The sequence below is a fragment of the Panicum virgatum genome, chromosome 3N (assembly GCF_016808335.1).
Source record: "Panicum virgatum strain AP13 chromosome 3N, P.virgatum_v5, whole genome shotgun sequence".
Taxonomy (NCBI): domain Eukaryota; kingdom Viridiplantae; phylum Streptophyta; class Magnoliopsida; order Poales; family Poaceae; genus Panicum; species Panicum virgatum.
The window spans coordinates 198370-320265 of NC_053147.1; the positions used below are offsets into that span (position 1 = coordinate 198370).

A 121896-nucleotide genomic window follows, 5' to 3' on the forward strand; every position below is an offset into this window, starting at 1 on the left:
ACTACAGTTTCATATTTTCCTATTATTATTTATTTTTTAGGGTAATCAATTTTTTTTTATTTTTTTTAGAAAAATACAAAATCACTTTGGAAACTATCCGAAGTTTCGAAATTATCCGGTTTTGGTAGTTTTATGATTTATAGTTAAAAGTTGGAAATCGAATTTTCACGATAGCTAGAGGGTGTAAACTCAATTTCTCCCTAAAAGAGATCCACCACATATTATTGTGAGCAGCGGTTTGGTCATTGCAGGCCTTGAACCAATCGGCAATGCAGTTAGTGTGGAATCGTGGCGGCAGATAGGCATGACGGTGCACAGCTCGCCGTCGTCCAAGCGAACAAACGCAGCCCAGCAGGTCTCGTCCATTAGTAACCATGCCTTAATTAGGTAGCTTGATGTGTGAACAAGAAGATCAATGGGAATCAGGGGCGGAGACGGGGGCGTAGGGGCCTGGCACTCCTATGGTTCCCAAATTTACATTGAACATTTAAATTTTGATTAAATTTTTATATAAATTTGTATGGTTGACTCTCCCTAATAATTGAAAAAAATAAATTTCTGGCTCCACCTCTGATGGGAATTGGTTAAGCTACCTTTTCGTGCTCTAATTCAAGCAGCCGATAGAGTTCGAAGAGAGGCCTAAAGGGATCAAGGATACAGTTGAGAGTCCCGATTGATCCCCCTAGCCAGCATATATATAATTAGCCTAACAAAACGCCTCCGTCGTAAAGCAGAGCACGACGAGCATCTAGCGCCATGGCCGCCGCCGCCGCGACCAACTCGAGTGTCAAGCTCGCCGCGATCGGTTCATCCATCTTGTCGTCCACGGGCGGCGCGGGCGTCGTGTTCAAGTGGCTCGGGTGGGGAGCTCTTTGTCTCGCCGCCGCGGCGTTGGGGCTCATAGCCTTGGCGCTCGTTGCCGAGGAGGCCGACCGCCGCCGCCGCCAGGCCGCGCTCGCGAGGCGGAAGCGGGAGCAGCGCCTCCGCCGGCGGCAGCGGCGCCGGATGATGAGTAGCCTACGTGACGCCCCGTACGAGCAGGTGGTGGCCGCCGGGCTAGTGCGGAACCTGTGCGTGATCTGCCGGGCGGAGTACGAGGGCGGCGAGACGTGCAGCTTTCTGCCGCGGTGCACCCACACGTTCCACAAGCACTGCATCGCCGCTTGGCTGCGACACCACACCACCTGCCCCATCTGCAGTGCCGCAGTGGCACGACCAGATATATATGACGACACACACGGTTCTGTAGGTGTAGCCCGGCCCGGCCGAGTTTAACTTTTTTTTTTGTCTTCTTCTTCTTCTTCCGATCGAGACGTACTAATTGGTTTCTCTGTACATACAGCAGTAATTGGTTTCTATGAATCAATTTATTATCTTATTTATTCATCATGAATGCAACTAATCAATTATATTTCCCGCGGCAAGCGTATGTCTATGTTAACTGTTTGGTCGAAAGGCTGCATCTTTCCCAGCCCTCGCTTCCCTACTCACCGTCCTCGCGGCGCTGCCCACGACCGTCCACGTCTCCCTCCTGCTCTCTCTCGATGGACAGAAATATCGGAGCAAGCAAACAGCAGCAGCATTAATTCCCGTACTCACTCTCTCTGTTCTTTACTACATCGGAGCAAGCACAAAGCACATCATTAACTCTCCTCCCTCATCCTCTCTCTCTGTAGGTGGACGAAAATATCAGAGCATCCCTTCCCTGCTCTTTCCCTTGGCCCCCTTCTCCAAATGGAGCAGAGCAAGCAAACCTGAGCAGCACCACCAGACTCTCTGCTCTCCACCGCAGCAAGCAGCATGCACAGATGCACGCACACCCTACATGCATGCACCCACGCTCACTCCACGCCAAGCACACATGGGTCTTGTTTGGTTGTGTTCTAGAGATTTTAGAACGAAGTTGGACTATTAATCACAGTGTCAAATAAAACCAGTTTATAAAACCAACTCTATAACTCCTGTGCTAGGAACTCTGAAGAATCTAATGAGACCTTTGACCGTGTGACTAGAGGATAGTTACTGTAGTATCACTGTAGCTAATCATCGATTAATTACTGTCATTAGATTCGTCGCGAAAAGTTATACTCATCCTTAGAAAAAGTTTTGCAAAATAGACTTCATTTAGCACTTCATACATGCGAGATTTTTTTTTTTGGAAGCTTGCGTTCTAGGAATTCTAGAATAGGGGGGTAAACCAAACAAGGACATGCATGCACGTATGCACTCTCACTCACTTCCTGCGCACTCACGCATCAGCAATCAGCAGGCACAGCGGCATCACTCGGCTCTCCTCTCTTCCATCCATCTCCCTCTGTTTTTCCTACTGCAAGAATAAACAACACACGACATCGACAAGCTGCAGACTACGTGAACAACACTGACCCGGAGCTGCTATACCTTGGAAGCCTACGACCTGCCCGACGAGACACCGCAGCCATGTCGACACCGCCGCAGCCGAGCGTCGTCGTACCGCAAGTCTCCGTCGCGCCGGCCTTGCTCACTGCCGCGACGTCAAGACGACGCCGCCGAGCTGAAGCCGCTGCCGGGAGCAACGACGACGTTGAGGACCGCGAGCACGAGGAAGCCGAGCCGGAGATCGACGCCGACGCCGCGAGCCGAAGAACAACGCCGAAGCCGAACAGCAAACACGCCGTCGCTGTGTCACCACACCACGGCCTCACCTTGCTCGTTTGCCTCGCCTTCACCTCCGACAAGCCCTATGGTGAACAATGAGTACCATGGTGACTCTCAGCCTGCTAATCAAGTAAAGTGGCCATTTTTCTTTACAAAAATAAAAGCTGAAATACACTCTAACCAAGAGCTCTTATTATATATGCAAAGCGGCTGTTTTTCTTTAGAAAAATAAAAGAGAGAATACGGTGAGACCTTACAGCAACACGTGTCTTGCATTTCTTACCGTTTTCCTTCACAAAAATAAAAAAGAAAATGCACGCACCTTTTAATCTGTTTTAAGTGTCAAACATGCGTACCTTGCTCAAATAAACTTCAAATTAAATATTTTTTTAGAAACTTCCCTAAAAATCATGCTCAATCATCTCATGACATTTATTTGGTTGTTCATTGCTGTTTATTTGGTTCTTTGCATGTTGACGGGGGAATAAACCAGGGGTTCCTAACGGGCCCAACTTATGTAACGCAAGGCCCAGCAGACTTATTGGGCCAAGGACGAGACGGCCCGATAAGCCGTGCGGGGAACTGCCTTCGCTGCTAAGCGAACGGGTCTGGGAGCCCGACCTCCCAGACACGTGGCGGCACCCCGACCTAGCGCCCCGGGTTAAGGCCAGGCTGGTGGCATGAGACGTGCGCTCCAAGGGCGCCGCGCCCCCTGACAGGCGTGCCGGCCAAGACAGCCTCCGTGCAAGACCCAAGGCGTCGGTTCTCTTTATCTTGCGCCAAGGGCCAAGCCAGCAGGCCTCCTTGATAAGGGGACAGCGCCGCTCGCGCGGGCCCTTGACACAACGGGAGGGGGCGTTCACAGACGCTGCCTCCCCTCGCCGTAATGATGGTCGCATCTGCGCACCACTCCATTACGCCAGCGATCGTGACCGGACGCCCCCGGCCAGGCCTCGGTAAGACACCCCTCACCAGGCGCGCCGTCTGGTGACAGAGCTACGTAAGATAACCCCCCAGGTAAGAAACCCAGCTACGTAAGATAACCCCCCAGGTAAGAAACCCAGGCTCCAGCGGACAAGACCGAAGAGGACCCCCGAGTGACCGACCGAGTGGTCGCGCCGCCCCGACTGAGCCAAGATGGGACAGCGCTAGGGAGACACACCGCTCAAGGAGATCGCCAGGACAATTCCTTGCACCAGAATATCGTCAGGATCAAGCTCGCCCACTCCCGACCGACTGAGTGGGCCCCGACGACTGACAAGGACGATTTGCGTCCCGACGGTGCAAAGACATAACGCTAGATAACTGTAAACGGGGCCCCCACCTTGGACTATAAAAGGGAAGGCCCCCCACGTAGGAAAGGGTGGTTGGACTCCCACGGGTTCGACACTATAGACCAGTTTGTAAGCTCCCCTCTGAACTTTGAGCACCCGGGCTCGAGAGCAACAGAGCAAGAACACCACCCCCCATACTGGACGTAGGGCATTTTCAGGCCCGAATCAGTCTAAATCCTCAAGTCTTTGCGTGCTAGACCATATCCGATCAAGCACACAACAATCAAGCAATCGAGTAGTTTTGTAGTCGCCCATTTCCCGCAGCGACAGTTTTGGCGCTGACTATGGGTGTGACATCCCGACCCAAGACTTAATAGGATTAATAGAATACTCATATTAATAGGACACACGTCAGTGGGAGCCCAGCCCCCAGCGCCCTCCCGTGCCCCGCACGCATGCCATGGCCGTGGCCATGGCCACGGGCGCACGGCGGTGGCGGCGTTCCGCCGGCGGCGGCCGGGCGACGGCGGCGCGGGATTTGAGCGGGGAAGAGGATTGGGAGCACCAGAGCGGCATGGGGATGCTCACCGAGGGCTTGGTTTGCGCGAAGGAGGGCCGGAAGTGGTTTGTCGACGGGAGGGCGGAGCTTTGGTGAAGAACGTCAATGGCGGCCGGCGGTTGCGGGCTCGATTCGGCCGGGGAAACGGCTCAATCGAGCTCGTGGATGGGTGGAGGAGGTGCGGGACAAATTTTTAAATTTCCCGATTCTGCCGGTCAAGATACCTGGCCGCCGTGCCGCCGGAGACGGAGGCGGCCGTGTTCCGGAACCTGGACCAGCGGGCGTTCGTGGCGCGCGGCGGGCACCCGAGGATGTGGTTCTACCGGGCGTTCGCGACGATGGCGAGGTCGGCGTGGGCGCTGCGCGTGGCCATGGCGCGGTGCTCAGAGCACGGACACGGTCTCAGAATGTTGTACGCGAGGAGAGGGAGCGAGTACGTGGAGGAGTTGATGGAGAGCGTGGCGGTGGCTACACCTGCATCCGGCGTCAGGGAAGGAGAAGGTGACATGGAGGAGAAGCTTAGCGTCGCCTTCACCGTGACGCCCGGAGTCAAGGTCGGCGACACGGTGGTGGCGTGCAGGGTGCTTCTCTGTCACTGTCGTCAACTCGTCATCAGGAGGGCTTCATCCAAGTCCAATGACGACTGCGGTCAGCGAGCTTATTCAAGTCATTCTACCCAACTAGCCAGGCACTTGACTTTTCTTTTTCTTTTTAAAAAAATACTGTAACTATGCAGAGCTCTGAGTCTCTGACTTGCATTGCATATTTGCATATAGATAGTAGTGCGAATTGAAATTTGAGACCTTGGCTGAACATGTCGGTCGGTTTTGGAAGGGAGACTTGCTTGGCTTGAACGTGTTTGGGTGTGGCCAGTACAGTTGGAGTGGAGGATAGAAAGCAGAGCAGAGTGCAGCCTGGGGGGGGTTCAGGTTCAGTTAGGCATGCAGGTCAAAACGCGGTGTTGGTTGGCGTGGCATTGCCAGCTGGGTCTTTTGCACACGGTGACGCGGCAACGACGACTTTTGAGTTCGGGGAGTTGGCTGGTACGCACGTCGTCGTCTTGAATTCCTTGCTTCCTTCCCTCTCACGACGAAATTCTTATTCTTCCTTCCTTCCCACGGAGTGCTACAAAGCCTCACGACATTCACTAGCTCGGTGGCTCCTTGGTTAGCTTCTTCCTCACAGCGACCGACCTCCCCACATAGTCCAAGACTCAGGGCGCTCGATGGGAAGCCGTCTCTACTTCCAGTTGCTTGGCCTCCTTGTGCTGCTCCTCACCGTCTTCACGCCGCGGCCTTCCACCTGCACTAGGCCTCTCAACAACAACAACAACAACAACAACAACAACAACATCATACTGCTGCCTGCTGCGTCAGCCGTATCCATGATGCCCAAAGAGAGAAGCAGCAGTGAGGATCAGCGTCAGCTGCCAGGCGCCGGCAGCGGCTACGAGTGGCTGCTCAACAGGAAGCCCCGGGGGAAGCCACCGCCATCCGCACCCAGCAAACGCACCAACTGATGAAGAAGCTGTGGCTTGCAGAGACAACCAAAATTCTCTCTTTTTTTTCCCAATAGAAGAATTATATTGATGTAAATATATATGAGTACAGCTACACACATAGTATGTTCCTAGTTCATGTACACGCTGGAACGTTTGTTGAGTCCAAGTTTTTCAGTCAAATCTCTTCTCCTAACATAATTAGTAGTACGTATCTTTCTTTTTCATATCGACCGCTCTCGATACCAAAGAAGTTATCACCCCCGCAAACTATAGAAGAAAAAAAGGATCGAGGAAAAAATGATGTCATTAGGACCCTGCTTGCTGGAGATCTCAAGACGGATGCATGTTCATGTTCTTGGATGAAGCGAGCCAGAGCCGGGCCGGGGGAGCAAAGGGGTCGGTCGATCTGCCATGCCGCCGGAAAGTTGTCCACGCCACCGGCGACACCGAGTCCACCGACCGGTGCAAGTCCTACGCGCTTTCGCTCCTTTTTTGTTTTTCTTGCTACACCCACGCGGTTCGGATTCAGGGCACAAGCAAGAGGCGTGTGAATGCCATGAATTCCAGAGTGTCTAGTCTAGCTAGTCCAGTTCATCATCCATTGCTCCACGCTCGCTGTAAATTTTGTTAATTGTAACAGTCTCGTCAAGATTGCAACACCCGCACATTTAAATAAATCTGCACCCGAGTACAAGGGACGCGGAAAATGAGTTTGTAAATCAAGGCATGTCAGACACCGGATACTTTTCTTTCTTGCAAGCTAAACAATTCTCACTCGATTATCACGAGTAAAGATGACAACCAGAAAAAATTATTTTTTACAACATGATTAAAAAAATTCACTTTACACCCTCAAACTATCACAGAATTCAATTTTCAACCTTCACCTACAAAACCGGATAACCAAGATCATCCAACTATCAAAACTGCACAAGTTTAGCCCTTATGGTAGTTTCAAAAGTAGTTTTGTATTTTTTAAAAAAATTTAAAAAATCTAATCAGTTATAAAAAATCAAATATAATTTATTTGAAATCATAAAAATATGAAATGGGTACAAAACTTTTCTAAAAATATAACCTATCTATTAGCACTCTACTCCTCTGTTATATGAATCCATTTTTTTCATATTTTTATTATTTATTTGCTTATAGTTATACTTATGCAAATTATTTTTGAATAAATAAGGTTCAAATAGATAAACAATAGATATGTTCTATTTTTAAAAAAATCGGTACTAGTTTCATATTTTCCTGATTTATAATGAGCTACTTATGATTGTTTTAGTTTAAATTTATAATTTTTATTTTCACAAAATAAAACACCACCTTTGAAACCATCTAAGGGCGAAGGTTGAAAATTAGATTTTTATAATAATTCAAGAGCGGGAATTGGATTTTTTTTCCAAAAAAAATACCGCAAAGAGAGAAATGCTCTATGAAAAGAAAGAGAATATCCTGAATGGTTATAACAAAAACACATTTTATTTTATAGCAGCATATAACATCAACGGAGCAACACTACAGGAGACAGGGGGTTTGCCGTGTGCCTTTTGCACACGGCGAAACCCGATAAACACACGGCAAACCCTTTGCCGTGTGTAACTCACGGCATACAAACGTCGGCAAAGAGCTCCTTTGCCGTGTGGCTTCTATCGGGCACACAGCAAAGGGTTTGCCATGTGTTTAAGTGGCACTCGGCAAACAATTTTGGAATAAATAAAAAAAACACCACATCCGCCGCCGCCACCACCAAGCGTCGCCGCCGCTCCGCACCGCCGGCCGAGCCCGCACACCACCACCGCACCGCCGCTGCGACCACCACCGGCCATCGCCGCTGCCCCGCACCGCCAGCCTAGCTCGCCCACCACCACCGCCGGCCGAGTCACCCCTCTAGACCTCTACCCTCGCCGGATCTGGAGGGGAGGACCCGGGAGGCTGCCGCGCCGCCGATGGCCTAGCAAGAGAGGAATAGAGGGGGGAGCTCAGGGACTCACCAGATCTGGTGCTCCGAGGACGCTCCATGGCCGCCGCGCCGCCGGATCTACTCACGCTCATGTCACCGCCGTGCCATGGTCGCCCTCCACCGCACCTAGCCCCCCGCTCGAGTCGCCGCCGCACCTCGCCCCGCGCGCCGCCGCTCCTCACAAGCAGAGGAGAGGCAGGCGAAGGGGGGAGGGCAGGGGCAACAGCAGGAGGGGTGGAGAGAGGGCGGGCGCCGCCTGTGCCGTGCCGGAGGGAGGGAGGAGCGCCGCATCAGCCGCGCCGGAGGGAGGGAGCAGCGCCGCTTTGGCTACGCTGGTGAAGCGTCCCCTCAAAAGAGAAGACTTAAATGTGATACAAAACATCAGTCCCAGGAGGCTGATGCCACATTTATTACATCAGATGGTTCAAAACCTTACAACCTTGGCGGACACTCGATACAGATGATAACAAGGATTAACCAAGCTACGACAATACACCAGAGTGCTACTAATACGGGATCTAAATCAGGCTCAGAGTACTGCGACAGCGGAGGCATCTCAACAGGGCCGGTACCACAGGCAAGGTTGGGTGTAGAACGATAACCCTACTCGGCGTCGTCTGGCACGAAGTCTGGGTCTTCTTCTGTAAAAAGTAAGAGTGGGGTGAGTACAAACGTACTCAGCAAGTCCAACCACACCCACGGAGGGGGTTATAACAGAATAATATGCATAGGTAAATCAAGGATAAGGTTACGGTTTAATTTGCAGAAAAACGACATTTTATGCAGGGGTTTATTTTACGAAAAACCTTTTAGAAATCAGTTTTTGCAGTAACACAGAGTTCAGGTTTTAAACTGCTACCGGACTCCCCGTCCGTCGTAGCACACGGCACAACTGCCGGAACCAATTCCAAAACAACTCACACCAGCCCATCCCAAAGAAACACTAGTTATGTGACCACACCATAACTCGCCCAATACCGTGGGCACGGACTATTCGAATAGATTCTTAACTCTGCAGAGATGTGCAACTTTACCCACAAGCAGGATACCACAACTCGAACACCGTCGTGTCGGTGTAGATCCCAACATAGCCATTACCCACCATAGCTAAGCCTGACTAGCCATCACGGGTTGTACCAAGGGGTCATTGACCGTTCACTCAGGTATAACCGGGCATAAGTCGCTCTGGGCTTATCCCTTATCCTTAGTCACCCGTTGCTCTCAGCTCTCCTGATGGCTATCACACCAACTAGTGGGATTTATGCTACGCCGTTGCCCATACAACGGTCGAGTGGTTTGCACGATAGTGGAGTTAGGTGAGATGACACACCAACTCGGTCCTTACATGCGACAAGATGGATATCTCCCTTCATTGCCCTGCCACACAGGCATAAGCACACCAATCGGCAATCCACACGGAAATGCCGTCCATCTCGCCCATACTCATCTTTCGAAACCACATTTTATCCCTTCCCACACGCACACATTTTCTTTATCAAATAAATCATATTATGAGTAAAGTCCTGAGCGTTCTAATATCGATTAACGTCCAAGCAAAATCAGACATTAATCTAGGTGGTCAAGGAATGGTCATCACAAGTCAAGGGGTGGCTATCCAACCGTGTTTTCATGCAAGTAAAACATATGCAATTTTATAAAACAGGCCATTGGGTTGTGTTTATAAAAACTAGGACAGAAACATGCATCAAAGGATGGGATTGAACTTGCCGTCTTCAAAGCCTTCGGGGAAGTCCTGTCCTTCGGGCTCGGGGTCGCGGATCGGGTCCTCGTTCACCTGCTCACAGTACTGCTCGTCAACGGGTTCTCCTTCGTTCACTCCGTGGTCTACAGCGCACACAGACAAACACACAATCAGAACAAGGATTTGTCGTCGAGCTCGAAACGGGAACACATGAAATATAGAGCATAGAGTATTATTTTTGAATGGTTTCTGAATGGTATGGCCAGAACTGAGTTAGGAGAGGCGGGGTAAAATTTTAGGTTAAGCCGAGGTCATTAGGCACATAAAATGATAGGTCAGGGAAGCGTTTAGGCCCTAAACAGGGGTCCAGGGACTTATTTGTAATTAAGATTAAGTAGGCAGGGGCTTGGTTTATATTTTAGAAGTTTCTTGGGTTAATTAAAAAGGGTCAGGGTTTTATTTGTAATTAAGTTTATAAGGTGTGGGGTTTGTTTTGGAAATATAACAAAGGGTGAGGGTTTAACTGAAAAAGGGCTAAAAGGGCGGGGTCCTCTTTACTGATTAAAGAAAAATGGAGGGGGTTATGGGCAAAATGCCCTTTCTTCCTCCTCCCCCCCGACGCAGAACAGGGGAGGGGTAGGGGCGCGCCGGCGGCGGCCGATTCGGCCGCCCTGGACCTCGACGGCGGCCCGGGGTAGAGGGAAAAGGAGGTGGGGTCCCTGCGGGGTTGATTCCCGGCCTCACCTTGGGCCGGGGCGGCGCTCAGGGGCGGGGCGACGCGGGCCGGCGGCGGCGGCGCTACTGAAGCGGGGCGGCGGCGCTAGCGCTGGGGAGGGGAGGTGGTAGTGGCCAGGGCGGTTCGAGTGCGAGGGTGCGGCGCCGGTGGGGAGGCTTTTATAGCCGTGGAGAGGCGGTGGCGTCTTGGCGGGATGCGGCGGAGGCCGGTGGCCGAAATAATGGCGGTGGGGGCCGGCGTCAACGGCGGTCGGAGCTCGGCGAGGCGACGTGACGCCTCAGGCAGGCGGCGACCGCTGCAGGCGTCACTGTGCCGAGGTCGCCGCCGCCTGTACGGCGTCAACGGCGGTCGGCGGCGTGGCGTGAGCGCGCAAGGCTGGCTCGGGCGGGCGCGTGAGTGTGCACGCAGCGGCAGTGCGAGCGGAGGGGGCAGCAGCGGTGCGCGCGAGAGCAGGGTCCCGGGGGCGCGCGTGCGCACGGGCGCTCGTGTGGGCACTGCCCGGGGGCGGTGTGCGCGGCGAGCTGGGTGCCGGGCTGAGCGGCGCGCGGTTGGGCCGAGCGGGGCGCGAGCGCGAGGGGGAACGGGGCAGGGCAGGCCGGGGTGCGCGCCTGGTGTGCGCGGCGAGCGGTGCGCGGGGCGTGCTCGGGAGCGGCCAGCGCAGAGGGGGGGGTGGTGGCGCGTCCGTGCCGTGCGGAGCAGGGGAAGGGGGCCGGGCCGGTGCTCTGCCGCGTTCGGGAAGAAGGGAGGAGAAGGGAGGAAGGAGAGAGAGGGAGAGGGAAAAGAAAAAGAAAAAGAAAAAGAAAAAAAAATGGGAAAAAGGAGAAAAAGAAAAGAAGGAAATGGGAAAAAGAAAAGAAAAAGAAAAAGGAGGGGAGAGAAAAGGGAAAAAAAAGGAGAGAGGGAGAGATTTGCGGTGATCCCGCCGGTGGCGACAGCGACGCCGGTCGGGCACGCGCGGCTGTCGCGGCCGCGGCCTGCTGTCAGGCGTGATGCACGGGTTGAGGGGAAAACAGTGTTCTGGATACGGGTGTCGAGACAAGTTTTTCGGGAATCGGGAGATCGGAACAGGGAGGTTCCCGGAAAGCTGGGGTTAGGGTTTTAAGGAAGGATCGAGCTCAACGACGAGAAACAAACTTAGCGAACGATTTAACTTGATGAGTTTTCGGGGCGTTACAAACCTACCCCACTTAAAATGAATCTCGTCCTCGAGATTCGACTGATCCTTAAATAGGTGGGGAAATTCCTTCTTCAGAGCATCTTCGCGTTCCCACGTAGCTTCTTTTACTCCGTGTCTGCTCCACTGAACTCTGCAAATTCGTACTTCGGAGTTTCTGGTCCTCCTGGTGACGGTGTCTAGGATCTTCACCGGTATTTCCTGATATCGCAGGTCTGGCTGCAGATCTATCGTTTCAACTGGCACATGCTCTACTTCGGGTATCCTTAAACACCTTCTCAACTGCGAGACATGGAATACTGGGTGGATATCCGACATTTCTTCTGGTAGCTCCAAACGGCATGCTACTGCTCCAACTTTCTTCAAAACTCGGTATGGTCCAATATACCGAGGGGCCAATTTTCCTTGTACTTGGAATCTTCGGGTTCCTCGAATAGGCGATACCTTGAGATACACGAAATCTCCTGGATTGAAACTTATTTCCCGTCTTTTCTTGTCCGCATAGCTCTTTTGTCGGGACTGAGCTGCTTTTAGCTTTGCTCGAATCTCGGCGACTCTTTCTTCGGCTTCTTTTATGAGTGCGGGGCCGACTAGGGCTCGTTCTCCAACCTCTGACCACATCAAAGGGGTTCTGCATTTTCTTCCGTAGAGAGCTTCAAACGGTGACATGCCCAAACTTGCTTGGTACCCGTTGTTGTATGAGAACTCGGCATAGGGTAAGCTTTGTTCCCAATCTTTGCCATAAGTGAGGACACATGCCCTCAACATATCTTCCAAAATCTGATTTACCCTTTCTGTCTGACCATCAGTCTGCGGGTGATAAGCGGAACTAAAGTCCAGCTTGGTGCCCATGGCTTTATGCAAACTTTTCCAAAATCTAGAGGTGAACTGGGTCCCTCTATCTGAGACGATTCGGCTGGGCACACCATGCAATTTCACTATGTTCTCTATATAGAGCTTAGCTAGCTTCTCCCCGCCATAGTTGGTCCGTACGGGTATGAAGTGAGCTGATTTAGTAAGGCGATCCACTATTACCCATATGGAGTCATGTCCTTTCTGGGTTCTGGGCAAGCCCACCACAAAGTCCATTCCTACTTCATCCCATTTCCACACCGGGATGGGTAGGGGTTGCAGTAATCCTGCCGGCTTCTGGTGTTCAGCTTTGATTCTCTGGCAAGTATCACAACGGGCGACAAATCGTGCAATATCTGCCTTCATCCCATTCCACCAATACTTCTGTTTTATGTCCATGTACATTTTGGTGGATCCTGGGTGAATTGAGTAGGCCGAGTTATGGGCTTCATCCATGATCATCTGCCTGAAATCTCCTTTCTGGGGTACACAAATCCTGTCTTTATACCACAACGTTCCCTTATTATCAACTCGAAAGTCTGGGGCCTTATTTTCTCCGGTTTGCCTCCGGATTTCCATCAGTCCTTTGTCCAATCTTTGGGCTTTCCTGATTCTTTCTTCCAGAGTGGACTGAACATTCAGCACTTGGCTGGAGCCTCGAGGGACAATGTGCACATTTAGTCGTGCCATTTCTTCTTGTAAATGGTCATTCTTAGGCCCGTAGGACTTCCGACTTAGAGCATCAGCTACTACATTTGCTTTCCCTGGGTGATAATGAATTTCCAAATTATAATCTTTGACTAATTCTAGCCATCTTCTTTGCCTCAAGTTCAAGTCCGGCTGGGTGAAGATATACTTCAGGCTTTTATGGTCGGTGAAGATTTCACACTTATTCCCGATCAAATAATGCCTCCAGATCTTAAGTGCGTGCACTACGGCTGCAAGTTCCAAGTCATGGGTCGGGTAGTTTTGCTCATGAGTCCTGAGCTGACGGGAGGCATATGCAACGACTTTCCCATCTTGCATCAGTACACAACCCAATCCTTGTCGGGACGCATCACAATAGATGACAAAATCTCGATGAATATCCGGCAGGGTTAGCACTGGGGCTGTCGTCAATCTTCGCTTCAACTCCTGGAAGCTCCTTTCGCACGACTCCGTCCAGGTGAACTTCTTTTCTTTCTTGAGCAGCTCTGTCATGGGCCGGGCTATTTTAGAAAACCCTTCAATGAATCTCCGATAATACCCAGCTAATCCAAGAAAGCTTCTGATCTCACTGACATTGGTCGGCGGCTGCCAGTTGGATACTGCTTCGACCTTCTCGGGGTCTACTGCCACTCCTTCTGCGGTCAAAATGTGACCAAGGAAGGCTACTTTCTCCAGCCAAAATTCACACTTGCTGAATTTGGCGTATAGCCTATGCACTCTCAGTTTTTCCAAAACTACCCTCAGGTGCTGCTCGTGCTCCTGAATGCTCTTCGAGTAAATAAGTATGTCGTCAATGAAGACTACGACAAACTTATCTAGCTCGTCCATAAAAACTTTATTCATGAGGTTCATGAAATACGCAGGTGCATTTGTTAGTCCAAAAGACATTACTGTGAACTCAAATTGTCCGTATCGGGTGACAAAAGCTGTCTTCGGGATGTCGCTCTCCCTGATTTTGAGCTGAAAATACCCGGACCTGAGATCAATCTTTGAGAAGTACTTGGCTCCTTTTAATTGATCGAAAAGGTCATCGATCCTAGGAAGGGGGTACTTGTTCTTGATGGTGACTTCGTTTAGTGCCCGGTAATCTACACACAACCTCATACTTCCGTCCTTCTTTTTGACAAATAGAACCGGGGCTCCCCAAGGAGACGAACTTGGCCTGATGAAGCCAATTCGTTGTAGTTCCTCTAATTGTTTCTTTAATTCTGCCAACTCAGAGGCTGCCATCCTATAGGGTCTTTTGGCTATGGGGGCGGTTCCAGGAACAAGATCAATGACAAATTCTATGTCCCTATCTGGTGGCATACCGGGAAGTTCTTCGGGAAAGACATCGGGGTACTCATTCACTACTGGGACTTCTTCCAAGGACTTGGCTTCCATGCTGAATACCATCGGGTTTGCTCCACTTTCCCGGGTATGACAGGTCACTCGGACTCCCTCTGGGTTTGTTAGATGGACTACTTTGTCCGTACAACCTATGAGGCCATTATGTTTGCTTAGCCAGTCCATTCCAAGGATCACATCTATCCCTTCTGACTTAAGTACTACTAGGTCTGCTAGAAACTCTACCCCACTTAAATTGATCCTTACCCGTAGACAACCCAGTTGACACCTGATGTCTCCTCCGGGCGTCCGGGTTATTAGGGGTGTTTTTAGTAGTACCGTAGGTATTTTATGTTTCTCCACAAAGCTCGAGGATATGAATGAGTGTGATGCTCCAGAATCAAACAGTACTGTTGCAAGAGTTGAGCTGACTAGGTACTCACCGAGTACTACGCCCTGGGCTCCTTGAGCTTCCTGTGCGTCGATGTGGTTGACACGGGCTCGTCCAAAAGACTGCTGGGATTGCCTCTGCTGGTTGTTGTTGTTGTTGCTGTTGCCTCGGAGGGGCACTCGGTTGGCACCGGTCAGAACTGGCTTGGGTCCGTTCACTGTGTTGGAGAAAGCCGAAGTAGCAGGCTTGTTCTTGGCATAGGGGCAGTCGGCGATGAAATGCCCTGTCTCTCGGCAGTTGAAACAGGCCCTCATATTGCTGTTGTTGTTGGTGACCTGGCTCGCATTATTCTGTGAGGCCCTCATGGTGTTCTGGCTTCTGGGCTGTGTGTTAGGGGCCCGTGGTCCTGTCACTTGAGACTGAGTTTTGTATTGCATTGGGGCTTGGGACCTTGGTGCGTTGTAGCTGAGACTTCTGGTCTTCTGAAAACGATCCTGCTGGCGAGACTTACTCTCCAGAAACTTGCGCTTGTTCTCTTTCCTTTCATCAATCTTAGCCTTCTCGGTGAGGATTGCCTTGTTCATCAAGGTGTTGAAATCAGGATAGATCTGAGGAGTGAGCAGGGTCCTGAGTTCTGGGTTTAGTCCCTTCTTGAACATGTCCTGCTTCTTCTCGTCGTCGTTCACTTCATCTGGCGCATATCGAGACAGCTCCATAAACTGGTGAGTATATTCTTCCACTGACATACTCCCCTGCTGAAGTGCGCGGAATTCATCCGCCTTGCGCTTCATAGTGGCCGAGGGGATGTGATATCGGCGGAACTCCCTCACGAATTCATTCCAGGTGATGGTGGAGGCATCTCTGGCAGCAGCGCAGTAATTCTCCCACCAGGCTAAGGCAGTCCCGGTGAGTTGATGTGCAGCCAGAAGAACTTTATCTCGATCCTGGCACCCAAATGGCTCGAGCTTCCTTTGGATCACGCGGAGCCAGTCATCTGCATCCAAGGGGTTGCTGGATCCGGCAAAAGTGGGTGGCTTGGCTCTCAGAAAAGCTGTCAGCTTGTCATTAAAGGTCTGCTCTCGTGGCTGCCTGTTCACTAGAGCATTGGCCAGTGTCTCCAGTATGAGAGTCTGGTTATGGATTACTTGTGCCAGGTCCACGAAAGGTGGTGGTGGTGGTGGCAGCTGTGCACCATGATTTTCTCCTCTGCCCTGACTCACTTCTTGTTCTTCCTGAGGATGGTTTTGCCCGTCAGGGTGTACTCCTGCATCAGCAGCCGCAGGGTCCCTGACTCGGGAGGCCCTTGTGATGCTTCGGGAAACCATCTGCAGAACGAGTGGATTGGGACCAAGATTAGGTGATGTTTAAGTTGGTTAAGTCGTAAGGCAGTATCTAATTACTGCCGCCAAGCACACAATCAACAAGCAATCATCACAAACAACAAGCACAAGCAACTTTATTACAGCAAGGGCGGTACAACAAGGGGGACACGACTAGAACACGTACTACACGTCCGGGTACACACTTCAAAAGAAAAGGGCACAGAACTTCTTCGGACCACACGGCTTCATCCCTTGATGGTCGCCAGCGCTTTAGGCTGACTCATCGGCTTGAGCGGGTTCCTCCCTCGGAAAGGAACTCACGATCTCCGGGGAAATGAGTGGTCCTGGCTCGCCGTCCTCTAGATCTCCATTTTCCCGGGGTTGTGTCGCGGCTTCTCTTGCGGCGGCGGCCGTAGACCTTCCAGGATTCTCGGGTGGGGCTAGTGGGTTTCCAACGAGTGGTCCCCATTCTATGACGGGTGTTCCGAGCAGTACATGGTCTTCTCCTATTGCCGGGACTGGGGTTCCACTACTAGCCCATTCTTGCATACGCCGGTCTCGGGCTTGCCTGAGGCTCTCCTGAGCAACTGCTTCACTGCTGACCGCTGCTGCGGCTCTCGCCTCAGCTTGGACTGCTCGGATCTGTTGCAGTCTTAGTGCGAGCTCTGCTTGCTCGGCTCGATGGGTCTGTTCCCTCAGCAAGTTGGCTTGCTCGTCAAAGAGCTGATCCAAGGAGGCTAGGTAGGTAGCTACTTGGTACAGGAGGACTTCTTCATGGCGGCGTCGTTCCAGGCTCCTCATTCGAGCTTCCCAAACTGGAGTCCTGATGGCTGGTGGGAAGAACCTCATTGGTGTGGGGGTGAGGTGTCCTTCGAAAATCCGGCACAGATAACGAAGTGCTTTCCTGACGGCTAGGGAATAGGTGTCCTGGTGCCTAAACCCTGTAGCAGTCACTCGCCATGACAGGATGTCGGGGTAGCGGTTACTTCTGGCGACGACTAGGATTACCCTGCAGCGGAGAGTACCATGATGCTCATACTCTCGGCTGTAGTACCTTGGGCGTTCCGTGACGCCAAGGCTCTCCAGGGCGTTGATCAAGAGGCTGGGGAAGCCAGGTGCATCTTGGCAGTCGCCCTGGGTCCATCCTTCCTCAGCCATCTGAAAACAAAGATATGGTGAAAAATTTGCACAATTATTTGAGGTACACAAAGGGGTAGGTGATTTTTATTCATGGCATCATGGTGGGGTACAACTTCATGGGTACATGATTATTATTAGAGCAAAGGTTCTAGTTTGGAGACAACTCCTATCATGGAGACTCTTCCTCGAACCTACGAGAGCGCTTCTTCAGTGGGAGATACTGATCCGTGGTGTCATCGGTCTGAGTACCCTTATCCCAATGGGTTTCCTCGGGCTCTTCTTCCTCTGTCTGAGTACCTACGTCCCAATGGGTTTCCATGGGTTCTTCTTCTTCAGGTTCTTCTCCTGCGTCTTCTTCTATCCATCCGCCTATTCCCCAGCGAGCCTCATACCTCCGCATGCGAGCTTGGAGAGCGGCTAGCGAGTCCTCGGCGCGTGTGGCTCTTGCCCGTTGTTCTTCCAGTTCTTCTTCCTTTTCATCCATTTGAACTTGGAGGGCGGCTAGGGAATACTCGGCATGGAAAGTCCTCGACCGTTGTTCCTCCATCTCCTGGGTTGCTTTTTCTGCTCTGTGGACCTGCTGTTTCAGTTGTGCTGCTTGCTCGCGATAGAGCTCATCCAGGCCGGTGAGATAGATGGATAGGTGAGAGACCGTGTCTTCCAGGTCTTCTTCTTCTCTTCCAAGTCCTCTCATCCTGGCAATCCATGTGCGTCCTCTTCCTTCAGTCGGCGGGAAAAATCCCATAGGAGTCCGCTGGAGGTGATGCCTGTAGATTACACGCAGACGTCGTAGGGCTTTGCGGGCGGCTTTCCGATAGGTATCCGGGAAACGGAATCCAGTGGTGGAGATGAACCAGGGGTCCACATCAGGGTAGCGGGTGCTCCTTGCTATGAAGATCATCAAGTCACACCGAAGAGTGCCCTTGGAGTCGTACTCCCGGTAAAGAAATTCTGGCGGATCCACAACTCCAATGCGTTCCAGGCTGAGTATCAACAACTTAGGAAGGCCGGGCTCTGCGAAACAGATTCCGCCGATCCATCCATTGTCAGCCATCTGGAACAGGGCAAGAACCAAGGGTAAGTATTTGTGTGAGGAAGGATTAAGGATCGAAAAGTCTCAAGGTGAAAGGTCCTGAAAACGGGTTTCGCTCCTAGGGTCACGTCCTACGGCCAACCTACGGCTCTGATACCACCTGAAGCGTCCCCTCAAAAGAGAAGACTTAAATGTGATACAAAACATCAGTCCCAGGAGGCTGATGCCACATTTATTACATCAGATGGTTCAAAACCTTACAACCTTGGCGGACACTCGATACAGATGATAACAAGGATTAACCAAGCTACGACAATACACCAGAGTGCTACTAATACGGGATCTAAATCAGGCTCAGAGTACTGCGACAGCGGAGGCATCTCAACAGGGCCGGTACCACAGGCAAGGTTGGGTGTAGAACGATAACCCTACTCGGCGTCGTCTGGCACGAAGTCTGGGTCTTCTTCTGTAAAAAGTAAGAGTGGGGTGAGTACAAACGTACTCAGCAAGTCCAACCACACCCACGGAGGGGGTTATAACAGAATAATATGCATAGGTAAATCAAGGATAAGGTTACGGTTTAATTTGCAGAAAAACGACATTTTATGCAGGGGTTTATTTTACGAAAAACCTTTTAGAAATCAGTTTTTGCAGTAACACAGAGTTCAGGTTTTAAACTGCTACCGGACTCCCCGTCCGTCGTAGCACACGGCACAACTGCCGGAACCAATTCCAAAACAACTCACACCAGCCCATCCCAAAGAAACACTAGTTATGTGACCACACCATAACTCGCCCAATACCGTGGGCACGGACTATTCGAATAGATTCTTAACTCTGCAGAGATGTGCAACTTTACCCACAAGCAGGATACCACAACTCGAACACCGTCGTGTCGGTGTAGATCCCAACATAGCCATTACCCACCATAGCTAAGCCTGACTAGCCATCACGGGTTGTACCAAGGGGTCATTGACCGTTCACTCAGGTATAACCGGGCATAAGTCGCTCTGGGCTTATCCCTTATCCTTAGTCACCCGTTGCTCTCAGCTCTCCTGATGGCTATCACACCAACTAGTGGGATTTATGCTACGCCGTTGCCCATACAACGGTCGAGTGGTTTGCACGATAGTGGAGTTAGGTGAGATGACACACCAACTCGGTCCTTACATGCGACAAGATGGATATCTCCCTTCATTGCCCTGCCACACAGGCATAAGCACACCAATCGGCAATCCACACGGAAATGCCGTCCATCTCGCCCATACTCATCTTTCGAAACCACATTTTATCCCTTCCCACACGCACACATTTTCTTTATCAAATAAATCATATTATGAGTAAAGTCCTGAGCGTTCTAATATCGATTAACGTCCAAGCAAAATCAGACATTAATCTAGGTGGTCAAGGAATGGTCATCACAAGTCAAGGGGTGGCTATCCAACCGTGTTTTCATGCAAGTAAAACATATGCAATTTTATAAAACAGGCCATTGGGTTGTGTTTATAAAAACTAGGACAGAAACATGCATCAAAGGATGGGATTGAACTTGCCGTCTTCAAAGCCTTCGGGGAAGTCCTGTCCTTCGGGCTCGGGGTCGCGGATCGGGTCCTCGTTCACCTGCTCACAGTACTGCTCGTCAACGGGTTCTCCTTCGTTCACTCCGTGGTCTACAGCGCACACAGACAAACACACAATCAGAACAAGGATTTGTCGTCGAGCTCGAAACGGGAACACATGAAATATAGAGCATAGAGTATTATTTTTGAATGGTTTCTGAATGGTATGGCCAGAACTGAGTTAGGAGAGGCGGGGTAAAATTTTAGGTTAAGCCGAGGTCATTAGGCACATAAAATGATAGGTCAGGGAAGCGTTTAGGCCCTAAATAGGGGTCCAGGGACTTATTTGTAATTAAGATTAAGTAGGCAGGGGCTTGGTTTATATTTTAGAAGTTTCTTGGGTTAATTAAAAAGGGTCAGGGTTTTATTTGTAATTAAGTTTATAAGGTGTGGGGTTTGTTTTGGAAATATAACAAAGGGTGAGGGTTTAACTGAAAAAGGGCTAAAAGGGCGGGGTCCTCTTTACTGATTAAAGAAAAATGGAGGGGGTTATGGGCAAAATGCCCTTTCTTCCTCCTCCCCCCCGACGCAGAACAGGGGAGGGGTAGGGGCGCGCCGGCGGCGGCCGATTCGGCCGCCCTGGACCTCGACGGCGGCTCGGGGTAGAGGGAAAAGGAGGTGGGGTCCCTGCGGGGTTGATTCCCGGCCTCACCTTGGGCCGGGGCGGCGCTCAGGGGCGGGGCGACGCGGGCCGGCGGCGGCGGCGCTACTGAAGCGGGGCGGCGGCGCTAGCGCTGGGGAGGGGAGGTGGTAGTGGCCAGGGCGGTTCGAGTGCGAGGGTGCGGCGCCGGTGGGGAGGCTTTTATAGCCGTGGAGAGGCGGTGGCGTCTTGGCGGGATGCGGCGGAGGCCGGTGGCCGAAATAATGGCGGTGGGGGCCGGCGTCAACGGCGGTCGGAGCTCGGCGAGGCGACGTGACGCCTCAGGCAGGCGGCGACCGCTGCAGGCGTCACTGTGCCGAGGTCGCCGCCGCCTGTACGGCGTCAACGGCGGTCGGCGGCGTGGCGTGAGCGCGCAAGGCTGGCTCGGGCGGGCGCGTGAGTGTGCACGCAGCGGCAGTGCGAGCGGAGGGGGCAGCAGCGGTGCGCGCGAGAGCAGGGTCCCGGGGGCGCGCGTGCGCACGGGCGCTCGTGTGGGCACTGCCCGGGGGCGGTGTGCGCGGCGAGCTGGGTGCCGGGCTGAGCGGCGCGCGGTTGGGCCGAGCGGGGCGCGAGCGCGAGGGGGAACGGGGCAGGGCAGGCCGGGGTGCGCGCCTGGTGTGCGCGGCGAGCGGTGCGCGGGGCGTGCTCGGGAGCGGCCAGCGCAGAGGGGGGGGGGGTGGTGGCGCGTCCGTGCCGTGCGGAGCAGGGGAAGGGGGCCGGGCCGGTGCTCTGCCGCGTTCGGGAAGAAGGGAGGAGAAGGGAGGAAGGAGAGAGAGGGAGAGGGAAAAGAAAAAGAAAAAGAAAAAGAAAAAGAAAAAAAAATGGGAAAAAGGAGAAAAAGAAAAGAAGGAAATGGGAAAAAGAAAAGAAAAAGAAAAAGGAGGGGAGAGAAAAGGGAAAAAAAAGGAGAGAGGGAGAGATTTGCGGTGATCCCGCCGGTGGCGACAGCGACGCCGGTCGGGCACGCGCGGCTGTCGCGGCCGCGGCCTGCTGTCAGGCGTGATGCACGGGTTGAGGGGAAAACAGTGTTCTGGATACGGGTGTCGAGACAAGTTTTTCGGGAATCGGGAGATCGGAACAGGGAGGTTCCCGGAAAGCTGGGGTTAGGGTTTTAAGGAAGGATCGAGCTCAACGACGAGAAACAAACTTAGCGAACGATTTAACTTGATGAGTTTTCGGGGCGTTACAGCTGGAGGGAGGGAGAGACGCGCGGCCGGCGGGGATGGAGGGGCTCGTGCCGGAGGGGAGGGAGGGGTGGTGGCCAGCGCGTGAGGTGGCGGGGATGGAGGGGCGCGTGTGTGCGGCACGTGAGGGACGGGTGGCGGCCAGCGTGTGAGGAGTGGGAGAGAGGGTAGGGTTTGGGGGTGAGCGAGGGGGGTGTGTGTTGGGTCGGGCCGGGATGTTTGTTGGGCCGGATAAATTTGCCGTGTACCCCACATTAAACACACGGCAAAGGTTTTATTTATTTTTTTGCTTTTTCTCCCTATTTGAAAATACACTATTTGCATATATATTTTTTCAATATACTTTAAATGTTTTTTGAAATTACTAAAATTTCACATGAACCAATCTAAAATTAATAAAAAGTTTTGATGTCAAACAATAGTTTGATCGTCATTTTGACTCGAAATCTGAAACAATCCTTTTTTAACTCTATGAAACTTCTTCGGAGATTCTTCGTTCTGTAAGCAGCGTATGTGATAACTTGTGTGAAACATTCTCATTTTTTTCCACAACATCTACATATGATATCTTGATGTCATGACAAATTTCATGATTTTCAGACTTCGTTTGGTTTTTACATAATTTAACTACAATTCGGCGACACGTTGGTGCTCATGTTTCGTGCTAGAGATGTTGGAAATTCCCTTTCATTTTATGTACACGGCCTCAAAATGGACTCAACAACAAGAGTACCATTTTTCCTTTTATGAAATTCTAGTATCCGAAGCACTTGCAATGCAAATTAGACTTATTCTAAAAAATTAATGTAAGGGAAATAAATTAACAAAATATAGCAAAAAGACCTACAAATGTACGATATTGTAACACAGAGTACCAATTATAGTATGAGGAGAGAAGAAAAAATTTAGGAGGCAAAGGAGGAAAAAAAGAAATCAGATTTGCCGTGTGCCATATAAAGACACTCGGCAAAGCTCCGATTTTGCCGTGTGTCACAGAGAGCTCACGGCAGCAAAATTGATCTTTGACGTGTGCCAACAGTTAGGCACTCGGCAAAAAATTATTTTGCCGTGTGTTTTTTCGTCGCACTCGGCAAAAGCTCAAATTGCCGTGTGCTTAATTTTTGCTGTGACTTTTTTTGTCTGGCACTCGGTATATATTGTGCTTGCCATGTGCCCGTGATGTTGCTCACGGCAAAGAGCCAGACACACGGCAAACTGAGAGTTTCCCGTAGTGCAAGAGTATTGTTTCTCCACATTACTTGGTACAATAATGTACATAATGATAAGCATTGCGAGCTTTAACCAAACATACCGGCTAATACACAGCTACGCTACTTTTTTTTTGCTAGCCTACACTCTCGGCAATATGCATGTACCTTTTTTTTTTTCCAGAACGACTATACATGTACATTTGTGCATTTGTGCGGAGTCATGCATAGGGCTTCCGCTCGCACCAAGTACACAAAAAAAAAATCATTTACTCAAAGTCAAAGCAAGACGTACTGGTGACGCTTGTCATCTTTGCTCCTCCTGCCGCGTGTCGACGACGACGTGGGGGTGGCGGTGGGCGCTCGGAATCCGATGTCCTCGACGGCGCCGACGGTGTTGAAGAAGAGGCGGCGATTTAGCTCCTCCACCAGCGTCCAGTGCAGCAGCTGGCTCCGCATGTCCACCATCGATCGGTTCCGCGTCATCCTCCTCCCCCTCCCGTGGCGGTCGTCGTCCTCCCGCCGTCGCGGCCGGCCGGCGTGCGGTGACATGCTGCATTGTCGCTGCAGCTGCCGAGCTAGCTGGGAGCTACTGATTCTGGCATTCTCCACGGCAGCAGTATCTGTCCTTCTTGGGCTCTCTCCTGGGCCGAATCTCGTGTTCTTGAGCTGGGCCTTTGAGTATCCACTGGGCCCTCCTCCATCTTCAGGTGGTGGTTGGGCCTCATCTTCATTCCCTGAGGCGTAATGCAGAGCAGAGTACTTACCGGAGTGCACGGACATGTCATCGTCGTCGCTTAAAGAAGCATAGTAGTACCCATGATCTACACCAACAAAATTTTTGAATAAAAAAATACACACGTGTCAATGACGGCTGCCTGCAGTGTCTAGAATATACTCTGTCTCGCTAGAATTGCAGAGAAATTAAACCACCGATGCAGGAGAAGCGAAAAAAGTCACAAGGCAGCAGGTAGCATCATGAATCATTGCAAAAGCCAAAACAAAAGGCATTGGCGACGCCTACCAAGATAGACTAGTGCCAAATAACCAGTGTTTGGTTGATACCCTAGATGATGTCATGATGCATGGCTACTGCAGAGCTTGGAAAACAAAACAGCCACTACAAGAAATCGTGTAATCCATGACAGATTCCCCGTGACATATTTAGAAACAGTCACTAATATAGTATTATCCGTGACATTTATAGTTTTTCCATCATGGTTTGGTAGGACTGGATATCCAGCCCATTTGGTCATGACAGTCGTGCATAAACAGTCACTAATAAATGTCACGGATTAATCCAGGCTACATGGTATTATGGTGACAGGGGAAAAAAAATTTCATGGTGTAGGCAATGAAAAAAACTTATTTATTTTTTGGTTGATACCTACCTACATAGACTAGTGCCAAATAACCAGTGTTTGGTTGATACCCTAGATGATGTCATGATGCATGGCTACTGCAGAGCTTGGAAAACAAAACAGCCATCTTAGCTTGTGGATAACGAGCAGGAGCCGCCGTTGTCAACATTTCCCAGTCCAAATTGTCAAAGTGTCATATCTAATACACGTATGCATCCACGCAGCAGTTAGTTGGGCCCTGGCTGGCTAGTTTCCATAAATATTCATGACATGCGCATTATATTTTATATGTATGTTGGAAAGAAAACAAATCAAATTAATCCTTGCTTCGAAAACAATCAAAAGCATGCATACAAACCACCAATCTCTGTCACAAGTTAACACTAAGAAGAAGTAAAATGCCCAGGCACAATTAACAGATAACGTTGTTACCTTTAGACCAGGCGCTGCCTTGTGGGCCAGAGAAGCATCCGGGTCCCGCTCCGCAGACAGAGCCTTGGGAGGAGGTGGGGGAAGAGGAGAGGTAGTAGAAAGGAGGAGGGTGCTCCACGTTTTCGTCGTCATCATCCTGTGCCGCTGCGTACAGAGTGTACTCGTGCTGCTGCTTTCGCCCCGGAAGCAGCCTCTGGATCTCGTGCTCGATCATGGCCGCGATCTCCGATGGGTCCCGGTCCCTGATCTCCAGCTCCTTCACCATCTCCTCCGCCACCTCCGTCGCCGTGTCGCTCACCAGGTCAAACGGGAAGTAGATGTTCCGAACATTGTTACTCCCTGCGATTTAGTTTGTTTGCATGTGTTCAGGCGTCAGCACTTGAGTCGTCAAATGATGCAATGCAACAACATCTGAATAATGCAATGTACCTGCTGTCTCCTCGGCGATCTGTACTTTGAGGAAGATGGTGTCCTCCTCGGCGTTCAGCTTGCCGGTGATGGTCATGTCAGTCCTTGGTGGTTCTGCTTCTGCATCTGCATCATCGCCTATGATTGACGACGAAACATCATCATCGGAACTGCCGCAGGTCGAAGAAGGAGGAGCAGCAGAAGCAGCAGGCGGCGACAATGTTGGCTGATGGTCGTCGAGGAGGAAAGGGTCGAGCAGCAGATCCGCCGCGGACGGCCTCTTGGAGGCGGCGACCAGGCACCTGCCGATGAACCGTCGGGCCTCGTCGTCGTCCACCCGGTAGAAGGCGTCGGGCAGCTTTCCGGCGGTGACCTTCTTGTAGATCTGCGCGGGGTTGGAGCACTCGCTGTAGGGGTACTCGAGGGTGAGCATCTCTAGCATGCACATGCCGAACGAGTAGACGTCCACCAGCTCGTTGTACTCCTCGTCGTACATCTCGGGCGCCATGAACTCGGGCGTCCCGATCACGCTGCGCGCCGCCTGGCCGGCCTCCCGGAGCACGGCGGCGAGGCCCAGGTCGCCGATCTTCACCTGGCCCTGGTGCCCGTTCACCAGGAGGTTGTCGCACTTGAGGTCGCGGTGGATGACCGGCGGGTCGTGGCCGTGGAGGTAGGCGAGGCCGCGCAGGATCTGGCGCGCCCACGACCGGACGGCGCGGAGGCTCACGCGCGGGTACCGGAGGCGGTAGGAGCGGAGCGTGCCGGAGGAGAAGAGCTCGGTGATGAAGTTGAAGGTGCGGCGGGGCACGTCCACCCAGGACGCGTGGAAGCCGATGATGGCGTCGTGGCGGAGCGTGCTCAGCAGCTGCACCTCCGAGTACATGCGCTGCACGGCGTCGGGGGTCCGGAGCACGTCGCTCAGGCTCGCCTGGTTCCACGCCACCTCCACGCCGCGCTCCTCGTCGAACCCACGGTACACCGACTTCATGGCGCCCTTGCCCAGAAGCTCCTCGAACTGCGGCATATAATATATGTCATCATGCATGTTCAGATCAACACAAAACTAATTACTCCAATATTATGCCTTCAAACTAGCAAGCTCATAATTTTCAAATTATATATATACTCCTTATTTATTATGTGCATCCTAAAGGCAAATGAATGGCGTTATATGTTATGTTAAAAAAGGGAATATATCATGTCCAAATCAATCTTTTTGTGCAAACCGTGCAAACTTCAATCTGAGCCACCGGACCAATATCCAAGGGAGTGGGAGGGGGATTTGCAAAAGTATGATTAGAGGTGAGCAGTTAATTGTAAAATTATGCAATCCTCATGCCCCTTGGATGTTGATCTAGTGACCCAGATTGAGGTTCGCAGGGTTTGCATAAAGAGGTTGGCTTGCACCTGATATTCCTGTTAAAAAATATTACATTCAAATACCCTTTTGAAATCATATATACTGACAGGATGAGAAAAAGTGGCTACCAGAAAAGATGAGCCACCATATCTATTGGATATGACTTGTAACAACAGCGTATCCCTTCTGAAGCTTTCAAAGCATCTTATTATTGGCATATTGACAGATGGGCAGACCTCTCAGCAAATACAACTTGGGAAAGTTCAAATACCAATCAAACACCATCTCTGACTATTGGAAAAAGCTAGCACTCTTTTCTGATTACTATTGGACCAGAAATCACAATCAAACTCTATCACCGTCTCAACTTAATCATCCACTAGTTGACCATTTATACAATTATTATGGTATTATCTTTCTGTACAGCAACTGTTAGTTTAGTATTGTTCACATGACGATGCCATCTGCGAATCCACCTGAGAAACTGATTAATTAATTAACCAGATCTAAATATGTTTAACAGTATATTATTGGCCATCAATATCCAGATGATTATTCCATTTTTTCATATATATGGCAAATTAAACCTATTGACAGAAACATGTTGCTGAACCACTCGATGTTGTGTCAATTTTATCAGCAATAAATTAAATGTATATAATTAACAGGATGCTACTGCAATTGAGAGAACAGCGTTTTTTTGTTTCTTTAGTAAACGAAAAATATGGGTTGGTCTAACTGCTATGTGTTGTCAACCAACGTATGGAAAGAATTTAAACCGTATTCATCAATAATAAAAAAAAAGACGATGTGCAGTGCAGTTGCTACATATGCATACACAGCAAAAGCCAAATGGGCATGGAAAGGAAAGAAAAAAGGCACAATAATTGTGTCCTATTTTAAAGGTATCTCCTATGTGCACATCACAATGGAATCCATATATATATATCCTTAATATGATGAAGGAGAACCCTATAAGCTTAATGAACTACTGAATTAAGGTCTGTTGTCAGCAACTCAGCATGTGATGGAAGCAGTCTATCTCTAGCACAAATAATTAAGAACAAAATATTAGAGGTAGCTAGGACAAGGTTGGAAAGGAAATTGAAGAAATTTGTTGGGGTGAAAACTCTTGTTGTAATCATCAGTTTATGGAATTCCTAATAATGTCAGGTTGTTCATTCTGAACCAAAGCAGAGAAAGAAATTTAAAAAATAAAAGAACTTTTCCTCTTTGTCATCAGCAATTAAACGAAGTGGAATATATGAAGGATGAGATAGATGTATGCAGTGCAGTAATACATACCCGGCCATAGCGACCAGTGGGATCGGTCTCCACGTATCCGTTGGTGTTGTCGCCCACTACCGCCGGCCGCCGGCTGCCGCACCGCCGTGGCCCGGACATGCTCGAGCTCGATCGCTCGGTTGCAGGAAACACAAGGGACAAGTTGCTGCTGTGCCAAACAAGCTAATTATTAAGTAGAAGATGATGACTTGCTGCTGTGTGCTAGATGGTGGGCTTGGCGAAGTTGTGGATGTCGTAGGTGAAGAAGACGCGGAAGAGTAGCCAGCTGAGGCTGGAGCAGTCGACGACGATCCCCGGCGCCATGGACGGCCAGGAGGAGGAGGAGGAAGAAGAAGAAGAGACCCCCACGTGCGCGTGGTGCGCGGCGCCGAGGCAGCAGGGCCGTGCACTCATCTGACGCTGACAAGGAGAGAATTATATGTGGTAGCGACTAGCGACACCACAATAAGGGTCGTGGCAGGCAGATGATAACCAAGAAAGACTGGTTGAGTGATGGAACAGGATGCCTCCCTCCAAACTTCCAAAGTGAAGTGCTTTGCGAATTAATTGCAACTCTATTTTGTCTTTCGATCCGTCACCTCAGTTTTTCGCGCATGCAACTGCGCAGCGCCAGCATATGATTGCGATCTCTGACAAGAGGGCAACCAGAGATGCAGAGAGGAAGCTAGAATTGGAAGAATAAACGATGGATGGAAAATTACTGGTGCAGAGAATATGTAACCAAAAAATCGGCCTCGGCAGGCTTCCCTTGTTGTCACCTGGCCTGGAAGAAGGCAAGCTACTAGATTGATGAGAAAGATGTGGTGAGAGGACTATGTGTAGAAAGAAACCAGACCTGCCTCGCTAGCAGAGATATCAGAGGGATTTTTATTTCTCTGGTCGCAGCTGAGTGAGCCGATGAGATTTTTGCTCATTCATTTGCAGCTACAAGGAGAATCTGAACTTGAAGAATCCATGCCTCTGAAGCATCTTCACTCTGGTGGATTCTTCTGCACTCTGCAGGAACTTGTGTGGAAAATAGCACGAGCTGGAGTCGAAGCAGAGTGGCGAGAGCTGCAGCGATTTGGATGTTCTTGTGCAGACTGTCTGCTTTGCTTTGCTTTCAGAGAAGATGATGTTGGTGCTTCGGACTTGAAATATGTAGGGGAAGGTAGGAGAGCTTAATTGGTTATTTATTTGGGAAGACAGACAAACCCATCTAGCAAGCAAAATGCCCATGTCGCATTCCGAAAATATAAAATGCAAGCGCCTCTTTCAATACCGTGTGCACATGATCCATAGTTGACTTTGCTTCTTTCTGTAAGAAGCTGTGGTGTATATTCTCTCTACATTTTATTTGATGTTTGACAAAAAGAAAAGCAAAATATTTTTTAAAACTCATAAAATTAGCAAAAAAAAAACTATCGTGACAACAATAAAAGCTCAATGAGTCATCCCTGTCCTTTGGATGCAAACACTGATAATGAATGTTATTCCAATGATGAATAAAGTTTAAGATCCTGATTCAATCCAATCTACATGTAAACTTTTTTCTTTCATTTTGTTCATGTACCATTTAGCCATAATGTAGCTCCAATTTATTGAGGCACTGTTTACTGTATGCTGAAAATCATGGCATATATTCAGGAAAATGACTAATTTCCCTCCGTTCTCTTTCAGGGTTCAAGATTCCTTACAGTCATTTTCAGGCCTCTTATGGGGTAGTACTATAGGACAGTACCGCCGCCACCACTAGGTCCACCACCGGCTCGAACCCAAAGATGGTTCTCCTTTGATCATGTCCCAATCAACTAGTTGTTACTAATGAACAATCATCTTCAGATGGAGTACGTGTAAGGTTATATGGCAGGCCACATGTTTCTTCAATAAAATCAATCCCCCGCATACACATTGCAACAAAGGACATGACCATTGTTTTTCACTATGTCAAGATCATGTATACATACTAGCTGCTCCTAATAATATATATGATGGTACTAGCATCTGTACTATTCCCTCTATCAAAGTACACTTATTTTGCTAAATTATGCGTGCTATGATCGTTATGTGCTTATGTGGCAGACACGATAGACAAAACTTTTGAGCGGCCATATCTCTTTGACAAAAGTTCAATTGGTTAGCTGCAAACCACAACTCTGAGATTTTCTTAGTACCCAGGCAAAATGAATTTGGGCCCCAGTATGTGTACGACTAATAGCTGCTGCCACTAGCAGTGCCCAACAAAAAAACATGTCCCTCAATAATTCAAAAAGATCCAACCTGAAGATCAAAAGTATATTATCCACTAGAGAATGCTGTGTAAGAAATAGCGCAAAGTCAACACTGCAATAGAAATGATTTACTATCCTATGAGAAAAAATGACCCCTGAAGAAAGATGCACCACAAATTTGGCTAGATTCTTCTAAAAAAGAGAGTCCTGCTTAACATAAGTGTCCATTGTTCATTTGGACTTGTGAGCCAAGTGCTCATTTAAAACCCTTGCTAAAAAGTTGCTCATTCACAACCATCAACTTTAAAAAACTTGAAGTGATAAAACTGGTCATTTGACCCTTTTCCCTAAATGGAACAGGGATTTGACTATTCGTACTATCGAGAAGGTAATATAGGACAGAACTTGAACAAATGTACATGCCTTGATCGATTGTGTTTCTTTCTTTTTTAATTAGGAGTGTAAAATGAATGAGCAAAGCGCGCACAAGTTAGTCAACATCTTCTTAGTCTACCCCTACAGCTCCTATGGGACCAACCTAAGACCAAATTAACCTAATCTTAAGTTTTCTAAATATTGAATGCAATAATTGAGGTATAGAATCTATTGTAGATGTAACATATGTATGTCCCGCCCACCAAAAGAAGAGTGTACAAGTGAGCGTAATTGAACTGAATTACATAGAGTTAGTGTGACCTCAATGTATAGGTACAATATTTTATACAAATAATTGTTACTTGTTTGTTATAGTGTAACATCTCATATGGAATTAAATAAACTGAATTATTGGCTGTCAAGGGGTGACATTGGATACATAATATATTCCCTCCATCCCACATGACATATGCGTGGAAAAAATCACATAGATGTGTTTCTTATGATCTAACCCACACTAGATATATTATTTTTTAGTTTCTCAAGAAAAAGGTATAATATCCTTCTTGTATTGCAAAAATCAAATATACGGTCAGCAAGACACATGATAAGCAATATCTGTAGTAGCATCCAGCATGATATCTGAAAGTTTTCCAACAAATTAGCAAAGCGAGTAATGCCTTTCTGTTTCTGCTAGAACCTCTATGGGTGGTACGTAGCACATTTTTCATTAACAAAACTAAGAAATGTAACCTTTTGACATGCAACATGATTTCTCAGCCACTCACCCTTTGGTGCCAATTGTTACCTGCCCATGATCTCACCTTCCATAAAGCAAAACTCACTATGATACATGTAATTTGTAGTTGAAACAATTCAGAACAATTCATCAGCCATTTTATACCGCCGCAACTATATGTCGCTCATGCTACAAATCTGCGATCCATCACCCACACACGGCTCTGCTTCAGTCTCCCTCTCGCGGCCTACGACAGCCCAAGCATGCCACATCTTCTTCCTCGAATGCGGAGATTTGATGTTCGGGTTGCTGGGGTCTCCGGCGATGTCCTAACCTCTTGGATGTAGAGGGAAGGCCCTAGGTGGAAGGCAGACAGCGGTGGTGGCAGTTCGATCATTTATTCTTGACAGACTAAAGAGTCTAATATAGCTTGGAATTAAACTCCTGAATCTATAAGTCAGACATATACATGATCCAATGAGCATGAAATTTTTACTATAGATCGATCATTTAATTGTTAGACCACCATAATTGGACCACAGAAATGTAGATATGAATTTATTATAAATATATATATATAACTAAAAATATAGTTTTTACTAAATTATATCAAATCATATGTTACTGCAGTGACCTACTCATGTGGAGTCCAACACAATTTGATTTTCTATTTTATGATTTTTTGTGATTTACTATAGTTTTTCAAATATTTATCCAAAATAAACATAAAATAAAAAGAGGAATACTACTAAGAAATACCACCCAGGGAGGTCATATGTCCGGTTTCGCGAGTTCGAGGAGGCAAAATGCCTAGTTTTCGAGTTTAAGGTGAAAATGTAAACTCGACATATAGTTCAGGGAGGTAAATACAACCTTTTTTCCTTTAGTAAACTAAAATAGCCCAATCAACGAAAAATCGTTCTAACTATTACTAGACCAAAGCCCATTCTGATACAACTATAATATAATGGACCTACGGCCCATCAGCCCACCGGCAGTGTAAAAAAATCCTATTTACCTCTCTGAACTATGGGCCGAGTTTATGTTTCCACCTTGAACTCGAAAACCGAGTATTTTGCCTCCTTGAACTCGCAAAACCGGATATATGACCTCTCTGAATGATTTTTCTTAGTGGTTTTCCTCCTTTTCTTTTATGTTTATTTTGAATGAATCTTTAAAAAATTATAGTAAATCAACAAGAAATCATGAAATGGAAAATTAAATTTTGTTGGACTCTACAAGAGTAGATCTATGTATTGAACATATTGTATGATATAATTTAGTAAAAATTGTATTTATAATTTAGATATATAATTTTCTGCAATTAATTCATATCTACATCTTCCTTGGTCCAATTATGGTAAAAATTTTATGGCGAACTAATAATTGTTTTCTTAAGTTGTAGTAAAAAATTCATGGTTATTGGATCATTTATTCTTGACAAACTGAGGAGTCTGGTATAGCTTGGAATTAAACACCTGAATCTATAACTCAGGCATACATGATCCAATGAGCATAAAATTTTGACTATAGTTCGATCATTTAATTTTTATAACACCATAAAAATCTCACCATAATTGGATCACAAAAAATGTAGATATGAATTAATTATAGAAAAATATATATCTAAAATTAAAAATATAATTGTTACTAAATTATATCATATCATATCATATGTTTAATCCATAGAACTACTCATCTGGAGTCCAATAAAATTTGATTTTTTATTTATAATTTTGTTTTGAATTACTATAATTTTTCAAAGATTTATCTAAAATAAATATAAAAGAAAAATGGAAAACCACTAAGAAAAACCACCCAGGAAAGTCATATATCCGGTTTTGCGAGTTCGAGGAGAAAAATACCATGTTTTTAAATTTAAGGTGGAAGTATAAACTCGACCTATAATTCAGAGAGGTAAATAGAACTTTTTCTTTTTTTTCTGAGGAGATGGCTGTTGGTCTGGCACATGGCCCATTTAGTGGACCTACGACCCATCAGCCCACCGGCAGTGCAAACGGGCAAGCCCATGCAGTCGTCGGCGCCTGCCCACTCGTATAATCCGGCCACCGTCCTCCGTCTCCTTCGCCACCTCCCCCGCCGGAGTTCCGCCGCTGCCGCTGCCGGCCACCAACTTCACGCTCTCCTCGCCAAGCTCGGCCTCCTCGTCCACCCCACCTTCCTCCCCGCTCTCCTTTCTCACCTTCCGGCTACCTCCCGTTCGTCTCTGTCCCTCCTCCTCGCTGCGCCTGCCAACGTCCTCACGCCATCCCTCTTCTGTCCTGCAATCGCCGCGTTCTCCTCCTCTCCCGTCCCGTCCTGCTCGCTCCTTCTCTTCAACCACGTCTCCTTCCTCTCCCTGCCCACCCCGCTCCCCGCCTTCCCCGCTCTCCTCAAGTCATGTGCGCGCGCTTTCAAGCTCAGCTCCGGAACCAGAGCTGCTGCGGTCTTTGCTGCAAAGGGCGCTGAGCTGCATTGCCGCCTGCTGAAGCTGGGCAGCGAGCAAGACCGCTACGTGCAAAACAGGCTGGTGTCCATGTATGGAAAGTTCGGGCGGCTCGGGGACACGCGGAGGGTGTTCGATGAAATACCAATCAAGAATGTCGTGTCTTGGAACGCTCTGGTGGGGGCTCATGGTGCGTCTGGGGATTTGCAGGGCGCGGAGCGCGTCTCTCTGGCGACGCCGGCAAGGAACATATCGTGGTGGAACAATGAGATCACGCGAAATGTGAGGCTTGGGGATATGGCCGAGGCTGCAAGGATTTTCGGGGAGATGCCTGAGAGGGATGCTGTGTCCTGAAACTCCATGATCGGGGGCTATGCAAAGATCGGGATGTATGACCGGGCACTAGATGTTTTTCGAGAAATGCAGGAGAATGGTGTGGAACCAACAGAGCTGACGGTTGTGTCAGTGCTTGGGGCTTGTGCAGAGATGGGAGAGCTAGAGCTGGGGAGGAGAATCCACAATTACCTTGAGAGGAAGGGCATTGCAGCCGATGGATATGTTGGCAATGCACTGGTTGATATGTATGCGAAATGTGGAAACTTGAAGCTTGCCAGACAAGTCTTCGGCAGCATGTCAATCAGGGATCTTACATGCTGGAACGCGATGCTTGTTGGGTTGTCAGTCCATGGCCAATCGCTCGATGCCCTGAGGCTGTTTGATTCTATGAAGATTGAGCCTGACCATGTCACTTTTGTTGGCGTTCTGACTGCTTGCAGCCATGGTGGCCTGGTGAACGAGGGGAGAGCATATTTTAACAGCATGGCTGAAGACTATAAAATTGTGCCCAGTGTGAAACATTATGGCTGTCTCATAGATATGCTCTGCCGCCACGGTAAAGTGCACGAAGCATATCAAATGATCAAGGATATGCTGATCAAGGCGAATTCCGTGCTTTGGAAGATGGTTATGGCTGCATGCAGAGTGCACGGGCGGTCTGACCTTGCTAGCAAAGCTTTTCGGGAATTGCAGCAGTTGATGCCAATCGATGATGGGGATGCTATCACAGTATCAAATGTTTATACAGAAACAAAGCGATGGGATGATGTTGAACATCTGAGAAGGAAGGTTATCGGATGCAATGTTTCAAAGCATGCTGCATGGAGTCAAGTTCATGTAAGATAGGGAGCCAAATTAAGCAACTGTTGCAAACTGGACGGTTAGTGATCAGATTCAACTAATTCATTGCCCGAAGATTGTAGCTCATCAATTTGGACAACTACTAGCAGTCGCAGCACCCCACAGCATCCACCAAAACCACTCGATTGATCAATATATCGATCGAGTTGCAGGCAGGCAGGCAGTTGCAAATATATATATGGCTCGCCCTGCAGTAGTAGGCCAGCAGCAGCAGGTCTCCGTCGTCCTCGTGGCGGTGGCGCTGCTGGTGCTGATGGCGGCGCCGTCGGTGATCAACGCCGGCGTGACGTGCGGGCAGGTGCTGAGTTACTTGACCCCGTGCATCAGCTACGCCATGGGTCGGGGCAGCGAGCCCCCGGCGGCCTGCTGCTCCGGCGTGAGCAACCTGAACGCGGCGGCCAACAACACCGCCGACCGGCAGGCCACCTGCAAGGCTGCAAGTGCCTGAAGCAGATCACCCATCAAGTGCGGCGTCGACATCCCATACCCAATCGCACGCTCTACCGACTGCGCCAAGTGATTACTATATATGCGCTTTCAGTTATTAAATCTCAGTGATGATGAGTTACTAAATTTCAGCATGACGATCTCGATTGGTTGGACATTTGCAGGGTGCAGTGATTAAGAACCAGATAGTAAGAAGCATATATATATATGGAGCTGCTAGCAAAATATACATGGTCGGTCGATGGCTTTATTTGTCTCGTCTTACCCTGCAGAGCTATACTTGTACTGCAGCAGGTGCAGCTACTTGCTAGCTACAATGTGTGGTTGCTGACTTGCTGTTACTGTTTGTATGAATCGTGAGGGTTACTAATAATAGAACCGTTATATAATATAGCAAACATATCAATCAACCACACGGGTCTTCTGAGCAGCTACACAGACACGATTGTTTCCAAAGCAAAAATATATGAGACATGATTGACATGAACGTAAGCCAAGCTAATTCGTTCCTGAATCAGTTTTGACAGCCCAATTTAATATCTTGTCAGTGAAGGCCCAATGGCAGAAAACGGCCTATTGGAAGCCCGTAACTGAAAAGTAGCTTAGGATTCTACCAGAAGCGGCCCAGCTTTGGATTTCTGCAGGCGGGAAGGAGCAAAGCACCTGGCCATCCTGTGTATGTCTGTGTGTAAATACTCCAGTGGGTAGCAGTAGCAGATCGATCGTGTTGTAGTACTGATCTACCTACCAGCAAAAGATGGATGCATTTGTTTGATTGCTTGCAGTTGCCACAGTTGGTCATGCATCTATCTACAAATGCGCAGCCTGGCAACTATTATTACCTCACCAAATTTTGCTGGCTAGGTAGCTAGCTATCATCAAGATAAGATGTGAACATGCATGTTACACTGCACATTCAATATAATGATGCAAAATAAAGCTACGTGCTCAACAATGATGCATGCATATAATGAAATAAAGTTTGCAGCAGGTTTTATTTGTACCAACCAAAAAGTCTGAATGACTAGTGCAAATTACTCCCTCCGTCCATAAATAGTTGTCGTCGTTGGTGTCTGTGCCACAATTTTGATTTGATTTGTACAAAATATGTGCAACATTTGTATCTCTAAATAAATTTGTTAAAAAAACTAGATTTAAAGATCTTTCCGATGATACTAATTATGCATCATGAATATTAATATTTTTTAATATATATTTAGTCAAAGTTTTTTCTTAGAAAGCGCAAATTATAGTTATTTAGGGACGGAGTGAGTAGGGTCGAGGCACTGTCACGTGCATGCATTCATCTCGATGGCCACCACTGCAGACTGGCTGCAGTACTAGCTAGTACTACTGTGATCTGCCACTGCACTGCTAGTACTCTGCGGCTAACGCATGCACATGTTGTATTGTACTACTATCCAGCAGCAGCCAGACATTTGTAGATGACCAAATAAATTAAATTAACTAACCTCCTGCTATTTATACCCCTCCTATCTATCTCACCTTGGAATCCATCACAACCGACCTCCGATCCACTTCTGCTCACCAGACACTGCTAAGCTAGCTAGCTGCTTTACACTTCACTCACTAGTCACTAGCAGCTTGATCATTCGACGATCAGTGAGTGTTATCATATACAGTCGTAGCTGCAATATTAATATATATATGGCTCGCCTCTCCGCCGTTGTCGCCGTCGTCCTGGTGGCTGCGCTGGTGGCGGCTGAGACCGCTTCGGCTGCGGTGAGCTGCAGCCAGGTGACGTCGGCCGTGGCGCCGTGCCTGGGGTACGCCATGGGCAGCTCGGCGTCGCCCTCGCCGGCGTGCTGCAACGGGGTGAGGTCGCTCAACAGCCGGGCGTCGTCGACGGCGGACAGGCAGGCGGCGTGCGCCTGCCTCAAGAGCATGGCGGGGAGGCTGGGTGGCAACATGGGCAACGCCGCCGCCAGCATCCCCAGCAAGTGCGGCGTCAACGTCGGCGTGCCAATCAGCCCAAACGTCGACTGCGCCAAGTAACAAACTCTAATCATCACTGGACCTGGACTAGGACTTATTATAGCTTCTTGTACGTACTTGTCGTTAACCATATGCACTCTGTATGCACTAATTACCTGCTGTTCATATATATTGTGCAGGATTAACTGAGACGAAGGATGATGGATGCTCAGCTCTCTATCGTCTTTGGGTATGATGTCCGCCAACAAGAGCAGAGAGCAGTCGTTTAATTTACAACCTCTTCCTTTTACATTTGTACAACACCACGCACCACCTGTGTACGTCGTCGTGTATGTACAACAATAATCTTCTCTCTGCTTATGTGTTTGCTGGGTCTCTGTTTTCATGTACTACTACCATGATGCTGCTGCTACTGCTTGTTATAGGCAGGTCAGGCAGCTCTCCGCTCAATCAATAAACTTTTTTCTGTATACCTACATGCATATATGTGCGTCATGCATCTTTTTATTTCCATCCACGCACGCTTTCAGTTTCATTAATAATTAATACAATAATACGCTCGACTCTATCATATCGGCCGGATCTGCAAGCGAAGTGCTCATCTCTGCACGACAATACTCATATTAACAGATGTCTGCCTCTTTTACTGCTGCAGTTGCCCCCTGCATCTGCATACTAGCCATCCTGCTTCAGCTTCAGGGGAGCCAAAAGAAAATAATCCAGACTTGGTTGTAAATTATGCAAACTGCAGGATATATTATGGGTCTGTTTGGCAGGGCTCCGGCTCCTCCAAAAATAGCTCCAGCTCTGGCTCTTTTAGTGGAACGACTTCTTTACTAGAGCCGTTTTAAAAAACATTTGACAAAACAGCTTCTACTATTGATGTCTACTCACGAAGCCGCTTGGAGCCACGTTTCGTAGCCCAACCTCTCCAGTGGAAGCTGGAAGAGGCTCCAGGTGCAGCTCCTTGCTTGGAGCTGCTCCAAAATGAACCGTTTGGCAGGGCTCCAGCTAAAGCCAATTTTGGAGTCCTGCCAAACAGGCCCTATATATTTGTGTGCACAGAAGAGCACAGTCCAGTCTTCTAATTGGACTGTACAGGTGTGGGCTTTTCTGCGTAGATCTGTGTTCGGCTGGTTTGCTGTTCATGACTGAAACTTTTATTTTTATGTTGCCAAACTAAAGCCTTTAATTTGATGGACTTTGTTTTAAGTTTGGGCCCAAGCAAGGGAGCTTGGGATGTTCTTCTGTTTCGTTATAAGGCTGATTTCTTTTGCTCCTAGGCCTTTAATTTGCTGTTTCTTGCGGGAATGTGTTCTGTTTTATTTTCTAATTTGACCCATTGATTAATTTATTTCTTCTATTTATCCTAATTTATTAACACAATTCTTTAGAGATTTTTTTTATGTTGTCGATACACTTGCTCTTTGGAGTATTATATTTGAGTTAAATTATCATGATGTTGATTGATTGATGTATTATATAGAGCTTATCATTTTAACATGGTTCATTACTAGATTCTACTTTCAATTTCAGCTAACCGATTAATGATTCAGCAGGGTGGAGCTAAACAGACCCGTACGTGGTAAGCCAGGAGAAGGGTGTCTTATCTTGGGATTTTTTTTTTGTGTGGTTCTGAAACAAAGGCAATCTCTCTTATGACCCTCAAAAGTTCAAACTTCCTTTTTTTGGCTTACATCCCTTCCATGGCCCTGGCGTGAGATCTCCCGTTAACCCCTAGTTAAGAGGCTGTGAAAAAGACAAAAATGCCCCTGGCGAAAACAATAGGTATTGAGATCTCACATAGAACAGATATTTGATATGTATTTTGTTTGTAATAGAAGGATATTATGAAGCAAATTCTTCATATTTTGAACACATTAGAGAAATCATCATGCACAATAATATAGTAAATTCACATACAGTAGTGGATTTTTAGTGGATTTTACAAATTTGGAGATTTAGAACAAGATTTGAACTCGAGAGTTTTCAAATTGGTCCCTATTATTATGCGCCAGGGACCCTAAAAAGATCTCATGTTTTGCAATATAGTCCTTCGCTGGACTTGCGATGGTTCTCGGCCGAAACACGGCGAGGGGGCTTGCGATGGTATTTTGGTTCAAGATTTCTATTTCTCACATACCACCTGGAACTTTAATGGAATGTGTTTAACAGACCTCAAGGTAGGGTTATAAAAGGGATACTAGATAAAAACAGAACTAAAGAAGCGATATTGAACTTTTTAGAATCATAGAAGAGGCTGCCATTTATTTCAGGGTCACACAAGAAATTTTCTCTTTTGTGTTGATGTAGAATAGGGCCAAGAGGTTGGTGCTAGAGATGGAACACGTACAGATGTCAGGAACATTAATTAATAATGTTGGAGCAGCAGGCCTGAATAGTGAATACACACTCCTAGGAGGGTGATGGTAGAAAGGTAGGTACGCGTCACAATGAGGCTGATCAGTATTAATACCACTACCTACTTGTAGTTGCAGTACACTGAAGAGAAGCTAGAACACATTGACGTATGGATGGTAAGGGGGATTTAGATAATTTAAGAATCGGACTCTTGAAAGAATCTAATTTTAATTTTATATAATTTTAAATTAAAAATATATAAAAGTCAAGTTGAATTGTGAAGATACATCATAATCCGTTACCACCTCTACATCGAGGTTTGCTCCAAGCAGAAAGACTTATTATCGGTCGGGGCCAGGGCCAGGCCCAGGCAGACGGACGGTGCCAAGCTTGTAAAGCTAGACAGACATCCACCACCGATGACCGATCGAGAGTTATTAGCAATAATAATACGTATGCCTTTTTGTATATTAATTTGACGGATATGTGCACGTACAAGCTAAGTTCCCTAGGAGCAAGCCTGTTGGTATCCGTATATATATCATATATGCATATTCATAAGAACATATACATGGGTATGATAGATGGTGTGAGCTACTCCGTTCATCTTGAACTCGGGTCATTGCCCTTTTACAATGTTTGGAAATACTTTCTAATACTTTCCAATACCTTCCAATGCCTACCTATAACATTATTTTTAGTTATTTTTAATTATGGAAGGGTAGAATAGTAATAGGATACCCCAAATCCCCCACCGCCTCCTCCCGACGCGCACTCGTTCGCATCCGCATCGGCGGCGAGGCGAGCGACGGGCGGCCTGGCGAGTGCCGCGGCCGACGGGCGGCATGCTCGCCGTGAGGACGCCATCCAAGAGCTTGAAGAGGAAGGGGAGGGAGAGCGGGGAGGATGAGGCGGCGGCGTGGGCGGAGAGCTGGAGAGCACCTGGAGGGCGTCTCGATGTCGGCCGGGGAGGACGAAAGCGACGGAAACCCTAACAAGATGAACACGATCATCTTTTTTTCTTTAAAAGAGATATTCATCTCACTATAGTAGTTAAATCATACTGAGTACACCCTAACTATACTATTTACAATATTATTTCTATAATTGTGAATTTACTATGACACCCTTAAACGAAGAAAAACTACGGAAATAGAATTGCCATGAATTTCTAATCCTCTTAATTTTGGAGGCATTGGGAGGCGTTACGGCACATATGGGCCCACCGACCATAGACACATCTAATGCCTCCCGACGCCTCCTCATTGACGCCTCCCAACGCCTACTCTCAATTGGACCCACAAATCATAGACACATGAAATGCCTCCCAACGCCTCCCCAAGCATGGTAAAAAAGTTCCTTTTTCTATGTATCTAGATATAGACATATATGGAAAATAAGGTGAACTGTATCGGATCTGTTGGGTCAGCCTGATCGAATATATTAAGCAAACAAAGGTTACACGGTTACTGCTTCAAAGGAGCAGAGCAAGAGAAAGGAAGAAACTGAGGAAGTTTAATTTTAAAAATTACATGACAGAAAGGTGCACCATTCTTCTAAAATAACTAGTGGTTATGCACATGCCACAAGCACATATTTAAAAAATAATTATATTTATAAATAGTATATGTGTTTATAGAATAATTATATCTAAAAATAATTGGATTGCATCTAGACTACTAAACATTTAATTATTTTCTCTAGAGGAGAGGGCACTCGCTGCATACAATCTAGCTAGATGCGTAGCAAATAATATGTATCTATAAATACTTAAATAAATTATATTTTGAAATAGGTATTGAGCAACATTGCAGGTTAATTAATTTCACAGCGATAGGTGGATCGATCTTTATAAATGTGCATGATGCATTCATGCACATGATGGACACGGAGTGGAGTAGTAGGATAAATGTAGCGGAAGGCATGGACCTGGCATGTACCCATGTACTTAGCTAGTACTATGTACGACGAGTGCATGGCAGAGCTGATGATGAGGCACTCTTTGTTTTTTTTTTTGGCAGATACAAGCATTGCATATTTGCATTATTGACAGATGATGCATTGGCAACGGCACGATGCGCCACGACACCCGTGCTCATTGGCACGCAGGCGTATATTCATTGCATGCGTGTAGCTAGCGGCCTAGTAGCTAGGTAGTTGTCCATCGTTCGATGTGATAATGCAGCAGCTAGCAGCTGTGATCACGTACATCTGTCTGGACAGGACACACGATCGAGTTTCGGTACGTACTACGTCGTCGGTGCTTGCTTAGTTGCTATCTTAATTAAGTTTTGCTGGAAAATTCATTGCTGCTACTACTTTAATTACCAATAATGTCGTCTAACCACATAGTACCTCACCGTGTCGGGGGAGGAAGATTACTGGAAGCATCCATCGAGATGGACGGATGGGTTCATGTTTTAGTGTTTAATTGTGTGATAATCACTCACCCGAACTCTCACCGACACTGATGAATCAATGCGCGCGGCCTCCAACTACTTCACCAAATGAATGGAACCATATGTATCCCTGCGACCCTGCCTATATATTTAGCGCCAGTTTATTTGAGTGGCAGCTTTTAAAGTTTTATATAAAAAAAATTGATGTTGCCTTTTTTACTTCTAAAAAGTTAGACGATACCTTTAACTTTTCTAGGTTAAAAAGTTTAGAAAACTGATCATTTCAGCTTTCCATATAAACTGAACTTTTTTGAACTTTTGGCTTTCTGGAAGCTGTATGAAAAGTTTATTGTTTGAATGAGCTTCTAGCTTTCCACGCTGAATGTACATCTCTATGTCCCTACATATATACTTAGGCTCTATTTGTTGAGGTCAGTGGCGGAGCTTGATCTGTGATTTCAGAAAAATGAGGGGGGGCCATTCTTTAGCCACAGTAATGAACAGTGTCAAAATCACTGTTCATCCAATGCAAAAATTGCAAAGCCAAGGGGCATGACCCCTTTGGCCCTTGAGAAGCTCCGCCAGTGGTTGAGGTTCTGGGCAGTTTTTCAGTGAGAAAAGCAGAAGCTCAAACAAACAACAAACTTCTCGTGCAGTTTCCGGAAAATCAAAGATTCAGAAAAACTGAGTTTATAGGAAAATCTAAAAAACTCAGTTTTCTTAGCTTTTTATAACTTTTTGAATCCTAGAAAGTTAAAAGGTATCATCTAAAGGTTATTATTGGCCTTTCAGAAGAAAAAACAACAGCAGCTTGTTTGAGCTGCAGCATTTGAAACTTTTCTGAAAAGCTGATGCTGGTTTTTTGCTTCTGAAAAGCTAATAATAGGCTTTAGACAATACTTTTAACTTTCTACATTAAAAAAATTGATTTTTTTTAAAAAACTGAGCTTTTCGGTCTTTCATGTAAATTCATTTTTTGTAAACATTTCAGCTGCACCGTAAGTTCACTGTTTATTGATCTAAGCTTCTGCCTAGAAATGAAACAAAACGTACCCTTGGTCGTGTTTGGCGGCTGCCTCTCTCCATCTGACCATCTCCATCGATCGATCTGCCCCCCAACTGCTAGCTACTTCCGGCCGCTCTCTTAACTCCCATCGTCCCATCGAGGATAGAGACCCACAGCACTGCCTCATGCATGCCACCATGGACAAGGAAGGATCCACAGACTGAAACTGCACGCACCGGCCGGGGCATATGGCCACCCATCCTCGTCTCCTCGTCTCGTCCCTCATCAGGGCTAGGCTATTTAAAGACCGACATTCCCTTGCACACCCTCCTCACCAGCGCTTGCAACAACTCATCCATCCAGCACCGTATCGTGCCCTCATCACATTCGCGCACAATGGCTCGCGCTCAGCAGGTCGTGGCGATCGCCGTCGTTGCCGCCGTCGTGCTGCTCGCCGCCGCGGCCACCTCCGAGGCCGCCGTGACCTGCGGGCAGGTCAACTCCGCCATCGGCCCCTGCATCGCCTACGCCCGCGGGTCCGGCTCCGGCCCCTCCTCAGCCTGCTGCAGCGGAGTCAGGAGCCTCAACTCCGCCGCCAGGAGCACCGCCGACAGGCGCGCCGCATGCAACTGCCTCAAGTCCGCCGCAGGCAGGGTGAGCGGCCTCAACGCCGGCAACGCCGCCAGCATCCCGTCCAAGTGCGGAGTCAGCATCCCCTACACCATCAGCCCATCCGTCGACTGCTCCAAGTAATTATTACTAATAAAAATTCTTGCCTGACAAAAAGAAAAGATTAAAAAAAGCTAATCAAAATTCTGCTGCTTGCTTCATGAATTGCAGGGTGGCTTAATATATATCGTGATGAGTTGGTTGGAGCCTGCTGCCAAGCACATCCACCGATATATCTAGCTATCGTCTATATATGATCGATCGAGTTCTTGCTAGCTCGCTGATGAATAAAATCTCTCCGCCGTCGCTCATCATGTGAGAGACACGGCCGGATCGGATGTGTCAGTCCCTGCTACGTTTTGTACGTGTCTGCTCCATGTACACCTCCATTTCCGTTCCAGAGTCTGTACCTTGTCCACTACCTTTTAATATATACACCACTTTTTGGTGTATATATATGCTCCGATCCATGAGTTTATTTCGATGCTTCTGAGTTCTGATGCTTCATTCGTCTCTGCTGCTGCAAATGTTTTTTTATTTACGGCTTTCAAATTTCTAAGTGATGGGTACGTAAATTATCATCATATTATTAATTGTTAGTTCTCTATCACCATCCTGCTATATATCAGATAGTTGGATTAATAACACACAGCTAGCTAGCTATATGTTTATGAGTTCGTTGAGTGAGTTATGTTAATTGAATTTGACCGAACAAGATATTATTATAGGATGATGGTGATTGGGAAATAAGATGCATGCTGGTTTCAACAATCACTTCATTGAAAAGTAGTCAATCATTTCTATCAGATATGCGCGTGGAACGCTGTATTCACAACCAACATAATGCAAAACTCATTTCTTCAAGGGAAAAGTCCTATTTTCAACCTTGAACTTTTATGGTCGTCCGGTTTTTAACCCGAAACTCCTAAACCAGATACCCTACACCCTCAAACTAACGAAACCGTACAAATTACCCCCTAAACCGAATCCACCCCGGTTTTCAACCACGTCACCAGTCCATGTGGCGCCAGTGGCCACATCAGCCTTCTCCTTTTACCCTCTCCTCTCTCTTTCTCTCACAGACAGGTGGGCCATCCACCTCTCCTCTCTTTTGTCGTTGCGGTCGTCTTCCAACTCCGCTATCACCGGCGCTGCCGCGTCCTCCCCGGCATGCCCGCTCCTCCCGGCCCCACCCTCCCCTGCAGTCGCGCACAACAAGCTCCTTCACTCGTTCCACTGCCTCCGTGGCCTCTTCGGTCTCCGGCGCCGCTTCCTGTCCTCCAGCTCCGCATCGCCCCAACCCTGCGCCCAGAGCTCCACCGTGCACCGCCATGGCCGCCGCCAAGGCCTCACCGCGGAAACCTCCTCTCCGCCCCACCCCGACCCAAACCGACCCTACAGTGAGCATCCCAGCCTCACCCTGAAGCCCCACGACGAGGTCCCGGCCGCCCAAACCCGTCGGACGCCACCGCCGGCCACCCTTAGCGCCGCCGCCGCCTGCTCGCCATGGAGCCCCTGCCTCCGATCCTCCTCGGCCCCAATCAATCCCGCAGCTAGCTCCCCCACGGTGCACTGAAGCTTTCCAGCCCACTCGCCGCCGCCCAGGGCCACCGGACGGCCGTCGCAGCCGTAAGCTGCCGCCGCCATGCCCCACTGCTCCACGGCGCCGCCCCTCTCAGCCACCCCGAGCTCGAGCCAAACCACCCAGAGCCCAGAGGTTGCCCTAGGCCCCCTCCTGCCTATCCCTTACCTAACCTTCGCCGCCGGCGAGTCAATCCTCCGGAATTTGGCCGGCCAGCGCCGCCCCTCCCCTGTTTCTCCAGCTCGCGCCAGATGCGGAGGACGGAGCAGAGGGGCAGGGCGCGAGACACCAACATCGCGAGCAGGCGATGGAGCTTCCGTGATGAGGGCACGACACCTTCGGATACGATCATTGATTATAATAAGGTGAGCCCGTTCCAAATAAATTTGTCATCTACATTTGAGAATAAATTACTACCTTATGATTTAATTATTGTTAGAAACCATGGAGATGATGACAAGGACGTTGGGGGGGAGTTTGGAGGCATGGTGGACCAGCAAGGGCAGCCAAGCCGAGTTGGAGGCCCAATCCAAGTCGAGTTTGAGTCTGCTTCGGAGTCAAGGAACAGCCCGCACCAAAATCAACGCCCATGCTGCATACGGAGTCCGTTTTAGATGATCTTTATATGGATGGAAAGATAATTTCAAGGAGCTTCCAATGGCACTGGTTTGAGGCCCAAATTCATTCGGAGTAGACGGGAATCGCCGAAACAATATGACGTCCAGAATCTGTCAGGGCGCTGCGCCGCCGTCATTTGGGCTGTTGGCCCGTGTACCATGTTGGCCCAAGTGGTGGACGCCCCCTTGGCCTCCACCAGCAACCCTAGGACCTCCCTTAGGATATAAACTCAGTAGCCGCCGCCTTTTAGAGTTGGGTTTTGTTTAGTCTTGAGTTTTCCTTTGAGGAACAGACATTGCATCGTTGTATCTGTGGCGACAAGTCCTTATACATTGATTCAGGGCCCCCGTTCTTGATCTCCTCCACTGTGTCAATTAGTCCTTTGGAATCGAGTTCTTGAACCCCACTTTGATTTTCGCTTCATTCACATCTGCAATTTCAGATTGCGTGTTTATCCTTTCTTGCTAGTGTTCTTCGATTTGCTTGCAGGAAAAGCCTTCTCGGCGAGGTCAATCAAGTTGTGCTTGGTTGATCACCAGCGGAGCGGTGGTGTAACGGTTGTAGGCTTCGAATTCGTGTCTGATTAGAAGTCGGATCGTCAACGTCACGTACTCTATCAATCGAATCTACCCTACCTCTCGGAAGATCGGGCCGCGTCTACATCTAGTGGTATCAGTATTCAGGTTTACCGTGAGGTATATTTTCATGTTTCCCTTTAGATTCATCTTGTTCCTTTACCTACAGTCCACAAAAAGCCCTAAAAATTTTTGTTTCCGCTGTCCTATAACCCTTTTGGGCCCCACAATTTTTTAGTTCAGTTTGCTTTGCTGAATTTTAGTCCCTTGTTGTGTCGTTGTGTTTGTCGTGTCTAGATCTTGTTCGTGGTCTTTAGTGTCAACTCTGGTTTTTAGTTCGCTGGTGCATGTGATTGTTGCACACCATATTTGATTGCTTCAGTTCTGAAAAAAAGAGAAAAAGGCAAAGAGGTGCTAATAAAAAGGAAAGAAAAAGCCGCACCAACAAGAAAAAAAAACAAAGAAAGAAAAGGCAGCAAAGAAAAAAAAATTCAGAAGTGCTTGCATCCTTTTGTGGTCTCGTGGTGAGTTGTTTTGTTGTTTGCTTGAACTAGGTCCAAGACGGGTTTAGGCCGGCGACATAGACAATCTTGGGACTACTTTTCAGTTTTGCAATTCTGAATTGAAATATTGATATTCCTTGCTACTATATTGTGCCTACCCAAAGCTACACATATACTTATATCAGCACAGGTTCATCTTGCAACTGTTACACCTAAGCTTGACAACTGATTGTGCCACCTATTGGCTTTGGTAAGAACACTTGCAAGACGGGGGTAAGCCGCTTGAGATATTGCATTCCACTTTCACCACCACCCAGTAGTTGCTAGTTGATAGGGATAATACTTTTGTGTTGTCTTTCGCTGTCTTCTAACAATGACAGGTTCTTCATATCCACCAACATATGATGGTGTGGGTGCTGATGCGTACTTGGAGTGGGAAATTTCTATAGATAATATATTTGCAACTCGTTGCATGTGTCCAAGCAGAAAGGTAAAAAATGCAGCTAGTGTTTTGCGACACTCAGCTTTAGTTTGGTGGGATTCTTTAAGTTCTTCAGATAAAACCCAAACTTGGATAGATATGAAACTTCTTATGTGTGAAACCTTTGTTAATCCACCTCCTGCTTTGAATTCATATAATGAGGTGCAAAACATAGAGGACCAGTCCATTGTTATTTCTCTTGCTACGCCTAACCCTTTGCAGGATGCTGAACAAAAGCAAGAGGACAAGGATGACATGGACAAAAATGAGGAGCTCACATCCTCATGTGAAAATTCAGAGCCATCACTTCACAATGCACCTATTACTCCCGCTGAAATTGAGAAAAAAGGTAATGCTCATGGTGCTGCACTCACGGATGGTGAGGCTTCTTTTGATGTGCTGAATTTTTCCACCATGTAAGCATCTAGGCCCTCAAGGTATGTTTCGGTGATTAATGACAACCATTATTGTGACTAATGAGTTTGTGCAGCTTAATAGATCATTATCGCTCATTTGGTCATATGTCAAAAGAGGCCCCTAAATTTCGGTTATTCAAAAAGGCGATCTCGGTTTTCAACTTATATATGTCAAGGCTAAGGATCTTTCTAGTCCTAAGTGTCACAAGGTTGAGAAGGACACTTAGGTTAGTATAGGTTTTATAGTTTTGTAGTGATCACACTATTAAGAGGGGTTAAGGCTAAGTAACTTGAGCATGGACATGGTCATTTGAAAATGGATGCACACTATGGCCACTCAGGTTTCTAGAAGTTCAAATAAGTGGTTCTCAAACTATATCTCAAGAATATTTGGATTTCATTCAAGACTCAAATCAGAAAAGACAAAATCAGAAAAAGTCTATACACCGGTTTAACCGACGCTCTCAATTTTCTATACGTCGGTTAAACAAAGTCAGCAGAGTCTGGACAAATTCAATACACCGGTTAAACCGACGTGTTTGAATTTAACGTCGGTGCATTAGTCCAGAGTTGGTTTTTCCAGGGTATTTCAAGTTCTATACACCGGTTAAACCGACGATGTTTGAATCAAGACATCGGTGCAATTGACCAGTGAGATGGTTTTTCAAAAAGGTTTTCAGAACTTATACTCACCGGTTAAACCGGCGATAGGATTGAGTTAACGTCGGTGCAGTTGTCCAGAGACTTGGTTTTTCAGTTGATCAGTGGACAACTACATTCACCGGTTAAACCGATGATACGTCGGTTAATCTGCCCAAGTTGTAACGACTAGTTTTCAGAAGGGGCAGTTTACATTCACCGGTTAAACCGACGATGACTATTGGAGAGACGTCGGATTAACCGGCGCTACGCAGTTTTCTGGCAGCTTTTCTCCAACGGCTCTATTCGTGTGAGCTGCCTATATATACCCCTCCAATGGGTCATTTTGCTACTCTTGACACCAGGAAACATCCAAACACTCATACTATAGTCAAGAGCCACCTTGAGCTTCATCATTCACATACTTGTGCATTCAATCAATCAAGAAGCAAGATTAAGGACTTGAGTAGAGAGAAGCTTGTGTGCATCCGTTCTTGGTGATCGGTTCTTGCTCAAGTGAAGGCCTTAGCTTATTACTCTTGGTGATTGGCATCACCTAGGCGATCTTGGTGATCGAGGTGTTTCTCGCGGAGCTTGCCAAGGATTGTGGGAGCCCGGAGAAGAAGATTGTACGTGGCTTGATCTCCGCCACGCCGGGATGGTGAACGGAGACTCTTAGTGAGCGCCCTCGTCTCGGTGACTTGGGAGGTGACAAGACTCTTTGTGAGTGTCACAACGTGGATTAGGGGTGTGTGCCAACACATCGATACCACGGGAAAAAATCCGGTCGTCTCTTGTCCACTCTCTTTATTCAAGCATTTTCTTTCATGCAATTTATTCATGTGCTTGACTTAGAGATCATAACTTAGCTCTACCTTGCTAGGCTTTACTTCTCGTTTTATCTCTCTTAGCTTGTGTAAGTAGCTTAGTTATCCGGTTGGTGAATTGGTGCCTTACTAGCTTTGTATAGGTTAAGGTTGCTTTACTTCGTTTTAAAAATTGAAAAAGGCCCAATTCACCCCCCCTCTTGGTCCATCGATCCTTACACACCAATCATGCTTTTATAGAGCAACTATTAGTGGAACCTTCTCTTGATTTATCTTTATCACATGATGATTTGCTTCATATTCCCTGTGATAAAGATGACTTACCTGATCATGAACATGAGAGCACTGAACCACACATTTATGCTGAATTTACAAATGTGATTCATGTTGCTAGTGATACAGATGAGATGAAATTGTTGTCTTCTTTATATATCTTGGGTTACATTGAATTTGATGTTTTGTGTAATCTAAGTAATTTAAAGGAGAAACTCTTTATGTGTGCTGATTTGCCATGGTTATCTAGACATACATATCATGTTATTAGCAAATATAACAACAAAGGACAATATTTGATACATCGGGTTTACATTTGTGCAAATCTGAATTATTCTTTTGTTGTTCAAGATTGTAATCAACTAAGTGGATCCGACACTATTGATATTCATATGCCATGTATTCCTATGCTGCCTTTTGTTAGTACTAATCTTTTGCAGGATAGTTGTCGGTGTCCCGACCCGGGGGCCTGGATCCCAACTAGTAAATGCTGCGTGTTTCCTCGTCCCAGATGATGATGCAAGAGGCAATCACAGTAACGCACGGTTTATCCTGGTTCCGGCCGTGGGGCCGTACGTCCAGCAAAGGGGGTGTGCGAGGGCACTGTATTATCTTGCACCCGGGGTGCTTGTAGTAGGGGATACAAGCGAGGCGAGAGAGGGAGGAAAGCCCCCAAGTCTCTGCTAGAAGTGGAGTCGGTTGAGATGAGTGCTCAGTAGTGCTGAGAGTTCTCTGAGGGAAAATCAGAGAGCCTGCTTCCAACCTTGGATTGGAGAGATCGGATCAGCCCCCGTAAAAGGAAGCCCACCCTCTCCTTTTATAGTTGTAAGGAGGGGTGGTGTACATGAGTGTAGGGGCGCGGAAGTCGTCGTTTTCCCCCGAATCGCGGGTACAGTGGTCTAATACTACAGGAAGTGTACTGTGGGAAGGCGGCGCACGTCGCTGTCATCCTGGATCTCGTCCTTGGTCCCGTGGAGATGGCGGCGGCCGTCCTGCAGTGTCCCGGTGGTAGTAATGGCGAGGGACGGTCCTGGACCCCCTGGTCGGAGTGCGGGCGTGCACGCTAGAAGGTCCGGGAGCGCGTGGAGGTCCCGGACCCCACAAGAGGGAGGTCCGGGGTCCCGCCCGCGCATGCAGAGTGCTCCACATCGCCAGACCCCCCAGCGGGAGATGGTCTGGATGGTGGAAGTCGGCAGAACAGTAACGGGGGCGGCGCCAACTCGTCTGGTGCCGCATTTGAATGCCCACAGTGCTGCTACAGCGACTGGGGTGGTAGAGCGGTGACCGGGGTCTGTGGACGGGACGCCGGTCACATCCACTGCGGGAGTGGCAATCTGACGCCGCCCGTCCTTTGAGCCGTGGCGGAGTGGCTGGCCTTAAATGCCTTCGTACGGCGGTCGGTTGGGCGGCGGGGCCGTTTGTCCCTTGTGCCGAGAGACGGCCTCGAGCGAGGCGGAGATTGGCCACCCGCTCGAGGGCAGGTCCACTGTCCTCGAGCGAGGCGGAGATTGGCCACCCGCTCGAGGGCAGGTCCGCTGTCCTCGAGCGGGGCGGAGATGCGTTTTGCGCGGTCGAGGGTCCCAGGGGGAGCCCTCGAGCGAGGCGGAGATGAGTGACCCGCTCGAGGGTAGATCCGCTACCCTCGAGCGAGGCGGAGATTGTTTGGTGGGCCTGAGAGGGGTGCGAATGGACCACATGCTGGGCTTCTTTGAGTCCTTTCCTTTCTTCCGGATTTGGAAGGAGGCCGGGGACCTTCGTGGGCCCAGTTGCCTTAACATGTGTTTGTGTTTTCGAAAGTGGTCTTAGTAACCCAATTAGGGTGTCCCTAATTGTGGCACCCGACAGTAGCCCCCGAGGCTTTGGTCGAGTCGATGGATTCGGCCAAAGGGTAATTCGGCGATCTCTCTCTTGACGTGTTTAGTCAAAGTCACGTACCTGCCGGGCGCGCCTGAGCGCGGGCCCGGCGGGCGTGACAACACGCCGGTTGGGATAGTACGCCCGTGCGGGGTGTACTTCGAGGCGCGTGCCTCTTTGTTTGTTTGTTTGAAGGACAAGATGTGTCCGCGCACTGAAGGGGGCCAGGGCGACGGTGACACCTGCTGCGTGGCAGCTGGTGCTTTTATCGAGCTGTCCCGTGCGCAGGGCCTTGGCCCCGGCGTTCCTGACTGCTTTGCGGCGCGCCGTTCGAGGGCAGCCGGCCAGAGCCAATGCTGCACCGCTTAGCGTCCAGGGGCTCAGCTCCGCTTTATTTCGTTCAGTCGTGTCTCGGCGCGGTGACCGAGGACAACTTTTGCCCGTGGAGTGTCGTGTCGTCACGGGCGACACAAGCCTCTGCTTTCCGACCAGCTTGGAGCTTGGTGTCCGGCTCAGCTATAAATAGAGGTCGTGGGGTTTCCCCTTCTTCTCCAGCCTCCCAACTCTTTCTTCCAGCATTTGCCTAAATTCTATAATGTTTCCTTTGCCCTTTCGTGGCCGACCCCCAGATGGGGTGGCCTGGCTTTTTTATACTTTTGGTGCTAGAAGAATGCTTGCGAGCGGCAGGGGAAGACCGGAGTGGGCGTGCGCTCCATCCCCCAGGCTCAGTGGGATCAGCAGAAGAGCATTGGGCCCGTGGGGTCATGCTTCCGCGATGTCCCCTAGCCTGAAGGGGGATGGAGACGCCTGACCATGGCGTTCGTGCCAGGTTAGGCGGCTGTTCTTTGCATCGTCCCCCCAGGCGACAAGGTTGCTCTCGGGGAGACGGTGCGGAGGGCGCTGTCCGCCAGCTCGACCCCCCGCGTGGCCTTCGGTGGAGGAGACGCTAGAAGAAGGCTTGCGAGGAAAGCATCCCGCTGGACCTGTGTGGTCTGGGGGCTGGTCCTCGCATCCTTAGCAGTCTCGCTGTGGCGTCGGCTAAGGGCTCGGTGCCTTTCTTCGTCGCTCGCTCCTCCCCAAGACAGGGAAAATTGCCACGTAGGTGGCAACGTGTTTGTATCTTTCGACGGCTCCGCGCTGGTGACCCTTTGTAACCTTTATTGGCATTGAGCAATAAAGTTCCCTTTCTCCTTTGCGGGGAGGATCCCCGAGGGTAGAGGGGCGTACATAGAGTCTCGACCCTCGAATATGTGTGAAGTCATCTTCGCGGGGGCGCGTCAGCGCACCCGCGGGTGTAGCCCCCGAGGCCTTGGAGGAGAGATTGTGCTCGTCCAAGGGCTATAAACGTTTGTCCCGCTGGGTGGCTTTACTGGGATGGCCGTCCATCGTCTTTTTCAGCCGGCATCGGCACTTTTTCAGCCGGCCTCGGCACTCTTAGTGCTGGTACAGCGATCCGGTGTTTAGCTTAGCCGTTAAGGGAACGTACGCTAATAGCGGTGGGTTTGGCTTACACGTGGATCTTCATAAGTGACGGTTGTCGATTTATTCGAGGGTGTGGTTTTGAACCATGGTGTGCGAGGAGCCCCCGAGCCCAGGCCCGTGTGAAGGCGTTCAGGGGAACCCTCGACTTTGATTACGACCCTCGTCGCCCTTTCGCAGGGAGGAGGGGTGAAGCACACCATGCTACCCATGCCCGGGCCGCGAGCTATGGCTGCTTCAGTGAGCTATTAGCGGGTTGTTCAAGCGGACGTCCGTGCCCCGTTCGATAGGGGTCGGCTTGTGGTCCATAGACACGTCTCATAAAGCGCTTGCGAGGGTTCGCTAGGCGGGGCTCGAACCCATTCGGTAGGGTTCGAGGGCTCGATGCTCTCCCTCGATGGGATCCCCCTTCTAGGCACCCTCGACTGGCCTTGAACACTGTGTAGGATGTCTCAAACTCCGCGTTCGAGGGTAGCTTGTACGGCACATCCTTGCAGTTCCTGACTCTGGCGATCTGAGGCGCCTGTCGAATCCCCCGAAGGGCCAGGCTTCGAACCCCTGATTAGTAAGGCCTCGGAATGCGATTCCCTCGGGGGTAAAGGGACCCCTGAAGGAATATTCTGTCTTGGTTTGAAACGACGTAGAGTCGCGAGTCGTGCATGCGGGTCTTCCGCTGGTGGTGGGCGAACGTGGCCCGATTCGTGCGGTGCGGCGTGGGCGCGCCTTTTCAGGCATCGGCCTCGGGCAGACGGAGCGGCGTGGGCGGCGGCTGACGGATGGGATAACACAACAGTCGCGTCGCACCCGCCGGTTACCGTGCCGCATTTATCGCCGCGTGCGCGCGTGGGAAACTCCGCGGTCGTGGGGCCCACCCGTCAGTGATAGCAAAATCTACCGCATTGAATGCGGTAGATTTGGGCCGTGGCTGTGGGTGCGCCCCCGTGGTAAATAAATACGGAGAAGCGGAACTTTTGGGTTCACCTGGCCATTTGCCTCCGTCCTGCTTTGCCTTCGCCTTCTCCGCCTTCGTTGCTTCCTGAACTCGTAGCCAAGAGCGAGAAGGAGAAAAGAGAAAGAGAGAGAGAGACTTAGCCATCTCGGAGTCTTCCTTTTCCCATCCCCCCACGACTTTCGGAGATGTCTGACATCCAGGAGCCCTTGCCATGGGGGAAATCCTCCGCCACCGTCGCGGTTCTGGAGCAGCTGGTCGCCGATCGGCTGCTGCCGTGGAACCCCGACGCGGGGGCGCCGGCGTGGATTTCCCCGCACCCGGATGAGTCTGAGCCGAAGCCCTCGCAGGGCTACGTCGTAAGCTTCGTGCGCCTCCACGAACGGGGCTTCGGCGTCCCCATCAGCAAGTTTATGAGGGCCCTGTGCGAGTACTATGGAGTGGAGCTGCACAATTTCAGCCCCAACTCCATCTCGCAGGCGGCAGTCTTCGTCGCCGTCTGCGAGGGGTACCTCGGCATCGACGTCCACTGGGATATCTGGATCCACCTGTTCCGCGGCGAGCTCTTCGTCGAGAACGCGCGGAACCAGCCGAGGCGGTTTGCGCGCGCTGGTGGCCTGACGCTCCATGTCCGCCCGAACCGGAGGAACCTCTACATCAGCAGCAAGATGACGACAAACAACTCTGGGTGGAGCCGAGGGTGGTTCTACCTCCGAAACTTCAGCGGCGCGCTCCCGGCGTTTACCAACAAGGTTCTTCGGGAGCGTCCGGCGAAGTGGGACTGGGGGGTGTCGCCCCCGGCTCAACAAGCCAGGCTCGAGGACCTCACCGACGCGCTGGCGCGTTTGGCGAGGAATTGGTTGACGGCGGCGGCCGTCATCGCGAACTTTCACCGGCAGAGGGTGATCCCCCTGGTGGAGAGGGCCCTGCCGATTTACCAACTCACCCCCGGGAGCAAGGTCGAGGGTTCGAGGACGTCGAGCAAGCTTCTTTCCCACACCAATGCTGCCCGAAGGGCGAAGTACGCGGTGGCGGATTTTCCCCAAGATCCCGCGGATCTGTGGAGGATCAAGATGCGCCCCGAGCCGGGGTATATTTCCCTGGTGAGTTTCGGCTTCGAACTCATCGTGCGTCGTGTAGTTCCTTTCCCTGACCCCATGTCGTATGTGTTGCACAGGGGTTAAGATGTGGCATTTCGAGGCCCCCGGCCCCAGAATAGCGTCTGATCAATCGCCTCCACGCGGAGAAGATGAAGAGGCGGAATGACGCGGCGGAGGCAAAGGCCGAGCGGAAGAGAAAAAGGAAGGCGGCGCACGACAAAGCGCGCCAGCTCGCCCGGGCGGAGGGGAAGCCGCAGCCCGCCACACCTGAGTCCTCGGAGGACGACGAGGAGGAGGCCTCGGATGCCGAGGACCACGCTCGGAGGAACGATGGGGAAGGCGCGCGCGCGAGCCCCCCACCGTTCTACCTGTGCGACGAGGAAGAGGGAGCAACCGTGGCGTCAGAGGAGCCGGGGGCCGTAGCGGGGTCATCGGCGAATCCCTCCCTCGAGGGTGTGGTGCAGAGGTCATCCACGCCGGGGACCGGCGAGGGGTCGCCTGCGCCCCAGGTGCTGACCCGCGGCTTCGAGGCCGCGGGGGGAGAGGAGTCGTCCGGGTTGGCGGCCTCGAGCCGTCGGGCCGACACGAGGGGAGCGCCATCGGGACATTTTTCGAGGGACAGCTCGATGCCCCAGGCTCGAAAGAGCACCACGAGGAAGCGGAGCATGAGTGCTCGATCTGGGTAGGCTTTTTAGATTTCGTTTTTTGTTACGTATTCGGTAGATTTCTCGATCCTGCTTAACTTGCGTCTCTTGATTCCCAGCCCCGGGGCCGTTCCCAAGGATGCAGTGCAGCTTGCCCTGGTCAAGGCTCTCAAGACCGGGTCTCGCAGCACTCCGCAGACGGCGCCGCAACCCCAGCCCGCCGTGGATCTCGAGGCGGCGGCCGCTAGGCTACGGGAGGCCATGGCCCGAGGGACCTAGGCGGCGCAGCAAGCCCGGGCACAAGAAGAGGGCGACGCCGGCCAGAGTGGCGCAGAAGCGGCTGCTCAGGCGGCCGACGCCGACGAGACCGGCCAGGGCGGTGCCGGTGGCGTCGCCCAAGCGGCCATTGGAGTTGCGGCCGGTCAGGGCGATGCGGACAGCGCCGCCCGACCGGTCACAGAAGGAGAAACTGGCGGGGACGCGCAGGAGCGCCCTGCTGGTCAAGCAGCCGAGGAGGCCCTCGTGTTCGAGCCCTCGAGGGCCCAGGACGAGGGCCTCACAGAGGACATGGCGCAAGAGGCGCCAGGGGTAGAAGGGGCCCCCATCTCGGAGCCCACTGAGGCCCGGGACGAGGGTACCGTCGCAATAGTGCCCGTGCCAACGGTGCAGGAGGGCGCGACGGCGGTGGTGGAGCTGCCGGACAGCAGCGGGGAGTACGGGGACTCGATGGATATCGACCCCGCTGCTGCGGCGAGCGCCGCCGCACACATCGTCGAGTTTGCGTCGGGCAGTGCGGGCGTGCTCGAAGCGGGGGTGTCCGAGGGGAGCCACCTCGGGGTGATCGTCCCGTCCGGTGTCCCCTCAGAGTTCCTTCGCAAGGAGCAGGAGGAGGAGGAGGCCTGGAACAAGCAGATGGGCGTTGGGCACGAGATCTTGCAGGCCCTCGACCGCGCCTATCAGCTTCATCAGAATGCAGATTACCAGGTCAGCCAGGTAAGTATCTCCCCCCGGAAATTGCTTCGGATTGGTTTTAACTTTTCGCGTGTCTTCACCCACGCCGTCCCCCTTTGCAGCAGCTGAGGGAAATCTCGCGCGAGAAGAGCGCCGAGATGAACAGGCTGTACTCCCAGATGAGCCAGCTCGGGCAACACAACGCCGAGCTGGTGCTCAAAAACATCGATGCCAACACAAAAATGGCCGATCTGGGAGCGCATCAGCGGGCGCTGGAGGAGCTGGCGCGGGTTGCTGGTGAGCGGGATGTCCAGAGGGCGGCAGCGGAGGAGAAGGCCCAAGAGGCCGAGGCACAAGCTGCCGAGCTGCAGCGCCTTCGGACGGCGCTCGAGGAGAGGGCTCGCGAGGCGGAGGGGCAGAGCGCCGAGCTGCAGCGCCTCAGCGCGGCGCTCGAGCAGCAGCAGGGCGAGCTCCTCCATAAAGAGGTGGCTGTGGTCGCGCTCACCGGGGCGCTCCGGGAAAAGGGCGAGGCCCTCGAGGGGAAGGAGGTGGCCCTTCAGAACATGGGGGCCGTCCTTAGAGAAAAGGAAGCCTCCTTGTCCTCGCTCGAAGAGGCCGCCCGTACCCAGAGGGAGGAAGCGCAGAAGAACATGATGGGTGAGTACCTTCGATTTTTCGTTGATTTGTTACTTTTCGTAACTGACGTTGATTTCCTTTGCTCAGAGCTGAGGCAGAAGGTGGCGGACGAGACCACGGCGAAGGAAGCGGTCCATACCGCGCTCACGGTGGCACAGATGGAGTTTGCGGAGTTGGAGCAGACCGCCGTGAGTGTGTGTCAAGAGCTCGAGGGGGAGGGTGCCGTCTCGGGCAGTTCGGTGATCAGCCGCCTGCGCGCGCTGGGTGGCCGGATTGCCGAACACGCCAAGAGCACCTTCCGCCTTGGTGTCCTGCGGGCTCTCGCCGTGGCCTCGACACACTACCTCATGGATCTCCAGAGGGTGTCGTCGGGGTACGTTGTTCCCGATGATGCGGATGCGGACGCCGCGTCGGTTATTATGGACGAAGCCGATGCAGCCGCGGAGGAGTTCGCCACCGTTCTTGCCGAGAAACTTGAAGCGGACATCCTTCCTATCGCCGAGTTCGACGCCCCTGAGGGCCCGCGAGGGGGGATGGTAGCCTGTAGGAAGGTTGGGCCTTGAAGCCCATTGTAGATAGATTAGTGTTTGTCATAGTCGTGCCTTGTAATTGAACCTTATGAATATAAGAGATTTGTTTTCGTAATTTGAATGTGTGGCCCGTCGAGGCCTTGTGTGATCGAGCCTGTGTTCCTTTACTTTATTTCCGTGTTCTTCGTATGCGACTTAGATAAATATCTGCGAGGAAGTCCGCGTTCATAAGCAACGTAGGCGTAGGGTGGTGAGGGGAGTGCCGTATCCCGGAGGCGTAGGCGGCCCCACGACTCGGCCAGTCCCGTACCGTAGTTGCTTACGCCTCGCGTCCGTTTTTTTTTTCAAGGATACGAGAAGCTTAGGGTCGAGACGGAAATATTTCGAAAAAACGTTGGCGACTTTTTGGGGAGGTTCGGGGGTTCCCCCCGTAGTAGCCCCCGAGGGGGGGGGCTCGGCTTTGCCTAGGGTAAAGCCGAGCGTACCTCAATGTTCGTGCGCGCCCGAGCCCTCGAGGGTCGGGAAGGTTCCCAAAAAGCGATAAGCGAAGGGTGCTTCCTTATTATTTCGGGAAATTGAAAATGCGATTACGAACAATATAGAAATAGCTTGAAATGCTTAAGGATAGAAACGACGTAGCTGTTGTATGTTCCAAGCGTTGGTGAGGACTTCGCCGTTCTCGTTTGCCAGCTTGTACGTGCCGGGCTTGAGCACCTCGGCGATTATGTACGGTCCTTCCCATGTGGGCGAGAGCTTGTGGCGGCCCCTGTTGTCCTGTCGAAGCCTCAGCACCAAGTCCCCTTCGTTGAGATCTCGGCGCCGGACTCTCTGCGCTTGGTACCTTCGTAGGGACTGCTGGTAGCGCGCAGAATGCAGGAGTGCCACGTCTCGAGCCTCGTCCACTTGGTCCAGCGAGTCTTCGCGAGCTCGCTGGTTTCGTTGCTCTTGATATGCCTTGAGCCTCGGTGATCCGTATTCCAAGTCGGTGGGGAGGATGGCCTCGGCGCCATAGACGAGGAAGAACGAAGAGAAACCCGTAGCTCTGCTCGGGGTCGTCCTCAGGCTCCAGATGACCGAGGGTAGCTCTGTGAGCCACCTTCGGCCGAACTTGTTCAGTTTGTTGAAGATCCTCGGTTTTAGTCCTTGGAGGATCATGCCATTGGCACGCTCCACTTGCCCGTTCGTCTATGGGTGTGCCACAGCTGACCAGTCCGCACATATGTGGAAGCTATCGCAGAACGCCAAGAACTTCTTGCCCGTGAACTGGGTGCCGTTGTCGGTGATAATCGAGTTCGGGACCCCGAACCTGAAGACGATGTCGGTGAAGAATTGGACTGCTTGCTCGGATTTGATCTTGCCGATGGGTCGAGCCTCGATCCATTTGGAGAACTTGTCGACCACCACCAGCAAGTGGGTGAAGCCCCCGGGCGCCCTCCTCAACGGACCGACGAGGTCCAGCCCCCACACGGCGAACGGCCACGTGATGGGGATGGTCTGCAGAGCATGGGCCGGGAGGTGTGTTTTTCGGGCGTAGAACTGGCATCCCTCACAAGTCCGCACGACGTCAGTGGCGTCGGCGACCGCGGTGGGCCAGTAAAAGCCTTGCCGAAACGCGTTACCCACGAGGGTGCGTGGCGCGGCATGGTGGCCGCAGATGCCAGCATGGATGTCGTGGATCAGCTCCTTGCCCTCGGGGATGGGAATGCATCGTTGCAGGACACCCGAGGGGCTGCGCTTGTGTAGCCCGTTGTCGATTAGAATGAAGGACTTGGCCCGCCTGGCAAGGCATCGCGCCTGAGCGCGGTCCGAGGGTAGGACCCCTCGAACCATCCAGTCGAGGTACTGAACGCGCCAGTCTCGCGAAGCGGGGGCCTCGTCAACTTCCATCGCTTCGGCCTCGTCCGCGGAGGTTGTCCCGAAGTCAGTATCCATGGGCCCGACCCCGTCCGCCGGGGGGTTCCCGCCGGAGGGCCCGGCCTGACTACATCGGTTGCTTGAACTCGACGGAGGGCCTGGGGATGTCGTGAGCGAAGATGTTCGGGGGGACGGTGGTCCGCCCCGAGGCTATCTTGGCCAGTTCGTCCGCGTCCTCGTTGTACTTGCGCGGGACGTGATTGAGCTCGAGGCCGTCGAATTTGTCCTCGAGGCGGCGTACCGCGTTGCAATACGCCTCCATCTTCGGGTCGTGACAGCTGGACTCCTTCATTACTTGGTCGACGACGAGCTGAGAGTCACCGCGCGCGTCGAGGCGTTTGACGCCGAGCTCGATGGCGATGCGGAGGCCACCGAGGAGGGCCTCATACTCCGCCATATTGTTCGAAGCAGGGAAATGCAAGCGGATCACATACCGCATGTGTTCTCCGAGAGGTGAGATGAAGAGGAGGCCGGCTCCGGCTCCAGTTTTCATCACCGACCCGTCGAAGTACATAGTCCAGCATTCGCCCCGGATTTGTGATGGGGGTAGCTGAATGTCCGTCCATTCAGCCACGAAATCAGCCAAGATTTGGGACTTAATTGCCTTGCGGGGGGCGTAGGTGAGTGTCTCTCCCATCAGCTCCACAGACCATTTGGCGATTCTGCCCTCGGCTTCCCGGTTGCGGGCTATCTCTCCCAAGGGGAAAGACGAGACCACGGTGACGGGGTGGGCCTCGAAGTAGTGACGCAGCTTGCGTCGAGCCAATACTACTGCGTAAAGCAGCTTCTGAATCTGTGGGTAGCGTGTCTTGGTTTCAGACAATACCTCGCTGATATAGTACACCGGCCGCTGGACGGGCAGAGCTTGACCCTCCTCTTGTCTTTCCACAACGATCACTGCGCTGACCACTTGGGTCGTCGCGGCCACGTATAGATAGAGGGGCTCGCCGTCCGTAGGTGGTGTAAGAATGGGAGCACGGGTGAGCGACGCCTTCAGCCTTTCGAGGGCTTCTTGAGCTTCGGGGGTCCACGTGAAGCGCTCGGTTTTCCTCAAGAGTCGATATAGGGGTAAGCCTTTCTCGCCGAGACGCGAGATAAAACGGCTAAGGGACGCTAGGCATCCCATGACCCTCTGTACCCCCTTTAGGTCTCGGATCGGTCCCATCCGAGTGATGGCCGAGACTTTGCCAGGGTTGGGTTCGATGCCCCGCTGGGAGACAATGAAGCCCAAGAGCATGCCTCGAGGCACCCCGAACACGCACTTCTCGGGGTTAAGTTTTACCCCTTTGGCTCGTAGGCAATTGAATGCGATCCTGAGATCAGCAACCAGGTCGTCCGCCTTCCTGGTTTTGACAACGATGTCATCGACATATGCCTCCACGCTCCGCCCGAGTTGGTCTCCGAAAACGTGGAGCATACACCATTGATAGGTGGCTCCGGCGTTTCTGAGGCCAAAGGGCATCGTAACGTAGCAGTACATGCCGAAAGGTGTGATAAAAGAAGTCGCGAGCTGGTCGGACTCTTTCATCTTGATTTGGTGGTAACCGGAGTAAGCATCAAGAAAGGATAAGAGCTCACATCCCGCAGTAGTATCTACAATCTGATCGATTCGTGGCAAAGGAAAGGGGACCTTCGGACATGTCTTATTTAGACTAGTGTAATCCACACACATCCTCCAGCTTCCACTCTTTTTCTTTACTAATACTGGATTAGCGAGCCACTCGGGATGGAATACCTCTTTGATGAATCCGGCCGCCAGAAGTTTTTGCAATTCCTCGCCGATCGCCCGGCGCTTGAGCTCGTCGAAGCGTCGTAGGCGTTGCTTCACCGGCTTGGAGTTGGGTCGGACATCAAGAGAGTGCTCGGCGACCTCCCTTGGTATGCCAGGCATGTCCGAGGGGCTCCACGCAAAGATATCTGCGTTGGCGCGGAGGAAATCGACGAGCACCACTTCCTATTTGTCGTCGAGGGTGGAGCTGATCTGCAACGCCTTGTCGTCGGAGTGGCTCGGGTCGAGGGGCACCTTCTTGATACCCTCGGCGGGTTCGAAGCTCCCGGCATGTCGGTGCGTGGAATCCAAGGCCTCGCTTGCCATTTTGTCGAGGGTGGCTGCGAGGGCCTCGTCTTCCGCTTGAGCTTCCGCGCGCTCAACGCACTCGACGTCGCACTCGTAGGCGTGCTCGAACGAAGAGCCGATGGTGATGACGCCCTTTGGTCCCGGCATTTTGAGCTTGAGGTAGGTGTAGTTGGGGACGGCCATGAACTTGGCGTAGCAAGGACGACCGAGGATGGCATGGTAGGATCCTCGAAACCCTACCACCTCAAAGGTGAGTACCTCCTTGCGGTAGTTGGCTGCCATGCCGAAGCAGACCGGCAGATCGATCTGGCCGAGTGGTTGGACCCGCTTCCCCGGCGCAACGCCGTGGAATGGCGACTTGCTGGGGCGTAGCTTGTCCAGACCGATCCCCATGAGCTCCAAGGTGGGGGCGTACATGATGTTGAGGCTGCTGCCTCCTTCCATGAGCACCTTGGAGAAGCGAGTGTTGCCGATGATGGGGTCGACAACGAGCGGATAACGTCCCGGATGCGGGACGTAGTCGGGGTGGTCCTCGCGGCCAAAGGCGATGATTTCCTTCGACCAGTCGAGGTAGGATGGCGTGGCCTTGGTGACGGAAAAGACTTCGCGGCGCTCACGCTTGCGCTGCCGAGAAGTCATATTCGTCGTCGTTCCTCCAAAGATGAAGAAGGCGTTCTCCACTGGGGGGAACTTGTCATCTCCACCTTTGTCGCCAGCATCCTTCTTCTTGTCCTCGTCGCGATGCGCGACGCGGTTGTAGTATTTCTTGAGCATCTCGCACTGCTCGAGGGTATGGTTGACCGGGCCCTTGTGGTAAGGGCACGGCTTCTTAAGCATGTCATCGAACTGGCCTCCACCGCCTCGAGGGGGGCCTCGAGGTCCTTTGCGGTCTGGGGCGGCTGCGAAGGCCTCCTCGGAGTCCTCTGCCTGCCCTGACCCGCGCTGGTTCGGTGGGGCCGGCTTCTTTCCCTTCTTCCCCCGCTTCTGTTTCTTGGCGGGGGTGTTGGGCTTGACGTTGCCGCCCTCCGCGGGCGCATCGTCCTTGCGCTTGCTCGATTTGTCGTCGAAGATGGCACCAACTGCCTCCTCGCCGGCGGCGTAGTTGGTGGCAGCTTCGAACAACTCATTGGTGTTGACGGGTCGGCTTCTCGCAAGCTCATGCACCAGGTTCCTGCATGTCGTACCCTCGAGGAAAGCGTTGATGACCTCGACATGGGTGACGCTGGGGAGCTCGGTGCACTGCTTGGAGAAGCGTCGCACGTAATCACGCAGGGACTCGCGGGGCTTCTGGCGACACCCCTTGAGGTCCCAGGAGTTCCCAGGGCGCACGTACGTGCCCTGGAAATTGCCCACGAATATGTGGACCAAGTCGGCCCAGTTGTAGATCTGATCCGCAGGCAAGTGCTCGAGCCACGTTCGTGTGGCGTCAGCAAGATGAAGAGGAAGGTTGCGGATGATGACCGCGTCTTCCGTCGCGCCGCCTAGCTGGCACGCTAGGCGGTAGTCGTTGAGCCAGACTGCAGGATCAGTCTCGCCCGAGTATTTGACGAGGGTGTTGGGTTGTCGGAAGCGCGGGGGAAAAGGCGCGGTCCGGATCTCCCGGCTGAACACCCGGGTGCCCGGAGGCTCCGGTGACTCACCCCTGTCGTGCTCAGGGTCGAAGCGTCCACCCCGTCGAGGGGTGTACCTCCTGCCGTTGATGACGTTGCGGGCGTCGCCGTCGCCAGCGTGCCCGCGAGTGTCGTGGATTCGCTCCCTTACGGGAACTCTTCCGATGCGCTCGTGTACCGGGGGTGCCCTCGCGCCGGGTGCTACGGCTGCCTTGCCCTTCCCTGCTGGGGGTGTGTGCACAGAAACCTCACGGTCCTGGTGCGCAGTCCCATCACACTGCTCCGGGGCCTTCGAGCGCATACGAGACGCAGAACTCTCGGCCTGCTGCACGGCAGCTTGCTCGATGAGTTCCTGTGCCTCGCGGTGCAGGTTACGACCCGAAGGTGTCGATGGCTCAGGCATAGCTTGAAGTAGATAGGCCGCAGCGACGAGTTTCTCGCCGGCTGTTTGCAGTTCCAGAGATTTGTCGATGTTGTCGTCGGCCAGGATGCGCTCCCGGGCAACACGTCCCGCCGCCCGGGCGTGTGCACCAGGCACGGTACGCTGCTGCTCGAGTGCGGCGCGTAGCTCCTGGGTTTGCCGACGCTGCTCGTCGAGCTTGGCTTGAAGCTCGTTGAGCTGTGCCAGTTGAGCTTGTCGCGCCGCTGAACTTGACAAGGAAGGGGCTGCAGGCGGGACCACCGGTTGCTTTGCCCGTACGTCCGCCCCGCCGTCCTCGTCGTTGGCTGGAGCATTGTCGTCTTGCTCGTCCGCGAGGTCCGCCACGAAGCATTCCCTGGAAGGATCGAAATCCCCCTCGCTGGAGTCTTCGGAGCAGGTGAGGCAGTAGGCCGTCGCCAGCTGGAACGCACGGAAAGCGTTGGGGTCGCGGACCCTGGAGAGGTCCCCGGCCTCCTCGGCCGTGAAGTTGTTCATGAAGAAGTCGACGTCGTCGGCGATCGAGCTCGCCGTCCCGGGGTAGGGTTCGTCAGGGGACGACGCGCTGAGGCTGCGGATCGGCCGAAGATGATGACCCGGCGTATCCTCATGCTCGATGAAGTCAGCGACGGTTGACGAGGCGTGGGTGGCAGCGTTGCGCATCCCGAAGGGGAAAGGAGACGCCGAAGTCGAGTCCCCCCTGGGAGGCACTAGTGCTGCCGCAGGCGATGGTGCCGGCGCAGATGACGCCGAGGCACGCGATGATGAAACGGTCGCTCCACTGGCCGCGATGCTGAGTTGCGACACGCCAGCCTCGACCCACGTGGGGGAGCTGCGGCGGGCCGCAAGACGCCGCTCCGTGCGTGCTTGTCGTGAACGCTGACCCGAGCGCCTGTTGCGCCGGGCTGGCGGAGTCGGAGCGATGAGGTTGCGTTCGGAGGAGAGGAGCTGCATGTGGTAACCGTTGCCGGTTGTCCTGAACTCGAGGCTCCCGAACGAGATCGCGCGTCCCGCTGGAAACGGATCCGAAACACCCATAAGGTATGGGTTGGATCTGCTCGCCATTCCTGGAGATCAAATGGGAGAAAGAGAGAAAATGTCACGCAGACTGCCCCTACCTGGCGCGCCAACTGTCGGTGTCCCGACCCGGGGGCCTGGATCCCAACTAGTAAATGCTGCGTGTTTCCTCGTCCCAGATGATGATGCAAGAGGCAATCACAGTAACGCACGGTTTATCCTGGTTCCGGCCGCGGGGCCGTACGTCCAGCAAAGGGGGTGTGCGAGGGCACTGTATTATCTTGCACCCGGGGTGCTTGTAGTAGGGGATACAAGGGAGGCGAGAGAGGGAGGAAAGCCCCCAAGTCTCTGCTAGAAGTGGAGTCGGTTGAGATGAGTGCTCAGTAGTGCTGAGAGTTCTCTGAGGGAAAATCAGAGAGCCTGCTTCCAACCTTGGATTGGAGAGATCGGATCAGCCCCCGTAAAAGGAAGCCCACCCTCTCCTTTTATAGTTGTAAGGAGGGGTGGTGTACATGAGTGTAGGGGCGCGGAAGTCGTCGTTTTCCCCCGAATCGCGGGTACAGTGGTCTAATACTGCAGGAAGTGTACTGTGGGAAGGCGGCGCACGTCGCTGTCATCCTGGATCTCGTCCTTGGTCCCGTGGAGATGGCGGCGGCCGTCCTGCAGTGTCCCGGCGGTAGTAATGGCGAGGGACGGTCCCGGACCCCTGGTCGGAGTGCGGGCGTGCACGCTAGAAGGTCCGGGAGCGCGTGGAGGTCCCGGACCCCACAAGAGGGAGGTCCGGGGTCCCGCCCGCGCATGCAGAGTGCTCCACATCGCCAGACCCCCCAGCGGGAGATGGTCTGGATGGTGGAAGTCGGCAGAACAGTAACGGGGGCAGCGCCAACTCGTCTGGTGCCGCATTTGAATGCCCACAGTGCTGCTACAGCGACTGGGGTGGCAGAGCGGTGACCGGGGTCAGTGGACGGGACGCCGGTCACATCCACTGCGGGAGTGGCAGTCTGACGCCGCCCGTCCTTTGAGCCGTGGCGGAGTGGCTGGCCTTAAATGCCTTCGTACGGCGGTCGGTTGGGCGGCGGGGCCGTTTGTCCCTTGTGCCGAGAGACGGCCTCGAGCGAGGCGGAGATTGGCCACCCGCTCGAGGGCAGGTCCACTGTCCTCGAGCGAGGCGGAGATTGGCCACCCGCTCGAGGGCAGGTCCGCTGTCCTCGAGCGGGGCGGAGATGCGTTTTGCGCGGTCGAGGGTCCCGGGGGGAGCCCTCGAGCGAGGCGGAGATGAGTGACCCGCTCGAGGGTAGATCCGCTACCCTCGAGCGAGGCGGAGATTGTTCGGTGGGCCTGAGAGGGGTGCGAATGGGCCACATGCTGGGCTTCTTTGAGTCCTTTCCTTTCTTCCGGATTTGGAAGGAGGCCGGGGACCTTCGTGGGCCCAGTTGCCTTAACATGTGTTTGTGTTTTCGAAAGTGGTCTTAGTAACCCAATTAGGGTGTCCCTAATTGTGGCACCCGACAATAGTATTGACAAAGCTCATGTAGATTCGGATAAAGGAGCCTACAGGATCAGTTTCGAGTACAATCGGCGCCGAGGACGGCTTTTCTTTCAAGAAGGGGAGGATGATGAGGGCACGACACCTTCGGATACGATCATTGATTATAATAAGGTGAGCTCGTTCCAAATAAATTTGTCATCTAGATTTGAGAATAAATTACTACCTTATGATTTAATTATTGTTAGAAACCATGGAGATGATGACAAGGACGTTGGGGGGGGGGAGTTTGGAGGCGTGGTGGACCAGCAAGGGCAGCCAAGCCGAGTTGGAGGCCCAATCCAAGTCGAGTTTGAGTCTGCTTCGGAGTCCAGGAACAGCCCGCACCAAAATCAACCCCATGCTGCATACGGAGTCCGTTTTGGATGCTCTTTATATGGATGGAAAGATAATTTCAAGGAGCTTCCAATGGCACTGGTTTGAGGCCCAAATTCATTCGGTGTAGACGGGAATCGCCGAAACAATATGACATCCAGAATCTGTCAGGGCGCTGCGCCGCCGTCATTTGGGCTGTTGGCCCGTGTACCATGTTGGCCCAAGTGGTGGACGCCCCCTTGGCCTCCACCAGCAACCCTAGGACCTCCCTTAGGATATAAACTCAGTAACCGCCGCCTTTTAGAGTTGGGTTTTGTTTAGTCTTGAGTTTTCCTTTGAGGAACAGACATTGCATCGTTGTATCTGTGGCGACAAGTCCTTATACATTGATTCAGGGCCCCCGTTCTTGATCTCCTCCACTGTGTCAATTAGTCCTTTGGAATCGAGTTCTTGAACCCCACTTTGATTTTCGCTTCATTCACATCTGCAATTTCAGATTGCGTGTTTATCCTTTCTTGCTAGTGTTCTTCGATTTGCTTGCAGGAAAAGCCTTCTCGGCGAGGTCAATCAAGTTGTGCTTGGTTGATAACCAGCGGAGCGGTGATGTAATGATTGCAGGCTTCGAATTCGTGTCTAATTAGAAGTCGGATCGTCAACATCACGTACTCTATCAATCGAATCTACCCTACCTCTCGGAAGATCGGGCCGCGTCTACACCATTCCGCGCCGCGTCGGCGGAGTCGCTGGCCATGACGAGGAGGTCTGTGGCGGCGGAGGTCAGCGAGAGGGCGAGCGGGAGCGGGGGGCAGAGGTGGAACACGTGCGGGAAGAGGCGGAGGAAGTGGAGCGGGCCGCGGCGGTGGAGGCACATGCAGTGGAGGAAGATGGAGAAGAAGGCAGGCAACGTCGGCGGTGGCGAGGCAGCGGCAGGCGCAGGTGGCGGCGGCGGTGGGTGATGGCGGCGGAGGAAGACAGAGCTGGTGACGGCAGCGAGAAGAGAGAGGAAAGCCAATGACCCACCTGTCTGTGAGGAGAGGGTAAAAGGAGAAAAGCTGACGGGGCCACTGGCGCCACGTGGACAGGTGACGTGGCTGAAAACTGGGGTGGATTCGGTTTAGGGGGGGTAATTTGCACGGTTTCGTTAGTTCGAGGGTGTAGGATGTCTGGTTTAGGAGTTCCGGGTTGAAAATCGGTTGACCCTGAAAGTTCAGGGTTGAAAATAAGACTTTTCCCTTTTTTTTCAAAGGCATCCTGATAAGCTAATTTCTAAATCCCTAATCTTCCAAACTTTGTACATGTAGTTGACACTCTCGAGCTCATGCTTCATATTTAATTTCATTGTAATAATGTTCCTATATATTGTCCTTGATTTGTATCTAGCTAGTTGTAAGGGTTGATGAGTGTTTATTGTGGCTCACAACTAACAACCGTCTAAATTGACATATTAACCTTTTCGTGTCACTTGATTACATAAATATATGGATGCTTATTTGTTTCTATCATGGTTGTAGAATTGTTCAATATTTCATCTTTCAATCAGTTTAAGGTTTATCGAGATGCTCAGAATTTTTGTTCAAAACTACAAACGAAGTCAAAATATTTAGTTTTTTTTCATTTTTCTTTTCTAGTTTAATTTAAAAACTATTTTTAACCAGCTAAACCAAACGATAATAACAACACTACCAAGTTTCCTATAGCTCTAGTGTCTTACGAATTGCATTATATCATCAAAAGGCCATTGAATTCTCTTTCGTACCTATATGCATGTGAAAGATTAAAGTTTAAAAAGGTAGACAAAATATTTGAAAGCAAATAGAAATAAGTAACTATGGAGAAAAATATTTCAAAGAAAGTAAAAATAAATAATGAAAGATTGTTAAATAAAATGGGCCTATTAAGGCCAATTCATCTAGTCATCCATATGCTCTCACTTGGGCTTCTCCACCGATCGAGTGTGCACGACAAAGAAGGCCTAATGCAAGTCCACGTATCCAAGTGGCCCTTTGATTATTCCATAATAATAATTCCGAATCCTAGATGTCAGCTCTTATTCGATAAAGAGTCTTAATAGTAAATTTTTCCTTCGAAAATGGGATCTAATTGCCTATGAAGGAAGGCTTGCTCCCGAACTATTATTGGTAGTATGGAGGAAATGGAGCAATGTGTTTTGAGGTAGATAGATACAGTAGAAGCATAAGGTGCTAGAGCGAAAAGTTTTTTCAACGAAAGTAGAAGCATAAGGTGCTAGAGTGAAAAGGTTTTTCAACTGAGAACATTGAAAGGGTCATGGGTCATAAATATTATAATTAGTTGAAAGAAACTAGTGCTCGTAATCTAAAAGGGAGGGGTGAATTAACCTATAGCTTAAACTAATTTGCACAAAATATAAACTAAAATATGCTATCTAGATGTGCAACTAGGGTTCTCTAGTGTTCCATCCCGACCCAAACAAGAGTTTGCAACCTATACCTAATCATAACTTCGAACTACTCTAACAAAGTAAAGGAACACAAATTGTGAACGAAATGCGGAAATGTAAAAGAGTGGGTGGTTAGGAAAATGCAAACTGGGCACGTCAATTTTTTTCACGTGTTATTGGTGGGCTAAAGCCACCCCTAGTCCATGTTGGAGCTCCACCAAGGTACACTCCTGGTCACCAGGTCTCTTTCGTTAATGACCTTGGTCTCGCCACTAAGGCTCATCCAAGTAGATGAAGATATTGTCATAAAGGCAATGCCTACCACCTCTTGCACTGGCCACCTTGACGTCGTCTTCACTACAGAGCTTCCCACGAAGGAGAGGTCTCCTTGTTGTCACACCCGGTTCAAGAAAGGAAACGAATTCATCTCATATGTGCGTCAGGATCAAGTTCACACACATATGATTGACTTATAAAGTGAATACCATAACAATGCCAAAACGAAAGAGAGTATTAAGAACTTTATTATATAACAGTCTTAATCTTAAGCAAATAATAAGCGTCTCAAAGTAAACAACGAAATCTTGATTAGCACAGACAATCGACTGAGAGTCATACACCTAGAAATCCTCGAAGTCTTCAGGATACTCCGGACAATTATCTGAACAATGTTTATGCAAGGGTGAGTACACTTATAGTTGATACTCAACAAGTGGTAGGGAAAAACCTATATTGCATGCAAGACCAAATCAAAGAATAGCTGACATGGTTTAACTGCGATAAGCACTTTTAGTTGGTCAAGTTTTATTAGCAATCATTAACTAAGTGTAAGTTTATACCATTAACCCACAATTAATTAGAGTAATCATCAACAATATCAGAAATAAGAGTGTAACTAGCTATTTCGATATGCTTGTAACCTGAGACATTTTTTTGACATGATGTAACCTGAGATATATTGACTCTAAGATGTATGCTATGATTCTCTAATATATTCTGTAATTCTGTACATGGGCTGAAAACTTGGTATGTCTATTGGGCTGAAATGGCTATGTTTTGGGCAACATGGGCTAAGCTAATAACAAAATGGGCTTGCAATTGGGCTGCCACATCAGCTTCCGTTGTGGCAGCCACGTCCAGTGTCCACGGTGGCAGCCAGGTCAGCATCTATCCAGCTAGTGGTGACATGGATACTCAATCCGTGATGAATACTATTCGTGTGGCAGCTGTTTGTGATAACATCTGTGACGTGTATTTTTGTCATAGATATTGGGCTTGGGTTGGACTAAATGGGCTTTGGGTTGTTTTATGACAGTTTAGAAACATCATAGATCATGCTAATATGTGACGTTTACGCAAAAAAACATCGATCGATTTAATCTGTGACTCTTATTCCATGACATTATCCGAAATCGTCACGAAACCGTCATAGATACTATTTTTCGATGTTTTTCCAACAATTTATGATGAATTTGCTTCGTCATAGATTAAATGATTTCTTGTAGTGAACTATATATTATTATTCACAAAAGTTATATATGTAAATTGTCCCTTGGATCCTACCTCAAACGTAGAAAAAGATGATCGTTCCTCTAGCAGTATAGGTAGGGGTTGGAAAAAGACAACCTAGACACATGACCAGCCATTGTTGTTAGGATTGGACGAAGTAGAGGCGTCATCATGATGTATCAGTTACGGAGTGAGAGTGTCAACGTACTTAGAACCCGTGAACCAGCTAATCATAGGAAAAAGACAGCCTACACACATAATCAATCCTTGGTGTGATGATCGCACGATATAGTAGAGATCCATCTTTTTTTTTCTCTTTTACCTAGTTAATATACGTACTTGCATGGTAATTCTATCTATATAGGTTTTACAAAGACAAAAAATTCGTGTCTGTCTTCTTTTGCTTATAAGATAACAAATATATTGTACATGATGAGATCATATCTTTATTATTATTTCTTTTCACGTGCCTAAATTAATTAAAAGATTAATGAGCCAACAAATTAAACGGCGCGCCCTAGACACACATGCGTGATGTGAAGTTGGAATTGAAGTTAGTTGGTTGGATGTGAACACAAGTCGTGGCTGAGAAGCATCCACGTAGCTTGCGTATGGGATCGATCGAGAGAATAGTGCATGCGACAGTAGTTCTATTAGCTAGCGATGGAATGTTGGCTCGTGATGATGCATCCAGATGGTTGTTGGCTGCCTAGTCTATCTTGCATCTATGTACAGAGACGTAGCAACGAACAATTTAAGGCTAGCTGCTACCAGTCGTCCTAAGGGCTTATTTGGAAGAGCTTCATTTGATTCTGATTTTCCACTGGAGCTGATTCTCTAAAAGAAGTACGTGCATGGTTTTGTGGTTGAAAGTGATTCTCTTTGATTCTTTAGTATAAACTCTTAAAATTAGGACCGAGAATCACTTCATAGAATCATGCAAATTAGAATCACTTTTTCCGCTCTCAGCATCTTAGCTCATTCCATGAAATTAGCAGAGAATTACTTCTCTTGGAAAAATTGCTTGGCAAAGCTCCTGCTGGATATTCAGCAGAGAATCAGATTTGGGAGCTCTGCAAACCCACCCTAAATGATGAACAACGATTGATCCTGGAGCTAGCTACTTGACCTGCCAACTAGGTTAACTACGGCCACACTTTGATCGAGGAGCATAATGGAAAGTGCAACAAATTAAAGACTAGTTAATTGGAATAATATATTCATTTATATCATGACATCAGCAGGGTCGTATCCTCATTGGATTTCATCAATCTTATTACTGCATGTTGAGGTACCCTGGCCTTTTGCTCAGGGAATCGCAGACGATCCAGTCCAAATCTTGCTGCATGCTCACTCCGGTCGTGATCAATGCAAGTTGCCAGCAAGCACAGAGCTCAGTTGCCGTTGCGAAAATTCCAGTAACAGTTCCAATTCGCCATATCCTTTCAAAGAAGTTTGAACCCGTCAGCTCTCCATGACTCCATCGTAGGCCCATTTTGGTTTATTCCCTACAATACCTAACACTTTTGATCGTTAATTAGAGGTATTAAATAAAATTAGATTACAAAACCAACTTTAGAATCCTACGCTAGGAATCCTGACGAATCTAATAAGACTTTTGACCACATAATTAGAGGATAGTCATTGTAGCATCACTTTAGCCAATCATTAATTAATTACCGTCATTAGATTCGTCGCAAAAAGTTCACCTATCCGTGACAAAATTTTGCAAATAAATTTTATTTAGTACTTCATGCATGCAAGATTTTTTCCTAGATGTTTCTAAAAGAGGAAACCAAACAGGGCCATATATGACCCCAGTGAAGTGAAGAGGAAATTAAAATTTCCAGAATTTAATTAATTATTATACAAATCTGTTTCCAGAAACATCTTTCCACATACACGTACGTGGGAAGATGGAAATTGAAAGTGATGTAATTTTTTTCATATATATTTGGATTGTGATCGATATATGTACATGGAATAATTATTAGCTGAAATTAAAATAGAATGATGAATTGAGCTGAAAATCACAGAGAGCATGCAGTCCAACGCCCAACGACTCGGCCATCAATATAGTGGATCTCATTGAATCATGCATTGATGCAGATGGAGACGTAGAGTCCAGTAGTAGTGGAGGGCTAACCAGAGCTCCCTTTATTTAAACTGGCCTGGTGTTATGTTCCTGCTCATTCCCCCACAGCACACACAGCAGCTAATCCAGACTCACACTACTGCAGCATTTGCTTTGCTTAGCACGACCGCCGATCGATAATTAATAATAATACAACGATAATGGCGGTTCTGATGATGAAGAACAAGAAGCAGATGCAGGCGGTGGTGGCCTTGGCCGTTGTGGTGGCGGCGGCGGCGCTGGTGGCGTCGGCGTCGGCGGCCATCACCTGCGGGCAGGTGGGTTCGGCGCTGGCGCCGTGCATCCCGTACGCGACGGGGAAGGCGAGCGCGCTGCCGTCGTCGTGCTGCGGCGGCGTGCGCAGCCTCAACAGCGCGGCGCGCACGAGCTCGGACCGGCAGGCGGCGTGCCGGTGCCTCAAGAGCCTGGCCAGCACCGTCAAGTCGGTGAACATGGGCACCGTCGCCACCATCCCCGGCAAGTGCGGCGTCTCCGTGCCATTCCCTATCAGCATGTCCACTGACTGCAACAAGTACGTACTAGCTAGCTTCTCTATCATCGTCTTATATATATATATATATATATATATATATATATATATATATATATATATATATATATATATATATATCGTCGTCTTCCTTATAATTATTTTCCTATATATTATATATATCTTTTACTGATCTTGTATACGTACATGCGTGCCACGATTTAATTTTATTCTTTGGCGCAGGATCAACTAAATTAATCTTACATCAGATATGCTGCTACCTGATGGTGAGAAGCTTGGTCCTTCAGAAGATAGCAACGAGCTATTTATTAGGACAATAAAATAAAGTTGTTAAGGCATCATCATCAGCATCATCTATACTATTTTGTAGTAATAATTAATTAATTAATTAAATGTTGTACTCGATCTGTGTGTACGTGCGCGTATACATACATGCATGCTTATCCGATCGATGTATATATATGTGCTGCTTCTCTCACAAGTACGTGTGCTCATATATATACATATATGTATATGCTTGTGTGTCCCTGCTGTGATCAATAACAACTACTAGTCCTACTGTTCAGTGCTGCTTCGACCTACTTGTTCAGACAATTAATAATCGTTCTGTCGGTAACGGTGGTGCTGGCGTGTTATTCTAATTAATAGTGTGTGTGTATATGTATGTATATATATGTATACATATGCTAGCTAGCTGCTGACTGCTGCTAGTAAGGCATCTCAAAACCTAACGCGACTTCAAAATACATGTTGTTTAGGACACCGACAGGATCACAAAAGTCAAGCCGCTTCGACCAGTTTTTTAAAAAAAATTGAAAAACATAACATATTTGAAAGAAAGTTAACTAAATGTTTCGAAATCATTCCCGATGTTAAATGGCTGCCAGACTAATCTACTCTTCAATTTTCAATCATTTAACTGTTTATACATTGACGACTGCATGGTGAAGCGAAAGATCAGACGACTGCAGGTGCATTTTACTCATAACACAAGCAAAAAAACAAGCAAAAGTTAGTAGGGTTTCTCTGTCAGCTCCACAGCTGCATGTATGCGAGATGCAAGGAACAGCGAGATGTGACGTGGTCGTGGACCCAAACAAAAGACGAGACGACTCTTGCCTAGCCACTACACACTGCACGTCTCCATCCATTCTCATGGCAAACAAACAAACAAAAAAGGAGGAAGCTCTATCGTCCTGCTCTGTTCTTCCTCACAAACACGATCCAGTCATCCATGCAACCTCAGGTCAGGTACGGTGCACAGAGCGATTCTTAGCCAGACCTACGATGTCAGGGTTTACATTTTCATTGATAATCACTTTATCAGTCACCACCGGTAACGATAATCGATTGATAATCATTTTCATTGATAATCACTTTATCAGTCACCACCGGTAACGATAATCGATTGATAATCGCTGATAAATCACCAATACCAGATGATAAGGATGTCCGAATTCAAAAAAACGATTATCGATTATTTATCAGTGATTATCGACAAAAACCGACGATAAATCAGTGATGTGTGCTGATAAACATGTTTTTCGGAGGAAAATAAGAAAACTAGATATTAATATTTTGCACTTGGGGTCCATACAAATATGAGTACATTAATTAAGCGGATGCATAATACTCCATGCAAAGTTTCCTACATATCCATACAAATTAATAAAATGAGAGTCCATACAAATATGAGTACATTAATTAAGCGGATACATGATACTCCATGCAAAGTTTCCTACATATCCATACAAATTCATGAAGTCTGAACACATTGCAATTTTCATTCTTCATCCTCTGCCTCATGATGTTCATAATATTGTTCCTACATTTATTAGATGGAGTGAATATGAGAGGTGAATAAAAGATTGAATAAACACACTTAAACAGATACACACCTGCAATCCATACGCATTTGATAACCAAAAGGTAAGATGAATAGGTTGTTGCGGTAGCGGTGGCGGTGGCAACCTTCCCCTATACGGTGGGGGGAGTTGCAGATGCGGTGCGTACTTTGGAGTAGATCTAGCTCGTCTACCGCTTCTCGTTTGTCGTTGTGAGGTGGGTGCACCATGATATTGATCCTGTGTGTCATGGGTGAAATTTGTCTCCCTAGTAAACTGAAGGGGTGACACCTGACCACTACTCCCTCCAGCACCACCACTCCCTCTAACCCAACCACTACCTCCAGCATCACCATCATCACTCCCTCCAGTGTCGTCCTCCTCATCATCGTCGCCGTCGAAGCCGCGGCCTCCATCATCACCGCTAGGCTCAGGTGTTATATCGTCGCTCCTAAATTCTTCCTCTTCACGATCTAGGAACATGTAATTTGTACCAAACTTTGTTGCATTCCACTTCACCAATTCACCCTCAATAGCTTTTTTCATCATATGGTGCAAAGAGTTGGAGTTGTATAACCAACTGCAGATCCTCTTTGCACTCTCAATACATGCTTTGTGATCTGGCCACTCTCCAATGTCCTTGAGCATAAGATTAATACATGCTTTGTGATGTCACTATTTGGACAACATTCTCGGCGCTAACATCTTTGATGATTTTTTCGATGAGCTGCATTTATGTAAAAATCCATTAGCATGCTCCAAGTAATGGAATACAAAAATCGACCTTGCACAACTTTGACATACCTTGACAATAAAATTAGCATCCTGTGAGTGACCAGTTACATCAAATGACTTCCAAAAGTACATTGTACTTTGACAATATTTTTTTGACTAATTAAATGGAGGCTATTTTCATGGAGTGATACCATTCTAGGCCATGGAGAACCTCTAGTTTTTTATAGAATTTTTTCCTTCACTTTTATAATTTTTTTTTAAAATTTTGAATTTTGGACCGATTTCTTTTGAAAACTCAACTGAAAACCGATTTCAGTCTGTGTCGGTAACGGTAAAAATCACTGATAATCGTGAATATCGACCGATTTTTAAAACCCTGCATTGACACGTGCGGTGCGGCACCAACTGTTTCAGCATACCAGCCGGGCACTGTACTGAGGGCCTGTTTGGCAGGGCTCCGGCTCCTGCAAAAACGGCTCCGGCTCCTCTAGTGGAGCGGCTTCTCTGGTGGAGCTGGAGCCGTTTTGCAAAACGTTTGGCAAAACAGCTTCACCTGTTAGGTTGAGGTTGTAAAATGTCTAAATTACCTTTCTCTATATTTTTCTTTTACCTCTTTCTTTTTTTCCTACCCTTTTCTTTTTCTTTCCCTTTCCTTTTTTCTTCTCTCTTCTTATCCATTCGCCTTCCCCCTCCCCTATCCCCGTCACCTTCCTCGCTCGCCAACGCCGCCACCATCCGCCCCCGCATCAAGCTTCGCCCGCCGCCGCCCGGCCACGGCGCGTCCACGACCCTCCCCCTTGAAGCCGGCATCGCGAGCGCCGCCGCGAGCTCCTGGCCCTCCGCCGCCGGCCGCCTCAGGGCCTCCGCCGCCGCGAGCTCCCGGCCCTCCGCCGCCGCGAGCTCCCGGCCCTCCGCCGCCGGCCGCCTCAGGGCCTCCGCCGCCGTGAGCTCCCTCCTCCCCGCTGGCCGCTCGCCGTGAAGTGGGCCACTCGCCGTGGTGCGGTGCGCCGCTGCCTACCACATCGTTCAGTGCACAGCAGGCGAAGGAGGGGCAATGTTGGACGGAGGGGGCAGAGCCGCTTGGAGCCACAAAAACGTATTTCCGCCTCCCGTATGGAAGCCGCAACTGGCTCCAACGCCGGCTTCACATCTGGAGCTGCAACAAAAACACCCGTTTGGCAGGGCTCCGGCCGGAGCCGCTCGTGAAGCCGCTCGCGGAGCCCTGCCAAACAGGACCTGAAGCAAGCGCTTGGGCATCACCATGCGCATGCTCAAAGACAATAATAACCCCACCGCCGCCGCTGTCGATGTATCCTTGGCGCTGCTGCTCGTCACGCCAGCGTCCGCGGCGGCGGCGGCCGGTGCCGGCGGTGTCCTGCAGCCGCCACCCGCTGGCGGGAGCGACGCTAGCTTCGACGCCGACATGGTCATCATCCTCGCCGCGATGCTCTGTGTCCTCGTCTGCGCCATCGGCCTCGACTTGCTCATCCGCTGCTTCCGGCTCCACTGCGGCCGCACCCTGTAGGGTCGAGATGGCGGACTAGAGGGGGGTGAATAGTCCTTTCTAAAACTAATTGCGCCGGCTAACCGAAACTTATGCGGAATTGAAACTATTCGCTTAGCCAAGACTTCACCCCTCTAACTAGAACTCTAAGGCACCTCCAAAAGGATCCTACACAAAGCAAATGGAGTGCCAAGCTAGTAAGAGCTCTCCTAACAATTCTAATGCCAAGTCATACAAGCCTAAGCACTAGTACTTCACAAACCGGGGAGCTCCTACACAATTCTAATTTGCAAAAGCACAAGGCCAAACCTAGGCTCACTAGATGCTCAAGGACAAGGATACACAATCCAAATCCAAGAGCTCAACTTGGTTAGCTACACAATCTAAGCAAGAGCAACTAATTAAGCTACACAAGTTAACTAGTTACACTAGGATCTCTACTTCTAGCTACACAAGCAAGAAGATGATTAGCAAGCTACACAAGCTAACTAATCACTAGAGAGCAACTACACAAGCACAAGATATATATGAATGTAAATACAATGCTTGTGATTTGGAGAATGCAAACCACCGAGAAGAGTAGACAAAGTTGACACGGTGATTTTTATCCCGAGGTTCACTTGGTTGCCACCAAGCTAATCCCCGTTGAGACAAGCTCCAAGGTTGCCGCCGATCCTCTTGCTAGTGGTGACTCTCAAGTCACACTCTCCCACGTGGAGTGCTCACACCGAGCTCTAGCACATGATCCGGCCGAACCACTTGTTGCTCTTCACGTCTCGCTCAACTAGAGTTGCTCTTCGCGGCTCCCGCGGGGTGAGCACAATACCCCTCACAATCTCTTCTCCGGAGCACCGCACAATCTTCTTGCGGGCTTCAACGGAGCCTCTTGCCACCAAGCCGTCTAGGAGGTGGCAACCTCCAAGAGTAACAAGCACACCGGCTTGCAACACGATCACCTAGTGCCACTCGATGCAATCTCTCAAAGCAATTGCACTAGAATCGCTCTCTCACTCGATCGGATGATTTCTATCAAGTTAGAGTGAGTAGAGGGCTCTCAAGCACTCTCACACATGGACACCAAGTCCCCAAGGTGCTCTACTTCTCAAATGGCCGGCCACACCCTCTATTTATAGAGGGAGGCCCCAAACTAGCCGTTACACTCAAATCCCGTGAAAACTGAGTTTTCGCGGACTGTCCGCCTCACAAAAACCGGACCGTCCGCCATTTAAAACCAACGGCTAGAACTGCAATGATTATGTGTCAGAGTCGACCGTTAGAGCCCCGGGCGGACTGTCCGCGCCCATGGGGCGGACTGTCCGCGGTTCAAAACTTCGAACCAACCGATTTGCAAACGTCTCTGACTAAATCTGGAAGTTACCGGCGGACTGTCCGCTCCCCAGGGGCGAACTGTCCGCAGTTCAAAAGGTGAGCACACATAGAACCCGCAGTGTTTCTGTCCCAGAATTTTCAGTAGGAGGCGGACCGTCCGCCCCCAAGGACCGGACGGTCCGCAGTTCATTTTGGACACCCAAGACAGAACAACCAAGTTTCTGCGCCCGTTTCAGCTTTTAAAGGCGGACCGTCCGCCCCCATGGACCGGACGGTCCACAGTTCATTTTGGACCACCAACAGAGCCAAAAACGGTTCTGTTCGAGCTCAAACGAGATAACGGCGGACCGTCCGCCCCTCAAGGGCGGACCGTCCGCAGGTCTAGGGCGGACCGTCCGCAGGTCTATTTCCAGCAGAAATGTACCTCGGTAAAACGGCCATAACTCTTAGCTCCGATGTCCAAATTAGGTGATCTTGGACTCTATGGAAAGCTAATTCAGAGGGCTACACAACCCAACTGAATTCTTGATCCAAAACACAATGGATCAAAGCAGTATTCTACTCCAAGAGACAACCTAATTTCCGGAGAAGGCCAAAAGACCTTTCTTGCTTCCCAAAGTTGATCAACATCAACTCCAACTCTTTTTCCTTTGCAAATGTGCCAACACCACCACGTGAACATCACCACGTGCATGTGTGTTAGCATTTCACAATCATTTTCAAAGGATTTTCACTTGATCTCACCACGCCACTCGATCCTAGCAACAACGCAATGTTAGATCGCTCAAGTGGCACTAGATGACCGATATGCAAACAAGTTTGCCCCTCTTGATAATACAGCCATCTATCCTAAATCCGGTCATGCACTTCTCTACACAACCTTTGACCGGTGAAATAAAATGCCCTACAAGTCATATCTTTGCCTTGCGCATTCCATTTCATCTTCCCAAATATTGATGCCACACAAGCACCAAACTCCATCAAGCCTTTTGATCATCTTCATGAGTCAACACTTGGCTTGATCTTTCTTAAATGATATGATCCACTCCATATCATCACATGACCTCTTTGGTCCATCGATCTTGACCTTGCTCGCTCTTCACCGTTGCCTCGGTCCATCGGCGCCAAATCTTGCCCAAGCTTCACCGCCTCGCGGTCCCTCGCTTCAAAGCCTTGACTTGCCCTTCTCCATTGCAACCGGTCCATCAAGCCAAGCCTTGTCTTGATCTTCTCCACTTTGGTCACATAACTCCATGTCATGTCTCATATGCAATGAGCTCCTCGATCACACTATATGAGCATAGCATCAACCCTTAGCCATTTCTCCTCCATGGCACATGTTGCTCATACTAGTGTCTTTGTGTGGACTAATCTCTTGTGTATCTCAACATAAACACTTATTAGTCCACCTAAGTTGTCACTCAATTACCAAAACCAAACAAGGGCTTTCACACCCGCACGCCGACACGTGGCAGCATGGCACGCCGCTGCCACCATGGCTGCGCCTGCGGATGCCCGGCCGATGAAGGAGAGGAAGCTGATGAGGAGTATACCGGTGGTGGTGTATGAGGCCAAAGCCGGCGTCTCGGCCGCTGAGGAATGCGTCATCTGTCTCGGCGAGTTGGACGACGGCGAGAAGGTGCGCGTGCTCACGCGGTGTTACCCCGGCTTCCATGTCGAGTGCATCGACATGTGGCTGGACACGAACCCTTCTTGCCCGACATGCTGGAACTCGCTCCTGGAGGAGGATGGTACCCGCGAGGCAACGCCGCCAACGACGGCATCAGGGGAAGAAGGGACGCCGTAGTGCCGCGGGGATAGGTCGTTTGTTATTGGCTTGCATGCAATTTCTTGTATAGTAAGGGGGTGACAGTGTGAAAAATATGAACTTTTTTCCTAAGAAAAAGTCTAGTTCACACACTTAAACTATCACAAAAGTCCGATTTTCAAACTTCAACTATAAAATCGGACAACAGAGGTTATCCAACTGTTAAAACCGAACAGATTTGACCTTATAGTGGTTTCAAAGATGGGTTTTCATTTTTTTCTAAATTAAAATATTCAAATTTAAACTAAAAATTCATAAATAAATCATTTTTAATTAGAAAAATATGTAACAAGTATCAATTTTTTTCTAAAAAATGTAACCTATATATTGACACTCTACTTCTCAGTTATTCAGATCCATTTTTTTCATCTTCCTAGTATTATTTGTTTGCTTGTAGTTATACCAATTGTTTTTATATTCCTAAAAGACTCGATCAGCTGGTTATGGCAACGGGCATTTGGATGTGGCAGTGTTGTGTTCAGGTGGATGTGTGTGGCAGTGTTTTCTTTACTGAACACGTTAAACCTAGTTAGACACTTTTGTGCGGATGAGGTTTGTTTTTATTATTTTTAGTTAGATTTGAAAAGTTGGATATTTCTTTGTATTTTTAGATCCGTAGGCCGTTATTCAAATCAGTTTGTATTCTTTTGCAGGATCTAAAAATTCAAATTATTTTTTGTGAAATTCGTAATATTTTGGACTAAGTCAAAGGTACCTTTAATTTATTTGTTGTATTTTCTGCAAGGTGTAATTCTTTTTGACTCAGATCAAATTAGTGAAGAATTTGTAGTGTAAGACAAAAGTATGTGTGAAGTCAAATGTAGCGGCAAGTTCTTACCGTCCTTGTTATATTTGCATTGTTACCCATTTACCTCAAGTCACTTTTTTGTTGTAGCAATTTGTTTATTTCCTTTTGGCTAAATTTTTAGAAATGTGCTCCAAGTGACGGGCTAGTATCCTACACAATACTAACTCCAAACTCTCAACTAATGGCACAAATAAACGATGCATAGCACTGTACTTTATAAAAATAAAATTTCTAAACGATGTGTTCGGTATGACAAACAAAAAAAGTTATGCCAAATGAGTTATGCATATGGAAATTCGAACCTTATGAAGTGTTTACGATTAGTTATAGATTGGAGCTGTTAGAAATATAGGCAGTTTCGGACATATTTTAATTTCAAAATTAACAATGTACATGACTATAGTGAGTGAATCTAAGCAGGTTCAAGTGTTCAAGATTAACACAAAATAGAACAAAATGAAATATATGAGTTTCAGATTGTACCCCAAGACGGGACCAGTGCCGGAGGCACCGGTTATGTCGTTACCAGCTGGAATGGAACTCATTCTATTCGACTGGCCTTGCTTGATGTAGCCGAATGACATCGATGCAGGAAGATGTTCGCAGTGCAGTCCCACGAACGATCACTAAGAAGTAGACAAAGTAGCCGTTCAGGTCGCCGGGATGTAGAGGACGTAGTCTTTCACGCCGCCAGGAAGTAAACGAAGTAGTCGTTCAGGGAGCGAGCAGTCGCGTCAAGACACTCCCCAAAACCTGATTGTCCACTATCACGTGCAGGACCTTCAGCGAGCAGAGGTTCCGGAGGCCTGCTTTGTGTTTGTGTGGATGAGTGGAGGAGGGGCTAGTTTGTGTTGTGTGGATGAGTGGAGGAGGGGTTGGTTTATATAGGCGTAGAGGTGCCTCAGATTCAACGAACCTAGATGCTACGTTTATTGTCTCTGAATTATTACATTCAACAACAAAACGTTTATCACGTCGCACCGCACATCACGTCACGTCCGGCCACGCACACGCACCGCCCCCATCCGGCCGCGCCATGCCACACCCTCGGCCCGGTAAGGCAAGCGAGCGCGCGCTGTGGTTCACCGACCTCCTCTTACCGGTTTTACAAGTGGTGTACACAAGGTCCACCCTTTAAGTCGGTTGAGATCCTCCTCAAATCCCGATACGGAATTAAACAATTGATTTCCTAGCATTTAATAGTGGGCTTTGAATTTTTTTAATTGCATTGAAGAAAATAAATGGGACAAGCCCATAATTCCAATAGAGCTACAAATATATTCTAAACGTTGGCTGCAAAGAGTAAAAAAGAGGTAATAAATAATCAATGAAGGATCAAAACTAAAAACAATACTTTAACTCAGTATCAATGCATAGTTTCATGATACACTTACCTTGGCTGAGAACCAAGTAATTGTACCAGATGGATTTCATGGTGATGAAGCTCTACTCATATCATATGAAATTTCATCCTTATCTCTCCTTACCATGTCAACAAAATTGATAATATTTAATGTCATAAAATCCTCCACGAAACTTTAAGGTTGGCCTAAGAGAGAAACCAAGAAAATTATTAATTATTTAGTGTGCTGCCATCTACTAGGCCATGAGGTAAAGCTCTATTGTTTCTGTTGATTTTCCGTCGATTTTTTTTTCTCGAGTTGTCGTAGAGTCATTCCCTTAGAAATAACAGAGAGATGAGATGCAGTGAGATGGAAGGCCCAACTGCGCGACGAACTTACCGGGCCGGGCCGAGCCGTGACCACACGCCCCGTCTCTGGTCCGTTTCTTCTGTTTACCTGCCTGCAGCGGGGGCTCAGGGGGCTCGGAGCCCCCTAAAACGCCCCCCACCGGGCTTTGCCGAGCGAGCGCTCCAACAGCTCCCCTACGGCTCGAGAGATGAATCTCCCTTTATATATGGAGAGAGATCACATCTCCTTCTATACTCTAATTACATTATTTTTTATGATATTAATCTCGTTTGAGTTTCATAACATGATGATAATACGTATTATGACAGTACAAATACTGTATGATTTTTTCTAAATTCAAAAATGATAAATAAATAGTTAGTTAATGAGTGATAGTGTACAGAGAGAATAGATATGGGGGAATGGTTGGAGAGAAGGAGTTATAGAGGAGGAATTTTTTGGAGGAATATAGTAAAATATAGTAAATAGTACGTTTGGAGAGTTGGATTGGGAGAATGGTCGGAGAAAGCCCACATCGACCTCCTCTGACACCGACAGCATTGAGGGCGAGGCGACGCGGCGGGGCAAGGCCACTGCTAGTGGTTGCCGCGCCCCCATGGCCGGAAGCCGCCGCCGCGGCGTCCGAAGAGCGGGGTCGCAGCAGCAGGGCAACCAATCCTCGCCGCTGCCAGGCGCCACCCTCAACACCAGGTCTGCACCATCACAAACCCTAACCTCCATCGTCTCTCTTCTTTTCCCCGCTTATTTGTTTCATTGTTTATGGGCGGATGGGTGCGGATCCAAGCTAGCTACAATCAGGAGAGAATTGACACGCTCCTCCTGCGCATCAATTAATCTCTAGTCTTGCACTCTTGCTTTAGTTAATTAGTACCACTGAAATGCCTAGTATTTTCAATCCGTGGACTGCTAGGAACTTTTAGCATATCAGATTTAATGAATTACTAGTGCTGATATATTCTAACATCTCGACCAACTGATACTGCCAGTGATATTTAGGCTACTTTGGCCAATTGCTAGCGCTAGTTAGTGCACTGGGCTCCTTTATATTTATATCATTGAGCTTTTTATCTCAATCGATATTTATGTTATGGATACTTTTACTCTACAAAGCAGCCCCTCTTCCATGATTGAAAATGTATAATTGTACATGCTGTTGGCACACAAAAACAAGTCTAATTATTCTATTGTGGAAAAAAAATCAAGCTGTAGGTGGTTCTGATGTAGCTTGTTCTGATTGAAGTTTACCATGTCCAAATAGACTACCTTGGCTTTTGTTCAATTAAAGGCTACTGCATTTCCTACAGTGTACTAACTCATACAGTATAATTCTATTATGTTTCAGTTCTTTATTCTGATCGATTGTTCTTGAATTTCTATGTGGCAGCGAAGTTACCATTGTGGAGAGCCCCTCAAAGAACACCTGCCATGCCTCAGGCTCGACCTCCTTGACTCCATCTGGAACTCATGTCTGTGCAGATCTCCTGGATAGCCTGCTTCACGAAGTCATTGTTCTCATTAACTCATTCCGTGACTTCCTTGCTTTTATTGGCACCTGCCGCTCTTGGCGCACTGCAGTCTCTTCCTTCCCCTCTGTGTATACCTTCAGCTTCCCGCCTCTCCATTTCGAACCAGATGGTCCTTATTTTTGTCCACATAGCAAAGGTATCAAGCCCCTCCTTTCATCTGATTGCAAATGGAAGCTCAGTGATCCTAGCAAGGAAAACTTATCCCTTCTCTGTGCATTGCCTCAAAGTACTCCAAATACAATGTACTATTTGGGTTGCTCATATGGGTATCTTATCTTCACCTATGAGGAGGACTGCCTCCTTGTTAATGCCTACACTGGTACCAAGGTGAAGACCCCAAAACTCCCATGCAACAATTACCTTGGTTGGTTTTCTGGCATAGGCGTCCTTACGGCTCCATTCAGCTCACTCGACTCTCGCGTCCTCCTTTTCTCGAAGGCTTCAATGTTTGAGTGGCAGGTTGGAACAAAATCCTGGTCAGTTCATCCTCTTGCTCTTGATCATGAACGCATCCATCAGATTGTGTTCTTCAAAGGTCATATCCTTGTCATAGATGCTCTTATGAGACTTCACACTGTGCAACTGACACCTCAGTTCAGCATGCAAGAAGTAGCAATTATGTGGCAGGCCCTGCAGACCTTGCCTGTTAACCCATGGTTGGTGGCCTGTGGTGACATGCTTCTCATGGTTGACTTCACGTTTGTCTCACTTGCCTCTGACGAGCTTAGTAACTATTCTAGAACCTTTGAGGAGGTTGAGTTTTCTAGAATCTTTGAGGTCTTTCGCCTTGACTTCTCGGTCAAACCAGCTAAGTGGGTGAAGATGGAAAAGTTGGAAAATCAAGCTCTGTTTGTTAGCCTTGATAAGAGGAATCCTGCATTTTGTTGCATGAACCCTGAAAGATGGGGAGGAAAGAGTAACTGCATTTATGTTGCTAGACTATTTGAGGATCTTGATGAAACTTGGACAGCTGTGGAGCTTGGTCAGTCAGTGCCGAACCACAACACAGTTCACAGCATGATGTATGGCGGTGCTCGTCCTCGTTATTATATTAGTTATATATTAGTGATTATATTGCAGAAGGAAATTATCAAGGATAAAGAAGCTAGGTTAAACATGCATGGCAACACTCAATGGCTTTGCTAATTAACTACGTAATTAGTTAAATAAGTAATTAAGCCGTGCTCGTCGTTGTTATTGCTTCATCTGCAGGATCGGGTGCTGCTCCATGGCTGGGCGATGATGAGAGTACCTGTTGAGGCTCGGCTTTGACGACGCTTGTTGGTGTCGCTGGAGCAATAAGAGAAGGTTGCTGCTTCATGACGGAGAGGGCGACGTTGAGTGCCCGCAGCGCCTCGCTGAGGAGGCTCTGGGCCAGCAGCTGGGTGGAGGAGTAGGAGGGGCTGCTGGATCTTGATGCGCTCGTACACCTGCGCCACCACCTCCACCGCGTGCTCACGATCCGCCACACAACAATAATCCTCCATTGTGCTAGCTCTGGGTATATCTAGCTGTGTGTTTGTGGTAGTAAGTGATCGATACCAAGCTCGACGCCCTGAGTGCAGTGCTTATATATGCGGAATGGTCTAACTTTCAGTGTTGACCAGTAGAGACCAGACGAGAGCTACCAAAGCGCGTGGAATTCGACAGGACACAGGTACGGTGGTGCACAAGCAGCTGCAGGTCCATGCATGAGCAGGTGAGCTAGCTCACTATATACAAGTTAACTGATGAAGGTGTGGGCCCTAATAACGAACCCAATGCAAGTTAATTACTAGGAAGATGCTTGGAATATAATGAAGCTCGGAACCTGCTTTTTCTTTATTTCTTCCTTTCCGATCCTACGTTAGTTATATTGTGACAGGCACTTCCATAAAGAAAATATTGTTAAAGGCACATACAAACTAATAAGGTCTAAAGTCTCCCTCGACAGAGTTGACGACGCGTATTAGCAGTCAATGCAAGGAGAGGAGAAAACAAAATGTCTGAACCACAGAAACGAACCAGTACTGTTACAACTAAGACCCGCATGCCCAAGCCCAAGCCAACCCAACCCCCTGCGCATGCATGCAGACAAGCTGCAGGGAGTCAGAGTCAGACGAACAACTGCTGGTGCAGTATACGCTCCCTAATCTCTATCATCAACAATATACTAGATACCAACAATATACATGGTCAGGGTTTTTTTTTTGAAGAAATATATGGTCAGGTTTCAGATCATTTTAAGCACATGTAATAAGCCGGCCGCTAGCTAGCTAGCTACTCCCTCCATTCTCTATTGATAATCCTATTTCACCTTGACACATGGCTTAATTGGTTGGCTACCAAAACTGTGGCATACCAAAATTTGGACATTGCCAATTCTTGGGCCATCACTTGGTTTGGTGCCAAAAGATGGCCACATCTCACATTTATTCTACCAAAATGGTGGCAACATTTTTTGCCTAGATTTTGGCTTGCCAAAACTGTGGCATGCCAATTTTTTGGCAGCAAACCAATCAAGCCCACAATGACCAAGAAAAAGCAGCCTTGCTTATCATCTAATTAATGTAACACAAGAATTTTTTGCTAGTCTTCCAATGTATTTGCTAGAAACTCCTCGTTACTGGTGCTATTTATTGCCATGGTCCTTATCAATAACAAATAGGACTATCATTTGTGAATATTTGAGTTTTGGAAATACAACTATCAAAGGAGAATGGAGGGAGTAGTTATTAGCTCGGGCTAATTAATACAACTTGCCGTTAACAAACTTGCATTGCATCAACGGTCGATGTGCCCCTGATATTAATTAATATATATAGTTCATGCACAAGCTAAAGTATTAATATAAGCAAACACGTGTTGTACGTTTTGTACCATGCGGCTTAGTATAAGAATACATATATATACACATCGTGGCTGACCACAACAGCAGCAGGTTGCAGGGAATAATTAGTTTAGAAAACAAGTGGCTAGCGATTATAATAATGACGATTATTGGAACGTGCAGTGCCTGTACCAATCACGTACCGTACTTTATTTAGTCTATCAACTCCATACATCATCTTTGTACTAGATTGTTTGCAAGCAGCCAATTCTGGCTGGTATTCTGCCACGTGCGTGTCAATACACTGTTGCTCCTTCCCACATGGCAATTGGAGCCTCAAAAATATATATCAACTTATTTTTTTGGCTAAGTCTATCCTCCACCCTACGACTATATCGTCATCACAATAATCCTCGGTATCTTACACCTTGAATTGTTCCGAAACCAGATAGATTACATCCTTTATTTGCCCACTGGAAGTCTGTTTTAATCCAACATTAATTGGGCACATGTGGTAGCTGCTACTTTTACCACGTGGTTCACAAACAATACCCGACCACCTTTCAAATCTGAGCCAGCAAATTCTTAATATTGATGAAGTCACCACAAACACCTCTCATACAATGGCGGAGAGCTTGGTAGGGTAAGGTATGATAGCCGCCGTACCTCAAATTTTGTTGGGAATCCATACTATGCATTAATCCTATTAAGCATCAACACTAGTTCTAATAGCCTTTTGCTTCACCACGGGAGGTTTCAGCAGGTACTGCTCAAACATTATTGGTCTCGAAGTTGCATCCCCCCGTCGCTCCTGCGTGAGCGACACGGGCGGAACACCAAACCACCGCCGCCGCCGCCGCCCCTTCCACCCTCTCCCCACCGCCGCGCCGCCACCGGAGCCGGCCGCCGGAAGCCCGCGCGGCTCGCGAGGATGGCGGCGGTGGGGCTGTCTTCTCCTTCCATCCTCTCCCGACGGGCGCGGCCGCTGCGAGAGGAGGGAGCCGTCTCACCTCGGGGCCGGCGGCGCCGGCGTCGGCGAGGCCGGATCCGAGGCTCCCGCGGCCGGATCCGGTGGCCTCGATGGTGGATCTACTACCGGTGAGGGGATCGGGTGCGCGTGGGCGGCGGGAGCCATGGGCTCGCGGCAGCACAGGCGCGCACGCGCGGCGCTGGTGGCGGCGGGGCCTGCGCGTGGGCGGCGGAAGGCGTGGGCTCGCAGTGGCGCCGGCTTGGCCGCTCGCTCCCCGGGCACCAGTGGCCGCGCGCGGAGGTGGATGTCATCTTGAGGGCTAGCGCGGTGGCACTCGGCGGTGGGCGGCGAAGTGGGTGCTGCGTGGCAGGAGGTGGCTATGCACCAGCGCCGACCGCGAGCAGGAGGAGCTACGGTGCACGGGGCCGCCCGTGCACAAGAGGAGCTGCGGTTAGCCGTGCACCGGATCTACCTGCGGGGGCCACGCACTGGCGTCAAGGAGGCGGCCGGATTCGGGTCGGAGCGGCTGTGCGTCGGCGGGTCTGTGGCCTCGGCGGCATGGCCGCGCGCCCAGGGATGTGCGGCAGTTTGGTGGCTGTGGCTTGGGCACTGTGGCGGCGCTGCATTCGGGAGGGCCTCCATGGCTGCGGCTTTGGAACGCCGGGCTGAGTGCATGCTGTGGATAGGATTCTCTGGGTGAAAGCCTTGCCGGCATTCCTGCTGGCGGCGATGGCGACGACGTCTGAGGGCGTCGTTCTCCCTGTTGGGGGCGCCATCTAGGAGCCTCATCCCCGTTGCGTGGGTTCTCTGGGTAAAAACCCTGTCCACCTAGGACGAGCGATGGCGGTGCCTTCAGCGTCGTCACCTCCTTGGAGGCGTCGTTTTCAGAGACCCATCTCGGCCTGTGGCAATGTCGGGTCGTCGTGGCTATGGGTGGCTTCTGCCGGTGGCACGGTAAAGCGGCGGATGCAGATGGTTGGCTCGAAGGGGGTTGCAGTGCCTTCGTGGCGGTGGCCAAATTTATGCCGGCGGGTAGGGGGCTTTGCACAGGTGTCGGCTCTTGTTGCTTGCAGCGGACCACGACGGCTGGCGTTGCTTGGCAATTGCCAGTGCGGTGTGGGACTGCGTCGGAGGACGGCGCTCGCAGCATCGACACCGTGGGAAGACTTGGTTTGCAGCGGACTACGGTGAGTTGCTCTGCATCGCTCAGCGACTCCGGTGCGATACATCGTCGAAAGAAGGCGTGAACGACAACTTGTTTTGCTGGCATGATGGCGGCGACTGTATGCGCGGGTGGTGCAACGTGATGCTGTCCTCCGGAGGGCGCGGCTCGTCTGTTTCTGTTGGGGTTCTTGGGAACAGGGCAACACTATTTTTCATCCTGGCATCGATTTTGTAGACGGATTTGTGACTCGGAGTGCTGAGGCGGGCGTGGCGAGGCCCCCGCGTGAGGTGAGGCGACGAGTGAGGTGGAGTCCAACGGCGGATGTGGCGGGGGCCCCGCGCGTTGTGTGTCGTGGTGACGACTGCGAGACAGCCTGTGTTTGGTCCTAATCCGGTGGATTCACCCTGTTGGTTGGTGTGTGGTGTTGCAGCGGCACTACGGCGGTGGGTCTCGCATAGCGGTGGCCTTCTTTGGTGCGGTGTGGTCTGTTTTTCTTGATTCCCTTTCAGTGCGGGATTGTACTCGACGGTGGCTACTAGAGGCGGAGAAGGTTGTCAGCCGCGGCCCCAGAGGTGTGATCTCGTCCGTGTCGACGTCCCAATCCGACCGGGCATGCGTCTCTTGCAGACGTGTTGTGTGACTTGTGTCGATGTCCCAATCCAACCAGCTAGAGTTTTTTTGAGTGAAGTTGTGTTCGGCGAGTGTTGATGACCCAATCCAACCCACCGGCGTTGTGATTGTGTGTTTTTTTCCTCTTTTCCTGGTTATGGTCTCCCAGGGCTATATCCTTGTATTTTTTTGCTATATCAATAGAAATACACTCGTCGAGTGTGTTCATTCAAAAAAAATAGCCTTTTGCTTCGTCAGCCCAATTCGGACATATCTAAATAATTTCAATCCGTCCTCCGCCACTGACCCCATATGCTATTTGTTACACCCGCACATTATAACAATAATCCTCCATCTTCTTAACTGCTATCTTCTCTTCTCTCTACCAAATTCTTCCGGTGTTTAATCCAATTGGGAAAAGGCAATCATCTATCTCAAAAATGAAATAAAATTCAACCCATTCGGAACAAGATGTAGGGTAAGAGAGGATGTGTTGACACCAAATTTTGACATATGTCAGGATTAAGTGTTGCAAAGGAGAAAAGGTTCTGCTTGGGCAGGAATGGTGGATTTGGCAGGGCAGTGGTACATCGCCAATGGGAGATCCTGTTGATCGGAGAAGGGTAGAGTTGACCAGATCTTTTGGCTTCGGTTTGACAAGGAATATTTTGTTTAGGAGTAGTTTTTATCTTTTAAGTTAGAATCATGTTTGACGTGATCGGCTAGAACTTTTTTAGTGTGGTGTATAAATATGAGCCCCCGGTCATTGTAGAAGATTGATACACATCCAACAAACACAACTCTACTTTTCCTGCAATTTACTTTTCTGTCGGCGGCTTCGCTATATTCTTTTTCGCGAGGTCTTTCAAGCCGATCAAGGACGCCTCACATTCGAGCGACTTGGTTTGCTAGTAAGTTTTCGTCTACCGAGTAAATCTAAGTTTTAGCTTCCGGCGTATCGCTGCGGCTTCGTTCAGATCTATTCAAAAGTTATCGAATTTAGCTAAGCTTTGATCTCTGGCGCATCGTTGTTTTCTCGTTTAGATCTACTCACAATTTATTCAGCTTAGTAATCTGTTTAATCGGCTGTAAGCTCCCTAGCTACCACGATAAATCTCGTAAAGCTGATTGGAGTGGTTATAAGCTTAGGTTTGTTCAAATCCATACATTCGTCGGTTTGTGCACTGTCTTTCAGCACGTGTCCATTTTAGATCTAACCGTCTATTGCATACCGGCATCTGTCAGACCCGGGACAGCGGGACTGCTCACATGCATAGAATGTTCTAGAGTAAGGGATAGCTCATGGATGTACCTTACCTCTTTTGTAATTACCCGAATAGGCGTAGTACTAGCTGCAGTACAAGGAAACTATCCGATCGTGTAGTAGAAGGACTCCAACTGTACTCAGCTAGGACTTTCCATGTAACCCTGTCCCCCCGGATATATAAGGGCGGGCAGGGACCCCCTTGAAACACATCTACGCCTAAGGCAATACAAACCACCACACAGGACGTAGGGTATTACGCAACTCGCGGCCCGAACCTGTCTAAATCTTTGTGTTCCTTGCAAACCCTACTGATAAGGGTATCCCTGAGCAGGCTTGGCGGTAAACACCGACAGCTGGCGTGCCAGGTAGGGGACTCGGCGAGTTCATCGGCGAGTTCGATGGCCACTTTCGCTTTCAGCACCATGACGCCTCCCAGAGGTGCCACCTTCATCTTCAGTTCGTGGGTCTGCGTCGCCAATGGTTCAGGCGGCTTCGATAGCCACTTAACCAACTCTCCCACGCCGAAGAGCTCCACATCGGAAGACTCCAACAAGCTCGCCAGATCTCATGATCGCGGCGTTATGTTGCTTCCCGACCTTGCCAAGAAGATCAAGCCGAAACTCGAAAACAACTCGAGTTCTACTCGGACTCAGATTGATCTCAAACCGAAATCCACTCGGATTGGGACTCTTATCGCGCAACCCATCTTTGGTTTGCGCAATTCATTGTCTGTTTACAAACAGATGATTAGATCCTCCTATGAAAATAGCTTTGATCGTCTACTTCACATCGAAAACCAATCAGCCACCGCTAGCTGGGAGGCACCCGTTTTTGATGTTTTCCCAGATTCAGTCGAGTCACCTCAAGACAGCCTGGATTTCGTCACCAATGCGCTGGCTAAGATGCAACTCAAATCTTGCCGAGGTCATACCCTCGCAGAACTACTCGACAACCTGCGAGAAGTCGCCAGCATTGATGATCTCCTGTTTCAACACGGCACTCCCCTCGAAACCGAGAGGGAAACTGGCTCCGGTGGAACTGTCCTAGCTGATTATGAATCAGACCTGGAAAGCTTCTATCACGAGCATTTGGTTTCGGTAATCATCCAGCCCGGAGGTGCTCCAAGCCACCATGATCCAAACGAAGCCTTGGATCAGATCTCAGCAGACAACCTGACCCAAGACGCTCCAGCTGATGAAGATGAAGTCACTCGTATAGCCCGCAGGGAAAGGAATCAACGCAAAGAAATGCGCAGGACTCATGTGGCCGAATGTTCTCATCTCCCGCCACGCAACCTCAACAACGAATTCAACAATGCTGCGGATCCCATCTTCAGAACACCAATCGCCGCAATGACAGAAGCAACCCTGCGACTCATGACGATGCCCCAGAATCCTGAGTTGGAACGAGTCATAAATCTCACCAAAAATGCTGTTGAACAACTCGAGAGACAGAACCCCCTGTCCTCGCTTCACGGTACGCGATCAAGGGATACCACAACAGCAATGCCTCAAGCAAGCCGTACCCCCGAAGGCCACCAGCGTCAACAGCAGAACCGAAGAAACCAAGAGGATCAGGAAGCTGTGAGTAGTCATCGCCCTAGAGGTGGCCAACCACAAGCAAATCAAGCTCCTGGCCCTCAGCCAAACCGCAACAACAACAACCGTGGGAACAACAGGGAAGAGGTAGCCGATTCCATTGTGGACGCACGGGACATCATCAACGCAAGACGCAGAGCGCAACCTGCGGACAACTCCGACCGCTTCCAAGCCCTGAGCAAGGCTTTCGACAACATCGAGTACCCGAAGGATTTCAATCCTACGAACATCCAAAAGTATGATGGTAAGCAAGACCCTGCTTAATGGTTACGTTTATACTCGACCGCTATTAGTGTTGCAGGGGGAGACACCAACACCAAGGTCCTCTACCTCCCGATGGCCCTAGAACCAGCACCCGTCACGTGGCTCGAAAGCTTGGCGCGCGAGTCAATCCACTCGTGGGAGGATCTCAAGAAGGCATTCATCGACAACTTCCAAGGGTCGCTACATCGAGTAGCTACTCGTCACGCCCTATCCATGATCAAGCAGGAGTAAGGCGAGTCAATCAGATCCTACGTCAAGCGCTTCTTCGACACAAGAGCCACCATCCCCAACATCGCCGACGACGACATCATCGACTATTTCCAGAGCGGCATCACCGTCCAGTCACTATACCACGACTTTGGGCGTAATAGGTCCAAAACGGTGGTAGATCTACATGACATGATGCAGCGCTGGGCAGATGAAGAGGAGCAATAATGCAATCGCTTTCCCCGCCGCAACAATGACAACAACGGGAAGCGCCACAACGACCGTGGAGGGCCCAGTAACCAGCGAGATCCTACGCGTAAGCGTAAGCCTGACGACACTATTGGCACCATGGATCGCACACTGCGTGGTAAGAAGGGTGACAAACCGCAGGACCAGTTCGACAAGATACTTCACAACAAAAGATGTCCGATCCATCCCAAGAGCAACCACTCGATGTGGGAGTGCACGATCCTGCACAAATCCTTCCAGTCGGCATGTGCAACTGCTCTAAAGAAAGAACAAGACAAAGATGATGAAGACGACAAGAAAGACAGTGATGGTTTCCAACAGCAGCAAAACGTCTTCAACGTCATATTTGGAGGAGATTCTAGCTTCTCCAAGCGAGCTCAGAAGCTCCTACTCAGAGAGATCCTCTCAGTCGAACCAGCAATTCAGAGGCCACTCAAATATAGCAAGGTCCCCATTACCTTCTCCAGGGAGGATCAGTGGACCAGCTTCTCTGAACCTGGAAAGTTCCCGCTAGTACTCGATCCAGTCGTTTAGGGCTCCAAGGTTACTCGAGTACTCATCGACAGCGGAAGTGGGCTCAACCTGATCTTTGCAAGCACACTGGTAAAGATGGGTCTCAATTATATGAGTCTGCTTACTCCAAGCAAGGCTCCGTTCTACGGCATCGTCCCCGGAAATTTCTCTACTCCAATTGGCCCGGTTACCCTCCCAGTCACATTTGGTACAGAACAGAACTTCCGGATAGAGTACATCAAATTCGAAGTAGCCGACTTCGAGTCCTCTTATCATGCTATCTTGTGAAGACCTGCACTAGCCAAGTTCACGGCAGTGCCGCACTATGTCTACCTGCTCCTCAAGATGCCAGGCAACACATGAGTCCTTTCACTATGGGGAGACCTCCTCAAGTCCTTCGAGTGCGACAAGGAAGCAATAGATCATGCTTCTACTATCCGGGTTCCTAGCTCTGTCAGCGAAATACTCGCTGCAGCTAAAGAACTCTCACTCAAGGAGTCGATGCCTTCCAAGAAGCAAAGCCAATCATCGGTTAAACCAACCAATGGTGTGGGCACCAAGACTATCCAGCTACAAGAGGGAGACGACTCCAAAACAGCATCATCGGAGCAGGACTATGTGACAAATAGGAACTCGAGCTCGTCAACTTCCTTAGGGCCAACTGAGACGTATTCGCGTGGAAACCAGCAGATATGCCAGGGGTGCCCAAGGAGTTGATCGAGCATGCCTTGAAGGTCGACCCTAAAGCAACACCAAAAAAGCAACGGTTACGGCGGTTCTCAACGAACAAGCGAGAAGCCATCAAGAAAGAGCTGGCAAAACTACTCGCAGCTGGGTTCATCAAGGAAGTCTACCACCCTGATTGGTTGGCCAACCCTGTGCTCGTCCAGAAGAAGAAGAACAACGAATGGAGGATGTGCGTCGACTACACTGATCTAAACAAGCATTGCCCGAAGGATCCTTTCGGGCTACCACGCATTGATCAAGTAATCGACTCGACAGCAGGATGTGTTCTGTTATCCTTCCTCGACTGCTACTCAGGGTATCATCAGATCGCTCTAAAAGAAGAAGACCAAATCAAGACGGCCTTCATCACCGCTTACGGGGCATACGCCTACAAGACCATGTCCTTCGGGTTGAAGAACGCTGGCGCTACTTACCAGCGTGCGATACAGCTGTGCTTCTCCGACAAGCTACTTCGCAATGTTGATGCCAATGTTGACGACATCGTTGTCAAAACGAAGACCCATGATCAATTCATCACTGACCTGAAAGAGACCTTCAACAGCCTCCGAAAATTCCGCTGGAAGCTCAACCCAACCAAGTGTGTCTTTGGAGTACTCTCTGGAAAACTACTCGGATTCATCGTCAGCAACCGAGGAATTGAAGCTAACCCAGAGAAGATCAATGCAATCATGGCCATGGACACCCCAACTACCATCAAGAACGTCCAGAAGCTTATAGGCTGCATGCAGCCTTAAATCGATTCTTGTCCAGGCTTGGCGAATGGGGATTACCCTTCTTCAAACTCCTAAAGCGACAAGATAAATTTGAGTGGACTACAGAAGCCGCGGAAGCAATCGAGAATCTCAAGCATCATCTCCAGTCACCGCCGATTCTAACAGCCCCACTACCGGTGAGGAATTACTCCTCTACATCGCTGCGACTACCCATGTAGTCAGTACGGCGATAGTAGTCGAATGCCCGGAGGAAGGCCACGCTTACGGTGTCCAGAGACCAGTCTACTTCATCAGCGAAGTACTCTCTGAATCAAAGGTTAGATATCCATCAATTCAGAAACTTCTGTATGGAATTCTTATCACCTCCAGGAAGCTCCGACATTACTTCGACGAATACAAGATCTCAGTCATAACTGACTTCCCATTGAGGGATATACTCCACAATCGGGATGCCACTGGACGAATCTCAAAGTGGGCAGATGAACTGGGAGATTTGGAAATCAACTTCAAGCCAAGAACAGCAATCAAGTCAAAGGCACTAGTCGACTTCTTGGCCGAATGGCAGGAAAATCAAATTCCAGCACCCCTGAGCATTCCAGAGCATTGGGTGATGTACTTCGATGGCTCACTCAAGATCGATGGAGACAGCGCAGGAGTTTTGTTCATCTCCCCCAAGGGAGAACAATTGAAGTATGTATTCCAAATCTTGTTCAAGGTCTCCAACAATGAAGCTGAATACGAGGCATTGCTACACGGCCTCCGACTAGCAGTATCTCTCGGCATCAAGCGACTGCTTGTCTACGGCGATTCTCTACTCGTCGTTCAACAAGTCAATAAAGAATGAGACGTCAACAAGGATACAATGGACGCATATGTTGTAGAAATCAGAACCTATACAAGCGCTCTACTTCAGGCATCCTCATGAAGTGTGTTACCCTTGAAGAAGGTAAAGACATCCTCCGAGAAATACACGAAGGAGTTTGCGGCAACCACGCTGCATCAAGGACACTAGTCGGCAAGGCGTATAGGTCAGGATTCTTCTGGCCAACAGCTGTCTCGGACACAAAAGACCTGGTCAGATGGTGTCCTAGCTGCCAATTCTTTGGCAAGAAGACTCACATCCCAGCACACAACTTGATAACAGTCCCTCCATCATGGTCGTTCGCCTGTTGGAGTTTGGACATGATCGGACCATTAACCGTCGCTCCAGGAGGATTCAATCATGTGCTGGTAGCAGTCGACAAGTTCACCAAGTGGATCGAGTACAAGCCCATTGTCAAGATTTCATCAGATAGAGCAGTGGATTTCATCTCCGACATTATCCATCGGTTTGGTTTTCCTCACACCATTATTACAGATCTTGGCTCCAACTTCACGTCACAATCTTTTTGAGATTTCTGTGACAACTCCTGCATTGAGGTCAAATATGCTTCAGTAGCTCATCCTCGGGCAAATGGACAAGTTGAGCGCATCAATGGTTTAGTACTCGACGGCTTGAAGAAAAGACTCTACGGCGCCAACACCAAGAAAGGCGTCAAGTGGATTCAAGAACTACCTCATGTAGTATGGGGGCTGCGAACCCAGCCAAGTAAAGCAACTGGACAATCTCCTTTCTTCCTAACCTATGGGTCAGAGGCTATACTACCCGCTGATATCATGTGAAGATCCCCAAGAGTAGAAGCCTATCAAGAAGGAGAAGCAGATGAAGCTCGACAATTGGAGTTAGATTCAGTCGAAGAGGCCAGAGTCAATGCCTTAACTCAATCGTTTAGATATCTTCAAGGAGTCAGACGCTATCATGATCACAACGTCCAGCAAAGATCCTTCAACATTGGAGATCTAGTACTTCAACGGATTCAGGATGAGACAGGATTGCACAAGTTAAACTCCATATGGGAAGGTCCCTTCATCGTAACTAAGGTTACAAGACCAGGTTCATATAGAATCACTGATGCAGATGGCAATGAGGTACCGAATTCCTAGAACATCGAGCCCTGCACAAGTTTTATCCCTGATCCAAGTAGCTTAGTGGTGTCAGTTGATTTCTTTAATAAAGTGAGGATTCTTATTGGATATCGACTACATTAAAGGCAATTTTACGGCATCACCAGTTCAGGATAAGCTTACACAGTTTTCCATCAGAACAACTACACAAGCCGCATCCTTTCCCTTAAAGGGCACAACCTACTCGCCTAGCTCGAGAAGGTGAATGGATACCTTTACTAGTTGTCCATCTTGGGTAACTCGACGGAGTTCATCCTAACAGGTCAACTATGAGGAACTCTAGCATTGCTGTAAATGTAAAACTACTCGCTCGCCCGAGTATGTTATGAATACTACTGCATTTTGTCCATCTTGGGCAACCCGACGGGGTTCACCCTAATATGTCAATCTTAGTAGTTACTCCAGTCTACAAGTTAGACACCTTACTCTCCTCGCTCGAGTAAGTTTTGAATATCCCTTCGACATTTACATCTTGGGCAACCCGACGGGGTTTGTACCTAACAGTTCTGTCTTACGGATTACTCCAGTCCTTAGTTAAAGGACACCTTACTCGCTCTGCTCGAGTAATTTTTGGATATCCCTTCGACATTTACATCTTGGGCAACCCGACGGGGTTCATACCTAACAGTTCTGTCTTATGGATTACTCCAGTCCTTGGTTAGGACATACTACTCGCTTGCTCGAGTAGTTTATGGATATCTTTACAAGTTTTTTCTATTTGGATAGTCCGACGGGATTCATCCCAACTGATTAACTTTAAGGATTACTCCATGCGGGTATTCTACTCGACTTATCGACTAGTTCATACTTATCCGACAGTATCAGATTATGCTTCTGAAGACACACCAACAGGATACAAGCTATGAACAACGACAAGAGCTCACTGAAGATTAAAAGAGTTGTTACGAGCAGTCTACTTTGCCATGTTCTTCAGAATTTCCTCCGCATCACTTATGATTCCTTACAATATTCTCGGAATTTTTCATCAGAGCAACTAGGAGCTATTCCTTTAGCTATCGGAACTAAATTAAACTGAGGCAAGTATGACTTGACAACTCCTATCATGTGGGTTAGATAATTCTTGGAAGTAGCCGTCATAACATCAAAAAAAATTTGGAGAGCTTCTTCCAAACGCTCCACCAAGGACTTGCTACTTGACGACTCTTCTTCAGTATCAACCACATACACAAGAACTTGAGCTGCTGCTATTAGTCGAGTATGGTCTTCCGGAGAACCTGATGGGAAGATATCTCAGATATTGATATGACAAAGCAAAATCAGAACAAAAGATCGAGTGCTTACAGGCTTGGGCAGTCTGCAATTGCTTCTGAATTTTGAAATTTTCTTCTTGAAGCTTTGATCTTTTTCCCTCGAGGTTCTTAATCTGGCGCTTCATGTCACAAATCTCCAGATGATGCTACTGACTTGCTTCATAAAGTTTGTTCCGAGCAGCAAGGGCTTCATCCAGTTGTTTGGCAATCATGGCCTTTTGCTCCTCTAAGATCTTCCGATTGTGTACAGTCTTATATAAAGCATGAGACTTCAAGAAAGATCGATTGGCTACATCATGAGACATGCAAGGCGAATCTGGTTAGACATCAACAACTACTCAACAAAGACAAATAGTGGTAGAAGACTCACCTTGGTAAATTTTAAGCTCCACTGCATACAATCTGCAAGTTTCTTCATGTCGTCTATAGACAACAGTGGATCATCAAACAGTTCCTTTCCCAACTCTTCCTAGGCGGACTGAGGCATAGACTGGAATGGTACCAGTCAAACGGAAGGACCTTTTGACCCTTCTGCTCCACTACTCCTAGATCCACTAGCTTTGGAAGCTCCTTCAGCAGCCGTAGGAGTATCAGATGTTTTAGGGCTTGGTTTGCTTGGTTTCTCAGTTGTGTCCGTACTCGGGAAACTAGCAGCCGGGGTCTCGATCAACCCAATTACAGGAGAATCGGGGGCCGATCGACTAGTTTCTTCCAAACCACTCGACACCCAGTTGCGGAAGTCTTGGACTTGATCTTTTTCATGCTCCGAAAGATGTTGGACCCTAGCCAAGCAAGATTCTGAATAAGAAAGCAAAGGCAAACGGAATACAATCAACAAAATATTATATACTTACTCGCCGACATCGAGATGAGGAACTTTCCTCTGCAACATTGATCCGGGAGCCACCTTCCGTTTCTTGCTGTCGTCAGAATCAGCATTTGCAGAAGTCGGAGGCATACAATACCAGGATTTATAATTCTTCTGCGGAAAGAAGCTAATACTTAGTCAGAAGATCAAAAATAGTTAACTATAAGTACTCGACATGGTATCCAAAGCACGTACTCAGGCATTCTCGGGAGGATTTTGTGCCGAGAAGAGTGTTGGAAGCGTCAAAGATTTGTCGAAGTTATCGAGTACTTTGCAGCATCTCTTTACTACTTCAGACTGAGCCATTGGTTCTGAGGACATCCTAGTGGGATCCTGCATACCTTCATATTTAAAGGCAGAATGCTTTCGCAGCTGCAGAGGCTGCGTACGGCGACTGATAAATGAGAAGACCACATGATCTCTAGTGACTCCTTTTTTCTTAATAATGGCAACCGCACGAATAATGGCTTCAACTTGCTTGCCACTAGGTCCTCTACTCGACCAGCTCTCCTGGACTTGGGAGGCACCAGCAATCCTTTCTGAAAGTGGGGATTCAAAGTTCCCAACATGGAACCAGAATTTCTTCCATTCGGCTCCTTCACCCACCGGATCATAAGCCAAGTACTCGCCTCGGTTCTCAGGGCGGAGTACCAATTCACATCCCCCGACGACGGCGGGATTGGTGGCATTAGGGATTGGAACAAGGAAGAAGAAATGTTGGAAAAGGTGGAAATAGGGGAGAATTCCAAGGAATGCCTCACAGAAATGAGTAAAAAATGAAAGATTCAAGATGGATTAGGGAGTGAGATAGTGTAATTGAATTCCCCGGAACTGAAGCAGTCTATAGAAAAATTCTGACACAGGAAGAGTGAGACCACATTCTACAAAATCGCGAAACATAACGGTCTCAAGAGTACCTTCCATAGGGTAATCTTCTTCTTCACCAGTGCGCCATTGGCTCACGCCCTGCTCTTGGAGAAGACCCATATACTCCGACTCCCGGACCAGTGATTAGACATCTTGCTTTTACGCCAACCTGTAGACATATTGGCGACAGTTCCCTCCTCAACTTTGGATTTGTTCTTCTTGGGAGCCATCTCAAAGTTACGAGTTTTGGCTCGGGGGCTACGAGAGGGGCTTTTGGATTTTGACTGAGAAGAGGCAAATGTGAAATCTGAGTTTGACGGCGGCCAGGAGTTCAAGGGGTAAAACCCTTGGAAGTTTTCAACCGGCTTTATAGGTCTTCAGAGGCAATTTTGTGAATATTTGGGATGCCAACGGATTCTTTCCTTCTCAGGGAAGTTTTCAGTTTTTGCCACGAGTTTATATTGATTCTTAAATCTAAATGGAGGGATTTAAATTCAAGACTCGGGGGCTGCGGGATATGTGTATCAGAGATTTATTTTTCAAATTTTTTGGAAAATAAAGAAGGAAAAAAGACTGAAGTGACCCTCAACCTGATTCTGCGATTCAACCTAAGGCTCGGGGGCTACTCCATATGGAGCGCGAGTACTTCGCGCACCATATATGATCAAGATTTCGGGGCTTGAGCACCTCACAGCCTCGGAGCAACCACGAGTACTTGGAGGACTACTCGGCACATCAGAAGGAAGACCCAGTAGCAACCAGAATGATGTTCTGACTACTTGAGGTACTCGAAGACGCCGTCCAAGTACTCGACGCCTGCAGGACTCGGCTACGAAGAGCTCGGGGGCTTGTCAGACCCGGGACAGCGGGACTGCTAACATGCATAGAATGTTCTAGAGTAAGGGATAGCTCATGGATGTACCTTACCTCTTTTGTAACTACCCGAATAGGCATAGTACTAGTTGCAGTACAAGGAAACTACCCGATCGTGTAGTAGAAGGACTCCAACTGTACTCAGCTAGGACTTTCCATATAACCCTGTTCCCCCGGATATATAAGGGCGGGCAGGGACTCCCTCGAAACACATCTACACCTAAGGCAATACAAACCACCACACATGACGTAGGGTATTACGCAACTCGCGGCCCGAACCTGTCTAAATCTTTGTGTTCCTTGCACCATCGAGTTCCAGAGCCGTCGATCTCTACCTACAAACCCTACTGCTAAGGGTATCCCTGAGCAGGCTTGGCGGTAAACACCGACAGCATCGGCAGCTTCTTGCCGATTCCATCTAGATCGCTTTTAATACATGTTTATCTTATCCAATATGTTGTCGTTTTCTATATCGGCAGAGTCTTGCCGATATGCTCTCGAATTTGACGGTTTGTTGATTCCTTGTCAATTTACAGGTCAAATTGACTGGCACGCCTTGGTTTGAATCAAGTGCAGTCCGAGCTTGGCATACGGTGCTTTTGGGCTTGGTGTGTGATCGTTTCGCATCAACAGGATGATGGGTGTGTGTGCCAGGGGGATCCTATATTTATATTTATTTCACGAACTTGTTGTTGATGAGCCTGGTAAATCGTCCAAAAAGTAAATCGTTATGGAAAAAATACTATTATGCATGCATAATGTTGGATCTAAACCGCCTTCAATTCCCATGGGTGTAGTAGTCTAATAATGTGTCTGATAAATGGTTAAAGGGTGTAGAATGTTTGGGTTAGAGTTAAAGGTTAAGAATATACTCTGATGATAATTAAATGGTGTAAAATGGCATGTAAGTTTTAATATATGTGTGCACTAGAATGTCCTCTAGGCCCGGTAATATTAATTAATTATAATGTATCCATCACTTAGCAATGCAAATATAAAACTTAGGCCTTTGTTGTTTCCACACAAAAAATGCTTCTCTTGATTTTTTATATATTGTGGTCGTCCCTAAGCTTGGTCTCTCCATAGTAATTATAATTAGCATGATCAAGATTTGCCCCAATGCCGGGTATAAATACACCGGATAAATAAAGATGGAGGGTTAAAGGGAGGCTGAGTCACTTTAACAGAAAGCCTAATAGTGGCGTCAGCTAGCCCCGACCTATGCAGAGGGACTCCGCCTCGTCGTCCGACCTAGGGGAGTGGATCCCTTCCGCCTGACCTATCAAGTGGGCCCCGCCTTGTCAGGCGGCTGATGGACGAGGGGGAGGCATCCGACTTGTAGCTAGGACCCGCGCGGAGGTGGAGGGCGGCTTTGGCAGGGCCAGGAGAGCCCATGGCGACCAACGGTGACCGGGACGACGAAGGAGGTGCCACACAGACTTCATCTATCTCTCTCTACGATTATACATTGTTCTCTCCCTTGTCGTATAAAGGGTAGAGAACATGCCCCTGTGCGGGGGGTGGAACCCAAGGGACGAACAGATAGGAAACCCAGGGACGATCAGGCACACGGCTGGTCGTCTCTCGGAGCACACAAGCACGTCCTCGCTGCTAGGTAAGAGGCAAGAGAAACTCCAGGCAGTTCTCGCCGGCAGCTACCCTGACCAGATGAGGGCCACGAACACTCTCTCTACTTCGATCTTAGAGACTTGGGACACTCGTCCCTCTCTCGACCGTTTGTAACCCACTACTACAGACTAGTGCAAGATATACGAGCCGCACGAACTGGACGTAGAGTATTACGCCTCCCAGCGGCCCGAACCAGTATAAATTCTTGTGTCTTCCTGCATTACCATTCGCCCCTAAACGCGCATCCACCAGAATCACTGGCGGATGCTAAAAAACACCAACACCCAACAAAGATGTACTATGTTTAATTAAGCAACTTTGGGATCGTAATGCTGACGTTAGGGTAATCACGTCATGCATGCCAACGTAATAAGTAACGAGAGAAAGAGCGACCCATATAATGTCCTTGACGATGCAAGCTAGTCAGTCCAACGACGACCACACGCGACGTGACCTCTCGCTAGATTTGCAGTGCATCCTTTTCCCGTTGTTTCATCATGCATGTTACCATTTGTCCGACCTTTATGTACAAATATATAATCTGTGCACTTGTCTTTCCACACGCAGAGCATATGGAATGATAATAGCGTGTGTAGCTTTTATCTTTACTGCTGCTTTATTTCTCTAAAGGGCTAGGGTGTACACGCAGAAGAGCACTTGTGTACCGGCCTTATGTGCAGATTCAATTCCACTAGATCTCATGCATGATTATTCAATAAATTTGCTTTTGATTTTCCCTCCCGGAAATAGGCATGTTTAAGGATATGTCACTTCATCTTGACCCACTACCAATGGCATACACGACCTTGCATGCTACAGACAAGATGCTTGCAAACGGCCCATCATCGCCGGGATAAACCAAACCGACGTGACAGTCTATCACCGGCCGTTCCAAATGGATCCAGCGGTGATGACCACACATCACTGCTGATTGATATTACAAACCGACGGTGATAGGTATTGCGATGGTGATGAGGCCGCACTCATTGTTATACTCGCACAGTCACTCTCCTCTCCCCCATGGCCTTGCTCCTTCCTCCCCCGCGGCCTGGTCCTTCCTCTCCCCCGCTCCCCTCCTCACCTGGGGCCTACCTTGCTCCCTCTTCTTCCCTGCCGCTTCCCTCCTCCCTACTCTCCCATGCGGCCTTCTCCCTCCTCCCCCGCGGCCACATCCTCCCTCATCTTCCATAGCGCTCCCCTCTTCCCTGCTGCACCCCTCCTCCCTCCTCTCCCGTGGCCGCTTCCTCTCTGCCACTACTATGAAAACTATTTGTAGAGGCGGGTAAAATTATATTTTTAGAAGCGGATGCCGCACCCGCCTCTGCTTTCGGTAGTTAAAGTTAACTATTTGCAGGGGCAGGTACGTTGCCCGTCCCTGAAAATGCATTTTCAAAGGCTGATCACCTTGTCACCCGCCCCTGAAAATATATTTGTAGGGGCAGGTTACCCCCCCCCCCCCCACACACACAGCACCATGCGTTAAATAACAAAAAAGTAAACAAAACTTTTTCTCCAAGGAAAATCATAAATGACCATAAATATATACTTCTATGTATGCTTAGATGTTGAAAAAAGTCAATTTAACATGTCCTAAATAAAAAAATCAAACTCAAACTATTATTGTACCACTGAAAAAACTCTATTTTGCATGTGTGTAAAGATAGAAAAAATAAATCAAATATTTTCCCAAAGAAAATGGAGCCCAAAATGGACATAAGTATATACTTTTATATATGCGTAGATATTGAAAAAAGTTAATTCAACTAGTACTAAATAAAAAAATCAAAACCCAACCTATTATTGTACCAGTAAATCTTGGAATAAATCTAACATACATGTGTGTGAAAATAGAAAAAACAAATATTGTTCTCTCTCCTCCATATATCTAGAAAATTATTTACTTAGAAATGAGGCTAATATTATAGATCTAGTCCAAATGATTACCAAATCTTGTTCTCCTACTAAAATAGCACAATTTCATCCAAAAATTTGCAGCAAATGATGCCTCAAATGGCAAATCCACACCATGGATATCTAGATCTAGTTAGAGGCAAAGAGAGCTCTATTTGAGCCTTAAAACTACCAAAAGAGTTTAAAATGATATGAAATTAGCATCAACTTACCTCCTATAGCCCCTGACTTGAAGGAAATCAAGTTTAAAATCTTCCCTCCCTTTTTCTCATTTTTTTGGATTTTCGGGCAGCGCCTCCCTCGAGCAAAGAATGGGATGTCGGGAGGAGGAGGAAGAAGAGTGGTCTGTAGCTTTTGACGGCTATTTTTAGGGGCGGGTGGGGGTGGTTCAGATGCTACAAGTAATTGCGCTTTTTTTATACGAACGGGTGAAAAAGAAGGCATTGCTACAAATCATTTTTGTAGTAGTGTTCGATGCACGGCCGCCTCCCCTCCTCTATGGCTGCTTCCTCTCTGCGGCGGCGCTCGGGCAGTCGGCGCGCAGGGCCAACAGGAGCAGTGGCGCGCGGCTTCTCCCCTCCTCCTCCGCAATCGCCTCCCCCATCGAACTCCCCTGGTGTCCCTCCCATTCACGCCGCCCCTCACCTCCCTCACCGTGGAAGTGCAAGGAGAGGTGCCGTGCAAAGCCGCACCGCGTGGGACGCGAGGAGGCATGCTGCCCTGACGTGAGGAGGTGTGGGTCCGCATCGTGAGGAGGCTAGATGTGGCGGCCAGAGGAGGCGAGGACCGGCAGTGGCGTGAGGAGGCGAGGAGCTAGGTGACGGCCGTATTTTTTATTTTTTTTAAGAAGGCGCCGGATGATAAACTGGATGTGATGGGTATGACCACAATCACCATCGACTTAAATTCAACAGTCCCAACCTGCAGTGATGATATTGATAGGAACCGTCGATTTAAATCCAGTGGTCCTAACCCGTTGTGATATGATTTAAATCCAGCAAATAAACCTTGAAATCTCCGGTTGTTCCATTTCGTTAACGTTCCAAACTGTATTAGTACTTTTGAGTATGTTTTCCACTCCAACAAGCAGCTTCAGCTAAAGCAAGCTGGTGTGTACGCATGGTACATGAATCTTGCTTTCTTCCTTTGATACGAAGGAAAGAAAACTTTCAGGTGGTGAGCAGGTCGACCTAGATATTGCTAGGATGATGAGAGATAAAAACTAATTAGTAGGGTTGCTTGATTTCTTCTATAGCAGACTATGCTGACTTCTAGTGCGTGCTCGCGTGTCCTTGGATCGTGGCACAGTGTGCGTTCACACGACAAAGTGTGATCGAGACCGGCCTGTATGTCGCCGTCGTCCTGCGTAAGCGAAATGCCACACAAGATTTCGCTCAAGAATAGACGACTAGCTAGCTAGGGTTCACGTACACGGTATATATACTCATCGATAGACCTGTCGTAACGGATCATTTTCCTAATAGTGCCTTCCTAATCCAACTTCGAGATGCTGATTTTCAGGTTGACCGTAACTTTCCTTTTCTCCCGGTCAATTTTTTTCCACCAAAACACATGGTGGGCCCCATTGACCGCCCTGCCCCCTCGGCCCCCCCTCATGTCCGCGTCCAAATCCATCCATTCCCACGCCCACCCCACCACCGCGCCCTCCGCCATGGATCCCTTCCACCACCTCAACACCTCCTTCTCCAACCCCTACCACCCGCTGCGAGGAGGAGGAGCTCGAGGCGGAGATGGGCGAGGAGGAAGCCGGCAGCAGGGTGGCCTCGGAGGCGAGGAGCGGTGGCGGCGCGAAGAAGCGCAGGCAGAAGCAAGCGGCGGCGGCGGCCCGACCCGTGGCGGGTCCGGCGGCGCGAGCGGCGGCGAGAGGCGCGGTGCGCCCGCAGGGGCGGCGGCGCTCGCCACCAGCGCCGCCCCCCTACCCAGATCCAGTTTTTTTTTCTTTTCTTTTTTTTCTTTGCATACAAAATTTTTTTAAAAAATAATAGCCGAGTTTTTTTTATTTGGATGTACATTTTTGTTTCTTCCATTTGATAAATTTCTCTCTGTCAAAATTTTTCTCGTAAAATTTTTTTTATCTCACCAATTTGTTTCTTGAAATTTTTTCTACCCACCAATTTTTCACTTGAAAAATTATTTGACTCATAAAAAAATGTCTGAACTTATTTTCCTCGGAAAACGACAAAAAAAAATCTAAAAAAATTGCTGTCGGAAAATCGACCGTACGGGAGCCTCCCGTACGGTTGACCGTAAACTAGCAATCCCCATCCAACTTGATCTTTATATATTTTTAGTTCAAAATTGTACAAGGTAAGAGCCCAATTCTTAGACTAAATTTTAAGACACCCTATTTGTTTCCACTTATAAGCGGATTCTCGATTAAATCGGATTCTTTGGGCCGCCACTTTCATGGGAATCACGGAAACAACTTGAACCCCCATTCCCACCAACACCTCCCCGAGCCCGCATCGCTAGTAAGCGAGCAGCTTTTTTTTCCTCGCTACCAAGGTTTTAAATAGCGGGCTATGGTAAATAGCGGCGTATTCTTTCCCAAGGCTAATAGACTATAGCGGAGACTATAGCGGGCTATGGCAAATAGCAGTTTACGACTAAATCATGAAAAATACAAGTAATAGATGCACAAAAACATAGTAATTAGCGAATTTCATAAACATAAATATGTTTCTAAGGCTAAGTGAACATTACTTAAGTTGACAATACAATAAAATTCATACAATCAAATATTCAGTTGTCCAAGAAACCAAAACAGTAGCACTGAACTAAGTATAAGGCTATAGTGGTGCTAAAGCTACGCCATTTAACGCAGTTATAGCGCAATTTAGCGTTCATAGCTGCCATAGCGACATAAATGCAAATAGCGTAGCGGAGACTCTCTAAAAAAGCTATAGCGGAGCTATAGCCCGCTATTTAAAACCATGCTCGCTGCCCCCACCTCTCTCTCTCCCTTACAGCCGACACCCCTCCCTGCGCGGCTGCACCCCTCTCTCTGCGGGTGGACCAGCGCCTATGCCCTCCCCTGCCGCCACATCGCCTTCCGTCCTCCCCTACTGCCGCGTGGGATCTTGAGGCGGGCCGTCGTCGAAGCTCCATGGCGGGGTACGGTCGACGTCAGACCACAAGCCGGGGTGGAGGCGACTGGCCGGCGTCGGAGCTCCACGCCCGAACGGACGCAGGCGTGATGGCAGGGGTAGGTCCGAGCGATGGAGCAGGCGTTGCATGGAGAAGAGACAAGGATGAGAGAAAGGAGGAAGGATTAGATAAAAAATAGAAGGAGAAGAAATATGTTTCAATAAAGATTCAAGTAGGAAGAGAAGGAGTATGCATTGACCCACTATGTTGATCTACAAAACATTCAATGTTTATCTATCTTTTGATAAAGATTTAACTCTAATATATATTTAATATTATTGTAATATAATTATCTAGTAAAGATACATAAAAAATATAAGAATTACTGACTTCTACTCGTATCCAGTGGAAAATGAGATCATCCATCTCAGGAGCACTTCAAACATTTTACCACTTATTCCTGAGAATCGATTCAAAATAATTAGGATTGTCAATCACCCAGCTTACTCAGACAGCCGATTCTCCGTACAGTTAGCTTATCATAGAATCTTGCTTCTCAGGAAAAAAAAACGAGATCCAGATAAGCGGAAAGAAATAGAACGAGTCTTTACCATCCTTCATGTACGCCTTGTAATTTTATTTCGTAGGAAGTACTAGCAAGTATAAGTTCCTGGAAAACAGGCATAAGGGTTACCAATACCAACGAATAGTTCATAGGGAGTACTAGCAAGTATTACTGCGTAGCCCACTGGGATTTGAATTCCAATGCCCCACTGGATCCTTGAATCCAATGGGAAAAAGGAACAATTCATCAAGGAGTGAAAATTAAAAAAATAACTTTCTCGGGAGGCTCAACGAACTTGCTAGAATTCCTTCAAAATCACCATAGAGAAAAAGCATTCTATAAAATCTTTATAGAAAAATTCCTTCAGAAATGTTCGTAGGTGGCCTTGATCATATTGTAGGGACAGATAAAAAGAAAAAAAAACAAACAACAAATAAGTGCCCATAGTGGGTCTTGAAGAGCTTAGGCCTTTTCTTTCATCCAACCCGAGATTCCTATCAGCTTCTGTTTGTGAATAAAATCGAGCCTTATATTTAGCCCAGTCCATGTTGCCCACAAACAAATCTAGTAGCCCACAGCCCAAAGGCACAAACAGGCTGAAATGCACCACGGCTCACATGCAGGGGTCAACAGGCCCAACCCAACGCCACCAACTTGCATCGCGATAGACGAAGCTACAGGTTCATGCGTCAAAACCATGTCAACTAATAAACTACTAAAAGTAGAATACTTAGTGCCTCCATTCTAAATTGCATGACATTTTGGTAAATCAAGATACACAATTTTTATTATACACATAGATATACACTATGTTTAGATATATATCAAAAACATATACATTTAAATTTGCCAAAATAATCTATAATTTGGATTGGATGGAGTAGTATTGATTTACGCATTGCATTCCAACACTACACATAGATGAAACATACCTTTGAGGCATTCCAACACTACACATAATATCTGTTTTTGAAAACTCTATACTAGCACATCTCAAGAGAGAAATAGCAAAGTACCTCCAATAATTGGTATCATCAGAATGACCAGGCGAATCTGCACAAGAAACAAATTGTGCTGCCTTAAGTATACACTCTTTTTGGTCTATAACGGAACTCCAGTCCCTTTCTTCACGTCATTTAGCACAAATGTGGCTTGAATGTGAATGTAAAGAAACTCAGGTAATCTCTCTATCTCGCTCGATAGGGATTAGTAGGCTGGGTCCTGGGCCCCATTAGTTGAGGCCAGAGGCATGAATGTCGCGTCCTACTCCGGAAGGTACAAACTCCACTAGGCATTTCAACAGGCATCCAATAGCGTCCCATCATCTATGCTTCTTCCTCCTCGAAAATTATCACAAGAAATGGAAGTACTTGATGTATCTCGATTGCCTGACCAGCAACAATTTTCTCAGCAGAGCACCCGTGCTGCTGGACTACTCGCTCGCTGCTGAAAAACTGTCAACCTCCATCATTACCACTGAAAATGTCCTGGATAGGGGAGGGGCTTCTCTCTAGTTGCTGACTGGCTCTGAAAGAATTTATGTTCGGGGACTGTGGCATAGCTGAGGATATAAAGAATATGACCAGCTCACTAGGCGTGTGCGGGCTGAAGCAGATTGATACTGCCTTCCTTGAGGATGATTCTGGCGCAATATCTGTAGTGCTGCCAATGGGATTTGAGCTGGATCTGCAGGTGTGATGGTTGAAGCAACTGAAAGAAAACAATGGTAGATCGCTGGTGTCCTTGCATTAGACTTGCTTTATGGCAGGGCACTGATCATGTCATTCCTGTAAGTGCATCTTGTGATAGAAGTAGAACCTGATGTGGTTATAAAATTCATTAGAACCTGATGTGGTTATAAAATTCATTGATCAACCAGTATCTAAAATCTTGATCATGTTGCTGCTAGCAGGAGCATAACCTTTATCCGCAGGCACATGTCTAGCCTTTAAGGATCTGTTGTTGTGCATAGTCTCATATGTCATGAGCATCAAGAACTCAAGAAACAGGCACCTATCTATGTCCTCATTGTTAACCTGGGGACCATTCTCCATTTCCCTTTGTGCCCAGTCACTTATATTTCTAGTAGCATCATCAAAAATAAAAGAATCTTCCCTGAGCTTCTCAGCCCACATAAGGGCTCTCTTTCCAAATCCTTGCTTGCAGAAATGAGATAGGAAAACATTAAGTGTGATAGTGTTTGGTTGGAAAGCCATCTTAATCAGCCTGCCAGTCAGTATCATAGCTCGATCAAGAACATCACTGCAAATGCCATCCATCAATGTATTGTATGTAACTGAATTAGTAGGACAACCCCTAGTAACAAGCTCATCTAACACCTTCCCTGCTTGGTTCAACATATGGTTGCTGCAGAGGCTATGCATCCAAATATTATATGTGAAAATATCTTGTTCACAACCAGCTGCAAACATCTTATTCATAAAATTCATAGCACCATTCATATCCTGAGCCCTGCAATACGCATTGATTATAGTATTGTACGTCACTGTGTCTGGGATTAGACCATTACTGCACATGTCTGATAAAAGGCTGTCCACCATCTTCAAATTTCCTTGTCTGCAGAAACCGTCGATTAGAATGTTGCTTGTGTAAACATCGGGAACAAGGCCACTCTGCCTCATCTTCTGCTGTAACTTCAAAGCTTCAGCCATACTGCCTGCCCGACAAAATGCAGATATGATGGAGTTGTAAGTAATATTGTTTGGTTCAAGTCCTCTTGTTGTCATCTTGGCAAATGCCTGATAAGCCTCATTCACATAATCTAATCGGCATAGGCCATTGACATATGCTGAGAAGGCAATAAAATCAGGCTGCAGACCAATTTTTTCCATATCATCCCAACAATTCAAAGCACGGACTGCGTCGCCCTCTCTGAAGGATGCATCCAAGTAAATAGTAAATGATGTGCTTAGACAGTAGCCCTTGCTAACCATGTGTTCCAAAATTAGCTGTGCGTCATTAAGCCTTCCTTGATTGCACAGCCCCATTATCAAATAATTAAAAGTATGTGTTGACGGCGCCAGCCCTAACTTGTTCATAATTCTGTATAGTTCAAAAGCTGCTTCATGGAGTCCCTCCTTGCTATAAGCAGCGATCAATGCATTAAATCCAGCAACACTAACTGGAACACCCTGCTCAATAGCACCGCGCAGAAGTTCCCAGGCATCATCCAGCCGGCCATCCCAACAAAGCCTACAGACAAACACATCCAAACCATCAGCCGGCAACTGTGAACCAAATATTTCACTATCATGGACTAACTGGACAGCATGCCCAAATTTGTACGCTCCAGCAGCAAGGATGTTGAACGTGCAGGAATCTGGCACTAACCCCCTCACTTTCATCTCCCTATAGGCCGCGCTGGCCTCATCCATCCGTCCGGTTTTTGCATATCCATCCATCAAGACATTGAAGGTTATTGTATTTTCTTTGATCCCCACCTGTGCCATCTCATCGAACAGCCTCCTTGCTTCCACCATCCTCCCCGCATGGCACAGAACATCCACCAGTATGTTATACGTCACGACTGTCGGCTCACATCCTGACCTGCGCATTTCCTCAAACAGCTTGAAGGCGTCCCCCGACCACCCAAACACACAATGTCCCTTGATGAGGATGTTATAGCTGACAACATCCGGGATGATACCGAACTTCTTTTCCATGACCCCAAGCAGCCCCGAGCCAACGCGCAGCATCCCCCTGTGGCACAACCCGAGGATCATGGCGTTAAACATGGCGAGGCTCGAGCGCGGGCCCATCGTGGCCATTTCCTCGAACACGTTCCAGGCAGCGCGGACCTCCCCGCTGCGGAATAGAAGGCGCAGCAATGCCGCCAGCGCGGAGAGGCTGGGCGTATTCCCGGAGCTGCGGACGCGCGCGAGCACGTGGAGCGCCTCGGCTGCCATGCCCGCGGCGAGGAACGCGTGGAGTGCGAGCCGGAGCGCGGCGTAGCGCACGCGACCGCTTCTGTAGGAGGACGACCAGGAAAGGAGGCCTGTGGAGGCGGCAGGGAGGAGCGCCGCGAGGAGGATCGCGGCAAAGGGGCGGAGCGCTGACGCCGACGCGGCGAGGCGGGAGGCGGCGGCGAAGCGAGCAGCGAGTGGGCTAGAGGAGGGGAAGCCAGAGGAGCATGGGGGACTGACGGCATGGAGAGCAAGGTGGAATTGCGGGGATGTCTTGAGAAGGCGCGCGAGCGCGAGGAGGGCGTCATGTCGGAGCGACGCCGGCAGCGAGAGGACGCGGCGGTGGTCGGGATGTAGGAACTGCGCGGTTGGATCGTAGTTGGAGGAGGAGGCGGTGGTTGTCGTGGAGAGGAGGCGGTGGAGGGCGACGAGAAGACGGTGCGGTGTTTTGGGATGCCTCTCGCCGCCGCGGCGAGGAGGCGCATCTGACGCGGCCGCGGCGGCGGCGGGAGGAGGGGGGCGACGGAAACGGAAGCAAGTGGTAGCACTGGAGCCCACACGTCAGTGACCAAGGCAGTCGTACGGATTTCAATAATCTTTCTTGTACAATATATACTTGTTTCATCGTTTCGTTTGAGCTCATATGTGAAGTGAAGTCTTGTTGCAACAAGTCCACTTCAAGTTTGAACAAATTCTGACGATTATTATGTTAAAATTTGAACTACACAGTATCCAGGCATAAACTAAGCTGCATTTTCTCCTGATGATAGAGAATCCAACTTGCTTCTTCTAAAACTCAAGACATCTTAGTAAAACTGTTACTGTGTAGAATCTGTAACCTTCAGTATTTCAGTAGTAGCAGAATGCTCGAGCGATTCTGCTGTCAGGATTCAGGAAATTCGAGACATACTGTCCCATCAACAAACAACTAAAGCTACCTCAACAACCCTTTTCTGTATCATGTACTATCAAATAAAATACCACTCTCCACATCATTCAAGCACAAAAACATGGCTTGAATATGAGTGTAAAGAAGTAAACAGCAGGGCTGTAATATCTATATGGGGATCTGTCTGTAGGTTGGTCCCAGTGATTCAGGCCTCCGAGCGCTTGACGCTCCAAACTGACACCAACCGGCCTAACAGCATCTTCTTCCATGATCAGCATCACAGGAAATGGAAGTACTCGATACATCTAGACTGACCGATCGGCAGCAACGTCCTCGGAAGAGCACCTGAGCTGCTGGACGCCGTGCTTGCTGCTGAAAAACTGTCAACCTCCATCTGAACCTGACTGTTACTTACAGGACACGATGTGTCTGTCCACTGAAACTGGCTTGCATAGGGGCTCCTCTCTGGTTGTTGATTGGCTCTGAAAGAATGTACATTCGGGGACTGTGGCATCGCTGAGGATGTCAGGAATGTGGGCTGCTCACTGGCTGTGTGCGGGCTGAAGCAGATTGATACCGCCTTCCTCGAGGACGATTGCGCAGCAATATCTCTCGTGCATCCCTTGGGATTTGAGCTGGTGATGCAGGTGTGATGGTTGAAGTAAGTGACGGAAAACAATGGCGGATCGGTGGTGTCCTTCTGTTGGACTTGCTTTGTGGCAGGGCACTTCATGTCGTTCTTGTAGGTGCATCTGTAATAGAACCTGAAAATAGAATGACATGAACTAAAAAATCTCACTTTCCAAAAGGAAAGAGATGAATTATTTGCCAAGATGTGGAACGCAGTCTAAATTCCTTTTCTGACAAGCTTAAAATAGTTGCATTTTAACATCATTAAATGCATGTCCCAGGGGCGGAGTCATGTTGACCAAGGGTGGTGCACTAGCACCAGGGTTCGAGGCATGTTTTTGCTAGTAAGCATCATATTTTACCATTTGTGCACCACCCTTGAGCAAACGTGTGGACCAGGTCGATGACCGCGTGGCCCATCCATCTACGATGCTAAGGCACCATGTGTGCTTCGTGCCTTCACCTAGCCATGAAATGTGCACCACACACATCAATATGTTTGTCTGATATATAGCATCGAAAGCTATAGATTTCCCTCATCTTCTGGCCATTTAGAATCTTTCTATTTTAAATTCCCATATTAACACATATACATATTCAGGGACATGTTATTGCGCTAGCGCCTAATTTTTAACTCCCTAATAAGCATATATCATAGGATCTTCATGGGACAATCTTGAGCATTTCTTCTTCCTCCCAGCTTTGGTACTATGCTTCTTCTCCGGCACAATAGCTACTCTCGCGTGCTCGCTCCAACCTCCAATCCCGCCCTTTCCTTGTCCGCCCCAGTTACTGTAGCATCATTGTGTTCATTGGATTCGTCTGGCGAAATTACACCCATCTTTAAAATAGGTTTTTAAATAAATTTTATTTACTAGTAAAATTCCTTCGCACTAACTGTTAGCACTAACCATTAGCGTGCTAACCAAACAGGCAGTGCCCAGTTTTTCTCACGCTGCAGCTGATCCCGTCAATTCATGTTTTCTGCCGCAGGGCCCATCTAATTTTCAGGCATCACTTGTACACTGTGGAGGTATGGAGGGCCTAAGAATGTGGATGTATTAATAATGTCGTGAGCCGTCTATTTCTCCCCCAACCATTGTAAAAAAAAATTGATATACATAACATATAGGCAAAGGAACACAATGTTAAAGCAGTGCACCAGGGTCATCCCAGCTCTAGCTTCGCCCCTGGCATGTCCTCCACTTATAAAATTAGCAAGAGGACATCAGAGCAGGGGACTTCATGTCATTCTGCATTTCTGCCCACTGATCCTTTTGGACAGTTGGACATCTTTTAAAGATTTGCATTTTTAATTTACCCACTGGTGACTGGTCTTGTTCTTTTCTTTTTTCTTGAAAGTTCTTAAGAATTCTGGAACTGAACTTTGCTTTAAGATGCATTTGCCAAGCAAAGGTCTACATCCCTTTAACTCAGTAAGTGGGTAAGTATTTGAAAAATCAAGATCAGTCATGTCCTTTCCCCCTCTGTCAACATTCAGTCTACCTAAATTAGGTGGAACAGCATCAATAAACACTGTCACGACCTTTTCTTCTACTACATACACTGCTTTTTACAAAAAGAAATAATTGCTCCCACCTGTTAAACATGCTCTTAATGGGCTAACAAGATATATGGGGTCTGCACCACATTCCAATCGCTATCTAAGGAAGTAAAAAAAAAAGGTAGCAGGGACTGTTGGCATGCATACTAATAGCTGAAAACTTGAGTTGGGATCAAATTTGCTAACCAAATGAAGGAACACCTAGCCTGCTAGTGAAGTATTAGATTTCAAACGAGTTGCCAATGACAGGTAATAAAGGTGGCCAACTTGTGAATTGTATATTCATATAGGAAGCAACGCTTTGCAAGTTTTCGTTTGTCTAGTTGAGTTGTCAATTAAGAAAGATATTGCCACTGCAAGGGTTATTTTTCTAGCCCAGCAGTCATTACATAAAACATTTTTTAATTGATTAATATCTGTTTCCTTTCAACCAGTCAAGGGTATGGTGACACCTGTCCACCGACAATTCTACCGCAGCCGCAGAGTGACTAGTAGACAACTTGGCAGTTTGATATGTCCTCCTTCCCCTAATATACAAACGTTAGGCGCACTAAGAAGCAATGTGATTTGGGGCAGAAAAAGTATATATATGGCCCACAAACTGAACATACAAAGACTATATATATTGACTAAAAGCAAGAGATTTTTTTTTCTATTTGTGGGCAACTTTATATTTTAGGTAAATGTAAAAAAAATGGAGCTTAATTACATGAAGAGGTCTGCTACCAGATTTGTTCGCCACTTAGACTGGTGAAACTATGGCATTCCAAACTCCATCCAAATTTAGCAGGGCCTTAATTAGTGAATTGCAATTTTATCAAGTTTGCACATGAGCTTCTTCAATGGACTACCACCAAGAGGTAAACGACCCAAACTGGACTGGTAAAGATTTGTGCCCATGAAACTACCGGAACACACTACATTTAAGAAGAAAATCACAAAAGATAAGAAGCTACATGTATAGGTCACCTTTATTTAATATTACTGGAAGCCAGGATAGCATAAATCTATTAAAAACCATGAATTCTTCCAGTCAAAACAAGGCAAAGGTGTTCCTAAATTCCAAATATTTGAGGTAATCACTCTCAGTTCACACAGTAACAGGTCCCACACAAATTCACCCCAGATCTAGTAGTAACTGAATTGACCATTTGCAACAACTGTATCCTGACGACAGTAAGAGTAGTTCTTGCACACAAAGGGGATGCATGCATGGACTGAGAGAAAAAATGCGCTTATTCAGGGAACAAAATGCATGGCAAAAGGGATGAAGGCAAGAGCGAGGGACTATGTATGAACCTTGGGAAGTTGGAGTTGGAGAGCTTCTTCTCGCCGTACTTCCTCCACTGGTGCCCGTCGTCATACGGAGCGTAAGTGTCCGAGGTCCAGGTGCGCTCATCTTTCCTGGTATTTTTTTTACAGGACAGAAATTGAAGAAAAGGCACCATGAAACTGAAATTCGTGCAAATTTCGCAGCAGGAGAAACTTGAGGAAGCTGCGCTTCTGCGTACCTGATCCTTTGCTGCTGGGTTCTGACAGCCCTGTGGGATGATCCCAAGTCGCTGAGATAGGTAGGAACAGAATCCAGAGCCATGGCAAGAATGGTGAAGGAGAGAAGCGGGGGGAGGCCGCTGAATGAACTGATGAAGAGGGAGGGAGAGAGGAGACGTTTCTTGAATTGGGGGAACTCGGCAGCCTGCGCTGGGAGACTCTGACCACCTTTATTTATAGCACATTAAACAACGACGGTGCAGGAGCATTCTTCAACGTTAACACGCGTCGTTGCCCCTGGAACTCACCCTAACGGCGCTGCACTTTTATTTCTCTTCGTGCACTTTTGTTTTACCATCCTTTCTCCATTTTGTTCTCCACGGTAGATCGAACTCCTCTCCAGCTTATTCCTACCAATTAAAATTTACAAGCACTAATATCCTTTTGCAGCGCTGAAAGTAAGACTCTGTCCAAGAGCTATGCTTTCTTTCTGTCAAATAATTTCAGAAATAAGTATTAGTGTCTCTAATCAGTGATGAAACGGAGAGGAACTGACGGAGTGAGGCTGGCATCAGATAGCCCGCCACATCTGAATAACTAACGCAAGCGTCAATACAAATCCATGTGCAAGACAGAACAGCTAGCTAGCTGATGCCCTGGCTCTGCATTTCTTTACATTTCTGAAGACTCTCATCTTGGTCTTATATTACTTGTTAAATAAAATGGAAGCACAACTTTGTTACAAAATCTTGGGTTTGGTGGATCGATCCCCACCGGCACAGGCTAGCATAGGGACCAATAAAGAGCTTATATAATACTGCATCCCTTCGAACAAACTTTCACCAAGTAGTCTTTTTCAAAGAAGTCCCAAGAGAGAGAAGCATAAAAAGAAAGAAATAAATCGTGTCAGTGACTCCTGATTTAAGTACTATTACTTACCATGCTAATGACCTTATGGATAGAAAACATCGCTCTATAGGAACTGTTGAAAATGACATGATTTAAAATTTTCTTTCCAAATGTAAAATCAAAAGCACTTGGCTAGTTGCGAGGTGCTTCTACGCTCTTCTGAAACTAAAATTTACTAATCCTAAAGCAACACTGCTACTGGTGGTCAGCATTTTCACCTTTCAGTAGGGCACAGATCCACAATTCCATATTATATTATAACTTGTAATTAGTTTATTACAGCCACTTGTTCCTGGGCAAATCGTGTCCGTCTGAACATGACATTAGCCACAAAAAATTAGTGGTACAATGATCTAAGAAATAATCCTGCTTAGTTGCTATGGTTTTTATGTAGCTAACGAATTATATCCTTTCTTTCTGAAACATGGATGATTTTCCACCATATAGCAGTATTTATTGCATCATCTAGTAGGCTAACTGTTGCTCGCTAATACTAAAGATTACACTGTGGATGACCACAGATCAATAGAAGCAATTTGTCCTTTTAATAGCATTGTATGATACTTATATTTTAGGCATTGAAATTGTGGCAATAGAAGTAACGGCATCATCTCACACATCCACATACAAACAAATAGCTCACCCAACCATTCTTTTATTTAACTTTTTCTTTTTTATGGAATGAAGAGGACGGTTGTTTTATTCTATTACCAGATCATTGAAAAAAATTATATTTGTAATGCAGTAGTACCTAGCCTCAATCAAGACTCAGGGGAGGTGCAAATGGGCGAAGTCTGAACCTCCTTGAATTCTTCTGTGTTTCAAATACTGCATTGTTCTTCAGAAAATGCAAACTACTGCCAATTCCAAAGAAGAAGAAAAACTGAATTCCCCCCAGCATGCATGGTTTCATCAACAGGGTCTTTTTTTTTTTGGAAAAGTAGGGTCAAATATTTGGAACCAGTGAGAGCAGAGAATAGGAATATAATTCTTTACTCTACACTAGCCTTCAAAAGTTGTGAAAAATGCCCTTTGCATCTGGGCTGGCACTAGTTATGTAAAGAGACCATTTACATAAGTAATATTGAAGCCTTTTATCAGGAACGGTACTCCATGAAGGGCAAACTAACTTCTAAACAATGGCTGCTAATTTTGTTCTTTATTGAGCACACTGCATACCCAGGGCATGAGTCCAAAAAATGGGCGGCAGATGCCCTGGAACTTGAGATGAGCAGCCCCTAATTGAATAAATAGAGCCCAATGGAGGAAAACAAAGACAACCTAGTGGATCTGCTATCTAAAAAGTGTTGATACAAGGTGCTTCCATGTGCTGCTGCGCTGTTTGCATGCAATTCAAATTGTCCAATCTTATTCTTAATCAATCCACAAGAAGAATCTCGCTGATCATGAAAACAATTTTAATACTCCTATGATGGGGGGCGGTGGGATGGTTCCTGGAATCTAAGATCATATCTCTTCAGGGGACCTAAGATGGAAATTAAAAGTAAATGGTGCTATCTTCTTGACAGTTGATATGTGGTACCAAGCTTTATTTCTTTCATGACGTAAAAGTTAGCTAGGATGACAAAATAAAATAAAGTCAAGGAAGATATCATTCCACTTGGACTCAACTGAATTAGTTCATCCCCCCAGCACCATAATATGTCGAAAAGAATTGATTTTAACCCTCATTTTCGCAGATGGTGTCTTGAATCTAACTCAGCTTAAGAAAAGAATTGTTCTCAAAGACGATAATATTGCTATTGTAATACCACCACCCCATGTGTAGGAATCAAGGCTCGATCAGTAGTTGCTAGGATAAAGAATTCCCAACAAGATGTTGAATCGGTTTAGGATTCCTAGTTAATTAATTAGTTTATGCAACCAGCTGCTTCGTATAGAAAATCAAGAGGAAGCAACTTATTAGGGACACAGCAATCTTGACACCATTTGCTGCTACTAGTATTCTAGTATATCCTGCAGGCGGCTGCTGCTGCTGCTGCTGCTGCAGTCCAACAATATTTTATATCTGCAGGCTTGTGGCTGCAATGGGATAGTACTTACTGAAAAAGTGAAAATAACATGCCTGTTGACTTAATTAGGTGTCGTCGGAGAAAGAGAGAGATCCATGGGGATGAATTATTAGCATCAAATGAGATAAGTTTAAGCAATGAGAAATTAAACGTGCTGATTCAAATGAAATGTTGTAGATTAGATGAGTAGATGTAGTCATGGTTATGCATGCCATGCCATGTATAAGTACTCCGTAGGACTCATTATTAGAACAAGTACACAGCGAGAGGTGAGAAATAAATTAATTAAGCTTGCGTATATGACGAATCGATCGATCAAAAGTTGAAAGCTAACACAGCACTTGTGTACACAGTAGACATGGAAATTTACGCAAAACGACTACTAGACGATACAGTAGATTAAAAAAGTACCCAAATTAACAAATGTATTAAAGCACTAATAGTACCGGTTGCAGGGGCAGCGGATCGGAGACACTCGCACATGGCACACCCCATCCTCCATTGGTTTTCACTTCGGCCGGTTCCTGATTCCTCCGGTGGTTGGCCGGAGCCGGGGAAGGAGATGCAGAGCGGAGGGGCTGGACACGGGCCTCTGGCTTCGGTGGCCCGTCCGATCCGAGGCCGCGGCGCTGGAACTAGGGCAAGGCATCAGTAATCTTGGGCCGGGTCACCTGGCCCGGGCTGAACCGATTTTGTAGTCTGTTGGGCCAGTCAGTCAACTTTCCCTTCTTCTTTACCATTAGCATTGATGATGGGCCTCATTTATTCATGATGCCACTGCGACGCCGGCCGGGGCTTCATTCAATCACATGATTTTTTATTTCTTTGTCTTTTAGACCTCATTAAATTCAATTCAACAATACATATAATCTGGATCAAAGGAAGAAGGGGCTAGTTTGGGGTGTATGGCAGGGGCCCCTGTTAACGCCTTTTACAGATCAACACACGATCGCGCGAGGTCGCGCGGCGCGAGGAGGGGCTCCAGCACCTTTTGCGTGGAACTGGTCAGACCGGTCGCCGTGTAGAACGACGACGATCCGACGAACACTCGCCCGGGAAGGACCCCGTGATGAGTCCATGGCTCATCAAAATATTTCTGCTGGTTTCTCATCGAGCTCATACAAGGATTCATCTGGTAATAATATGAAAGATCCTTATTTCATTAAGCTCGGTGCATTTTCTTTTGATATGGAACAAACCAAGATGGCACATAGAGGAGAGCTGGATGCAACTCTTGCATTATCATGTAGATCTTTTCGGGGAATTAATTTTGGCAAGAAAGGTCGATCCAATAAATCAAGTCAATATGTCTACGTGGGAACTATGCAGGTGGAGATAAAGAGCAGTCCAATTTGAGCACAGCAATGGAGTTGGGCTGTCTATCCTCAACACGTGATGCATTTATATTAGCTTATTAATCAAAATAAAAATTACGTATGGTGATTAGCTAAGTAGCCGCATTGTTTAATGTTTCTTTTAATATTTGGGTTCGGGACTAGGGGTCAGGTTAGGTGCACGTAACATGTTTTGGTTGTACTGGTCCATGTGTCAGTCCTACGCCTGCGAGCATATAAAAGGCTGTTAATCAGCCGTGTATCAGATCAGATTGGATTATTATTATTGCTGTCGAGCCGCCGCCGCCGCCGCCGCCGCCGCCGCTCGAGAGGAACCCTAGATGGTGATTCCATCTACTATCAATTGAAGCTGATCCTCTTGTCGGATTTGCGTGGAGTACGTGATCGAGTGGATATTGCTCGGGTGCGTCACTTAGATTTCTTGGTGAGATCCCTCCTCTTC

General features: G+C 48.6%; 11 protein-coding genes across 14 annotated transcripts; 8 read left to right on the forward strand and 3 right to left on the reverse strand.

Annotated features, from left to right (window-relative positions):
* Window positions 1–756: 756 nt before the first annotated feature.
* Window positions 757–1275, forward strand: LOC120666565 (RING-H2 finger protein ATL39-like). Its single transcript, XM_039946432.1, has one exon. It carries the CDS (start codon window positions 757–759, stop codon window positions 1273–1275), a length of 519 nt encoding a protein of 172 aa, XP_039802366.1.
* Window positions 1276–22990: 21715 nt separating this feature from the next.
* Window positions 22991–29080, reverse strand: LOC120663388 (probable serine/threonine-protein kinase WNK7). 2 transcript variants are annotated; one of them, XM_039942192.1, is made up of 4 exons: window positions 27836–29080; window positions 25192–26185; window positions 24763–25101; window positions 22991–23793 (listed from the first exon to the last, which is right to left on the reverse strand). In XM_039942192.1, exons 1-4 carry the CDS (start codon window positions 27932–27934, stop codon window positions 23249–23251), a joined length of 1977 nt encoding a protein of 658 aa, XP_039798126.1. In that variant the 5' UTR covers window positions 27935–29080; the 3' UTR covers window positions 22991–23248. The 2 variants fall into 2 exon arrangements, with proteins under 2 accessions (XP_039798126.1, XP_039798127.1); XM_039942193.1 differs by having other exon boundaries at window positions 22991–23706; window positions 27836–29032.
* Window positions 29081–33183: 4103 nt separating this feature from the next.
* On the forward strand, window positions 33184–34872 carry LOC120663391 (pentatricopeptide repeat-containing protein At5g08305-like). Its single transcript, XM_039942195.1, has one exon. It carries the CDS (start codon window positions 33189–33191, stop codon window positions 33957–33959), a length of 771 nt encoding a protein of 256 aa, XP_039798129.1. The 5' UTR covers window positions 33184–33188; the 3' UTR covers window positions 33960–34872.
* On the forward strand, window positions 33202–34872 carry LOC120663389 (pentatricopeptide repeat-containing protein At2g20540-like). The gene has a single exon (XM_039942194.1). It carries the CDS (start codon window positions 33966–33968, stop codon window positions 34785–34787), a length of 822 nt encoding a protein of 273 aa, XP_039798128.1. The 5' UTR covers window positions 33202–33965; the 3' UTR covers window positions 34788–34872.
* Window positions 34873–36749: 1877 nt separating this feature from the next.
* LOC120663392 (non-specific lipid-transfer protein 3-like) lies at window positions 36750–37687 on the forward strand. The gene is made up of 2 exons (XM_039942196.1): window positions 36750–37261; window positions 37385–37687. The coding sequence occupies exons 1-2, from the start codon at window positions 36918–36920 to the stop codon at window positions 37392–37394; spliced, it is 354 nt and encodes a 117-aa protein (XP_039798130.1). The 5' UTR covers window positions 36750–36917; the 3' UTR covers window positions 37395–37687.
* Window positions 37688–43224: 5537 nt separating this feature from the next.
* Window positions 43225–44144, forward strand: LOC120663393 (non-specific lipid-transfer protein-like). The gene is made up of 2 exons (XM_039942197.1): window positions 43225–43720; window positions 43812–44144. Exons 1-2 carry the CDS (start codon window positions 43368–43370, stop codon window positions 43819–43821), a joined length of 363 nt encoding a protein of 120 aa, XP_039798131.1. The 5' UTR covers window positions 43225–43367; the 3' UTR covers window positions 43822–44144.
* Window positions 44145–72696: 28552 nt separating this feature from the next.
* On the forward strand, window positions 72697–73737 carry LOC120663395 (probable non-specific lipid-transfer protein 3). The gene is made up of 2 exons (XM_039942200.1): window positions 72697–73188; window positions 73390–73737. The coding sequence occupies exons 1-2, from the start codon at window positions 72818–72820 to the stop codon at window positions 73397–73399; spliced, it is 381 nt and encodes a 126-aa protein (XP_039798134.1). The 5' UTR covers window positions 72697–72817; the 3' UTR covers window positions 73400–73737.
* Window positions 73738–80074: 6337 nt separating this feature from the next.
* LOC120666579 (RING-H2 finger protein ATL72-like) lies at window positions 80075–80386 on the forward strand. The gene has a single exon (XM_039946454.1). It carries the CDS (start codon window positions 80075–80077, stop codon window positions 80384–80386), a length of 312 nt encoding a protein of 103 aa, XP_039802388.1.
* A 3055-nt stretch (window positions 80387–83441) lies between these two features.
* Window positions 83442–86277, forward strand: LOC120663394. Of its 2 annotated transcripts, XR_005670498.1 has the most exons (3): window positions 83442–83617; window positions 84312–85980; window positions 86071–86277. XR_005670498.1 is itself a non-coding variant. In XM_039942199.1 (2 exons), the coding sequence occupies exons 1-2, from the start codon at window positions 83523–83525 to the stop codon at window positions 85597–85599; spliced, it is 1383 nt and encodes a 460-aa protein (XP_039798133.1). In that variant the 5' UTR covers window positions 83442–83522; the 3' UTR covers window positions 85600–86043. The 2 variants fall into 2 exon arrangements, 1 of the variants encoding a protein (XP_039798133.1); XM_039942199.1 differs by lacking the exon at window positions 86071–86277 and having other exon boundaries at window positions 84312–86043.
* A 23238-nt stretch (window positions 86278–109515) lies between these two features.
* LOC120663396 (pentatricopeptide repeat-containing protein At1g09900-like) lies at window positions 109516–113135 on the reverse strand. The gene is made up of 2 exons (XM_039942201.1): window positions 112012–113135; window positions 109516–111873 (listed from the first exon to the last, which is right to left on the reverse strand). The coding sequence occupies exons 1-2, from the start codon at window positions 112584–112586 to the stop codon at window positions 110532–110534; spliced, it is 1917 nt and encodes a 638-aa protein (XP_039798135.1). The 5' UTR covers window positions 112587–113135; the 3' UTR covers window positions 109516–110531.
* Window positions 113136–113265: 130 nt separating this feature from the next.
* Window positions 113266–120722, reverse strand: LOC120663398 (WRKY DNA-binding transcription factor 70-like). Of its 2 annotated transcripts, XM_039942203.1 has the most exons (5): window positions 120546–120701; window positions 117178–117647; window positions 116966–117070; window positions 116119–116193; window positions 113266–114236 (listed from the first exon to the last, which is right to left on the reverse strand). In XM_039942203.1, the coding sequence occupies exons 2-5, from the start codon at window positions 117258–117260 to the stop codon at window positions 113750–113752; spliced, it is 750 nt and encodes a 249-aa protein (XP_039798137.1). In that variant the 5' UTR covers window positions 117261–117647; window positions 120546–120701; the 3' UTR covers window positions 113266–113749. The 2 variants fall into 2 exon arrangements, with proteins under 2 accessions (XP_039798137.1, XP_039798138.1); XM_039942204.1 differs by lacking the exon at window positions 116119–116193 and having other exon boundaries at window positions 113390–114236; window positions 120546–120722.
* Between the last annotated feature and the right edge of the window lie 1174 nt (window positions 120723–121896).

Coding starts and splice junctions, on each gene's coding strand:
- LOC120666565 (XM_039946432.1), top strand. CDS start 757: ATGGCCGCCGCCGCCGCGACCAACTCGAGTGTCAAGCTCGCCGCGATC.
- LOC120663388 (XM_039942192.1), bottom strand. CDS start 27,934: ATGTCCGGGCCACGGCGGTGCGGCAGCCGGCGGCCGGCGGTAGTGGGC. Junction 26,186..27,835: donor CCACTGGTCGCTATGGCCGG/GTATGTATTACT, acceptor TATATGCCGCAG/TTCGAGGAGCTTCTGGGCAA. Junction 25,102..25,191: donor GATCGCCGAGGAGACAGCAG/GTACATTGCATT, acceptor ACTAAATCGCAG/GGAGTAACAATGTTCGGAAC.
- LOC120663391 (XM_039942195.1), top strand. CDS start 33,189: ATGCAGTCGTCGGCGCCTGCCCACTCGTATAATCCGGCCACCGTCCTC.
- LOC120663389 (XM_039942194.1), top strand. CDS start 33,966: ATGATCGGGGGCTATGCAAAGATCGGGATGTATGACCGGGCACTAGAT.
- LOC120663392 (XM_039942196.1), top strand. CDS start 36,918: ATGGCTCGCCTCTCCGCCGTTGTCGCCGTCGTCCTGGTGGCTGCGCTG.
- LOC120663393 (XM_039942197.1), top strand. CDS start 43,368: ATGGCTCGCGCTCAGCAGGTCGTGGCGATCGCCGTCGTTGCCGCCGTC.
- LOC120663395 (XM_039942200.1), top strand. CDS start 72,818: ATGGCGGTTCTGATGATGAAGAACAAGAAGCAGATGCAGGCGGTGGTG.
- LOC120666579 (XM_039946454.1), top strand. CDS start 80,075: ATGGCTGCGCCTGCGGATGCCCGGCCGATGAAGGAGAGGAAGCTGATG.
- LOC120663394 (XM_039942199.1), top strand. CDS start 83,523: ATGGCCGGAAGCCGCCGCCGCGGCGTCCGAAGAGCGGGGTCGCAGCAG. Junction 83,618..84,311: donor GGCGCCACCCTCAACACCAG/GTCTGCACCATC, acceptor TCTATGTGGCAG/CGAAGTTACCATTGTGGAGA.
- LOC120663396 (XM_039942201.1), bottom strand. CDS start 112,586: ATGGCAGCCGAGGCGCTCCACGTGCTCGCGCGCGTCCGCAGCTCCGGG. Junction 111,874..112,011: donor AGGGAGATGAAAGTGAGGGG/GTTAGTGCCAGA, acceptor GTTTGTCTGTAG/GCTTTGTTGGGATGGCCGGC.
- LOC120663398 (XM_039942203.1), bottom strand. CDS start 117,260: ATGGCTCTGGATTCTGTTCCTACCTATCTCAGCGACTTGGGATCATCC. Junction 116,194..116,965: donor TCCAACTCCAACTTCCCAAG/GTTCATACATAG, acceptor TTTGTATATTAG/GGGAAGGAGGACATATCAAA. Junction 114,237..116,118: donor GTAGAATTGTCGGTGGACAG/GTGTCACCATAC, acceptor TTCTATTTTCAG/GTTCTATTACAGATGCACCT.